At 53.5% G+C, this 140,928-nt stretch overlaps 6 protein-coding genes and 1 pseudogene across 6 annotated transcripts; 4 read left to right on the forward strand and 3 right to left on the reverse strand.

The window, feature by feature from the left end:
- Positions 1-2,210: 2,210 nt before the first annotated feature.
- On the reverse strand, positions 2,211-3,719 carry LOC135887945 (acetylcholinesterase-like). The gene has a single exon (XM_065415747.1). It carries the CDS (start codon positions 3,717-3,719, stop codon positions 2,211-2,213), a length of 1,509 nt encoding a protein of 502 aa, XP_065271819.1.
- Positions 3,720-25,357: 21,638 nt separating this feature from the next.
- LOC135888143 (acetylcholinesterase-like) lies at positions 25,358-34,664 on the forward strand. The gene is made up of 3 exons (XM_065415955.1): positions 25,358-26,886; positions 30,081-30,247; positions 34,438-34,664. Exons 1-3 carry the CDS (start codon positions 25,391-25,393, stop codon positions 34,662-34,664), a joined length of 1,890 nt encoding a protein of 629 aa, XP_065272027.1. The 5' UTR covers positions 25,358-25,390.
- Positions 34,665-44,916: 10,252 nt separating this feature from the next.
- Positions 44,917-46,422, forward strand: LOC135887994 (acetylcholinesterase-like). The gene has a single exon (XM_065415803.1). The coding sequence runs from the start codon at positions 44,917-44,919 to the stop codon at positions 46,420-46,422; it is 1,506 nt and encodes a 501-aa protein (XP_065271875.1).
- A 13,779-nt stretch (positions 46,423-60,201) lies between these two features.
- LOC135887947 (acetylcholinesterase-like) lies at positions 60,202-61,710 on the forward strand. The gene has a single exon (XM_065415749.1). It carries the CDS (start codon positions 60,202-60,204, stop codon positions 61,708-61,710), a length of 1,509 nt encoding a protein of 502 aa, XP_065271821.1.
- A 6,065-nt stretch (positions 61,711-67,775) lies between these two features.
- On the forward strand, positions 67,776-70,858 carry LOC135887912 (acetylcholinesterase-like). Its single transcript, XM_065415711.1, has 3 exons — positions 67,776-69,274; positions 70,217-70,383; positions 70,794-70,858. The coding sequence occupies exons 1-3, from the start codon at positions 67,788-67,790 to the stop codon at positions 70,856-70,858; spliced, it is 1,719 nt and encodes a 572-aa protein (XP_065271783.1). The 5' UTR covers positions 67,776-67,787.
- A 27,576-nt stretch (positions 70,859-98,434) lies between these two features.
- On the reverse strand, positions 98,435-99,940 carry LOC135887992 (acetylcholinesterase-like). The gene has a single exon (XM_065415797.1). It carries the CDS (start codon positions 99,938-99,940, stop codon positions 98,435-98,437), a length of 1,506 nt encoding a protein of 501 aa, XP_065271869.1.
- A 6,861-nt stretch (positions 99,941-106,801) lies between these two features.
- Positions 106,802-108,299, reverse strand: LOC135888145 (acetylcholinesterase-like; annotated as a pseudogene).
- Between the last annotated feature and the right edge of the window lie 32,629 nt (positions 108,300-140,928).

Genomic DNA, 140,928 nt, shown 5'->3' on the forward strand with positions numbered 1-140,928 from the left:
GTTCCCATGGGGTGAGAGGAATCGGATATGAGGCCTTTCCCCTTTGGGGGCGCTAGCTCTGATCCAGGTCCAGTGTGGAGTGGGGACTGGCTGGCTCAGAGGGGGGGGCATGCGGCCTTTCCCCTCTAGAGTTGCTGTCCTCTCACCACACTGCTGCTCACCTGTGGCGTTCTGCTGCGCTCTGGTCAGCCATGCCAAGAACCTGCAGTGCCGGGCAGGCGATCGCCCCTTGACCTGGGGCGGCTCCATGCCGATGCGGAAGAAGTTCTGCTCCCTGGGGTCATAGCGAGGCCACTGCTCCCTGGTGTTCCCTGCCCCTGTGGGATTCCTGGGGGGAAACACGCCCCACACGGGGAGGTGAATGATGCTCTGGGGTTTCAACAGACAGTTGATGAAGCCCAGAGATCACACTCCCCACCCAGAGCCAGGCCTGGGCAGGGATGGGAACATGCTCTGCTGGAGTCTGACATCCCAGACCAAGGGGTCATTAAACTTGCAAAGTCTAGCCCTTTCCCAAAATGGCTACCATCCCTTGTTGTTCCCAATCAGAGTGAAGCCGCAGGCTGCCCTCAGTTAAGATGGTGGTTGCCTCTAATTCTCCTCACATGGGGTGACGCCACAGGTTGCCCTTTATAAAGATGGCTGCTGTCTCCAGTTGTTCTCAAGTTTGAAGCCACAGGCTGCCCTAAGTTATGATGGCTACCATTGGCCTACAGCCCTTGCATAAAGTGAGACTGCTCCTAGGAACGATGGCATGGGCGGCGGGTATCATAGGCTGCGGGAGGCTGAGGCTCCCCAAACAGCCAGGCGTGGCCCCACCCATGCCCTGCCCCCAGTCTTTCCCCCCCGCCCCCGCTTCCCACTCGGCACGGCTCCAGTCTCCCTGTGGGGTGGCTCCGGCTCAGGCCATGCCACCTGCTCTCCCGTCGCCCTGGGGTTGAGGGTGCTCCAGGCCTGGAGGCACTAGCCTGGGGCGGGGGCCAGCGGCTGCGGTGGGGAGAGCTCTGGGCATTGGTGGGGGGTGCAGAAGGGGCAGGGCCTCGGGTGGAAGGGGCGGGGCTGGGGGCTAGCCTCCCCCAGCCGGCGGTTCACGTGCCACCCATGAATGATGGCCACTGTTTTCCAATATCTAAGCCCTAAAAGCTAGGCTGCCAGAGCTGACTGAGGAAGCTGTGCCGACCCAACTCCCAGTGTAGCTGCAGTTATGTTGGTGGAAGGAGGGCATAGGCGTCCACCTTCCCTCTTTTCTGGGGGTGCTCAACCCCCCGCTGCCCCCTAGCCCCACCCCCACTCCACCTCTTCCATGAGGCCCCACCCCTGCCCCTGCCCCCATTCCCACCCCTTCCCCAAAGTCCCCACCCCAACTCCGCCCCCTCCCTGGCCCTAGTCCGACTCCTTCCCCGAATCGCCACCCCGGCCCCGCCTCTTCCCCGCCTCCTCCCGTAAGCGTGCCACGTTCCCGCTCCGCCCCCTCCCTCCTGGAGCCTGCAAACAGCTGTTTGGCAGTGGCCGGGTGGGAAGTGCTGGGAGGTAGGCAGAGGAGCGGGGACCCGGCGCGCTCAGGGGAAGAGGCGGGGCTGGGGTGGGGGGTGAGGGGAGCTTGGCTGCCGGTGGGTGCAGAGCACTCACTAATTTTTCCCCGTGGGTGCTCCAGCTCCGGAGCACCCACAGAGTCGGTGCCTATGAAGGCTGTGCTGTGAATGCAGCGATTGTGGTTTGGGAAGGCAGTGTTCATACACAGGTGGAAAATCCCCTTCCCTCAAGGTAGGCCGTGTCTACACTATGGGGTGACTCCGGTCTAGCTACGGTGCTGTAGCCATGACCATATGGTCTTCGTAGCATAGACATCCCCTGAGTTTGTGTGGAACAGCTGGGAAAGGGCAGGCAGAATTCTGAGATCACTGGCTACTAGCTAAAAACCATGTTTCCTTTAATGAGAGTGCGTGTGTTTATGGGATTACTGACATCCTGATGAGGGAAGAAGGGAATTATCCCTAACCAGGAATCAGGGGGCTCAGATTTTACATCCCCAAAGTAAGTTCAGCTCTAGGTCAGGGGCTTCAACCAAATAGATTAACTATTTTTCACAGGGACGCCTTCTTGCATGGCATTGAGCCGGGTCTTCCTGGATGTTGTGTTCACCTGGCCAAAGAGTTACAGCTGCTCTCATGGTCTGGCTCAGGGGCACAAGAGGATTGTGGGGAATTCCCTTACCCACTCCTGGCGAATTCCGCCCAGTACCGCATCACCCTGCGGCTCAGCCCCGCCTCGGCCTCCGTGTGCGTGTAGTTGGTGCCTCTCACGGATGCCAGGGTCCCAAACATGAAGAGCAGATCAGAGCTGTGTGGCACCCCTGTCCACTCAGGTGAAGACAAGCCACTGCTGCGGTGGGTGAAGTAGTAGGCATACACGGGATTGCCAGCCTCTGCCTCTCGCCTAGCCACCTCGGCTACCGGGCATACAATGGCGTAGTCACCAACGATTTGTTCCATGGCCCGTCGGTACTGTGCCTCCCCCTGCTTCTCCCCCTCCTGGCTGTACTGCTGTGCCATGGCCTGGGTGGCCTTTTCTGGTGCCCCTGGTGCTATGAGCCTCACCAGCTTCAGCAGCTCATGCCACCCGATGGAGCTGGCGTTCTCCAGGTTGAAGCTGGGGACACTGCCACTTAGCAAGTAGGAGCCTTCGTTGGCAGTGATGCCGGTCAGGATGGGTATTATAGGCTGGTCATGCTGGGCCTGGAGTAGCCTTGGTGGTGTATCAGGGAGGAAATCCCCATCTGGTGTTGGCGCAAAGGATATCCCCAACAGATCCGGGTACTGCAAAACAGAGAATTCGTGTTTGGGGAACTCCCCGGGTTCCTTCCCCTGCAGGCAGCCCACCAGGGCCGTGTCATCGCTATCGGTGCAGCCCAGCAGCTGGCCCAGCCTCCGGCCTCTCTCCTGGGCCTCTCTGAGTGAAATCCAAGCCCATGGTGCTGTCGGGGCTCCGCTCTGCATCGTGACGCGGGTGAAGAGGGGCCGGCTCCCCGGGGAGAGGAGGTGGAGGCCGACCGCCCCAGCCCCAGCGCTCTGGCCGAAGAGCATCAAACGGGCCGGGTCCCCACCGAAGGCGGCTGCGTTGTCCCGCAGCCAGCGCAGCGCCAGGCGCTGGTCCCACAGGCCGGCGTTCCCCGGGGCGGCCGGGGGCAGGGACAGGAAGCCCAGCGCCCCCAGCCGGTAGTTCATGGAGGCCACGATCACCTTCTCGGTGGCGGCTAAGAAGCGGCCACTGTGGAGCTCCACAGAGGTTGCACCCATATAAAACCCCCCGCCGTGGATCCAGACGAGGATGGGGGCCGGCACAGGAGGCCGTGGATGGGGCACCCAGATGTTGAGGAAGAGGCAGTCCTCAGACTGCGGCGTATTGACGAAGAAAATTTCGGCATCAGGGTAACCAGTAAGCGGAGGCTGGTGGCAGGCGTTGCCGAAGCCGGTGGCCTCCAGGACGTGGCTCCAGGGCTGGTGGGGAAGCGGTTTCTGGAAGCGCAAGGCCCCCACGGGGGGCTCGGCGTAGGGGATGCCCAGGAAGGCCGTCACTGTGTCGGAGCCGGCCGGGAGGCGCTTGCCCCGGATAGGGCCGCTGGTGGTGAGCACCACGGTGCCATCGTCATTGGAGCCAGAGCTGGGGCCTGGCAGGGAGAGGAGGAGCAGGGAGGGAACCACGTGGAGAAGTCCCATCATGGCAGCAGCTGGAAGGGATGTGTTGGAGAACTGTGTAATGAATTGTGTTAGTCAAATGTATACTCAATAATGCGAGCAGCATTAATATTATATATATAACAGTATACGAAAATATACGGGAATTTTTGCTTTTGCATGCGATTTTGATAATACGGCACTTTTGACTTTGCTGCGACCGTTTGCACATCCAATAACTGGTTTGTGTAAAACCCTTCGGCTGTTCAAATAGCAGGATGAAGCAGAGGGTCAAGAGGGAGCTGTTAACGCCAGCCGGGCACGAAGAAGCAAACCACAGAAACAGAGCAGTAAGAAGCATAACAACTGTTGGAAGGTCAGAACCCCTGGCTGGTGCGTGGATGTGTAAGAGCAAGGCAGAGATGGGCTGGGAGCCGGACAGATGCAAGTCAACTTGAGCAGGAGAAGTAAAAATGCATTCGTTTAGGTTACTTATTGTGATTTACGCACGAGAAGGTTGTTAACAAGGGCCTGTGGAGGGGGTGCCAGGCCTTTGTGGCCCAGCCTGGAGGCCCTGCTACTCTGCTGCACCCTGGCCCAGGAAACAGCTTTCTGAAAGGAAAAGAGCAGGGAATATTAGACCTCCCAGCTGGCAGCCATTTTGGACACCCAGTGATATCTGGTCCTCCAGCTGCTAGAAGGGCTGGGGATCAGCAAGGGCCAATCAAGACCCAGCAGGCTGAAATTAAAGGACCTACTGGCTGCTAGCATGGCAGTTCTTGGAGTTAGTGGAGTGAGCCACAAGTTGAGTGTGGCCCAGGCTGGGCCACCATCAGTGGCTGGTGTTCAGAGGGAGCCCTGCTGATTCAGTCCCCAAGAGGGGATTTAACTCCGAAGGTGTGACGGAATACACCCCTGCATTCACACCCTTCACGCTATTGCAATAACCTTTGTGCAAAATATGCCGCGTGAGGTATCATTTGAAAACGAATAACTTGCTGGTCAATAACGTCATGGTGAAATGTGTGTAGCAACATTCGGTGTAAAGTTATGAACATAAGCTGAAATCCGGTGTTTTTCAGACAAGTCTGGGGAGGGGGTAAACCTGTTTCTCAAGGACAAAGGACAAGGCGATACCCCAGCCAGGTGTCATCAAAGCTGATGGGCCATCACCTGTCAAGTGGCCATTCTTTGGTAAGGAAGTGGTGTGTGTGTGTGTGTGTGTGTGTGTGTGTGTGTGTGTGTGTGTGTGTGTGTGTGCCTCCTTGCTCTCAGCTGGAGAGAACTTTATCTAGGAGTTACGCTCAGAAAAATACATTTCAGAGGGTGACTGAACTATAAAAGCGAGGGGCAAAACCACCCCCAATGCTATCTCTCCCTACCCATCTCTCTCTTTTCATCTAAGAAGACAAAAGAAACAGCTGTCGGGCTTTGGGAACAGATCCTGGCCTGAGAGTCTGGCCAGCAATATACTGAATACAGGGACTTCACCTTGACCCAAGGCTAGTTTGTTGAGTTTAGAAAAAATAATAGGAGTACTTGTGGCACCTTAGAGACTAACAAATTTATCTGAGCATGAGCTTTCATGGGCTACAGCCTACTTCATCCGATGCATAGAATGGAACATATAGTGAGGAGATATATATATACATACAGAGAGCATGAAAAGGTGGGAGTTGTCCTACCAACTCTAAGAGGCTAATTAAGTAAGAGAAAAAACTTTTGTAGTGATAATCAAGATAGCCCATTACAGACAGTTGGACAAGAGGTGTGAGAATACTTAACATGGTGAAATAGATTCAATGTTTGTAATGGCTCAGCCATTCCCAGTCTCTATTCAAGCCTAAGTTGATTGTACCTAGTTGTAAGATCTAGTTGGTAGGACAACTCCCACCTTTTCATGAAGTAGGCTTTAGCCCACGAAAGCTTATGCTCAAATAAATTTGTTAGTCTCTAAGGTGCCACAAGTACTCCTGTTCTTTTTCTTGCGGATACAGACTAGCACGGCTGCTACTGTGAAACCTGAGTTTAGAAAGTGTCTTATCTTTGTTTTTCTTGTAGCCGTTCCTGACTTCATGCCTCATCACTTAAAATCTGTCTCTTTGTAGTTAGATAAACTTGTTTTATTCTTTAATTGAAACTCACCCAGTGTTGTGGATCGTTCGGGTAACTCCCTTTAAGGTAGCAGATCCCCTTAGAGAAGCAACAGATCTAAAATAAAAATAAATAAATTAATGGAGATATCCTATCTCCTAGGACTGGAAGGGACCTTGAAAGGTCATTGAGTCCAGCCCCCTGCCTTTACTAGCAGGACCAAGTACTGATTTTGCCCCAGATCCCTAAGTGGCCTCCTCAAGGACTGAGCTTGCAACCCTAGGTTGAGCAGGCCAATGCTCAAACCACTGAGCTATCCCTCCCCCTGGATTGTCCAGGAGAGGGCTGAACAGTGCAGAACACATGATGGGGGGGTGGGGAGGGGAAATCCAGGACTAGGAGTGTGTTAGGGTCACTCTGCAAGTGGTAACCAAGGCTGGTGGAAGCCAGAGTGTGGCTGGTGTTTGCGGACAGGCTGCTGGGGTCAGAGTTGCTGGACCAGGGCTGTGGCTATACACGGACACTCAGGGTGTGATGTGCAGGGCCGGCTCTTGGCACCAGCAAACCAAGCACGTGCTTGGGGCGGCACATTTTCAGGGGCGGCATTCCGGCCATCATTTTTTTTTTGTTTTGCTTCAGGTGGCAAAAGCCTAGAGCCGGCCCTGGCAGCAGCAGAGCGTCATGCGCGGGAGCGCCCTTGGGCCACTGCAGTTCGTGCTGTGGGGGAGCAGCGCCTGCACCTTGTGGCTGGGCCGGGCAGGCTCTGAGCGGGGGACACTCGGGCTGGGGGCCGCCCTGTGGGGCACACGGAGCCACCTGCAGGTGCCGCAGGGTGGCCGCCCCCCAGCGCCGCAGCCAGGGCTGGGCGAAGCGGCCCGAGCCGCCCAGGGACTACGGCAGGGCGGCCAGAAGCAGCAGCAGCAGTGGGGTCATAGAGGGCGGGGTGCTGCCGTGCGGGGCCCCGTCCCGCTCTCCGAGGCTCCGCTCCCTCTGGGGCTACCCTGCCCCGGCTCCTCAGCCCCCTGCCGGGGCGGTCTCCTGGCTCTGCCCTCCCGGGTCCCGGCCGGTCCTGGAGGCGGGAGCCCTGGCTGGAGGGACCCTGGGCTGAGGCGCGGCCCGGGAGCCTCGCTGCTTACCCCGACCCTGCCAGCACCGGACCGGCTGGAGGCAAGGGGGGAGCGGAGTCAGCACTGGTGTGGGGGAGCCCAGGGCTCGGGCAGCAGGGGGTGGGATGGGGTGGGGTGGAGAGCCCAGGGCTGGGGCAGCAGGGGGTGTGGGTGCGGGGGGGGAAGAGAGAGCCCTGGGTTGGGGCGGGATGGGGTGCAGGTGGGGGAGGGCACTGGTGGGGGGGGAGGTAAGAGCCCAGGGCTGGGGTGGGGGGCAGCCAAAATTTTTTTTGCTTGGGGTGGCAAAAATCCTAGAGCTGGCCCTGGTGAGGCGCATGGTGGCAGGCGGATTGTGAGGGACCCAGGTTGGGAGCTACAGCGACAAAAGGCCCCCAGGTTGCAGGGCATGTGGTGACACAGCCCCCCACTGGTCTGGATCGCACCCCGGAAGGTGACAAAAGGGCAAGAAACTATTTTGTTCATAACTGGCCCTGAAGGGCAAGGAACTGCTCTATGCTGAGTTCCTCGTACCCCAGAAGGAGGCTCCGGATTGTGTACCCCGGCCAGAGGGCTGAGCCACAGAAGACGCATGGAAGTAGGCTGGCAGCCTGCCTGGGGGGGAGCCAAAGAGAGCGGCAGTATCACGCTGGGGCCGCAAGGGGGTGCTCAAGAGATGAGTGCAGCCCACCCCAGAGGGTTCGGATAGACAGGTTAACCGACAAGGTAATGTGGTAAACTGAGTCGGCGCCAGACAGAGGAGTGAAGGTGGATGGAGGAGAGCAGAAAAGTGGAGAAGAAGAGGCGAACGTCGCCGAGAGAGGCAGGTTTGAAGAGAGTGGAGCCTTTACTTTCCTTGCCTCATCTGGCTGTGTATGTACCTGTAATTCACAGGCAGGAATAGCATTGTCACAAGGAATGGGATAGGGGCACTGTTGCCCATCTATCCAAATATAGACAGTAGGAGGGAAGCTCCTGTTATCAGGATCGATCGCCTTTAGCACATACAACCCTCTGGTCTATTCTCCCCACAGCTCTCCGGAGCTCCCAGCTCCATGTCAGTGCACTTTGCTCTGTTCCCCACTGGGGTCAAGAGGCCCCTTCCTGCCAGGGACAAAATTTGACAGACTGGAACAGGAATCTACACACCCCTTGCCTGAGTTGGGGATAAAACCCAGGAGTCCTAGCTCCCAGCCTAGCTTCCTGGCTCTAACCCACTAGACCCCACTCTGCTCCCTCTGCCAAGGAGAGAACCCAGGAGTCCTGACTCTCAACCTCCCCCTGCTCCAACATCTAGACCCAGGGCCGGTGCAAGGATATTTTGCGCCCTAGGCGAAACTTCCACCTTGCGCCCCCCTCCTTCTCCTCCCCCCGGAGCATCGCTTATTATAAACTTTCAAAAATGAATTCGGTAGTGTAAAAAACATTTTGAGGCACCGCTTTTTGGCACCCCAGGCAGCCGCCTAGTTCGCCTAGTGGTTACACCGGCCACCCAGGAGTCCTGCCTCCCTGGCTTCCCCCCGCCACCAGGTGTGACCCATTTGGTGCCTGGAGGAGGCAGGAAATTACTGTTTGAGGAAGTAGGTGTAGTTAGTGAGATTCCACAACATAGCCAGGGGGAACCATCACAAGGTGGGGTGTGTGTAATGAATTTCCCCCTTCCCTTCCCTCCCCTCCCCTCCCCTCCCCTGCTCGGGGTCTAGTGGGTTAGAGCAGTGAGTGGGGGCTGGCAGACAAGACTCTTGGGTTCTCTCCTTGGCACCAGGAGAGGAGTGGGGTCCAGTGGGTTAGAGTAATGAGTAGGGGCTGGGAGTCAGGACTCTTGGGTTCTATCCCCAGCTCTGGGAGGGGAGTGGCGTCAAAGTGGTTGGAGTAGGGGGTGCTGGGAGCCAGGACTCCTGGGTTCTCACCTGGGGAGTGGGTTAGAGCAGGGGCCTGAAGTCAGGACTCCTTGGTTCTATCCCCAGCTCTGGGACTGGGGCCTGCTGAAAGGGTTATGAATGGGCAGCTCCCAGAGGAGATCCCAGTTCCAGTTCTGACAGATCATTCACCCACTCGGCCCCCCGTGTTGGAGCTGGTGGGACCCAGGCAGCATAGACTCACTTGCTTTTCTCCTTATTGCAGTCGTGGCTTCGTGGCTCTTGCAGGGATTCGTGCTGAGTGCGAAGGATATCAGCTGGTGCTGGAGCTGACTGGATGTCTCAGGTGCTGAGAATAGCCACCAGCCACCAGCGCATATTTATCCTCAGGTCGGCTCTGCACACACAGGGGGAGGGGGATCTGGGCTGGCTGGCTGGCACAGTTGGGCGGGAGCCAAGGGGTTTGGAAACAGAGACCCAGGGGGTTAAACAGCATGAGTACGGATACGATTTGGTGCCGGAGGTCATGGATTCCATGACTTTAACAGAGCTCCATGACTTCCGCTTCAGCCCCGGCCAGTGGGGCTCTGTCAACCCATCATGGCTGGTGGGGCCCATGCTTCAGCCCCCCACAGCCAGCGGGGCTCCGGCTGTCAGTCCCCCTCAGCCAGCGGGGCTCCGGATGTCAGCCCCCCGCAGCTGGTGGGGCTTTGTCTGTCAGTCCCCATGGCACGGGGCTTCGACTTCCACGATTATGTCTTATTGCCTGTCTCCTGCCTGTGAATTTTAATAAAAATCCCTATGCCAAAATCTTAACCTTAAGCATGAGATTTCTAGGGATGGAAGGGCTGTGATCCCTGAATTGCAGCCACCTCTGGGGTGGGACAGCTGATAACAGCTGCACAATAGACTGTTCCAATTCCTTTGCCCAGCACTGAGAGGCAGCCACCTCTGGGGTGGGGGCAGTTGGGTACCAGGAAGCGAATGGGGAATCCTGTGTCCAAATAAAGCAGAAGTGGATTTTAGAGGGGCAGGCAGAATGGAATCATTACGTCGACCAGGATGATGTTTTTACCGACCTCGTCCGTGACGACGATGTCTGGGCGCAGTGGTCCCGCGCCCGCAATGCCACACGCCGGCTGGGGAAGCGACTGGGCTGCCGCTGGGAATGGAACGAGGAACGTCAGGAGCTGGGAGTCCTGATACCGCGGATCGGAACGGAGGACAACACCATCGTCGCCCCCGGAGCCAGAGGCGTGCTGGAGAGATCCCTGAAGGCCGCCGTCCACGCGCTCTACGTGGACACCCTGAAGAAAAAACCGGACCAGGGTAAGGCCTTCGAAGTAACCAGCAAGTGGGACTCCAGCAACCACTTCCTCCCCACGGGCAGCTTCACCCGGTTCGCCGACTGGCGGTTCATACACCGCGCCCGGCTGAATTGCGTCCCCCTCAACGGTGCCATCCGCCACGGGAACCGGGACAAGCGCTGCAGGAAGTGCGGGTACGTCACCGAAACCCTGCCCCACGTCCTATGCAGTTGCAAGCCCCACGCCAGAGCCTGGCAACTGCGCCACAACACCGTCCAGGACCGCCTGGTGAAGGCCATCAACCCGCGCCTGGGGGAAGTCACCGTTAACCGCACCATCCCCGGCACCGACAGCCCGCTGCGCCCAGACATCATCGTCACGGACGAGGTCGGTAAAAAGATCATCCTGGTCGACGTAACGATTCCGTTCGAGAACAGGACCCCGGCCTTCCGTGTAGCCCGAGCCCGCAAGCTTGAAAAATACGCCCCCCTGGCTGACGCCCTGCGGTCAAAGGGCTACGAGGTACACACAGACGCTCTGCTTGTCGGGGCCCTGGGTGCCTGGGACCCGTGCAACGAGCGAGTGCTGAAGACCTGTGGAGTGGGCCGTCACTACGCACGGCTCATGAGACGCCTAATGGTCTCAGACACTATCCGTTGGTCCCGGGACATCTACACGGAACACATCACCGGCCACCGCCAATACCAGGAGTGAGCCGATCAGACCTCGCCCACCTGCAAGGGAGAAGGGACTCACTAACCCTCCCCCCCCCACAGGGCCTGAGCCCCGAACCCACCCAACCTCACCGGCCGCCGCCAATTCCGAGAGCGAGCCGGGGAGACCTCACCCACCTACAAGGGGGAAGGGACCTTACCCCCTGAGCCCCAACCCCACCGGCCAATTCCAATGCCGAGAATGAGCCAGGGAGACTTCACCCACCCGCAAAGGGGAAGGGACCTTTAAACCCCCTCCTACGGGACCTTACCCCCGGAGCCCCGAACCCACCCAACCTCACCGGCCACCACCAACTCAGTGAGTGAGCCGGGGAGACCTCGCTCACCCGCAAGGGGGAAGGGACCCATATCCCCCCCCCCCCCCGAGCCCTGAACCAGCCCAACCCCACCGGCCACCGCCGATAACGAGAGTGAGCCGATGGGACCTCGCCCACCCGCAAGGGGAAAGGGGCCTATATACCCCCCACCCGATGGGCCTTATCCCTTGAGCCCTGAACTCACCCAACCTCACCGGCCACCGCCAATGCCAAGAGTGAGCCGGGGAGACCTCGCCCACCCGCAAGGGGGAAGGGACCTATTAACCCCCTCCGCTGGGCCTTTTTCCCTGAACCCCGAACCTACCCAACCTAACTGAATCCCATTACGTGAGGGTCGCCCCATCACCATTACCCAGCCCACCTACTTGTACCCATGACTATTTGTACCCCCTATGTGGATGATTGACCCTCACCGCTTACCAACTGTGCCTTGATCTCGCCCACCGCTTACCCCCCCATTGGAGACATCACAGTCTGTATGTATTATGTGTGCTGCCAACCCCGACATAACAACATCCCCCCCTCATACTCTGTATGTTCCCCCAATGATCGACAACTGACTCTTCAAATCTTTTGTACCGTTTATTTTTAAATATTCTCTAATAAAAATTTAAACCTGTTAGAGAGGGGGTTGTCATAAACAGATAGTTAAGGGTTAATGCCTCTTTTACCTGTAAAGGGTTAAAAAGTTCACCTAGCCTAACTGACACCTGACCAGAGGAACCAATGGGAGGACAAGATGGTTCAAAAGGAAGGAGGGAAGTTCCCTTTGTCTCACTTTCAGTTTTGACTGGAGTGGAAAAACTCCAGAATTCAGCCTCTTATCAAGTAGTGAGTATTAGTGAAGGAAATAAATAGGTTTATGTTTATTTCTTTGTAACTTGTCTTGGACATTAGGGAATAATCAAATTGGGTATTCTTTTGTGTACTAAGTTTTTGCCCAGGGGAACATCCTCCGTGTTTTGAATCTGTTGTCTGTGAGAGTAACTGGTATGCTAATCTCTCCCAGAGAGTTTTCTTTTACCTTTCTTTTCTTTAATTAAAAGCCTTTTTTTAAAGAACCTGATTGATTTTTTCCTTGTTTTTAGATCCAAGGGGGGGGGGGGGTGGATCTGGATCCACCAGGAGTTGGTGGGAGAAAGGAGGGGGGATGGTTAATTTCTCCCTGTTTTAAGATCCAAGGGGTTTGGATGGTGTTCACCAGGGAATTGGTGGAGGAGTTTCTCAAGGCTACCCAGGGAGGGAAAGGTTTTGGGGGGGGAGACAGAGTTTCCCAAGTGACTCAAACTATTTGGGTGGTGGCAGCCAGACCAGATCTAAGCTGGTAATTGAGCTTAGAGCTTCTCACGCAGGTCCCCACATCTGTACCCTAGAGTTCAGAGTGGGGGTGAAACCTATGACAGGGGTATTTAGCCAGGAGACAGGGGTTCATACCCCACACATGAGTGAAAGTGCTAGGGGATGTTCAGAGACAAAGCAGGGACAGTGATTTGGTTATTTATTGGTTTGGCAGAATTCGATTTTAAAAAAAATAATGTTGACAGAGAATATCGATCTTTACCTTTAACCCGATTTTTCTATTTGTATCCATTTAAAATTTCCCACAAAGTTATGGGGTGTGTGTGTCAAACAATGGGGGGTGTCAGACAGTAATTATTTAATGAGAGTAGATGTGGAGATTCAAAAAGGTAAAGCATTATAAACCGTTAAAACATAAATGGTCAATGTCATGTGGCAAAATACACAAAGTCAATAGCCTTAAATCTAGGGCGTCCTCAAGCAGCAGGGGAATTAAACTCTGGAACAGACTTCCAGCTGAGGTTATGGAATCTCTCACTGGAGGTGTTTAAGAACAGGTTGGACAAACACCTGTCAGGGATGGTCTTGGTTTATTTGGTCCTGCCTCAGCACAGGGGGCATGGCTTGATGACTTCTCAAGGCCCCTTCCAGCCCCACATTTCTATGTTTCTTCTTACTTGACCCATCTGTAAATTTCAATGATTATTGGTGGAAATATTTTTTGCACCTGTTTACAATGGAGGCGACGTCGACTGACATTTACCATTAAAAATCGGTTCGTCCCTGGGCTCGTGGGACCCCCACAACGAGCTGGTTCTGAGAGCGTGCGGAGTCGGTTGACGCTACGCCCGGCTCATGAGACAGCTCATGGTGTCCGACACTAGCAGGTGGTCCAGAGACATTTATATGGAACACATCACAGGACACCGTCAATACCACACTGAGTAACTGAGACCGCCGACCAGGGAAATAACTCACTACCTTCCCTGACGAATCAAGGGACGCACCCCACCCATGTACTCATTCGCTGCACCGATACTGACTTGGATTCCTTATACATTCCATGGGTGGTGTACCCGAGCTCTCTTATCCACTGACACTTTAAAAAACTCTTGCACCCCAATCTGGGTCTATTCCAGTTATGTGATATGTATGTATCTCTTCATCCTTGCAACCGATACCTGTAATCCCTCATAACTCAAGCCTGATCCCAGATGTACAGTACCTTCCCTCTTAACTTGTGTATATTTAATTGTAAACATTAACTTTAATAAAATTTTTATTTCTCATGTGCAAGGCAGACCTTCCCGCAGCACCGCGCTCCCTAGTGGCACACTGGGGACAGCGCTGATTGTCAGGGGACAGTGCCCCTACCCTGCTCCCTGTCATATCTGCAGACTTCTGTTGGGCCCCTGCCTGTGCCGGATTCGCTGGTGAGAGCCGCTCCAGGCGAGATCCTGGTTTTGACAACCTGTGGTTGGGTCACGATCATTAGTGAGAGCTGTGGGAATGTTTGTTCCTCCTGGGTCTGAAATTGCCCTAGGCTCCCTGGGTTGCTTCTCATAGTCACTCGGCAATAGGAGTTTTGTCATTTCTAGTTGCCAGCATTGGTCACAGGTTGGTCACCTGAGTTGGCTGAGTGCATGTTACATCAAAAAATGTCACCTGGATATCTGGTGTGGTAGCAGTGGAGGGGCAGCGCTGTGGGGTGGGACTGAGGGGAAATGGCAGAGCTGTGGGAGGAGATGGGGGGCAGCCCAGGGCTGGTATAGCAGGGGGCTGCAGGCTGGGATTGAAATGCATCAGCAGAACTGGAATAGCAGGATGCTGTGGGTCAGGCCTGAGGGGCATTGGCAGAGTGGTGGAGTATGGGTGGGGGAGCCCAGAGCTGGGATAGCAGGGGAGCTATGGGTCAGGACTCAGGGACATCGGCAGAGCTGCGGGGAATAGGGGAGCCCAGGAGTGTCAGCGTATAGCTGTGGGCTGTGGGTCAGGAGTGAGTAGGTGACAGGTGAGTTTTTTTCCTGTTGCTAATGTAACCCTTCTGCCCGTCAGAGCTGGCAGCAACAAGGGCCGGGTTCAGTATCTAGGGGTTCCGTTTCAGTAACACAAGGCAAAACCGGCTTGAGCCCCCACCCAGTGACCTGGGACAAAAGCCTTTTAATCAAGGAGGGAAATATTGTGGCACGATTTTGGGGAAACATCACAAACAGGATTAATAACACAAACCATAACACAAAACATTGCGGCATTATGCTGGGGAAACACCACAAACAGGATTCATAACACAAACCATAAGCAAAAGACCCACCCCCCAAGTAAGTTTGGCAGTGTCCTTTTCCCCTCAGGGTCTTGAGTCCAGCCAGGGCCGGCTCTAGGCACCAGTGCTCCAAGCATGTGCTTGGGGCAGCACTTTCCAAGGGGCAGCACTCCAGCCCCCCCCCCCTTTCTTTTTTCCTTGGGGCGCAAAGAGCCGGGAGCCGGCCCTGAACCAAGCTATTCCCTGTCAGCTGAGGCTTTCAGGCTGCGCTGGAACTGACGCTGCAGTTCTGGCTGCAGGCGCTAGATGGCGCTCACGGCAGCCGGAGTCGCACAGGCTGGACGGCAGTTCAGGCTGCCCGGCCGCTGGAGAGCCGGAGCGTCATCCCCGGAGCTGAGCCCGGCTGCGGCGGCGAGAGGGGCTCAGCTCCGGGGGATGATGCTCCGGCTCTCCAGCGGCCGGGCAGCCTGAGCTGCAGCCCAGCCTGGGTGTGAGGAGCCGGGGCGGGAGGGAGGGAAGTGGGGCCCGGGATGCAGGGAGGGGGGAGGGGTCCTGCTGCCGCTGCTGCTCTGAGTCTCCCCAGGGCGGCGCGGCGTTTCCCCGCCCGAGGGGGCTGTGCAGGCGCCGCCGGGCTGGGCAGGGGGCGCGGATCCCGGCTCGCGCACTGACAGGGCGAGTGGCTGGGCAGCCCGAACTGCCAGGGAGCTGCTGCCGCCCCCTCCTGCCCCCGGACCCAGCCCGCCGCGCACCTCCCCCGCCTCAGCCCCGCGCTGCCTGCCCTGGGCGGGGAGAGGCAGAGCCCGGCTCTGAGCGGGGCAGCGGGGGATACTGCCCTGCCAGGGGACCCCCACGGCTCGCGCACCTGGGGGTCAGTGTCTGTCCTCTCGGCTCTGCCTGCACGGGGCTGGGGAAGCAGCTGTCAGCACCTGCCCCTCTCAGCCCTTGCACCCCCATCCCGCTCGCAGCCCCTTCACTTGTACCTCGCCCATCGCTCCTTTGCCGCACCCCTTCCCCTTGTACTCTCCCTTCACCCGCACCTCTCCCCTTGTACCCTCCCCCAGCCCTCTCCTCCCGCACCTTCCCCCTTCCCCTGCACCTCTTCTCCCGCAACCCTCCTGATACCCCCTCTCCTCCTCCACCCTCTTCCACGAGTACATCACACCCCGCCTCTCTGCCAGTGTAGAGCCCCCAAGCACCCCCACACCCGCTCCTCTGCCTGAACCCTCTTTACTAGCTCCCCATCCCTTTCTGGGTACAAGGTTTGAGGGTTAGTCCCTATGCCTTCCATATCTCTTAGAGATAGGGTCAGCTGGTGGAACTCTTTGCCAGAGGACGTTGTGAAAGGTCCACTATGGCCGTTCTTATGTTCTTATGAGGTGTCATTTCAAAACTCATAATTTTCTTATCATTGTTGTCCTGGTAAAATATGTGGCAACACTGTATGTAATGTTATAAGATTCTACCGTATGATGTTACTAAAACATATTCCAAATCTAGAGCGCAGTCATAAACCAGCTCTCCAGAGACAAAGCGCTAACCAATGCCTCAGCTAAGTTCAAATGGGCCATCACTTGGGTAAATTGCCATTCTTTGGCTGGAAAGAGGGTGTTGGCGAAAAATCTACATCTTGAGAAAGAAACAGGTTGGGGGTTCCCATCCACACAGACTTCCTGCTTCCTGACCCTTAGGTGGAGTTGACTCACAAAGAAGAGAAGGAACTATAAGAAAGGAGAGGAACTGTTCAAAGTCATCACTCCCTTTCTCTCTATCCATGGCATCAACACCTGGAGAACAAAGGAAGCAGCACTAGATGGGGGAGAGATCCTGACTGAAAGAGATTCAGCCAGGAAGACTGCTGAGCGAGCTTTGAGCTTTGAATTCACTTAGCTTGTTAAGTTGGGCATTAGTTGTGTTTTGCTTTTATTTTCTTATTTTCTTGGGTCACTGAAAATCGATCTTTCTGCAGTTAATAAACTTATTTTGCTGTTTTATCGAAAGCAGAGTGTTTGGATTGAAGAGTTTGGGAAATTCCATTTGAGATAACAGGATTTGTGCACATCATCCTCTATTCATAAAATGACAGATTTTATAGGAGCTTGTATTTTCCAGGAGAGGACAGGACCGTACAAGATGTACATTCCTGGGAGAAAGTCTAGGACAGGGAATTTGCAGGTGTTGTTCTGCAGTGTAGTTCATGAGTGGCTGGCCATACCACTCACATGCTAAAACTAGGTTTAATTTACATGCTGGAGGCTGTGTGAGAGCAGACCAGGAGTGGAAGCTTACACAGCAAAGCAGTGCAAAAAGTACCTCAGGTCAGAGGATTGAGGGGACACAGCTATTCACCAGTCCAGATTATATCCTGGCTAATGTCACATCGGGGCAGAGGCATCCTCCTACCATCCAACCGAAACACTGTGTGATAGTGCAGGGCTGGAATGGGGACTGATGCATGAGTTCAGTGTAATTCCCCTGCTAGCGACTGGAATGGGCATTGCGCGCACGCACACGCACACACACACACACACACACACACGTCCTCTAGCAGTGGTCCCCTATCAGATAACAGGCCTACCACGGCTGCCGCTAACAGAGCTATCTCTTCAGTCCAAGTGACAGCTCTCTGCTGTGGTGCCAAAGGTCCTGGGTTCTCTCCCTGCTGATGTGATGACCATGGGAGTTTGTGTGTAAATGAAGGCCCATAGGGTGGAAGGATGGGGGCGTCTCAGACTCACACTGGATGACTGTGATGATGGTGCAGATCTGGCCCTCCTTGGCTGTGCAGGTTTCCCCCTTCGGCACAGAGCCAACCTGGGGGATTGTGATGGTGCATTCCCTGCACTGCCAGCCCTCTGCCGTAGGGTCCAAATGCACATGAAGGGGGAATCAGAGAGATGGACGAGATGGGGGGAGATAGAGATATGCGGGGAGGGAGAGAGGTGGTGCCCATCTGCGCACAGCCCCCTCCTTTGTGCCTCCTGCAGCCAGCTCAGCCCTGTGTGGTACTTGCTGCAGCAGAATCCCCCTAGGGGCCGAGCCAGCCAAAGCTGTCCCTGAATCTCTGTATGGGCTGAGTGGTGCCACCCCTCCCCAAGCCTTTCCCCCCAGTACGAGGCACAGCAGGCCAGTGGCTGTGAGAAGCAGAGCCCGGGCCATGCTGGGCTTCTCCAGGTCACTAGCAGACGCTGAGCTAGGGAGACACAATTCCCCAGCGCAAAGAGACAACAGCTTCCCGGTGTAAATAGCACCCGGAAGTGTCAGATCCAGTTCTGAGGCCTGGGAACCCACTAGGCAGGAATTTCCCAGAGGGTGATCATACAGGGAAAGAGCCAGTAGCTTATTTGGACCAACAGGAAAACAAACAGGATGGGAATAAATAAAATTCGCCTCAGAAAAAACTCACCTGACACCTACTCACTCCTGAGCCACAGCTCCCGGCTATCCCCTGACAGCCCTGGGCTGCCCACAGCAGCCCTCAATCCTTACTCACACATCCTGCAATCCCAGCTCTGGGCTCTAAGGAAAAGAACTCCCCCGCACTTCGATCTTGACTGGAACTCATCCAGAGCCCCACTCGAGAGATCCCCACTTGCAGGTGAACATCCAGTTTCACATAGCCGGGGTGTCCCTGCAAAATCCCACCTTATCAGCCCTCATTGTCTCGAGGACAGCGAACAGCTTCATCAATGCAGAGGCAGCCCAGATTCTGCAGATTCCCCTGCAACCCAAGGCCACTCCTGACCATATAGAGACTATTGAATGTTCCCCCTTGTCTTCTGGTCCAGGAATGGAGGAAACAGCTCCCCTGGAGGCCATGATTCAGGGGCACACAGAAACGTTACAATTAGGTGTGATCCATTCACCACACTTTCCCCTCATCCTCGGCATCTCATAGCTGGCCCTCCACAATCTGTTCATTTGGTGGCAAGCACAGGAAGCCTGTTTCTCATCAGAATTTTGGAGACAGTACAGTTGGCAACCCAGGGCTAGTGTGCCAGCATCTGGACGTAAAAAACATCAGATGGGAGCAGCTATCCAGGCAAAACCTTCTGATGAAACTAAATCTGAACTTGGGGGGAGGGATAGCTCAGTGGCTTGAGCATTGGCCTACTAAACCCAGGGTTGTGAGTTCAATCCTTGAAGGGGCCATTTAGGGATCTGGGGCAAAAATCTGTCTGGGGATTGGTCCTGCTTTGAGCAGGGGGTTGGACTAGATGACCTCCTGAGATCCCTTCCAACCCTGATATTCTATGATTCCCCTGCAAATGCCACAACTACACTGGTCTTTTTGAAAAAAAGAAAGTGGAAACTCCATCTCCACACCAGGACTATGAGTGCCCAAAAGAACTGCATCTGGGAGGAAAAATATACTTTAGAAGAACATATGCCATGTCAGAATCCGAGCTCACAGCACTCCAGAAGTACCTGCAGTAGAACGTGGCCCAAAGGTTCATCCACAAGTCAATCTCACCAACTGGCACAACAATACTTTTTGGCAAGAAAAAAGAAGGCAGTCCCAAACTCAGCATTGATTACCATGCATTGAATCAGAGAACTATCAAGAATTGTTACCCACTACCCCAATTCCTGAGTTGCTGGATCACATGGGGGATGTCTGTATTTTCAATTAGTTGGCCCTCTGGCGGGCATAAAACCTTGTGCAAATCAGGGAAGGGTACAAGTGGGAAGATTGCCTTCCAAATACTCTATGGACACTATGAATATCTCGTAATGCCTTTCGGGTTGACCAATGTCCCGGCCACTTTCCAACACTTCATAAACAATATGTCCTGAGAGATATTGGACCAGTATGTAGTAGTCTACCTAGGCAACATATTGATTTTCTCTGACTACCCTGCTCATGTCCGAATGGTCCTGGAATACTTATGGCCGCGGTCCCCAACCTTTCAGTGTGGCGGGCGCCAGACGACTAGCCGCCGAAATGCCGCTGAGGAGCGCGGCCACCGGACAAGCAGCCGCTGAAATGCCATGAGAAGCGGCAACGCCAAGAAGCGTCACCACCGAAATGCCGCCGAGAAGCAGCGGCATTTCGGTGGCAACGCTTCTTGGCATTGCCGCTTCTCAGCGGCATTTCGGCGGCTGCTTGTCCGGTGGCTGTGCTCCTCGGCGGCGGGGTGCTCCCTTGTCAGTAGGGGGGTGCACATAGATGCCCCAGCGGGTGCCATGGCGCCCACAGGCACCGCATTGGGTACCAATGACTTATGGTAACATGGCCTTTACACCAAGCTAGCAAGTGTGCCTTTAATCAGGCCTCCCCAGAGTTCTTGAGCTTCATCTTATCTGCAGAAAGGATCCAGATGGACCCAAGCTTTCCAAGATTGGCTGACCCACCACAGCCCCTCCACCCTTCCCCCCCTCCCCCACAGAGAGTACGCGACCTGCAACACTTCCTGGTGTTTGCCAACTTTTATCAATGATTTATCCTGAACTTTTCAAAACAAATTGAGCCCCTGACCACTCTCCTCCAGAAAAATGCCCAGTTCCATTGGTCTCCTGAGGCCCAGCATGCATTCAATCAGCTGAAACTTACCCTTCCTACGGCACCCATACTGGTTCATCCCAATGTCTCAAAAGCTTTCATTGCAGAAGGATCCTGTGTCCAAACAAAGCACCAGTGGATTTTAGAGGAGGGGGAAGAATAGACTTGCTGAAGGTGATATTTTGCCAGGAAAACAGGGTTCATACCTCACTGAGGAGAGAAAGTGCCAGGGGATGTACAATGACAGAGTGGGGCATTGGGGTCTGCAATGACTGCAAGGGGAGCACCCCCTAGTGAGCTCCCACCCCACTCCCTGCAGCACAACAATCCCTAGCACCACACTAGGGCTTTCGAACCAGGACTCACTGCCAGGGAAGACTGCCCCCTACTGAGATTCCCACCCTGCTGCCTGTATCACAGAGCCCCTTTATTCATCATTGGGGTATCAGAATAAGCACTGACTGTCAGGTGAGACTTCCCCTACCCTGCCCCCGGTAGCACCTGCTGACCTTCTGAGGTCTCGTTTAGACATCCTGCCCTTGCCAGAACCAGCTGTGCTTGTGAGAGATCCCGGCTCTGAGAACATGTGGTTGGGTCAAGATCATTATTGACAGCTCGGGTAATGTTCATTCCTCTCGGGGGATGGATTTGAAATTGCCCTAAGGGCCCTGGGTTCCTTCTCATACTCACTTGCCAAGAGAGGTTTTGTTATTTCTAGTTGCCAACATTGGTCACAATTGACCTAAGTTGGGAGAGTTACATCAGAACACTGAGTAAATATTACTTAGGCTTGGCAGAACTCAATGTTTGTTGCTCTATAATTTCAGGTGGGTAATATCAATGTTCATTTTTAAGACTGTTTTTCAATTTTTATAAATTTAAATTTTCACAGTTCTGTGAAATTATGGGGCTTGGGGGGCAGACAGTTATTTAATGACAGGTGAGATACAAAAATGTAACATTTCAGAATCTAATAAAACTCAAAAGATACAAAGTAAACAGCATATTCCTTACTTCTCCTATCTGTAAATCTCAATTATTATTGATGGAAATATTTTTTCGTCCAGTTGTGCATGCACAGTGAAACCAATGTTTAGCAATATTTGCCAATATATTCTAATCCTTGAAAGCCTAATAACACTGCAAGAGATTTAGCATAGATATCTGGGGTAGCAGCAGGGAGGGGCGTGATGCAGGGTGGGATTTAGGGGCACCAGCAGAGTTGCTAAAGTGGGGAGCACAGGGCTAGTATAGCAGAGGGCTGGAGGTCATGATTGAGGGGCACTAGCAGAGCTGTGGGAGAAGAGCCCAGGGCAGGGATAGCAGGGGGCTGTGGGTGGGGATTGAACATCATCAATAGAGCTGTGGGCAGTCGGGGTATCTTAGCATTGGGATAGCAGTGGGCTCCAGTTCAGGAATGAGTAGATGTCTGCTGGCATTTTCCCTGTGGCTAATTTCATTTATCCCCATCCTGTTTGTTCTCCTGTTGATCCAAACAAGCTGCTGGCGCTTTCCTTGTTGACCGTGGAAAAGTCGGAATGAGCCGGAGTGGCATTTTAACCAATACAATTGGTGCAAAACCCAGCACCTACTGATAGGGACACTCAAGAGCAATAGTTTACTAATGAGAACAGACGTATAACATGCTGTCCTTGACCCGTTCTGGGCCAGAACCATTTTAACACCAAAAAGACCCAGAGCACTTGGTTCTGAAGCCACTCAGGAGACCAGAATGACACACACAGCACAACTAACTGAGAACAACGCTACGCTACAGAAAACCTCTCCCAAACACCTTCAGTTGCTGGTGCCAGGCAATAAATAGCTTTATTGATAATACCGACATGGATACTCGGATCCAAAGAGCCTCTAGTGACTAAAATGATAGACGTAATACACCTTTCTGAGAACAACTCCGTACTACAAAAAACCTCTGCAGAACCCACCTTCAATAAAAAGAACAGGAGTACTTGTGGCACCTTAGAGACTAACAAATTTATTAGAGCATAAGCTTTCGTGGGCTACAACCCACTTCTTCAGATGCATATAGAGTGAAACATATATTGAGGAGATCCGTAAATAGCCTTATTAATAAAACCACCCAGAATGCTCGGTTCTGAAGGTTCATTCACAAAGCGGTTTAGAGCTGGAAATGGGCACTTCCAGGTGGGATTGGAAGTGATTTTCTGTAGGGTAGTGTCATTCTTAGTGTGGTATGTGTATCATTTTTGCCCTCTGTACTGGGCTAGATGGACCCTTGGTCTGACCCAATTATGACTGTTCTTTTGTTCTTATTGAGTGTGGGTGTGGGGTTGTGCTGTGTGGAATGAGTGGGTGTGTGGGGAGATTGGGGTGCATGAGCTGCATAGAGTGGTCCTGGGGGAATTCTGCTGTTCAGAAGGAATGGGGACACTCAGTAGGAGGTCCTCTCCCTTTGCAGTCAATGCTGACCCAAATGTCCCAGCCTGGTGCTAGGAGGCACTAGGTGGTAGGGAGCAGGGCTCGGTAGGAGGTGCTCTCCCCTCGAAGTCAGTGCTAACCCCAATACCCTAGCATGGTTTTGGGGGGCGCTGTGCTGCAGTGAGTGGGGGAGGCTCACTAGGGGGTGCTCTCCCCTTTACTCCTGGGGAATTCTGCACCAAAAATTAAAAATTCTGCACCAAAAAACTAATAATTCAGTGCAAAATATTTTAAAATTCTGCAAAATTCTGCATATTTTATTTGGCAAAATAACACAATATAATCACACCTGTTTCAACTATTTTGGTAATTTCTTTCAAAATACCTGATGGCAAGTATGTCTGTAGCAATACAGACAACAAAAAAGATTCAGGAAATGTTTTTTGACAAATCTATTCCTTACTAGGCATATTAATACACAACTCTGAGTAATAATTTATTTACACTACAATACAGAGATGTATTTCTCAGCCCCCTCAGAAGCAGTGCAAAGGCTTGGGGGAGTCAGGGGTCACGGAGGTCAGAGGGAGAGGGAAGTAATTGCTTGGAAGGAGACTGGGTGTGAACTTGGAGGGTTGTTTGGTGTGGGTGGGAGAAGTATAGAACAGGTTTTTGGGGGGGCGGGGAGGAATTCTGCCCAGAATTCATGTGCCATGCAAAAAAAAATTTCTGCAGAAAATACATTCTGCTGCAGTTATGCCTTTCACCCACCAGTGGCCACTGTGCCGCCAGAACAGAGAGCAGCCAGTCCCAGGCCAGCCCGAGCTGTGGATAGGGAAGAGAAGAGGTTGCCTTCCACACAGTACCATGCTGGTGGGGCCAGGTCGGAAGGCACGGGATATGGGGAGGAGGGGTGGACAGTGAGGGGCACATGAGGCTGCTGGGGAGGGGTCACAGAGTGGGGTTCATAAGGGCTAGTGGGGGACAGATTGGGGGTCTGAATTGGAGTGGGGGTGTAGGGACACATGGGGACAGGGGCAGAGAGGGGCTGGGGGGAGTGCAGGGCAACCTGGGGACAGGGGCAGGAGGGTGCAGGGACACATGGAGGAAGGGGGTGGCTGAGTGGAAGCACAGGGCCACATGTGGAAGGGGTGGTTGAGTGGAGGTAGAAGAACACACGGGGGTGTGTGTGTGTAGGTCCACATGGGGACAGTGGCAGATGTGCCTGACTGAATGAGAGAGGCTACGGGTCAGCCAGGGTCTGCCTGGGGGAGGCTCCCTAACAACTGCAGCAGAATGTATTTTCTGCAGAAATTTTTTTTGCATGGCACATGAATTCTGGGCAGAATTCCCCCAGGACCACCCCTTGCAACTGGGGCTGACTGAAATACCTCACTGGGGTGCTGAGCTGCAGGGTATGCTGGTTTTCACATTTGAAATAACCAACTCTCACTTCTCACTGAATATCCCCTAGCCTCATTGGAGGGGTATAAACCCAGTCAACTGTCCAATCACCCCCTAGAGTTATTCCATTCTGCCCCCTCCTCTAAAATCCACTTCTCTTTTCTTTGGACATGAATTCCCCATTCACTTCCAAGTACCCAGATGATCTTCCCCAGAGGTGGCTGCAATTCAGGGATCACAGCCCTTGCATCCCTAGAACTCTCACACTGCTTACCCAACTGAGTCTCTGTTTCCAAACCTCTTGGCTCCAGACCCATCTGGCTGGCACAGATCCCACCCCCCTCTGTGTTTGCAGAGTCCAATGAGGACACAGATTTGAGGATAAATAAGCCCCAGTGGCTGCTCCTTGGCTGTTATTCTCAGCATTGGAGGCTTCCCGTTTCCCCCGCATCCCCCATTCACCTTCATGCTGAGCTGTGAGACACAGAGAAAGCCACAAAGCCACAATTGAACCAAGAAGAAGGGCAGGTGAGTCTGTGCCACTGGCGAGATAGGGACAGAGGGGTGAAGGGAGGGAATGGGGTAGAAGAGCAGCTGGAATTGGGATCACTCTAGGTAATTAATTTCCACAGACCCCATTCTCAGACCTGAGAATAGAACCCAGGAGTCCAGACTCCCAGCCCCCCCTGCTCTAACCCAGTAGACCCCAGTGCCCTCCCCGAGCTAGCGTCATGGTTGATGCCAATCTGGAAGTTGAGCAGGGAGCCAGAGAATGAGTGGTACACACCAAGAGGCTCTATTTGCTAACTGGGATTTAGTCTGAAGTACGGAGCTCCCTTCTGCTGTCTGTAATTAGGTGGATGGGACTGGATGGGACCCAGAGCCCCCTACAGGGGAAAGGACCCTGATCCAAGAATGATTAAAAGAGCAACAAGAATGATGAAAGGTCTAGAGTACATGACCTATGAAGGAAGGCTGAAAGAATTGGGTTTGTTTAGGCTATGTCTACACTACAAAATTAGGTCGAATTTATAGAAGCCGGTTTTATAGAAACCGGTTGTATGCAGCCGATTGTGTGTGTCCCCACATAAAATGCTCTAAGGGCATGAAGTCGGCGGACCGCGTCCACAGTACCGAGGCTAGCGTCGACTTCCGGCGCATTGCACTATGGGTACCTATCCCACAGTTCCCGCAGTCTCCGGCGCCCATTGGAATTATGGGTTGAGATCGCAATGCCCGAATGATGCAAAACAGTGCCGCGGGGGGTTCTGGGTATAAATGTCTATCCAGGATGGTCTAGACAGTATTTGGTCCTGCCATGAGGGCAGGGGACTGGACTCGATGACCTCTCAAGGTCCCTTCCAGTCCTAGAATCTATGAATCTATGAATCCCGTTCCATGTAACTCCCTCTGGGGGGGTTTCCCTTACAGCTGCTGCGATGCTGGGACTCCTCCCCACGTTCCCCTGCCTGCTCCTCCTTTCCCTGCCGGGCCCCAGCTCTGGCTCCGATGACGACGGCACCGTGGTGCTCACCACCAGCGGCCCCATCCGGGGCAAGCGCCTCCCGGCCGGCTCCAGCACAGTGACGGCCTTCCTGGGCATCCCCTACGCCGAGCCCCCCATGGGGGCCTTGCGCTTCCAGAAACCGCTTCCCCACCAGCCCTGGAGCCACGTCCTGGAGACCACCAGCTTCGGCAATGTCTGCCACCAGCCTCCGGTCACTGGTTACCCTCAGGCAGATGTCTGGACACCCAAAGCGCCGCAGTCCGAGGACTGCCTCTTCCTCAATGTCTGGGTGCCCCATCCCCATCCCAACGGTACGGCCCCCATCCTCGTCTGGATCCACGGTGGGGGGTTCTTCACAGGGGCAGCCTCCCTCGAGATCTATGACGGGCGCTTCTTAGCCGCCACCGAGAACGTGATCGTGGCCTCCATGAACTACCGGCTGGGGGCTCTGGGCTTCCTGTCCCTGCCCCCGGCCGCCCCGGGGAACGCCGGCCTGTGGGACCAGCGCCTGGCGGCGCGCTGGCTGCAGGACAACGTGGCCGCCTTCGGAGGGGACCCGGCTCGTTTTCTGCTCTTCGGCCAGGGCACTGGGGCTGCGTCAGTCGGCTTCCATCTCCTCTCCCCGGGGAGCCGGCCCCTCTTCACCCGCGCCGTGCTGCAGAGCGGAGCCCCGAACGCACCATGGGCTTGGATTTCACTTGAAGAGGCCAAGGAGAGAGGCCAGAGATTGGGCCAGCTGCTGGGCTGCTCCGATGGTAACAGCACGGCCCTGGTGGGCTGCCTGCAGGGGAAGGAACCCAGGGAGTTCCCCAAACACGAGTTCTCCATCTTGAACCACAAGAAGGAACTGAAGCTGCCCTTTGTGCCGACACCAGACGGGGATTTCCTCCCTGATACACCACCAAGACTCCTGCAGGCCAGGCACGGCCAGCCAATACCCATTGCAGCTGGTTTCACCACCAACGAAGGCTCCTACATATTATACTTTGCTGCCTCTAGCCTCAACCTGGACAACGCCAGCTCCATCGGCTGGGAGGAGCTGCTGCAGGTGGTGAGGCTGATAGTACCAGGGGTGCCAGACGAGGCCATCCAAGCCATGGCACGGTGGTACATCCAGGAGGGGGAGGAGCAGGGAGAGGCACGGTACCGATGGGCCATGGAACAAATCGCTGGCGATTATGTCGTTGTGTGCCCGATACTGGAGATGGCAAGGCAAGAGACAGAGGCTGGAAATCCCGTGTACACCTACCACTTCGCCCACCGTAGCAGCGGCTTGTCTGCACCTGAATGGATGGGGGTGCCACAGGGCTCTGAGATGCCCTATGAGTTCGGGACCCTGGCATCCGTGGTAGGATCCAACCACACAGAGGCTGAGGTAGCGCTGAGCCGCAGGGCGATGCATTACCTTGCAGTGTACACCTGGAGCGGGTAAGGAAATCCCCCACAATCCTCTTGTCTCCCCGATCCAGACCATGGGAGCAACTGTAACTCTTTGGCCAGGTGTCCGCAACATCCAGGAACACCCGGCTCAATGCCATGGCAAAGAAGGGGTCTCTTTGAAAAACAGCTAATCTATTTGGGTGAAGCCCCTGACCTAGAGCTGAACTTATTTCAGGGACGTATAATCTGAGCCCCCTGGTTACAGGTTAGGGATAATTCCCTTCTTCCCACATCAGGATGTCACTGGTCCTACGAACACACCCACTCTCATTCAAGGAAACAAGGTTTTCAGCTAGTAGTGAATGATCTCAAAGCTCTGCCTGCCCTTTCCCAGCTCTGCCACACAAACTCAGGGGATGTTTATGCTACAAACACTATACAGGCCTGGCTACGTCAGCTCATCATGCCAGTACAGCCTGCAGCAGCAAATGGGGTTGCTCCAGTAGCTGGGAAGAATCACCTTCCCAAAAAACGGGAGCTACATTGACAAAAGCATCTTTCCATCAACATAAATACAGCTATCCTATGGGCTAGGTCAGCATAGCTGTGGCAGTCTCTGCTTAAGAAAACTGTGGCAATGTAACTGTTAAGCATACAGTAGAGCATAGATAAAAAGACATGCTCCCTTGCAACAAAAATAAGCAAGCAAACCCCCAAAAGAACCCTCTTCAATATTCCCCATTCTGGTCCTAATCACCCAGCGTGGGCTAATTTCTTCCCAGATTAGGGAGGGGAAGGCAGCTGTGAAAAACAAAAACATAATATACCACAAATGGAAGAAAGGAGAAGTTTATAGTAATGAGTATAAATCAGACATTAGGAATTGTAGAAAATTGATAAGGGAAGCAAAGAGGCACATGGCGAAATCTATGGCCAGCAGCATTTAGGACAATATGAAGGAGTTCTTTGACGATATTAGGAACAAAAAGTATCCTCACAATAGAATTGGTCCATTACTAGATGGAAATGGTAATGCAGAAAAGGCAGAAGCGTTCAATAAATAAATCTGGGGAAAAAACAAATGATGTACAAATGATGCACAAATGATGTAGTCTCATTCTATGGTAATGATAACACCCTTTCCATTCCACTAGTATCTCTGGAAGCTTTTAAACAGACGCTACTAAAGTTAGACATTTTTAAATCAGCAGGTCCAGATAATTTACATCCAAATGTTCTGAAAGAGCTGGCTGAGGTACTCGCTGGCCTGTTAACATTGATTTTCAGTATATCATGGAGCACTGGGGAAGATCCAGAAGACTGGAAGAAAGCTAATGTCATGCCAATTTATAAGAAGGTTAAATGGGATCACCTGGGTAATTAGAGGGGTGTTGATACATTGGAAAGGGTCCAGAGAAGAGACACGAGAATGTCTAAGGGATTAGAAACTTTGCCTTATAGTGATAGACTTAAGGATCTCAATCTATGTAGCTTAACTAAGAGAAGGTTAAGAGGCCTATAAGTACCTACCTGGGGACCAAATCTTTAATAATTGGTCTTCGATCTAGCAGAGAAAGGTCTGACATGATCTAAAGGTGGGGAGTCAAAGCAAGATAAATTCAGACTTCAAATAAGGTATAAATGTTTAACAGTTAAAGTAATTAATGATTGGAACAATTTACCAAGGGTTGTGGCAGATTCTCCATTGCTGAGAATTTTTCAATCAAGTTTGGATCTTTTTCTAAAAGATCTATCTAGGACAGTGGTACCCAAACTTGTTCTACCGCTTGTGCAGGGAAAGCCCCTGGTGGGCCGGGCTGGTTTGTTTACCTGCCGCGTCCGCAGGTTCGGCCGATTGCGGTTCCCAGTGGCCGTGGTTTGCTGCTCCAGGCCAATGGGAGCTGCTGGAAGCGGCGGCCAGTATGTCCCTTGGCCCGCGCCACTTCCAGCAGCTCCCATTGGCCCAGAGCAGCGAACCGCAGCCAGTGGGAGCCGCGATCGGCCGGACCTGCGGATGCAGCAGGTAAACAAACCAGCCCGGCCCGCCAGGGGCTTTCCCTGCACAAGCGGCGGAACAAGTTTGGGAACCACTGATCTAGGAATTATTTTGGGAACTCCTGTGGCTTGTGTTATACAGGAGGTTATACTAGATGATCACAATGGTCTCTTCTGGTCCTGGAATCTATGACTCTAGGGAGAGCCACTCTCTCACCCCTCCCCCATGTGTTCTCACACAGACCCTGTTCACATCCCCGCAGTCCCACAACCAATGTGACACAGACTGTGAGCATCAAACATGGGGAAATCCCTGACTGTGCAGCTTTGGGCACTGCATAGAGCACCTGGGAGGTCTGCAAATTACAGCTACCAGCAGGCTGCCTCCAACATCTTTCCTACAGGCAACGTCCCTGCTAGTTGCCAGTCTTCATGTTCAGGGAGGCCATCTTCCTTGAGGGCAGCCTGTGGCTTCTGCCTCCTTAAGAACAATGGTGGGTGGTGGCCATCTGTCCTAGGGACAACCTGGCTGCCATGTGCAAGGGCTGTGGGCAAATGGCAGCTGACTCAGGGCAGCTTGTGGCTTCAATCTCCTTGATCACAGTGAGATATGGTGGTCATTTTTTGTAAGGGCAGCATCCTAGTTGAAAGGACAAGTGAGAGACACCATCTTAAGTAAGAGCAAAACTTGACACTCCCTTCCAGTTCAGATCCTCCTATTTATGCACCCACATTTCCTATCCATGCCCCCCTCACCCCGCATGTTGCTCTGCTCCCCACACTGCCCTTTCCTGTCTGCGAGCACAAAGGATGCCCATCTTCTCTGAGGGAAGCCTGGCTTCAGTCCCATTGCAAACAATGGAAAACAGTGGCCATCTTCCCTAGGGGAAGTCTCATTTTATAAAGGGTCGTAGGCCAATGGCAGCCATTATTACTCAGGGCCGCCTGTGGCTTCAATCTCATGGAGAACAATGGAATAAAGTGGCCGTGTTTATAAAGGGCAACCTGTAGCATCACCCCATATGAAAAGACCGGGAGGCAGCACCCATCTTAACTGAGGGCAGCCTCTGGCTTCACTCTCATTTGCAGCAACATGGGATGTCAGCCATTTTGGAAAGAGGCCAAACTTTTCAAGTTGGCTCATAATCATCCCTGCATCTGGGATGTTAGACACCAGCTGGGGCACGTTCCTGTCCCCACCAAGCCACAGTACTAACCTCAGTGGGGCATGTTCATTTTCCATGCAGGAAACCCATGGTGGGGGAGGGCAGCGAGCAGCTGTGGCCCACCTATGACCCCGCAAAGCAGAACTTTGAGCGCATCAGCCTGAAGCCGCCCGAAGCTGAGAAGGCATCACCCGCCTCGCGCTGTGAATTCTTGGCATCACTGCTGTCAGAGAAACCAAAGGCCCCAGGTGAGCATCAGCGGGATGAGAGGATGGCAGCCCTAGAGGGGAAAGGCCCCGTCTCTCCCCACCCCTCTCAGCCACCCTTGGGCTGGATTGGAGATGGCTCCCCTTTAGAAGCAAAAGATCCCAGCTCACATTCCCATTTCCATGGGATCTTCTGGTCTCCAAGAGATGTTCCATTCTCCTGTCTGGGGTAGAACTTGCATATCCTGGGAACTCCAGATCCCATCTGCTCTGGGGCAGCCCCAGGTTCTACCCCATCTTCTGTTGCTCAGCCCCTCTGGGTAGGAGGATGACAACCATGCTTCTTCTCCAAGGTCTCCCCATGTAGCCCCCATTTCAGGGGAGGAGGAATGAGCTCAGACAGAGGGATTCCCAGTAGGGGGGTGGGGATTGAGGGAAGGATCCAAGGACCCTCTGGGCTGAGGGTAAGTGGCCTGTAATGACACGGAAGAGAAAGGCGGCAATGAAAGAATGACATGCAGCTGGCTCTTGGGAGGGATGCAGCCGCTGGGTAACTGTGTAAGACAGGGATTCAAGGAGAAGCCAATAGCCACTGGGAATCCTGTGTGCCAGGGGGCTTCTTATGGAAGGCAGAACAGAACCTTGCATGTTGGACCCTGGGGTTACAGATGCTGGGAAACATGGGAACTCCAGCAGAACAGCATCCCCTACTGCTAGAATACAGCACTGGGGGGGCACTAAATGTGGGAGGACAGCCCTCTCCTGACCCCCTCCCCCCCCATGCCGCTCTTTGCAAAAAAGCACCCCCTAGTGCATGGAGATTAGCACTGACCGTAAGGGGTGAGCGTCCCAAACTGAGCTTGTGCAGCACCTGGTTTCCCCTGCAGGTCTCCCCTCCTGTTTACAAGTTGACCAACCCCCGCATAGTCTGAGCTCATCCCCACTGCTGTTAACCCCACTCGCTGTGTGTCCCACAGGAGCAGACGTGCCCAGCCCGGGGGGCCGTGAATGAAGAGCTGAGCAATTACAATCCCCCTACGGGGGGAACCCTCCCTGCACACCACAGGATCCAGTTCCTGTTAGTGCCTGCGATTCATTAACGAGGATCCTGCTAATGAACCCACTGGGAATCCACGGATTGACCCTCCCTCAGCAATTCCTCCATCCCCAGTGCATTAAAGCATATTCAGTCAGGAGACAGAACCCTGGTGTGTGAGGTTGATTAGCTGCTCCTGAGCAGGGGAGAGTGGGCGCAGTGGGAGTTGTGTTGAGATAATGGGGAACAAAGATTACATAGGGGGTCAATGCTGCTCTGGTGTTTGAAGAGGCAAATGACAAAGTGCAGAGATCACACTCTGCACCCAAAGATATGGAACCCAGGAGTCCTGACTCCCAGCCTCCCCGGTCTAACCAACTAGACCTCAATGCCCTCCAAGGTCTGAGATAGAACCCAGGCGGCTTGACTTCCAGCTCACACGTCTCTAACCCTTAGACCCCCCTCTCGTCCCCAGACAGGGGATAACACCCAGGAGTCCTAACTCCCAGCCCCCCTCTGCTCTAACCACTAGAGACCACTCCCCTCCCAGTCCTTGGGAGAGAACCCAGGAATCCTGACCCCCACCCTCTGTGCTCTAACCCACTAGCCCCAATCCCTCCTTGATGGTGCTCAGTGGACTGTGAGGAAGAACAGTACACACCAGGGAGTCTAAGGAAATCGGTGGTTTATTGATGACATTTGTGGGCCATTATACAATACAAGCCTCAGAGACAGATGTTTTTTCAGCCAGCTGGCAGGGTATGGGGAGGAGGCTAAGTGGGTATAGGGACAGGGAGAGTGCCCCACATGCACACAGCACCCCCTCCCCATGACCGCCATCCCTGCACAGATGCCCTCTGAGGGGCAGGGACTCTGTGGTCCAATCATCCCTCAGCCTCCCTGCTCAGGGGCTGGTGGAGTTTGGGACAGGGGCTCTGGCCCACCTGGGGGTTGGTCTGAGCCTCCACAACTCAGTGCACACTGATGGGAATGACAAAATCTGGAACCAGAGCCCTCGAGAGCGTAAAGGCCCCATGTCCATTTCCCCATCCCCTGAACCAGCTGGTTCCCCCTTCCCTCCCCCTCCTCACATCAGATCCAGCGTCCCCTAGAGGGGAAAGGCCCATGTTCAACCACCTAATCATTGTCCCAGTAACCGGGGCTGGTGGCACAGACCCCTAGAGCACATGAGATTGGCACAACTCTTGCAGAACAGCCATCCCCTGGAAAGGCAAGCCCCCCAGATCCCAACTTCCAGCATTCCCCATGGCTCAGTTCTCTCAGATCAACTCAGAGCTCAGTTGAAGAAGCATTGAACCATCATTTCTTCCATTGTTAACTGCTGTATCTATTATTATTTCTCCTGCTCTGGCAGGATGAGTGGCACTTTGCAGGTGGGCTGGGCCAGGCCGTGCTGGGTTTACAATCTGGATAGGCAAGGAAGGAAGTGGGGTTGGGCTTCGGGTTGGCTCAGACCTAAAATCTGGGGTCTGAAGCCAGCTGTGGTTGTGAGGAGAGCTGAGGGTCAGGGTGATTAGGAGTAGGTTTAAGGGTTACAGGTTTAAGAGTTAGAGTCAGGTAGTCAGATCTGGGGAGCCAGGTTATAAATAGGGTGTTAGGGTTGGGAATTGGAGCTCAGGGGTTCCAGGTCCCATTGGGTGTTAGGGTTAAGTACTAGGGTGATGGAGCTGGCTGGAACCGTTAAGTTCTGGATTAGGGTAGGATGGTTATGCCTGCAGGAGAGGCAACAAGCTTGTAAGGTAGAGTGGCTAGGGGTAAGTTTAAAGGTTAAAAATTTAAGACTTAGGGTCAGGTGGTCAGATATGGGGAGCAGAGTTATAATTAGGGTGTTAGGGTCAATAACTAGAGTTCGGCAGTTCTGGTTGGGTGTTAGGGTTAAGTGGTTGGGTGGCTGGAACTGTTAAGTTCAGGGTTAGGGTGATGCAGTTAGGGTTACAGGAGAGGCAACAGGCTTGTAGAGTAGGACTGGGTGTGGGATTAAATAGTGGGGTTCTTGGTTAGAATTAGTGGGGATGGGGCAGCGTGTAGAGGTGGGGGCAGGACGAGAGGGTGGGAGGCTGGATGAGGTGGTAGGGTGATAGGGTTACGGGATAAGAGAAGCATAATAGGGTTACAATTAGGTGTCAGTGTATGGGTTGCGGGGACAGGATTAAGGGATAGGATTCAGGCACTAGCAGTGGGGTGGGTTAGGGTTGGGGATACATTTGGGGTCTCAGTGGTAGGGCTCAGGGATCAGGGTAAGAGCTTTGGGGAGCCTGTGACACACCATACCTCAGACCGACACCCTAGAACCCCCATAGTCATCATTCATATATGGTTGTGATGTTTCATACAAAGCATGGTATCGTATGAACGGTCATGATCCGCTGAAATCCCTTGTTCTGTCCAAATATGGGTATCACTAGTGTGTATAAAGTTATGAGATTGTGCTGTATGGTTGTTACTAAAATATGCTATAATTTTGCTAGTGACACACACAAAATCCCTGCCCAGGTGGGTGTTGACCACCCATTAATCCACTGTATGACTCAACTATGCAAACACCACACAGTGGGAACAGCTCGATCACTGTGACTTGGGGGCTGCTTGTGCACAGTGACTCAGCAAAACCCACCAGGACATGCCTGCGCTAGTGCCTACCAGGCACATGGGCCAAGGGTCTAACATAAGGAACAGCTGCAGCATCAGGGGGCCTTTCTCCACCCCCACCTATGCTAGAAACAACCTGGACCCCGAGAAGAGGACCGCAAACAGGGGAGTTTGAGAGAGGGCGAAGGAGATCCCCCTGCTGAACGAACAAGGTGCGAGTACTAACCTTGGGGTGAGTGAGTTTGTTTGGCTGTTTGTGTTTTTCTTTTTCTTTCAGGTTATTTCAGTTACAGGGTCAATTAGGATTGTGTGTTTGGGGACAGTTTGAGCCTTTGTTCCCTTGATCATCCTCAATCAGCCTTGTGATCACCCTCCCCTTGTGAGATTAACGAGGGAGTAGGGCTGACCTAGGAGGGAAGTCATAATATAATCGTTATGGTTAGGAAGGGCCGCATTGCCAGTGCCAACACTGCTCCTCTCTCCTCCACCTGTGCCTGTATCCAGACAGACAGCCTAACCACGGATGACTCTACCCAGATCCTGGTGTGGATTTGCAGAGACTGTGGCCTGCATTTTCCCCTCACAGAAAGCCAGGCTGGGGGGACCATCCAGTGTGAGAGGTGTCTGCTGGTGGAATTTCTCAGGAAGCAGGTGGGAGAGCTACAGGAGGAGGTGGCTAGGCTGAGGAGCATCTGTGCACACGAGGAATTCATTGACAGTATTCATATGGAGACTTCCAAGGCTGAGGGCACTATCCAGATAGAGAGGACTGCTGTCATGCCACCAGGGGAGGAGGATAAGGCTCTGGTATAGGGAGGGTTATGGGCATAGAATGAAGGTGTTAGGGTTAGCGTTATGGGCAGGGTGCTAAGGTGTCAGTGTTGGGTTAGGGCTATTGTGATGGGTTGTATCACAGAAAATCTCTTGGGAACTGCCAACTGATGTGCTGAGACTACTTCTAACCTGTTTTCCCTGCCAGCTTGGGACTCCAGAAACTTGCCTTGTTTGAGCCAGACACGCTTGCCTGCTGCAAACACAGACCCAGGTCTGAACCACGTCCCCCAAAAGCTGCAGGCTTAACTGAAAACGGCTTAAGAAGTGTTCCTGTCTCTAACATTCAGATGCCCAACTCCCAATGGGGTCCAAACCCCAAATAAATCCATTTTACCCTGTGTAATGCTTATGTGGGGTAAACTCATAATGTTCACCCTCTATAGCACTGATAGAGAGATATACACAGCTGTTTGTGCCCCCCCTCCCCCAAGTATTAATACATACTCTGGGTTAATTAATAAGTAAAAGGTGATTTTATTAAATACAAAAAGTAGGATTTAAGTGGTTCCAAGTAATGACAGACAGAACAAAGTAAATTACCAAACAAAATAAAATAAAACACGCAAGCCTATGCCTAATACAGTAAGAAAGTGATAACAGATGAAACCTCACCCTCAGAGATGTTCCAGTAAGCTTCTTTTACAGACTAGCCTCCTTCTAGTCTGGGTCCAGCAATCACTCACACCCCCTGTAGATACTGTCCTTTGTTCCAGTTTCTCTCAGGTATCCTTGGGGGTGGAGAGGCTATCTGTTGAGCCAGCTGAAGACAAAATGGAGGGGTCTCCCAGGGGTTTAAATAGATTTTCTTTTGTGGGTGGACACCCCTCCCTCCCCCTGTGTAGAATACCAGCTACAAGATGGAGTTTTGGAGTCACAGGGGCAAGTCACATGTCCATGCATGACTCAGAACTTACAGGTAGCAGCCATGGTTCGCATACTACCTTGAACGTCCTCATGTAGACTTCTTATGTGGATTGGAGCCTTCCAAGATCCATTGTCCGTTAAGTGTTTCTTGATTGGGCACTTAACTTGCAAATTCCTTTCTAAAGAAGCTGTCCAAATGCCTTACTAAGGCTACTTAAAATCAAACAAGTACACAACCAATATTCCTAACTTCAAATACAAAAATCACACATGCATACAAATAGGATGAATAGATTCAGTAGATCATAACCTTTGCAGAGATACGTTACATGGCATATGTAGCATAAAACATATTCCAGTTATGTCATATATACATTCATAAGCATATTTCCATAAAGAATTATGGGGTGCTATGTCACACTATGGTCATAGGGTTAAGGTGTCAGTGTTAGGATTAGGGTTATGGGCATTGGATTAAGGTGTCAGTGTTAGGGGTAGGGTTTGGGTGTAGGATTAAGGTGGCACTGTTACAGAAGGGCTATTGGGCATATGGTTATGATTTCATTGTTCGGGTTAGGGCTGTGGTCATAGGGTTAAGGTGTCATTATTAGGGTTAGGACTATGGGCTTCTGGTTAAGAGGTCAGTGTTAGGTTTGATGTCAGTATTAGTGTTAGAGCTATGGGCACGGGCTAAGGTGTCAGTTTTAGGTTTAGGGTTATGGACATAGGGTTAAGGTCTCCGTTTTAGGGTTAGGGTTTCGGCACAGGATTAAGGTGTCAGTGTTACAATAGGGCTATGGACATAGGGTTACGATTTCAGTGTTAAGGTTAAGGCTATGGTCATAGGTTTAGGGCATCAGAATTAGGGTTGGGGTCTTATGGTCGTAGGATTAAGGTGTCAGTATTAGGGTTAGGGCTGTGGGCATAGGGTTAAGGCATCAGTTTTAAGGATGGGGTGGTAGGGTTCAGTCGTCAATATTAGGGTTAGGGCTGTGGGCAAAGGCTTAAGGCATTATCCGAGGCACGAGGGAAGATTGTACAGGGAGGGGTCTCCTTGCAGAAATCCTTGTGGCTGCAGCAGCTGTGGTTGTGGATGGTGTCAGAGTGTGGCTTTGCATCCCCATGTTGAGGTCCATCACTCCCTGAAAGGTGCAGTGCAGGTGGCTGTAGTGCGCACAGTCAGCTGGGGACGTGGTGAGGACAGGCTCCGTCACAGCAGGCATTGAGGGCATCTCCTAGCCGGCTCAGCCCCGAATAGGCTCCTTGCCGTGCCACCGGCTCTCTCGGTTTTTCCACCAGGGATGGGTTTTGAGCTGGGGCTGGAGCCTGTCTCATGATGATGTCCCAAGGAGTTCCAGACCTTACATTAATTTTAGTCCTCTGATTGGCTGCTCACCCCAGTTGCCCACCTCCCAGGGCAGTGCAACCAATCAGAACTGCTGCAGCCCGAAGCTGTTCTCATGGGAGAGTGAAGGGGGGAGCAGAAGGAGCTGGGAAGCTCTGCCCCCTCCTCCCCCGCCCCTCCTGTGAGCAATGGGGACATAACGGTGCCTCTGCTCCTCCCCCCTGCAGCACCCGCCTGGGAAGGGGCACTTTGGGGGTGAAGAGCCCCTGGAGCTGCCCAGTGCAGGCTGGGGGGAGGAGGGGGACCCTGCTGCAGCCCCCCAGCCCTGGGGGAGGGGGATGAAAACCCCCAGGAGCAGCAGACAACCCCCTCCCCTCTGCCCCCTGCAGCCAGCACAGCCCTGTGGGGTACACCCTGCAGCAGAATCCCCCTGGTGGCCCTAGGGGCCAAGACAGGCAAAGCTGTCCCCAAGTCTCAGCATGGGCCAAGCCATGCCACCCCTCCCTCCAACCTACGCCAACCCAAGGCACAACAGGCCAGCAGCTGCAAGGAGCAGAGCCTCGGCCATACTGGCCGTCTCTGCGTCACTGGCAGACACTGGGCCAGGGAGAGACGACTCCCCAGCGCAGATTGACGACCGCTTCCCTGTGTAAATAGATCCAGTTCTGAGGCCTAGGAACCCCCCTCCCTGGGCGGGAGTTTCCCAGAGGGGAATTATACAGGGTGTAGTGGAGAAAGGCAGGAGCACTGGGCCTGCTGCACCATCTGAGGCCAGAATCAGCGGCTGCGAACTAAAGTCAGGCCATGTATTGAAGCAGATGCTCAGAAGTTCACTGTCCAGTACATGAACTCGGCAATGTTGTTGCTAATACTGTAGGCACTAGGCATTTACGTAAATATATTCCAGCTAGTACAGAGACATCCCAATCCGGTACAAGATAAGATGGTTTCACAGAACAATGAAGAGAGATTTTTTGTTCAAGATATCAGGAACAAGGCGAGGTAGGAAACAGATGTCATGAAATACGTAAATTGTGTATTCCCGTTTTTTGCCTCCGCCTATAAATGTCGCGGCCTTAACCCTTTGTCCAGCATAGGGGCAGAGGAATGTGCCGCCACTGACTAAGCTGAGTCCATTGTAACGAACACCTTTGCCACCGGACTGAGCCGGTGGTCTTTGTTTACGAGTAACATCGAGGTCTGCTGAATGAACATGCTGCACTGCCTACGAATGACATTGCAGCTTCAAGGCCAGAAGCACTGAGTGGCCTGAACGGCATTTCTAATGACGCTCCAACCTTCGGCACTTGACAATGCTGAGTAGTGCTATCGAGGTCTGCTAAACCAGCTATCTGCACAGATCTGCACAGCGCAGGGAAAGCACACACACACACACACACACGCACACACACACACACACACACACACACGCAAGCCAACGGGTAACCCAACATGTGACTTGTTTGGATCAACAGAAAACCAAACAGGATGAGGATGCATTAAATTAGCCCCAGGAAAAAAATTCACCTGATATCTATTCACTCCTGACTCAAGCCCCCAGCTATCCCCTCACTGCCCTGGGCTCCCCCACTCCCCACAGCTCCACCGAAGCCCCTCAATCCCAATCTGCATCCCCCTGCAATCACAGCTCTGGGCTAGGGTGACCAGATGTCCTGATTTTACAGGGAGGGTCCAGATTTTTGGGTCTTTTTCTTATATAGGCTCCTATTACTCCCAGTCCCTGTCCCAATTTTTCACATTTGCTGTCTGGTCACTCTACTCTGGGCTCCATCCCTCTCCCCCAGTTCTGCTGATCACAATCAGTCCCCTCCTGCAGCCCCCACCCCATCCAAGCCCTCACTTCTCTCCACTCCCCACAGGTCCTGACCCACAGCCCCTAGATTTCCCAGCTCTGGGCTTCCCCCCTTGACAGCTCTGCCAGTTCCCCGCAATCCCACGCGGCAGAAATTCCCCTCCTCTGTTGCTAAATCTTCTGTAGTGATATTAGGCTTGGAAGGATTAGAATACATCGCTACATGTCACTAAACATCAATTTCACTGCGCACACACAATCTAACAGAAAAATATTTCCATTGATAATCAATGAAATTTACAGATACTCAAAGAAAGGAAAATCCCGCTTGAAAATGACACTGCAACCTTACTTTATATCTTTTGAGGGGGAGGTTGACAATTGATGTTTTTACAGTTCATGAAACTAACTTATTGGCTCTCACCTGCCATTAAATAATTGTCTGACCTGCCCCCAGAATTTCCCAAAAGTTGAAATTAACAAAAAATTGAAAAATCCTTTAAAATGAACTTCGATATTATCCATCAAAATTATAAAGAAATAAACATTGACTTCTGTCAAGCCATAGTAGTATGAAGTCAGCGTTCTGCAATGACTCACCCAACTTGGGTCAACAGTGACTAAAATTTGGCTGCCCCCCACCCCAGCACTGGGCTCTTCCCCCCCCCAGTGCCCTCCCCCACCCGCACCCCCTGACGCCCCAGCCCTGGGCTCTCTCTTCCCCACCCACCCGCACCCCTGCTGCTCCAGCCCTGAGCTCCCCCCCCAAACATGACCTCCTTGTTCACTACAGCAATCCCCATTTACACTTGCAGTGGGGATCAAACCGTTTCTCCTATTTTTATTTCACTTTAGTATAAATCTCGCCCCCGCAACCCCATCTTTAGTGCTCCAAATGCACATGGAAGGCATAGGGACTAACCCTCAAACCTTGTACCCAGAAAGGGATGGGGAGCTAGTAAAGAGGGTTCAGGCAGAGGAGCGGGTGTGGGGGTGCTTGGGGGCTCTACACTGGCAGAGAGGCAGGGTGTGATGTACTCGCGGAGGAGGGTGGAGGAGGAGAGGAGGTATCAGGAGGGTTGTGGGAGAAGAGGTGCAGGGGAAGGGGGGAGGTGCGGGAGGAGAGGGCTGGGGGAGGGTACAAGGGGAGAGGTGCGGGTGAAGGGAGAGTACAAGGGGAAGGGGTGCGGCAAAGCAGCGATGGGCGAGGTACAAGTGGAGGGGCTGCGAGCGGGATGGGGGTGCAAGGGCTGAGAGGGGCAGGTGCTGACAGCTGCTTCCCCAGCCCCGTGCAGGCAGAGCTGAGAGGACAGACACTGACCCCCAGGTGCCTGAGCCGCGGGGGTCCCCCAGCAGGGCAGTATCCCCCGCTGCCCCGCTCAGAGCCGGGCTCTGCCTCTCCCCGCCCAGGGCAGGCAGCACGGGGCTGAGGCGGGGGAGGTGCGCGGTGGGCTGGGTCCGGGGGCAGGAGGGGGGGGCGGCAGCTCCCTGGCAGCTCGGGCTGCCCAGCCAGTCGCCCTGTCAGTGCGCGAGCCGGGATCTGCGCCCCCTGCCCAGCCCGGCGGTGCCTGCACAGCCCCCTCGGGCGGGGAAACGCCACGCCGCCCTGGGGAGACTCAGAGCAGCAGCGGCAGCAGGACCCCTCCCCCCTCCCTGCATCCCGGGCCCCACTTCCCTCCCTCCCGCCCCGGCTCCTCACACCCAGGCTGGGCTGCAGTTCAGGCTGCCCGGCCGCTGGAGAGCCGGAGCATCATCCCCCGGAGCTGAGCCCCTCTCGCCGCCGCAGTGCGGGCTCAGCCCACTTCGTCGGATACATGGAGTGAAAATACAGTAGCAGGTATAAATATACAGCACATGAAAAGATGGGAGTTGCCTTACCAAGTAGGGGGTCAGTGTTAACGAGGCCAATTCAATCAAGGTGGATGTGGCCTAGTCCCAACAGTTGACAAGAAAGGGTGAATATCAACAGAGGGAAAATTACTTTTTGTAGTGCTAATGAGGCCAATTATATATTGTGACAAAGTTCCTCCTCTATCTTGGTGGGTCCTGCGCTTATTAGCGGATTTTCTTGCCTCAGAGATTCACCATGTGGGTTGGGGGAACAGCCCAGAGACCTTCCCCTCTGGAAGAACCCAGAGTCCAGGTCAATTGGGAGGTTTGGGGGGAACCCAGGCCCACCCTCTACTCCGGGTTCCAGCCCAGGGCCCTGTGGACTGCAGCTGTCTATAGTGTCTCCTGTAACAGCTGCATGACAGCTACAACTCCCTGGGCTACTTCCCCATGGCCTCCTCCAAACACCTTCCTTATTCTCACCACAGGACCTTCCTCCTGGTGTCTGATAACGCTTGTGCTCCTCGGTCCTCCAGCAGCACACCCTCTCACTCTCAGTTCCTTGCGCCTCTTGCTCCCAGCTCCTCACACTCACACCACAAACTGAAGTGAGCTCCTTTTAAAACCCAGGTGCCCTGATTAGCCTGCCTTAATTGATTCTAGCAGCTTCTTCTTAATTGGCCCCAGGTGTCCTAATTAGCCTGCCTGCCTTAACTGGTTCTAGCAGGTTCCTGATTACTCTAGTGTAACCCCTGCTCTGGTCACTCAGGGAACAGAAAACTACTCATCCAGTGACCAGTATATTTGCCCTCTACTAGACTCCTGTACCCCACTGGTCTGGGTCTGTCACAATATATATATGCCATCATGTACCAGCAATGCTCCTCTGCCATGTACATTGGGCAAACCAGACAGTCTCTATGCAAAAGAATAAATGGACACAAATCAGACATCAAGAATTGTAACATTCAAAAACCAGTAGGAGAGCACTTCAGTCTCCTTGGACACTCAATAACAGACTTAAAAGTGGCCATTCTTCAACAAAAAAAACTTCAAAAACAGACTCCAACGAGAAACTGCAGAACTGGAATTAATTTGAAAACTTGACACCATCAAATTAGGCCTGAATTAAGACTGGGAGTGGCTGGGTCACTACAGAAAGTAATTTTCCCTCTGTTGATACTCACCCATTCTTGTCAACTGTTAGGAATAGGCCACATCCACCTTGATTGAATTGGCCTCGTTAGCACTGACCCCCTACTTGGTAAGGCAACTCCCATCTTTTCATGTGCTGTGTATTTATACCTGCCTACTATTTTCACTCCATGCATCTGATGAAGTGGGTTTAGCCCACGAAAGCTTATGCCCAAATAAATTTGTTAGTCTCTAAGGTGCCACAAGGACTCCTCGTTGTTTTTGTCCGCAGACAGTTAGTGCTGATCCGAATACCCCAGGGTGGCATTAGGGTGGGCTGTACCGAAGGGACATATGCACTCAGGAGGGGGTGCTCTCCTCTCACAGTGCGTGCTGACCTCAATACCCCAGCGTGGCAGTAGGGGGATCAATGCAGCAGGGAGGAGTGTGGGGACTCACTAGGGGGCACTCTCCCCTTGGAGTCGGTGCAGTCCCAAATGCCCCAGGATGGTGCTGTGGTGCAGCAAGTGCTCACCTGCACATTAGCCATAAGCCCTGTTTGTCACTGAACCTCCCCACGCACTTTCCTTCCATGGTGGGGAATGCGCCTGGGGCCCCTGGCTAAACACCCCCTTTCGTTTTTCTAGTTTGCCCCCTACCCAAAAATCAACAGTGGACACTGAATCCCCCATTCATTTCCTGTTACCCAGCTGCCCCTCCCCAGAGGTGGCTGCAATTCAGGGATCACGGCCCTTCAGTCCCTAGAGATCTCACCCTGTGAACCCAACTGGATCTCTGTTCCCAAAGCCCTTGGCTCCTCCCCAACAGTCCCACCCAGTCAGCCCAAATCCTCCTCCCCCGTGTGTGCACAGCCCAATGAGGAAACGGATTTGAGGATAAATAAGTCCCCGTCGCTGCTCCCTGACTGTTAATTTTGGCATCTGAGGCATCCATCCAGCTCCCATTCGTGCTGAGACGTAAGACACGACTGTGAGTGTGCCCAGGAGAAGGGCAGGTGAGTCTGTGCTACCCGGGGCCCCACTGCCTCACAGATAGGGACAGAGGGGCCCAGGAAGTGAATGAAGTGGAAGAACAGCGGGAATTGGGATCACTCTAGGCAGTTACCCACCTAATATCCTTCCTACAGACCCCATTCTCAGAGCTGGGGATAGAACCCAAGGAGTCCTGCCTCCCAGCACCCCCTGCTCTCACGCACTGGTCCCCACTGCCTTTCCAGAGACAGGGACAGCACCCAGGACTCAGGGCCGGCTCTAGGTTTTTTGCCACCCCAAGCAAAAAAAAAATTTAGCTGCCCCCCACCCCAGCTCTGGGCTTTTCCCCCCCCACCACCAGTGCCCTCCCCCACCCGCCCCCCCGACGCCCCAGCCCTAGGCTCTCTCTTCCCCCCCACCCGCACCCCCTGCTGCCCCAGCCCTGAGCTCCCCCCCCAAAAACATGACGACCTTGTTCACCACAGCAATCCCCATTTACACTTGCAGTGGGGATCAAACCGTTTCTCCTATTTTTATTTCACTTTAGTATAAATCTCGCCCCCGCAACCCCATCTTTAGTGCTCCAAATGCACATGGAAGGCATAGGGACTAACCCTCAAACCTTGTACCCAGAAAGGGATGGGGAGCTAGTAAAGAGGGTTCAGGCAGAGGAGGGGTGTGGGGGTGCTTGGGGGCTCTACACTGGCAGAGAGGCGGGATGTGATGTACTCACGGAGGAGGGTGGAGGAGGAGAGGGGGTATCAGGAGGGTTGTGGGAGAAGAGGTGCAGGGGAAGGGGGGAGGTGTGGGAGGAGCGGGCTGGGGGAGGGTACAAGGGGAGAGGTGCGGGTGAAGGGAGAGTACAAGGGGAAGGGGTGCGGTGAAGGAGCGATGGGCGAGGTACAAGTGGAGGGGCTGCGAGCGGGATGGGGGGTGCAAGGGCTGAGAGGGGCAGGCGCTGACAGCTGCTTCCCCAGCCCCGTGCAGGCAGAACCGAGAGGACAGACACTGTCCCCCCAGGTGCCTGAGCCGCAGGGGTCCCCCAGCAGGGCAGTATCCCCCGCTCAGAGCCGGGCTCTGCCTCTCCCCGCCCAGGGCAGGCAGCGCGGGGCTGAGGCGGGGGAGGTGAGCGGTGGGCTGGGTCTGGGGGCAGGAGGGGGCGGCGGCAGCTCCCTGGCAGCTCGGGCTGCCCAGCCACTCGCCCTGTCAGTGCGCGAACCGGGATCCGCGCCCCCTGCCCAGCCCGGCGGCGCCTGCACAGCCCCCTCGGGCGGGGAAACGCCGCGCCGCCCTGGGGAGACTCAGAGCAGCAGCGGCAGCAGGACCCCTCCCCCCTCCCTGCAGCCCGGGCCCCACTTCCCTCCCTCCCGCCCCGGCTCCTCACACCCAGGCTGGGCTGCAGTTCAGGGTGCCCGGCCGCTGGAGAGCCGGAGCATCATCCCCCGGAGCTGAGCCCCTCTCGCCGCCGCAGCCGGGCTCAGCTCCGGGGATGACGCTCCGGCTCTCCAGCGGCCGGGCAGCCTGAACTGCCGTCCAGCCTGTGCGACTCAGGCTGCCATGAGCGCCATCTAGCGCCTGCAGCCAGAACTGCAGCGTCAGTTCCAGCGCAGCCTGAAATCCTCAGCTGACAGGATTTCCACTCCATAGGGCACTGCATTCAGCTGACAGGGAACATCTTGGTTCAGGGCCGGCTCCCGGCTTTTTGCGCCCCAAGAAAAAAAAAGGGGGGGGCGGGTGTGCCACCCCTTGGAAAGTGCTGCCCCAAGCACATGCTTGGAGCACTGGTGCCTAGAGCTGGCCCTGCCAGGACTCTTGACTCCCGGCCCACAGTGGTATAATCCACCATACCCCACTCCCTTCCCAGACCTGGGGATAGAACCCAGAAGCCCTGGCTCCCAGAGCCCAACACTCTAACCCATTAGACCCCACTCCCCTCCCCTCCCAGAGTAAAACCCAGGCGTCCTCAATCCCAGCCTCCCTCCCAACTCTAACCACTAGACCCCACTCCCCGCCCAGAACAAGACTCAGGATTGATGCAGAGCAGGGAACACAGCAGCGAGCTAGAGCACGGGTGGTACACACCAAGGGGCTCTATTTGCTAACTGGGATCTAGTCTGAAGTACGGAGCTCCCTTCTGCTGTCTGTAATTAGGTGGCTGGGACTGGATGGGAGCCAGCACCCCCTAGAGGGGAAAGACCCCAGATCCCGTTCCCTATAACTCCCTCTGGGGGGGTTTCCCTTACAGCTGCTGCGATGCTGGGACTCCTCTCTGCGCTCCCCTGCCTGCTCTTCCTCTCCCTGCCGGGCATCAACTCTGGCTCCGATGACGACGGCACCGTGGTGCTCACCACCAGCGGCCCCATCCGGGGCAAGCGCCTCCAGGCCGGCTCCGGCACAGTGACGGCCTTCCTGGGCATCCCCTACGCCGAGCCTCCCGTGGGGGCCTTGCGCTTCCAGAAACCGCTTCCCCACCAGCCCTGGAGCCACGTCCTGGAGACCACCGGCTTCGGCAATGTCTGCCTGCAGTCTCCGCTTACTGGTTACCCTGAGGCTGAAACATGGACACCCAAAACGCCACAGTCTGAGGACTGCCTCTTCCTCAACATCTGGGTGCCCCATCCCCGGCCCCCCGCGCCGGCCCCCATAATCGTCTGGATCCACGGCGGGGGGTTCTTCTCAGGTGCAGCCTCCGTCGATGTCTACGACGGGCGCTTCATAGCCACCACCGGGAACGCGATAGTGGCCTCCATGAACTACCGGCTGGGGGCGCTGGGCTTCCTGTCCCTACCTCCAGCCACCATGGGGAACGCCGGCCTGTGGGACCAGCGCCTGGCGCTGCACTGGCTGCGGGACAACGCAGCCACCTTCGGAGGGGATCCAGCCCGTTTCCTCCTTTTCGGCCAGGACGCTGGGGCTGCGTCAGTCGGCTTCCACCTCCTCTCCCCAGGGAGCCGGCCCCTCTTCACTCGCGCCGCGATGCAGAGTGGAGCCCCGAACGCACCATGGGCCTGGATTTCACTCAGAGAGGCCCAGGAGAGAGGCCGGAGGCTGGGCCACCTGCTGGGCTGCACCGATAGCGATGACACCGCCCTGGTGGGCTGCCTGCAGGGGAAGGAAGCAGGGGAGTTCCCCAAACATGAGTTCTCCGTCTTGCACCACAGGGAGCTGCTGGGGCTGCCCTTTGTGCCGACACCAGATGGGGATTTCCTCCCTGATACACCACCAAGACTCTTGCAGGCTGAGCACGGACAGCCTATGCCTATCGTGGCTGGTTTCACCGCCAATGAAGGCTCCCACATGCTAATCTTTGGTGCCCCCAGCCTCAACCTGGAGAACGCCAGCAATGTCGGCTGGGAGGAGCTGCTGCAGGTGGTGAGGCTCACAGTGCCAGGAGCCCCAGAAGAGGCCGTCCGGGCCGTGGCACAGCGGTACAGCAAGGAAGGGGAGGGGCAGGGCGAGGCACGATACCGATGGGCCATGGATCAAATCGCTGGTGACTACCTCTTTGTGTGCCCGGTAGCTGAGGTGGCTGGGCGGGAGGCGGAGGCCAATAGTTCCGTGTACGCCTACTACTTCACCCACCGCATGAGCGGATTGTCTACACCTCTATGGACGGGGGTGCCGCACGGCTCTGAGCTGCCCTACCTGTTCGGGACCCTGGCGTCCGTGGGAGAAGCCAACCACACGCACACGGAGGCCGAGGCAGCGATGAGCCAAAGGATGATGCAGTACTGCGGCAAGTTCGTCAGCAGCGGGTAAGGGAATCTTCCTGTGCCCCTAAGGCCGCCCAGGAAAACAACTAGCCTGTAGCTCTTTGGCCCGGTGTCCGCAACATCCAGGAAGACCCGGCTCAATGCCATGGCAAAGAAGGAGTCCCTTTAAAATGTAGATAACCTGTTTGGTTGAAGCCCCTGACCTAGAGCTGAACTTACTTCCAGGTTAGGGCTAATTCCCTTCTTCCCTCATCAGGATGTCAGTGATCCCATGAACACAACCATCCTCATTCAAGGAAACAAGGTTTTTAGCTAGGAGCTAGTACTCTCAAAGCTCTGCCTGCTCTTTCCCAGCCCTGCCACACAAACGCAGGGGATGTCTCTGCTACGGAGACTATACGGGCATGGCTACACCAATTATCGTGTAGATGCAGCCTGCACCAGCCAAAGGGGTTGCTCCAGCAGTGGAGCAGCAGTCAGGTGTGTGGTTTTCTCACATCTCTGATTGCGTTAAGTGTGGCAACTTAACTTTTAAGCATAGACCAGGGCATAGATACAAAGGCACGCTCCCTTACATCAAAAATAAGCAAGCAAAACTCCCCAAAAAATCTCTTCAACATTCCCCATTCTAGTTCTATCCACCCACTTTGGGCCCATTGATTCTCAGATTAGAGAAGGGAAGGCAGCCATAAAAAAGTAATAATAATAATAATAATAATATACCACACATGGAAGAAATGAGAAGATGATAGTAATGAATATAAATCAGATATTAGCAATTGTAGAAAATTGAGGAGGGAAGCAAAGAGTCACAAGAAGAAATCTATGACCAGTGGAGTTAAGCACAATAAGGAGTTTTTTAACAATAGTAGGAACAAAAAGAATCCTGACCATGCGATTGGTCCATTACTAGGTGGAAATGGCAGAATTATCAATAGTAATGCAAGTCTACAATAAATCATTCTGTTCTGTATTTGGGGAAAAACAGGTGATATAGTCTCATCGTATGGGGATGACAACACTCTTTCCATTACGCTAGTATCTCTGGAGGATGTTAAACAGAAGCTACCAAAATTAGACATTTTTAAATCAGCAGGTCCAGATAATTTGGATCCAAGAGTTTTAAAAGAGCTGACTAAGGAGCTCTCTGGCCCATTAATGTTGAATTTCGATACATTTTGGAGCACAGGGGAAGTTCCAGAAGATTGGAAGAAAGCTGATGTCATGCCAGTTTATAAAAAAGGGTAAATGGGATCACCTGGGTAATTAGAGGGTTTTGATAAATTGGAGAGGGTCCAGAGAAGAGCCACGAGAATGACAAAAGGATTAGCAAACCTGTTTTATAGTGATCGAATCAAGGATCTCAATCGATGTAGCTTTCCTAAGAGAAGGTGGAGGGGTCTATAAATACCTGCCTGGGTACCAAATATTTAATAATGGGCTTTTCAGTCTAGCCGAGAAAGGTCTGACATGATCTAAAGGTGTGACGTCAAAGCAAGATAAATTCAGACTTCAAATAAGGTATACATTGTTAACAGTCAGAGGAATTAACGATTGGAACAATTTTCTAAGGGTCGTGGTTGATTCTCCATCACTGATGATTAAGATTGCATCTTTTTCTAAAAGATCTGCTTTAGGAATTGTTTGGGGGAACTCCTGTGGCTTGTGTTACAGAGGAGATCAGATGAGATGATCACTTTGGTCCCTTCTGGCCTTGGAATCTATGGGCTTGTCTACACTACAAACCCTAACCCTAACCCTAACACAGCCAATGTGAGACATATTGTGAGCTCTACACATGGGAAAATCCCCGATTGTGCAGCATTGGTCACTGCATGGCGCGTGTGGGACGTCTGCAGATTACACCTATTAGCAGGCTGGTGCCCCTTCTACTTTCCCATGTACCCACAGGGTGAGCCGGGGAGCTGCATATGCAGATTAGCCCAGTGTCAGGCAGGAAGCTGGCCTCTGTTCCTCTACTTTGCCTACAGAGGGAGCCATAGAGTTGCTGTTCCCCCAGGCCACCATCTTTCCTCCAGGCAACGTCCCTGCTACTTGCAGGGCTTCAAGCAGAGGGAAACCTTCTAAACTTAGGGCAGCCTGTGGCTTCTGGCTCCTTAAGAACAATGGCAGGTGGTGGCCATCTTTCCTAGGGACAGCCTGGCTGACACGTGAAAGGGCTGTAGGCAAACGACAGCTGACTCAGGGCAGCTTGTGGCTTCAATCTCATTGAGCACAGTGGGAGATGGTGGCCATTTTGGGTTAGGGCAGCATGTGACCTCATCCTACTTGGAAGGACAACTGAGAGGGGCCATCTTAAGTGAGGAAAAATGGTGGCTTCAGACTTCCTTCCAGTTCAGATCCTCCTATCTATGCCCCTATGTTCCCTGACATCCCAGTGTCACTCCTTGTCTCCCCCACCTCCATCCGCGCATGTTGCTCTGCTCCCCGAATTGCCCTTTCCTATGTCTATGAGCACAAAGGATGTCCATCTTCCCTGAGGGAAGCCTGGCTTCAGTCCCATTAGAAACAATGGGGAACAGTGGCCATCTTTCCTAGGGGCAGTCTCACTTTACGAAGTGCTGTAGCCCAATGGCAGCCATCATAATTCAGGGCAGCCTGTGACTTCCATGTCATCAAGATCAACGAGGACATTGCTCAACTTTATAAATGGCAACCAGTAGAGTCACCCCATATGTAGAGAACAAGAGGCAGCAGCCATCTTAACTGAGGGCAGCCTCTGGCTTCAATCTCATTGGGAACAAGGGATAGCAGCCATTTTGGAAAGTGGCCAAGTTTTTCAAGTTGTCTCCTAATGACCCCTGCAACCAGGATGTCAGACTCAAGCCAAAGCATGTTCCCATCCCTGCCCAGGCCTGGTACTAACCTCTGTGGGGCGTGTTGAATTTCCCCCACAGGAACCCCACGGGGATAGGGGGCAGCGGGAAGCAGTGGCACCCCTACGACCCCACAAAGCAGAACTTCTTCCGCATCGGACTGGAGCCGCCCCAAGTCAAGGAGACGTCCCCTGCCCACCGCTGCAGCTTCTTGGCATCACTGCTCACAAGGAAGCCGAGCCCTACTGGTGAGCATCAGAGGGCTGAAAGGACAGCAGCCCTAGAGGGGAAAGGCCTCGTGTCTCCCCACCCCTCTGAGCCAGCCAATCCCCACTATCGCTGGGGCTGGATTGGAGCTGGTGCCCCGTAGAGGGGAAATACCCTGGATCACATTCACAAATCCATGGGATCTTCTGGCCTCCTAGAGATGCCCCATTTTCCTGCCTGGGGTAGATCTCACATCCCCTGGGAACTCCAGAACCCATCTGCTGTGGGGCAGCCCCAGGTCAGCCCCATCTTTACTTGCTCAGCCCCTCTGGGTAGGACAATAACACCCGTGTTTCCTGTACCAGCCAAACGCCATATAGACCCCTTTCCAGTGGAGGAGGCATGAGCTAAGACAGGGTGATGCCTAACAGGGTGGGTGGGGACAGAGGGATGGATCCGAGGACAGAGGGGCCTGGGGGCAGGTGGCCCATAATGGCACTGAAGAGAAAAGAGGCAGTGAAAAAATAACACACAGCTGGCTCTGGGGAGGGGCATGGCCACTGTGTAACTGTGCAGCACAGGGAGTGAAGGAGAATCCAGCAGCCGCTAGGAAACCTTTGTGCTGGAGGTGGTGGGACTCTTATGGGAGGCAGAGCAGAATGTTGCACATTGGACACCGGGGTTCACAGATGCTGGGAAACACAGGACCTCCACCAGCACAGCATCCCCTACTGCTAGAACATAGCAGTGGGAGGAGCACTGACTGTGTGGAGACAGCTCCCTGCTGAGCCCCCATGCGGCTCTGTGCAGCAAAGCGCCCCCTACTGCACAGGGATTAGCACTGACTGTAAGGGGTGAGCACCCCATACTGAGCCCGTGCTGCACCTGGTTTCCCCGCAGGTCTCCCCTCCCATTTGCAAGTAGACCAAACCCTGCATAGTCTGAGCTCATCCCCACTGCTGTTAACCCCACTCACTGTGTGTCCTGCAGGAGCAGACCCAGGACGTGCCCAGCCCGGGGGGCAGTGAATGAAGAGCTGAGCAATTATAATCCCCTGACGGGGGGAACCCTCCATGCAGACAAGAACATCCAGTTCCTGCTAGCGCCTGTCGATTCATTAATGAGGCTCCTGCTAATAAACCCGCTGGGCATACACGGACGGACCCTCCCGCTGCAATTTCTCCACACCCAGTGCATTAAAGCATATTCAGTCTAGAGACAAAACCCTGGCGTGTGATGTTGATTAGCTGCTCCTGAGCAGGGGAGAGTGTGTGTGTTGGGGTTAAGTGTTGAAATAATAAACTACACAGATTACATGTGCGGGGGGGGAGGTAGGTAAATGATGCTCTGGGTTTTCATGAGGCAAATGACAAAGGCCAGAGATCACACTGTGCACCCAGAGCTAGAAACGGAACCCAGGATTCCTGACTCCCAGCCTCCCCTGGTCTAACCAACTAGATCCCAATCCCCTCCCAGAGCTGGGATAGAACCCAGGCATCTTGGCTTCCATATCACACTTGTCTAATCCATCAAACCCCACTCTCATCCCCAATATGGGGATAATTACTCTTGGGGAATTCTCCACCACAAAATTAAAACTTCTGCGCACAATATTTAAAAATTCTGCATATTTTAATTGTCAACATAACATAATATAATCGGACCTGTTTCAATTATTTTGGTAATTTCTTTCAAAATACCTGTCAGCAAATATGTCTGTAACAATACAGACAACAAAAAAGATTCAGGAAATGTTTTTGACAAGTTGATTCCTTACTAGGCATATTAATACAGTACAGAACTTTGAGTATTAATTCATTTAAACTACAATACAGAAATGTTTTTCCGGCCCCCCTCAGAAGCAGTGCAAAGGCTTGTGGGGGTCGGGGTAATGGAGGTGCTGCGGGAGAGTGAAGTATTTGCTGAGAAGGAGACTGGGTGTGAACTTGGAGGGTGTGGTTGGAAGAAGTATAGAACAGGTTTTTTTGGGGGGGGAGGAGGGATTGTTTGGAAGCCCCAGCCATGCAGATCTTGTCTGACCCATAGCCTCTCTCATTCAGTCATGCACATCTACCCCTGTTCCCATGTGTCCCCGCACCTCCCGTCCCCATGTTTATTTGCACCCCCACACAACTATCTCCTTCTCCTGTCCCCATGAAGCCCTGCACTCCCATCCCCATGTGGCCCTGCACCCCCACTCAGCCACCCACTCCCCCATGTATCCCTGCATCCCCTTCCCCCATCCCCAGGTGGTCCTGCAACCCCTACCCCCATCCCCATGTGGCTCTGCACCCCCACTCCAATTCAGCCCCCACTCCAGTCTGTCCCTCGCCCATCAGCCCTTATGAACCCCAGTCTGTGACACACACCCCCAGCAGCCCCATGTGCCCCACTCTGTCCGTCCCCCCATATCCCTTGAGTCCTCACCTGGCCCCACCAGCGGGGCACTGTGAGGAAGGCAGCCTCATCTCTTCCCTCTCCACAGCTGGAGCTGGACCGGGACTGGCTGCTCTCTGTTCTGGTGCCACAGCGGCCCCTAGAGGGCAAAAGGCATAACTGCAACAGAATAGATTTTCTGCTGGGAAAAAAATTCTCCACAGCACATGAATTCACATACTCAGTGGCGTAGAATTCCCCCAGAAGTTGATAATACCCAGGAGTCCTAACTCCCTGACCCACTCTGTTCTAACCACTCCCCTCCCACTTCTTGGTTAGGCAAGGAAGGAAGCGGCGTTGGGATTGGGGCTGGTTCAGTTCTGGGAGTCTGAAGCTGGCTAAAGCTGGGAGGAGCTGGAGGAGAGCTGAGGGGTGGGGTGGCTAAGGTTAGTCTTAATGTTAAAGGTTGAAGAGTTAGGGTCAGATTTGGGGAGCAGAGTTATAATTAGAGTGTTAGGGTTGGGAATTGGGATTTATGGGTTCCAGTTCCAGCTGAGGGTTAGGGTTAAGTGGCAGGATGATGGGGGATGGGTGGAACTGTTCAGTTCAGAGTTAGGGGTGACTGTTAGGATTGTAGAAGAGGCAACAGGCTGATAGGGTAGGACTGTCTGTGGAGTTAAATGGTGGGGTTCTCGGTTAGCATTAGTGGGGATGTGGTAGAGTGTAAAGGGGAGAGAGCGAGAGGGCTGGGAGGCTGGGCGAGATGGTGAGTTATAGGATACACGGAGCATAATAGGGTTTGAATTAGGGGGTAGAATAAGGGTTGGGAGACAGGATTAAGGGATAGTATTTGGGCACTAGCAATTGGGCGGGTTAGGTTTGGGGTGTCAGTGGTAGGGTTAGGGCTATGGGTATAGGGTTAAGGCAACAGTGTTAGGGATAGGGCTATGGGAATGGGGTTAAGAAATGAGTGTTAGGGTTGGAGTGTTAGGGTTAGGGCTATGGACATAGGGTTAAGGTGCTAGGGTCAGGGCTAGGGCTATGGGTATAGGGCAATGGTTCTCAAACTTTTGTACTGGTGACCCCTTTCACGTAGCAAGCCTATGAGTGCAACTCCCCCTTATAAATTAAAAACACTTTTTATATATTTAACACCATTCCAAATGCTGGCGGTGAAGCGGGGTTTGCGGTGGAGGCTGACAGCTCATGACCACTATGTAAGAACCTTGCAAGTGACTGTCCCCATCAGATAATAGCCCTACCACTGCTGCCAGCTAACAGAGCGCTCTTTTCAGTCCAAGGGACAGCTCTCTTTTGCGGCGCTGAAAGGCCTGGGATCTCTCCCTGCTGATGACCATGGGGGGTTGTGTGTAAATGAAGGCCCATAGGGGTGGGGCGATGAGGGTGTCTCGGACTCACACCGGATGACTGTGATGATGCTGCAGAACTGGCCCAGCCTGGCAGTGCAGGCGTCCCCCTTTGGCATGCAGCCAACCTGACAGCTCGTGATGGTGCACTCCCGGCACTGCTGGCCCCCCACTGCGGGGTGCAAACAGACATAGAGAGGGAGTCAGAGAGATGGACAAGGTGAGATGGGAGATAGAGAGATTCGGAGAGGGAGAGGGGTGGGTGTCCATCTGCGCACAGCCCCTGCCCCTGTGCCCCCTGCTGCCAGCTCACCTGTGGGGTACTTGCTGCAGCAGGATCCCTACTGCTGTCCATAGTGGCCAAGCCAGCCAAAGCTGTCCCTGAGTCTCTGCACCAAATGAGCTGTGCCATCCCTCCCGCAGACCTACCCCCAGCATGAGGCACAGCAGGGCAGCAGCTGTGAGGAGCAGAGCCCGGGCCATGCTGGGCTTCTCCAGGTCACTGGCAGATGCTGGGCCAGGGAAAGGCGATTCCCCAGCACAGAGAGATGACAGTTTCCCTGCTGCCCCGGAGGCAGCAGATCTTTCTGAGGCTTGGGAACCATCCGGGCAGGAATTTCCCAGTGCGGGATCATGCAGGGAAAGGGACAGTGCCTTTTTGGATCAACAGGAGAGCAAACAGGATGGGGAATACATTAAATTAGCCCCAGGAAAAAACTTTGCTGACACAAACTCACTCCTAACCCACAGCCCACAGCTATCCCCTCACAGCCCTGGGCTCCCCCCACTCCCCACAGCTCCGCTACTGCTCCTCAATCCCGACCCCCAGCCCTCTGCTATCCCACCCCTAGGCATCCCCCCACAGCTCTGCTGATACCCCTCAATGCTGATCCATAGCCCCCTGGTATCCCAGCTCTGGGATCCTGCACCCCACAGAGCTATGCCGATGGCCCTCGGACCCAACGCACTGCCTCCTGCTAACCTTTCCCTGAGCTCCCCCCACACCCTGCAGCTCAGCCGATGCAGGTCAGTCCTGACCCCCAGCCCTCTGATATCCCAGCCCTGGGCTCCCCCCTCCTGCAGCACTGTCAATGCCCCTCAATCCCACCTGTCAGCAATTCTCCTCCCCTGCTGCCACAACAGATTATCTAGGCTAAATTTTTTGGCATAATATGCACTCAGGGTCCCACTGTGACTCACCCAACTTGTGACAAATGGTGACAACTAGAAATAACAAAACCCTATTGCTGAGCGACTATGAGAAGCAACGCAGGGACCTCAGGGCAATTTCAGACCCACCCCACAGGAGGAACAAACATGCCCAAAGCTGTCAATAATGTTCATGACCCAACCACATGTTGTCAGAACCAGGATCTCCCCTGGAGCGGCTCTCACAAGCTAAGAGGGTGGCAGCATGGACAGAATTTCAAAAGGAGATTTCCAAAAGTCAGCAGATACTACAGGGAGTGGGGTAGGGACGCCATCCCCTGACAGTCAGTGCTGTCCCCAGTGCTCCAGTGTGGCATTAAGGGGCGCTGTGCTGCACAGATGGGGGCGCTCAGTAAGGGATGCTCTTCCCTTGCTTGCAGTCACTGCTCTGTTGTTTTTTCCCATTAGAAATAACCAACTCATTGACCCTGCTTCTCACTGAACATCCAGTGAATGCCAGTGAAAATGAGGTAGGATCAGAGGCTAAAATAGGGAAAGAACCAGTTAAACATTACTTAGACAAGTTAGATGTCTTCAAGTCACCAGGGCCTGATGAAATACATCCTAGAATTCTCAAGGATCTAACTGGGGAGGTATCTGAGCCATTTGCAATTATCTTTGAAAAGTCATGGAGGATGGGAGACATTCCAGGGGACTGGAAAAGGGCAAATATAGTGCCCATTTATAAAAAGGGAAATAAGGACAACCTGGGGAATTAACTTCAGTACCCAGAAAAATAATGGAGCAAACAATTAATCAATTTTCAAGCACCTAGAAGATAATAAAGTGAAAGGTAACAGTCAGCATAGATTTGTCAAGAACAAATCATGTCAAACCAACCTGATAGCTTTCTTGGACAGAGTAACAAGCCTTGTGAATAGGGGGAAAGTGGTAGATGTGGTATATCTTGACTTTAATAAGGCTTTTGATACTGTCTCGCATGACCTTCTCATAAGCAAACTAGGGAAATACAACCTAGATGTAACCACTATAAGATGGAGCTACTACATAACTGCTTGGAAAACCATTCCCAGAGAGTAGTTATCAGTGGTTCACAGTCAAGCTGGACGAGCATATTGAGTGGGGTCCCGCAGGGATCAGTTCTGGGTCCGGTTCTGTTCAATATCTTCATCAATGATTTAGATAATGGCATAGAGAGCACACTTATAAAGTTTGCAGACGATACCAAGCTGGGAGGGGTTGCAAGTACTTGCAAATGCAAAGTGCTCCACTTAGGAAGGAACAATCAGTTGTACACATACAAACTGGGAAATGACGGCCTAGATAGAAGTACTGCAGAAAGAGATCTGGGGGTCAGAGTTAAGGCTACGTATTAGTCATAGGTATTTTTAGTAAAAGTCATGGACAGGTCACAGGCAGTAAACAAAAATTCACGGCCTGTGACCTGTTCATGACTTTCACTATATACTGCTAAGTAAAGCTTGGGCCAGGGGGCCGCAGGTGCTCTAGGGGGTGGACCAGGGGCACCGCGGGTGCTGGGGGGATGGCCCGGGACCTCTACTGGTGCTGGGTGTGAGGCAGGCGGCAGCGCACAGAACGGGACCCCCACTGGTCCTGGGTGGGGAGGGTTGGTGGGGCTTGCAGGCTCTATCCCCAGCTTGGCGTGTCCCTGCAGCTCCTAGGCAGAGGAGCAGCCAGGGGGGCTCTGTGTGCTGTTCCTATCACAAGCGCCAGCTCCGCAGCTCCCATTGGCCAGGACCTGCAGCCAATAGAAGCTTTGTGGCAGCACCTGCGGGCACGGGCAGTGCACGGAACCTCCTCGCCCCTCTGCCTAGGAGCTGCAGGGACATTCCGGTGGGAGCTGGGGGCCCCCCCAGCTAAGCACTGCCCTGCATCCCAACCTCCTGCCCCAGCCCTGATCCCCCTTCCACACATCCAAACTGCTGCTGCTGGCCCAGGGGCTGCTGCAGAAGTCACAGAGGTCATGGAAAGTCACAAAATCTGTGACTTCCGTGACCTCCATGACAGATACGCAGCCTTAGTCATAGTGGATCAAAATGTAAATATGAGTCAACAGTGTAACACTGTTGCAAAAAATAAAAAGCAAACATCATTCTGGGACGTATTAGCGGTAGTGTTGTAAGCAAGCACGAGAAGTAATTCTTCCGCTCTACTCCACGCTGATTAGGCCTCAGCTGGAGTATTGTGTCCAGTTCTGGGCACCACATTTCAGGAAAGCTGTGGACAAATTGGAGAAAGTCCAGAGGAGAGCAACATCAATGATGAAAGGTCTAGGAAACATGACCTATGAGGCAAGATTGAAAAACCTGGGTTTGTTTAGTCTGGAGAAGAGAAGACTGAGAGGGGACATGATAACAGTTTTCAAGTACACAGGGCCGGCTCTAGGTTTTTTGCCGCCCCAAGCAAAAAAAATTTTGGCTGCCCCCCACCGCAGCCCTGGGCTCTTACCCCCCCCACCAGTGCCCTCCCCCACCTGCACCCCATCCCGCCCCAACCCTGGGCTCTCTCTTCCCCCCCCCGCACCCACACCCCCTGCTGCCCCAGCCCTGGGCTCTCCACCCCACTCCACCCCACCCCACCCACACCCCCTGCTGCCCCAGCCCTGGGCTCCCCCACACCAGTGCTGACTCCGCCCACTCCCCCCTCGCCTCCAGCCGGTCCGGTGCTGGCAGGGTCGGGGTAAGCAGCGAGGCTCCTGGGCCGCGCCTCAGCCCAGGGTCCCTCCAGCCAGGGCTCCCGCCTCCAGGACCGGCCGGGACCTGGGAGGGCAGAGCCAGGAGACCGCCCCGGTAGGGGGCTGAGGAGCCGGGGCAGGGTAGCCCCAGAGGGAGCGGAGCCCCGGAGAGCGGGACGGGGCCCCGCACGGCAGCGCCCCGCCCTCTATGACCCCACTGCTGCTGCTGCTTCTGGCCGCCCTGCCGTAGTCCCTGGGCGGCTCGGGCCGCTTCGCCCAGCCCTGGCTGCGGCGCTGGGGGGCGGCCGCCCTGCGGCACCTGCAGGTGGCTCCGTGTGCCCCACAGGGCGGCCCCCAGCCCGAGTGTCCCCCGCTCAGAGCCTGCCCGGCCCAGCCACAAGGTGCAGGCGCTGCTCCCCCACAGCACGAACTGCAGTGGCCCAAGGGCGCTCCCGCGCATGACGCTCTGCTGCTGCCAGGGCCGGCTCTAGGCTTTTGCCACCTGAAGCAAAACAAAAAAAAAATGATGGCCGGAATGCCGCCCCTGAAAATGTGCCGCCCCAAGCACGTGCTTGGTTTGCTGGTGCCAAGAGCCGGCCCTGCACGTCACACCCTGAGTGTCCGTGTATAGCCACAGCCCTGATTCAGCAACTCTGACCCCAGCAGCCTGTCCGCAAACACCAGCCACACTCTGGCTTCCACCAGCCTTGGTTACCACTTGCAGAGTGACCCTAACACACTCCTAGTCCTGGATTTCCGCCCCGCCCCGCCCCCAACATGTGTTCTGCACTGTTCAGCCCTCTCCTGGACAGTCCAGGAGGTGGGATAGCTCAGTGGTTTGAGCATTGGCTTGCTCAACCCAGGGTTGTGAGTTCAATTCTCAAGGGGGCCACTTAGGGATCTGGGGCAAAATCAGTACTTGGTCCTGCTAGTAAAGGCAGGGGGCTGGACTCGATGACCTTTCAGGGTCCTTTCCAGTTCTGGGAAATAGGATATCTCAATTAGTTTATTTTTATTTCAGATCTGTTGCTTCTCTAAGGGGATCTGCTACCTTAAAGGGAGTTACCCGAACGATCCACAACACTGGGTGAGTTTCAATTAAAGAATAAAACAAGTTTATCTAACTACAAAGAGACAGATTTTAAGTGATGAGGCATGAAGTCAGGAACGGCTACAAGAAAAACAAAGATAAGACACTTTCTAAACTCAGGTTTCACAGTAGCAGCCGTGTTAGTCTGTATCCGCAAGAAAAAGAACAGGAGTACTTGTGGCACCTTAGAGACTAACAAATTTATTTGAGCATAAGCTTTCGTGGGCTACAGCCTACTTCATGAAAAGGTGGGAGTTGTCCTACCAACTAGATCTTACAACTAGGTACAATCAACTTAGGCTTGAATAGAGACTGGGAATGGCTGAGCCATTACAAACATTGAATCTATTTCACCATGTTAAGTATTCTCACACCTCTTGTCCAACTGTCTGTAATGGGCTATCTTGATTATCACTACAAAAGTTTTTGTAGTTAATTAGCCTCTTAGAGTTGGTAGGACAACTCCCACCTTTTCATGCTCTCTGTATGTATATATATATCTCCTCACTATATGTTCCATTCTATGCATCGGATGAAGTAGGCTGTAGCCCATGAAAGCTCATGGTCTAATAAATTTGTTAGTCTCTAAGGTGCCACAAGTACTCCTATTATTTTTTCTAAACTCAACAAACTTGCCTTGGGTCAAGGTGAAGTCCCTGTATTCAGTATATTGCTGGCCAGACTCTCAGGCCAGGATCTGTTCCCAAAGCCCGACAGCTGTTTCTTTTGTCTTCTTAGATGAAAAGAGAGAGATGGGTAGGGAGACATAGCATTGGGGGTGGTTTTGCCCCTCGCTTTTATAGTTCAGTCACCCTCTGAAATGTATTTTTCTGAGCGTAACTCCTAGATAAAGTTCTCTCCAACTGAGAGCAAGGAGGCGCACACACACACACACACACACACACACACACACACACACACACCACTTCCTTACCAAAGAATGGCCACTTGACAGGTGATGGCCCATCAGCTTTGATGTCACCTGGCTGGGGTGTCACCTTGTCCTTTGTCCTTGAGAAACAGGTTTACCCCCTCCCCAGACTTGTCTGAAAAACACCGGATTTCAGCTTATGTTCATAACTTTACACCGAATGTTGCTACACACATTTCACCATGACGTTATTGACCAGCAAGTTATTCGTTTTCAAATGATACCTCACACGGCATATTTTGCACAAAGGTTATTGCAATAGCGTGAAGGGTGTGAATGCAGGGGTGTATTCCGTCACACCTTCGGAGTTAAATCCCCTCTCGGGGACTGAATCAGCAGGGCTCCCTCTGAACACCAGCCACTGATGGTGGCCCAGCTTGGGCCACACTCAACTTGTGGCTCACTCCACTAACTCCAAGAACTGCCATGCTAGCAGCCAGTAGGTCCTTTAATTTCAGCCTGCTGGGTCTTGATTGGCCCTTGCTGATCCCCAGCCCTTCTAGCACCTGGAGGACCAGATATCACTGGGTGTCCAAAATGGCTGCCAGCTGGGAGGTCTAATATTCCCTGCTCTTTTCCTTTCAGAAAGCTGTTTCCTGGACCAGGGTGCAGCAGAGTAGCAGGGCCTCCAGGCTGGGCCACAAAGGCCTGGCACCCCCTCCACAGGCCCTTGTTAACAACCTTCTCGTGCGTAAATCACAATAAGTAACCTAAACGAATGCATTTTTACTTCTCCTGCTCAAGTTGACTTGCATCTGTCCGGCTCCCAGCCCATCTCTGCCTTGCTCTTACACATCCACGCACCAGCCAGGGGTTCTGACCTTCCAACAGTTGTTATGCTTCTTACTGCTCTGTTTCTGTGGTTTGCTTCTTCGTGCCCGGCTGGCGTTAACAGCTCCCTCTTGACCCTCTGCTTCATCCTGCTATTTGAACAGCCGAAGGGTTTTACACAAACCAGTTACTGGATGTGCAAACGGTCGCAGCAAAGTCAAAAGTGCCGTATTATCAAAATCGCATGCAAAAGCAAAAATTCCCGTATATTTTCGTATACTGTTATATATATAATATTAATGCTGCTCGCATTATTGAGTATACATTTGACTAACACAATTCATTACACAGTTCTCCAACACATCCCTTCCAGCTGCTGCCATGATGGGACTTCTCCACGTGGTTCCCTCCCTGCTCCTCCTCTCCCTGCCAGGCCCCAGCTCTGGCTCCGATGACAATGGCACCGTGGTGCTCACCACCAGCGGCCCTATCCGGGGCAAGCGCCTCCCGGCCGGCTCCGGCACAGTGACGGCCTTCCTGGGCATCCCCTACGCCGAGCCCCCCGTGGGGGCCTTGCGCTTCCAGAAACCGCTTCCCCACCAGCCCTGGAGCCACGTCCTGGAGGCCACCGGCTTCGGCAACGCCTGCCACCAGCCTCCGCTTACTGGTTACCCTGATGCCGAAATTTTCTTCGTCAATACGCCGCAGTCTGAGGACTGCCTCTTCCTCAACATCTGGGTGCCCCATCCACGGCCTCCTGTGCCGGCCCCCATCCTCGTCTGGATCCACGGCGGGGGGTTTTATATGGGTGCAACCTCTGTGGAGCTCCACAGTGGCCGCTTCTTAGCCGCCACCGAGAAGGTGATCGTGGCCTCCATGAACTACCGCCTGGGGGCGCTGGGCTTCCTGTCTCTGCCCCCGGCCGCCCCGGGGAACGCCGGCCTGTGGGACCAGCGCCTGGCGCTGCGCTGGCTGCGGGACAACGCAGCCGCCTTCGGTGGGGACCCGGCCCGTTTGATGCTCTTCGGCCAGAGCGCTGGGGCTGGGGCGGTCGGCCTCCACCTCCTCTCCCCAGGGAGCCGGCCCCTCTTCACCCGCGTCACGATGCAGAGCGGAGCCCCGACAGCACCATGGGCTTGGATTTCACCCATGAAGGCCAAGGAGAGAGGCCGGAGGCTGGGCCAGCTGCTGGGCTGCACTGATAGCGATGACACGGCCCTGGTGGGCTGCCTGCAGGGGAAGGAACCCGGGGAGTTCCCCAAACACGAGTTCTCTGTTTTGCAGTACCCGGATCTGTTGGGGATATCCTTTGCGCCAACACCAGATGGGGATTTCCTCCCTGATACACCACCAAGGCTACTCCAGGCCCAGCATGACCAGCCTATAATACCCATCCTGACCGGCATCACTGCCAACGAAGGCTCCTACTTGCTAAGTGGCAGTGTCCCCAGCTTCAACCTGGAGAACGCCAGCTCCATCGGGTGGCATGAGCTGCTGAAGCTGGTGAGGCTCATAGCACCAGGGGCACCAGAAAAGGCCACCCAGGCCATGGCACAGCAGTACAGCCAGGAGGGGGAGAAGCAGGGGGAGGCACAGTACCGATGGGCCATGGAACAAATCGTTGGTGACTACGCCATTGTGTGCCCGGTAGCCGAGGTGGCTAGGCGAGAGGCAGAGGCTGGCAATCCCGTGTATGCCTACTACTTCACCCACCGCAGCAGTGGCTTGTCTTCACCTGAGTGGACAGGGGTGCCACACAGCTCTGATCTGCTCTTCATGTTTGGGACCCTGGCATCCGTGAGAGGCACCAACTACACGCACACGGAGGCCGAGGCGGGGCTGAGCCGCAGGGTGATGCGGTACTGGGCGGAATTCGCCAGGAGTGGGTAAGGGAATCCCCCACAATCCTCTTGTGCCCCTGAGCCAGACCATGAGAGCAGCTGTAACTCTTTGGCCAGGTGAACACAACATCCAGGAAGACCCGGCTCAATGCCATGCAAGAAGGCGTCCCTGTGAAAAATAGTTAATCTATTTGGTTGAAGCCCCTGACCTAGAGCTGAACTTACTTTGGGGATGTAAAATCTGAGCCCCCTGATTCCTGGTTAGGGATAATTCCCTTCTTCCCTCATCAGGATGTCAGTAATCCCATAAACACACGCACTCTCATTAAAGGAAACATGGTTTTTAGCTAGTAGCCAATGATCTCAGAATTCTGCCTGCCCTTTCCCAGCTGTTCCACACAAACTCAGGGGATGTCTATGCTACGAAGACCATATGGTCATGGCTACAGCACCGTAGCTAGACCGGAGTCACCCCATAGTGTAGACACGGCCTACCTTGAGGGAAGGGGATTTTCCACCGGTGTATGAACACTGCCTCCCCAAACCACAATCGCTGCATTCACAGCACCAGCCTTCATAGGCACCGACTCTGTGGGTGCTCCGGAGCTGGAGCACCCACGGGGAAAAATTAGTGAGTGCTCTGCACCCACCGGCAGCCAAGCTCCCCTCACCCCCCGCCCCAGCCTCGCCTCTTCCCCTGAGCGCGCCGGGTCCCCGCTCCTCTGCCTACCTCCCAGCACTTCCCACCCGGCCACTGCCAAACAGCTGTTTGCAGTCTCCAGGAGGGAGGGGGCGGAGCGGGAACGTGGCACGCTTACGGGAGGAAGCGGGGAAGAGGCGGGGCCGGGGTGGCGATTCGGGGAAGGAGTCGGAATAGGGCCAGCTTTTAGGGCTTAGATATCGGAAAACAGTGGCCATCATTCATGGGTGGCACGTGAACCGCCGGCTGGGGGAGGCTAGCCCCCAGCCCCGCCCCTTCCACCCGAGGCCCTGCCCCTTCTGCACCCCCCACCAATGCCCAGAGCTCTCCCCACCGCAGCTGCTGGCCCCGCCCCAGGCTAGTGCCCCCAGGCCTGGAGCACCCTCAACCCCAGGGCGACGGGAGAGCAGGTGGCATGGCCTGAGCCGGAGCCACCCCACAGGGAGACTGGAGCCGTGCCGAGTGGGAAGCGGGGGCGGGGGGGAAAGACTGGGGGCAGGGCATGGGCGGGGCCATGCCTGGCTGTTTGGGGAGCCTCAGCCTCCCGCAGCCTATGATACCCGCCGCCCATGCCATCGTTCCTAGGAGCAGTCTCACTTTCTGCAAGGGCTGTAGGCCAATGGCAGCCATCATAACTTAGGGCAGCCTGTGGCTTCAAACTTGAGAACAACTGGAGACAGCAGCCATCTTTATAAAGGGCAACCTGTGGCGTCACCCCATGTAAGGAGAATTAGAGGCAGCCACCATCTTAACTGAGGGCAGCCTGCGGCTTCACTCTGATTGGGAACAACAAGGGATGGTAGCCATTTTGGAAAAGGGCTAGACTTTGCAAGTTTAATGACCCCTTGGTCTGGGATGTCAGACTCCAGCAGAGCACGTTCCCATCCCTGCCCAGGCCTGGCTCTGGGTGGGGAGTGTGATCTCTGGGCTTCATCAACTGTCTTTTGAAATCCCAGAGCATCATTCACCTCCCCGTGTGGGGTGTGTTTCCCCCCAGGAATCCCACAGGGGCAGGGAACAGCAGGGAGCAGTGGCCTCGCTATGACCCCAGGGAGCAGAACTTCTTCCGCATCGGCATGGAGCCGCCCCAGGTCAAGGGGCGATCGCCTGCCCGGCACTGCAGGTTCTTGGCATGGCTGATCAGAGCGCAGCAGAACGCCACAGGTGAGCAGCAGTGGGGTGAGAGGACAGCAACTCTAGAGGGGAAAGGCCGCATGCCCCCCCCTCTGAGCCAGCCAGTCCCCACTCCACACTGGACCTGGATCAGAGCTAGCGCCCCCAAAGGGGAAGGGCCTCATATCCGATTCCTCTCACCCCATGGGAACATGGGATGTTACAATTACACCTCCACAGCATGTCTTCCGAAGAGTCAAAACTTGCTTGCACACTAAAGAACTTTGGAAGACTATGTACCAGCGCCACCTAGTGGTGCTTCCTCTTTGTCCTTTTTCTTCTCTTTATATCCCCCCAAAAGCATGATTTTGTCCCCAGCGTGAGGATGCCCCCCCCTTTTCCTACCCCATTGTTCATTCGCCGGTGTCTTTTCTCCTGTGTTAACTTCACACCCTCATATGGACGCCGTATGTAAATGGAGCTTCATTTACACGAGCACCGAGGTAGACAGGCGAATAAGCCATCCTTTGTCCGACAGAACTCTGCTTTTCCCTTGGTCTCTAAAACATATTTTCAGTACTTAAGCACAGCTCCTTAAACATCCCTGGTACGTACATCTCGCAATGATTACGGGGCTCGGAACAACAGAAGCTTCACATGATGGAGTTTATGGATAAATACCGTGAAAGTGGGGTGTTAGGTGTAGTGAGTTTGTCAGGCCTCTCAGAAGTGGCTGTTACAGACCAGTAAAACCTTTGCCAGCTGGGACCAGCTCTGTGTCAGCATGGCAGGATGGATCCAAAGACAGAGGGGGATGGGGGCTGGTGGCCAGTAATGGCAAGGAAGCGATAGAAGGCGTTGAAAGAATGAAACGCAGCTGGGTTCTGGGGAGGGGCGCAGCTGCTGTGTAACAAGGGAGTGAAGGAGAAACCAAGAGACACTGTGAAACCTATGTGCCACAGGCCTCTTATGGGAGGCAGAACAGAACAGAACCTTGCATGTTGGACCCTGGGGTCACAGATGCTGGGAAACACGGGAACTCCAGCAGCACAGCGTCCCCTACTGGTACAATGTAGCATTGCAGTCAGAAGGGACTGTGAGGGGAGAGCGCCCCCTACTGAGCCCCCGCCTTCCAGCACCTAGGTTTCGGCTGCAGGTTTCCCACCCCACTTTCAACCACACCAAACCCTGCTCAGGCTGAGTTTATCCCCACTGCTGTTAACCCCACTCGCTGTGTGTCCCGCAGGAGCAGACCCAGGATGTGTGGGGCCCAGGAAGCGGCGCATGAGGAGCTGAGCAATTACAATTCCCCTGCCGGGGGGGGACCCAACCCTCCTTGCAGATGACAGCATCCAGTTCCTGTTAGCGCCTGCGGCAGCTGCTGATTTATTAATCGCACTGATAAACCCCTCAGTCGTCGCTGGACTAAACCGCCCCCTGTAGCCTCCCGGTGCATTAAAGCATATTCAGTCTACAGACACTACCCTGGTGTGCGAGATTGGTTAGCTGCTCCTAAGCAGTGGGGAGGGAGCGAGAGAGCGTATGTGTGTTGGGGGCAGGGAGGTCCGTGTCCAGATAACGGGGGGCACAGATTACATGGGGAGGTGAATGATGCTCTGGGGTTTCAACAGACAGTTGATGAAGCCCGGAGATCACACTCCCCACCCAGAGCCAGAAATAGAACCCAGGAATCCTGGCTCCCAGCCTGCCCTGCTCTAACCACCAGATCCCACTCCCCTCCCAGAGCTGGGGATAGAACCCAGGAATCCTGGGTCTCAGCCCTCTGCTTTAACCCCTAGACCCCACTCCTGTCTATGCTGGTGCTCAGTGGACTGTGAGGAAGAGCCGTACACACTCAGGGATCTCAAAAATCAGTGCTTTATTGACGACAAGTTGCAGGCCATTATACAATACAAGCCACAGAGACAGTTCCTACCTGGCCAGTTGTCACCCCGCACACGCCAGGGAGGTGGTGGAGGTTTCTTTGTATCCCAATATACAAAGACAGGGGCAGGGGGACAACAGCCTAGATCAGAACCAGAATCCCCTGGAGGGGAAAGGCCTCATGTCCCATTCCCCACCCCCCAGGGTCTGGATTCTATATTTGCCGTTGCTCCCACGAGATGCATTTCCAAGCAGGGTTTGAAGCGCCAAACCTGGCTCTCCAGTGCAGACGTCAACTCACACGTGCACTAGTTACACACAGCTTGGTTGAAACCTTTCAAGCCCTAACCCTCTCCCCCATCCTTCCCCCCAGGCGCTGGAGCAGGGAGTCGATCCTTCACCTCAGCTGGCGGTGGGGCAGATGCTCTGCCATGTACTGCCTGGGGCAGAAAATATATTTCCCCAAGGTCTTTCCAGTGAGGCTTGCCCCCTCTCCAGCATCAATGAACCCCCGACGCTTCCCTCACCCCCAGTAAGACATGGGAGGTGAACTCTGCCTTCCCAGCTCCTATGCAATCCCCTGACTCCTAAACCAATACGTTACCTTCCCGTGTGCTCAACGGCTGCCGTGCCCCACCCCGGAGGTGGCTGCATCTCAGCGCCGAGGGAGCGATGCCCATGCAGCGCTGCTGGGTGGATGTTATACGCTGCCCCACCCCAGAGGTGGCTGCATTTCAGCCAGGGGAGCCTTTCCGCTGCGTATCGAAGCCTTTGGCCCCTGCCCTGGATTCCCTCCAGCCGGCCCATGCCCCCCTCCCCCATGCATGTGCTGAGCTCAGCAAGGTCACTGCTCTCAGGATCAATAAACCGCGGGGGCTGTTAGTCTCTGGGTTGGAGCCGTCCAGTCAGATCCATCATCCCCCGTTTGCTGAACCGTGAGCCAGTGAGAGCCACAAAGCTGCAACTGCACTGGGGAGACAGACAGGTGAGTCTGTGCTGCCGCTGGCCCCCCAGCTCCAAGAGGGGGAGAGAGGGGTCAAGGGAGGGAACGATGCAGCATCAAGGGCTGGATATTGGATCTGCCCTGCGAATTACCTGTCCAATACACCAGTTCTCAGACCCCACACCAAGAGCTGGGGATAGAACCCAGGAGTCCTGGCTCCCAGTCCCCCCTGCTCCAACCCTCTAGACCCCACTGCCCTCTTTGTTGGTGCTCAATGGACAGCAAGGAAGAACCGTATTCTCCAGGGTGCCCAAGAAAATCGGTGGTTTCTTGATGACAGTTGCAGGCCCTTATACAATACAAGGTGCAGGGACACGTTCCTTCCCCGGCCAGCTGGCAGTGCACATGACAGTCACCCCACACACATGGGGGGTAGGGGGGGAGTCTTCTTTCTACCCCAATATACAGAGAGGGGGCAGGGGGATCTGGGCCTGGATCGGAGCCAGCATCCCCTGGAGGGGAAAGGCCCCATGTCCCCTTCACCACACTGGGGGCAGACCGCAACCAGTGCCCCCATGGAGGGGAAAGACCCTGTGTCCCATTCCCTGCCCCCCAACCCAGCCAGTCCCCCACCTTGGGCCTGGATTCTATATTTCCCGTTGCTCCCACAAGATGCATTTCCAAGGACGGTTTGATGCTCCAAACCTGCCTCTCCAGTTCTGACTCCCAGCCCCCATGCTCTAACCCACTAGGCCCCACTCCCCTGCCAGAGTTGGGGCTAGAACCCAGGATTCCTGACCTCCCAACCCACTAGATCCTGTGCCCGTCCACACGGACCCTGCAGCTTCCTGCCCAGGTCTGGATCACCTGTTTGTCGCTGTCCCCCCATTCCCTCTACTTTGTCTGGTTCCTCTGCTCTCTGCTGCCTTGGTATCTTGGTTCCCACAGCTGCTGGGCTCAGGGGTACAATTTGTGAAGCCACTGTGTGAGATGACCATGCGCCGGACTCCTGGGTTCTATCCCCAGCTCTGGAAGGGGAGTGGGGTCTCATGGGTTAGAGCAGAGGGGGCTGGGAGTCAGGACTCCTGGGTTCTGTCCCCACCTCTGGGAGGGGAGGGGCGTCTAGTCGTTAGAAGTGGGGGAGCTGGGAGCCAGGACTCCTGGGTTCTACCAGTAGGGGGTGGGGGAATGCGATGGTTGCCCTTCCGTCCTGACTCGTTCTCCCAGGGCAGGAAGGGCGCTCTCACCCGCAGTGGGGTGAAGGACGTACCAGGGTGAGCTCAGCAAAAGACTCAGCACTCCAGGGTGAATGACCGGTGGGGCTGTATTTGCTAAAGGGGAACAAGGACAGCAAAGGAAACTATCTGCCCCCATCGGTTGGTGGAGGGCTTGGATCAGATCAGGACTGGCAATGGCTGAAGGGGAAAGGCCCTATGGCCCTTGCCCTGTAACTCCCTTGGGGGGCGGTTCCCTTCCAGCTGCCGCGATGCTGGGACTCCTCCCCTGCCTGCTCCTCCTCTCCCTGCCGGGCTCCAGCTCTGGCTCCGATGACGACGGCACCGTGGTGCTCACCACCAGCGGCCCCATCCGGGGCAAGCGCCTCCCGGCCGGCTCCGGCTCAGTGACGGCCTTCCTGGGCATCCCCTACGCCGAGCCCCCCGTGGGGGCCTTGCGCTTCCAGAAACCGCTTCCCCACCAGCCCTGGAGCCACGTCCTGGAGACCACCAGCTTCGGCAATGTCTGCCACCAGGCTGTGCTTACTGGTCTCCCTGAGGCTAATGTCTGGATACCAAAAAGACCGCAGTCCGAGGACTGCCTCTTCCTCAACGTGTGGGTGCCCCATCCCCAGCCGAACGGGACGGCCCCCGTCCTCGTTTGGATCCATGCCGGGGCGTTTGTCTCAGGTGCAGCCTCATTCGACATCTATGACGGGCGCTTCTTAGCCACCACCGAGAACGTGATCGTGGCCTCCATGAACTACCGGCTGGGGGCGCTGGGCTTCCTGTCCCTGCCCCCGGCCGCCCCAGGGAACGCCGGCCTGTGGGACCAGCGCTTGGCGCTGCGCTGGCTGCTGGACAACGCGGCTGCCTTCGGTGGAGACCCGGCTCGTTTCCTGCTCTTCGGCCAGAGCGCTGGCGGTTCCTCAGTTGGCTTCCACCTCCTCTCTGCGGGGAGCCGGGCCCTCTTCACCCGCGCCGCGCTGCAGAGCGGAGCCGCCACCGCACCCTGGGCTTGGATTTCCCTCGAGGAGGCCAAGGAGAGAGGCCGGAGGCTGGGCCAGCTGCTGGGCTGCGCCGATGGTGACGACACCGCCCTGGTGGGCTGCTTGCAGGGGAAGGAACCCGGGGAGTTCCACAAACACGAGTTCTCCGTCTTGCGCCACAAGGAGCTGCTGGGGCTGTCCTTTGTGCCGACACCAGATGGGGATTTCCTCCCTGACACACCACCAAGGTTGCTGAGGGCCGGGCACGGCCAGCCTATGCCCATCCTGGCTGGGTTCACCTCCAACGAAGGCGCCTATATGTTAAAATTCAGTCCTCTTGACTTCAGCCTGGAGAACACCAGCCACATCGGCTGGGAAGAGCTGCTGCAGGTGGTGAGGCTGGGAATGCCAGGGGCCCCAGAAGAGGCCGTCCAGATCGTGGCACAGCGGTACAGCCAGGAGAGGCAGGATGAGGGACGGTACTTATGGGCCATGGACCAAACCACCGGTGACCGCCTCTTTGTGTGCCCGGTAGCCGAGGTAGCTGGGCGAGAGGCGGAGGCCGGCAGTCCTGTGTACACCTACTACTTCACTCACCGCATTCCTGGCTTGTCTTTACCTGAGTGGATGGGGGTGCCACACGGCTCCGAGGTGCCCTACCTCTTCGGGACCCTAGCGTTCCTGTGGGGTGCCAACTACACTCTCACGGAGGCCGAGACCGGGCTGAGACGCAGGGTGATGCGGTACTGGGCGGAGTTTGCCAGGAGCGGGTAAGGGAGTCCCCCAGAATCCTCTCGTGCCCCTGAGTCCTATCAGCCCAAAACGCAGCCCCAGTGATCAAACCAGCACAGCGAGTGTCCCCCTTGAGCCAGTTGTCCACAACGTGGTCTGGCAGCCAAGTCTCAGAAGACTTCCTTCTTAAATATAGGTCACAATATGTCCAACTTATACCCCTGGCTGGAGGGAGAGCTAAATTTTTATGAGGGAGGCAAAATTTTAAACATGATGATTCATAGTTAGTAACAGTCCCCTTCCTCTTTCACATGGATATTTTGAAAACACAGCAACACGAACATGCTCCTGCAGGAAAACAAGTAGCTTAGATAACAGCCCCTGGCTGGCTCCTCTTCCTCAGGCCAGCCCTGACAAAAACAAAGCTACAAACCCCAGACACCCAGAAAACCCTGATACTATCACCACCACCACCTGTGGCTTCAATCCCATTGAGAACATTAGAAGGAAGTGGCCATCTTTAGTTAGGGAAACACATGGCTTTCTCCTGTTTGGAAGGACAAGAGACAGTGGACATCTTAACTGAGGGCAAACTCTGGCTTCAGCCTCCTTCCCGCCCAGGTCTGTGGCCCCATGTTTCCCCACCACCACAGTGTCCTTCCCTCTCCTGCTCTGTTGCTCTGCTCCCCACACTGCCTATTCTATGTCTGAGAGCACATAAGGAAAGCCATCTTCACTGAGGGCAGCATATGGCTTCAGTCTCATAGAGAACATTGGCACCCTGAGTATTAGTCCATTTGAGAAGAACAGGGGGTGGCAGCCATCTTAACTGAGGGTGGCCATTTTGGAAAGGAGCCAGATTTTGCAGGTTGACTCCCAATGACTCCTGCATCTGGGTGTCAGACTCCCGTTGGAGCACATTCCCATCCCCACCCAGGTCCAGTTCTAACTTCCACGGGACGTGTTCAATTTCCCCCCAGGAACCCCACAGGGTCAGAGGGCAGCAAGGAGCAGTGGCCCCTCTACAACTCCAAGGAGCAGAACTTCGTCCGCATCAGCACAGAGCCGCCCCAGGCCCAGGGGACATCGCCCGCCCAGCACTGCGGCTTCTTAGCATCGCTGCTCAAAGAGACGCCAAGCCCCACAGGTGAGCATCAGTAGGGTAAGAGGATTGCAGTGCTAGAGGGGAAAGGCCTCGTGTCACATTCCCCGTCCCCCCCGAAGCAGGCAGTTCCCCTATCCTGGGGCCAGATTGGAGCTGGCACACCTTATAGGGAAAATTCCCTGCCCTCCCGAGCCAGCCAATCCCCTAGATCTGAGGATGGATTACAGCTGGCATCTCCTAGAGGGGAAAAGCCTTGTGTCCCATTTGCCACTTTTCATGTGAACATGGGATGATCCTCTGGCCTCCTAGAGGGGCAGACACCTGTGAGGAGCTCTCCCATCCCCTGAGGTCCCCAGAACCCACGTGCTGTGGGGCAGCCCCAAACTCAAGCCCAGTTTGTGGTTGTTTGGGCCTTTTCAGTGGCAGAATGACATCTGCGTTTCCTCCCCCAGCTGAGATCCACAGAACTGCTGACCCCTCAAGGAAGAAGGAACATGAGGAAGAGAAGGAGAACTGAGCCCCATGGAGGAAGCCAGGACCTGCAGCATCAAATCCCAGATGCCTACCACCAGCTGAGCAAAGGGAGTAATTCCCTCAGCTGGGAGTCAGCAGGTGGCTGCTGTAGTAATTAATCTGGCCACTAGATGGCGATATCATCCTATTCACTAGCCCAGGAAAGTTTATGCTCAAATAAATGTGTTAGTCTCTAAGGTGCCACAAGTACTCCTGTTCTTTTTGCGGATACAGACTAGCACGGCTGCTACTCTGAAACCTTTCCAGGCATGTTTCCTAGCAGTATGTCATTCAGCCATTAGATGTCGCTGTGTGCAGCATATCACTCCAGCCAATGTGGTGTCCCTGGTAAACAAGGAAGCCCACTCTGGACCGAGAGCTGTGTAGAAGACTGTTTGGGTTAGTAGCTGCTTTCCTTAATAAACACCTTCTGTTATTATTATTTATTATGTGCGTCACCAAGTGAGATAGAAGAACCCAGGAGTCCTGACTCCCACCCCCCTCCAACTCAGTAGGCCCCACTTTCGTCCCCAAGCCATGGATTGAACTCAGGAGTCCAGGCTCCCAGCCCCCCACACTCCAATCATTATACATTGCGAAGTGACACCACTTTTCCCCGCCTGAGGTTCTGTCAGTTTGACTGGGTTACCCCAGACGTCTCCATGGCCGAGCAGAGATCTGGTGGGTTGCTGACCCAAGACGTGCCAGGGAAGTGGCCTGTGCGTGACTGAGAGGACCCGGGGCTGTGATTCATCGTCTTTCAGCGGCACTGCGGGGGTTGCTCACCCCAGGTTGACAAGCCCCTGCTAAAAGCTGCCTGCGTTGAGCATGTAACCCCTAGCATGGCAGGCGGAGACCAGCGATCCCCATCCACACCTCTGAGTCCTCCAAGGAGAGGTCTCCCTCCACCAGGGATACTAATTGACACGGTCATTTCCAGGACAGCTGTATGTGTGCATCTGAGTCGGCACATTAGAAGGACACAGACACCACACCAGGGGGCTGATTTCAGCATCTTCAACACTCATTTGTCCTCCCCAGAGGAAAGGGGGCTGGGAGTGAAAACTCCTGGGTCCTATTGTTGACTCTCAAAGGGGAGTGGTGGAGCTGGGAATCAGGACTCCTGGGTTCTTTTCCCAGCTCTGGAAAGGGAGTGGGGTCTAGGGGGTTAGAGCCAGGGGGGAGAAGCTGGGAGCCAGGACTCCTGGGTTTCTATCCCCAGCTCTGAGAGGGGTGTGGGGTCTAGTGGGTTAGAGCAGGGCAGGCTGGGAGCCAGGACTCCTGGGTTTCTATCCCCAGCTCTGGGAGAGGAGTGGGGTCTAGTGGTAAGAGCAGGGGGCTGGGAGTCAGACCCTAGGCATGCTGGGCTTCTCTGAGCCAGGGCAGGTGCTGGGTGCAGGGAGTACAGAGGTCTTAGATGGGAAAGACACACACTCCTGACTGATCACAGGGTGGCTGGGGACTGGCATTATCCTTCTGTGCCGTGGCCAGCCATGCAGGGAGCATCGCCCGGGGAGTGCTGGCTGGAGGGACAGGGCAGAGCCATTTCATAGGAGCTGCCCACACAGAGAACAATCACTGCTGGGCACGGATCAGTCTCCACAGCTAGATTCAGTGGGGGACTGGAAACCCGGACTCCTGGGTTCTCTCCCTAGCTCTGGAGGGGGAGTGAGTCTAGCGGATAGGACCAGGGATGGATCTGGTGTATTCAGGGTCTTTATTTTACATTTTATCTCCAGGGACCAGGGTCAGCACTGCCTGCGAAGGGAGAGCGCCCCCTACTGAGCCCCCACCCCAATCCCTGCAGCACAGCTCCCTCTAGCGCCACACCGGGGTTGCCACTGACTCAATAGCAGGTAAATATGAGGGAGGCAGTGTCCTAATTCCCTCAGGAACAGATCAAGCTGAACCCATTAACTGTGAGAACAAAGTGTTTGTCCTTATTTACGCCAGTTCATCAGGATCCATCCCACCTCCACACAGGGTATTTATAGCTTCATAGATTCATGTATTCCAAGGCCAGAAAGAGGCATTGTGATCATCCAGTCTGACCCCCTGTGTAACACAGGGCAGAGAACTGCCCCCCACAATAATTCCTACAGCAGATCTCAGAGGGTGAGGTTACATATCGGAAACATATTTCATGGCTGATGCAATTTTGTTTACAAACGAGGATAAAAGTCTTGCCCAAAACCAATGGTAGGCCTAGGACTAGAACCCAGAATCCTGATTCCGCGTGTCCCCTGCCCTAACCACTACATCCCATTCCCCTCCCAGAGGCGGGGGAATAGAACCCAGGAGTCCTGACTCCCAGCTCCCCCAGCTCTAACTACTAGATTCCACTCCCCTCCCAGAGCCAGGGATAGAACCCAGGAGTCCTGACTCCCAGCTCCCTCACCTCTAACCACTAAACTCCACTCCCCTCCCAGAGCCAGGGATAGAACCCAGGAGTCCTGACTCCCAGCTCCCCCAGCTCTAACTACTAGACTCCACTCCCCTCCCAGAGCCAGGGATAGAACCCAGGAGTCCTGACTCCCAGCTCCCCCAGCTCTAACTACTAGACTCCACTCCCCGCCCAGAGCCAGGGATAGAACCCAGGAGTCCTGACTCCCAGCTCCCCCAGCTCTAACTACTAGACTCCACTCCCTGCCCAGAGCCAGGGATAGAACCCAGGAGTCCTGACTCCCAGCTCCCCCACCTCTAACCACTAAACTCCCCTCCCCTCCCAGAACTGGGGTCGGAACCCAAGAGTCCCAGCTCCCAACCTCCCCCACCCCAGCCTACTAGACCCCACTCCACTCTCAGTCAGAGAGAAAACTCAGGAGTCCTGACTCCCAGCCCCCCTACTGAATGTATCCCTGGTGGAGGGAGGGGGGGGGTGTTGCTTCTGGGCAGCGGGTGTTCTTTTTGTGGGAGTCCACCTGGCAATCTCCTTGGACATCAGCCACAGTCCAGTGAGTCCAGTCTTGCTGTCCTCCACCCCCATGAGTGATCTGCGGGCGTTGGCCCTCAGGGGATTGTGGGAGGATAAAGCCAGCCCCAAGCCCCCCTGCGATCAGCCAGGAGTCTGCATCTCCACCAGCTGAGAACTCTCCACTCCCCTGACCCAGCACCAGCCTTGACCCAGAGGAGCCCAGCATGGCCCGGGCTCTGCTCCTCGCAGCTTCTGCCCTGCTCTGCCTCATGCTAGGGGGTAAGTGCTGTCTCGGGCTGTGGGGGGGAATTCCACTAGTGTGTGAACTATGCAGACCCTGAGCTGCTTCTGCTGTGGGGGACCCCTTTCTCCTCCTATAGCTGGAGATAGAACCCAGGAGTCCTAACACCCAGCCCCTGTGCTCTAACCCACTAGACCTCGTCTCCCCTCTAGAGCTGGGGATAGAACCCAGGAGTCCTGGCTCCCAGCTCCCCCTGCTGTAACTACTAGATCCCACTCCCCTCCCAGAGCCAAGCCCCAGAGGTTGCAGTAGGGGCCGCCAGTGGCGGGCGCTGCTGGGGAGCGCTCCTTTGGGGGGATGCCCGGGTGATGGGTTGGGCGGCCACAGCCTGATGGGTGCTCATCTCTCATGTCCCTCCACAGCTGACGCCCTGCGCTGCCGGCTCTGCAGCTCCTTGCAGCCAGGGATGCCCTGCATGCCCCCCAAAATGAGCTGCAACTCCCAGCCGCCCAAGGCAGCCTGCCTCTCCGTCACCATCTCCTACGGTAAGGACCCAGGCGTTCGGCTGCCCTTGTCTCCTTTCTCCACTAGGGGCTCTGCTGGCACCCATCCAGAGGCAAGAGCCTCCCCCCACTCACTTCTGTCTAAAACTCTTACTCCCCCCTGCTTCACACCCCTCACCTTATCCCCCACCCACATCTGAGCAGAGGTGGTTAGCTCCACCTACAGCGTTGGCCACACCCACTCAAAACCGATAACCACACCCCTTTCCTCCTTGCGTTATTACTGGCCTCTCACCTTCCATTGCTGGCCCATCAGTGTCTGAGCTGGCCCTGCCCACTCTGTTTGCCGCACCCACCTAGAGGCCGTAGACCCGCCACCCCCATCCTTCCAAGACATGGCTTGCATTATCTGGACCACAGCCCATGGCATAGCTTTAAACTGCATGCCATCCCCCCCGCCATTCTTTATAGGACCCCCATGGCTCCACCTCCTTTGCCTCCAGCCAATCAGCACCTCCACTGTTCCACGCCACCTAGGGGACACTGTGATCTTTCTCCCCCACTCCAATAACCTCCCTTCCTCCTGCACACACTAGCACACCTTGATCCCACCCAACTCTCCGCACGGGATGGGATCCAACCACTGAACCCCACATGCTGCTAAGCCTCCTGAGGCTGGGCATTGACTGATCATTTCTTCCCGCTCTGGCTCTCTCAGGCACATTCCCAGGTGCACCCCATCTCCTACACGCATGTTGGCAGTGGGGACCCTGCAGGTCATCTGCCTAGGCCCCGAAACCAGTGTCTCTGCCCTTCCGAGCCCCTCAGTTACTCAGACACATTCCCTGGGAGTCCACCTCAATGGGAGAGTTATGGTTTCTCTAACACACACACACACTCTTATTTTCATCTAGGCTGACTCCTGTATAGCTAAGCTTGGCAGACTTCAATTTTTATTTTTTTATCATTTTGACACATAATATCAATGTTTATTTTTAAGCATCTTTATATCTATTTAAATTTTCACAGCTGTGCAAAATTTGGGGTTTTCAACATTTTCCTCCCAATTTGTATCGATTTAAATGTTCACAGTTGCAGGAAATTGGATGGGTTTCAGACAATAAGGGAGGGGTTGGACAATCATTATTTCCTGACAATAGTTGTTGAGATTTGAAAAGCTAAAGCTTTTATGACCCATAAAACACAAATTGTCAACATCACATATCGAAACGTATAATGGAAATAGCCTTACAGCAAACTCTGATAAGTTTGTAAGCAGCATTTTTCTTACGTTGACTGTCTACAAATTTCACTTATCATTAGAAATGTATTTTGTCTGTTCATGTGTGTGTGGTGAAATGGACATTTACCGATAAAAATAGAGTCTTTCCAAACCTGTACATAACACAGGCTGTGTTGTTCACCCCATGCTCTGAACCTCTGATGGCTAAAAGCTGGGACCGAGGATGGATCACTTGATAATCGTCCTGTTCTGGTCATTGCCTCTGAAGCATCTGCTGCCAGACACTATAGGAAGACAGGAGACTGGGCTAGATTGACCATTGGGCTGACCCAATATGGCCGTTCTTATGGTCATACTCTGGGTGACCCTTAACCTCTGACTGCCAGGAGCTGGGAGTGGATGACAGGGGCTGGATCACTCAATAATTGCCCTGTTCTGTTCATTCCCTCTGAAGCCCCTGGCATTGGCCACTGTCGGAAGACAGGACACTGGGCTGGATGGACCATTGCTCTGACCCAGTGTGGCCGTTCTTATGTGATCCCTCAGTGCGTAAGCAAGCGCTCTGGTTTCTTCGAGGCCCTGCTCCAACTGGCTGCACAATGCCAAGAGCTTTGCAGGCAGCATCCCGCCGGGTCTCTCTGTCTGGGAAGCTCGGCCCTCAGAGGCACAGTCCCCCACCCGACCCGGGCCGCCCATTCTGTGTCACCCTCCCCTACCCACTGGGGGAGGGCTTGTGTCCCTTTCATCCCATCGGGGGAAGCTAAAGCGGCTCAACTCGCTGGTGCAGGCGAGATGGGAGCCGCTGGCTCACCCCTGCTCTCTCTGCCTCCCCCCTTGCAGGCGGCCAGGTGGAGCAGAAGATGCTGGGCTGCATCCAGGCGGATAACAAGAAGTGCGGCTTGACGTGGGATGACCCGGAGACCGGGCGTCACGCCGAGTACAAGTGCTGCTCCAGCGCCGACCACTGCAACGAATAGGGGCCCCGGCTCCGGCCTGCGGCGCCCCCAGGGTGGGGGGGGCGGTGATGGTGCAAACTGGGCGCTCGCGCCCCCCAACTGTCGTTTCCAGCCCCCCAGCAGGGTCAATACAGCTGAGTCCAGAGCCCTGGTGTCTGTGGGGTTCATTTCAATCGGGGGCATCGTGAGCTCTGAAAACACCCACACCCACGTGGGAGGGGACACGGCAGTGGGAAGGAGGGAGGTCAGCTTGGTACCAGGGCCGGCTCCAGCATTTCTGCCGCCCCAAGCAAAAAAAAAAAAAAAAAAAGCCGCAATCGGCGGCAGCTGTTCAGCGGCAGGTCCTTCGCTCCTAGAGGGAGTGAGGGACCTGCCGCCCCCAAATTGCCGCAGGTGCCGCCCCTCTCCCTTGGCCGCCCCAAGCACCTGCTTGTTAAGCTGGTGCCTGGAGCCGGCCCTGCATTTGGAGCGCTAAAGATGGGGTTGCGGGGGCGAGATTTATACTAAAGTGAAATAAAAATAGGAGAAACGGTTTGATCCCCACTGCAAGTGTAAATGGGGATTGCTGTGGTGAACAAGGAGGTCATGTTTGGGGGGGGAGCTCAGGGCTGGGGCAGCAGGGGGTGCGGGTGGGTGGGGAAGAGAGAGCCCAGGGCTGGGGCGTCGGGGGTGCGGGTGGGGGAGGGCACTGGTGGGGGGGGGGAAAGAGCCCAGGGCTGGGGTGGGGGGCAGCCAAATTTTCTTTTTGCTTGGGGTGGCAAAAAACCTAGAGCCGGCCCTGAGTCCAGCAACCCAACAGTCACCCCCACCCACAGTTTCCATCCTTGTTCAGTGCAACCCCCAGAGTTCAGAAGTTCATCTGCAGAGTTTACCTCCCAGCCTGGGTGGAAGTGAAGGGAGGTAGGGGGGCAGCTGACATGCTCCGCTGCTTGGGTCGACGGCCGATTGCCACACCTCTCCGCGGGGTTCGGCTACGGTCTTCACTGCCAGCCGCTCCTCTCTGCCAGCTGTCCTGCTAGTCGCTTCTCTCCGCCAGCTGTCCTGCTAGGCGCTACTCACCGCCAGCCGTCCTGTTAGCCTCTCACCAATATGTCTTCAGCCCCCCCCCACACTTAACACAGCTCTCAGTGATTTCAGCTCTTTAGTAACTTTAGCTCTTTAGTGATTTCAGCTCTCAGTGATTTCAGCTGTTAGTAGGGAGCCCCAGTGCTGGCGCACTCAGAACCACTTGCCCAAAGTAAGTCTAATGCTTAGATGTAGGAATCAGTGATTTCAGCTCTGGAGCATGTAACAAGACTCTGTACGCTTTGTGCTGAAGCCTATAGGAAAATTGAGAGTGCTAAAAGGGAGACATCTGAGCTACTGATTGGGGCACTGAAGTACGCATGCACAACCCCCTTAGTAGTGCCTGCAAGGACAGAGCAAGAAGTGCTTGTCATGAGTACCTGACTGAAAGGTAGTAAAGGGCCATTAGCAATGGTAGAGCAGCCGGTTGAGGGAGAGCTCCTGGAAGGAGTGCTGGTCCCCAGTGGAGTCATAACCCTACCAGCTGAAGCCCAGGAAAAGGTGATTATACTGATTGCTAATGAAACAAGTCGTGATGTTGTTGTGAAACAAGGACAAAAGATAGCAGACCTCTTTGAGCCTGAATCAATTGTAAAACCCCAGTGTGAGACTCAAGTTCCGACAATAGACCCAGCAAAGTTTGACTTTGGAGATTCACCATTGTCCGAGGAGTGGAAAGATCGCCTGAGGAAGAAACTTTGTGAAAGGTCCAAGGTGTTCTCACTGCATGAGTGGGATGTGGGATGTGCAAAAGGAGTAGAGCACAACATCAGACTACATGACTCTCGACCTTTCAGGGCGAGATCTAGGAGGATTGCTCTCTCCGAGATGGAAGATGTGTGACATCATCTTCAGGAGCTGGCTGCGAATGGCATCATTACAGAATCCTGCAACCCATATGCCTCACCCATTGTGGTGGTCCATAAAAAGAATGGGAAAATCCGGATGTGTATTGACTACCGCACCCTAAACAGCCGTACTGTGGTTAATCAGTACACTATGTCTCGAGTCCAAGATGCCTTAGACTGTTTGCTGGGAAGCCAGTGGTTCTCTGTGTTGGATCTTCGGAGTGGATACTACCAGATCCCTCTGGGAGAAGAAGATAAGGAGAAGACAGCCTTCATCTGCCCGTTAGGGTTTTACCAGTAAAAAAGCATACCCCAAGGGATTTCTGGAGCACCTGCCACATTTCAGTGTTTTGTGGAGAAAGTTGTGGGAGACATGAATTTACTGCAAGTGTTAGTTTATTTGGATGACCTGATTGTGTTTGGAAGAACCTTGGAGGAGCATGAAGAAAGACTTTTTAAAGTGTTTGATAGGTTGGAGGATTATGGTTTGAAGCTTTCAATTGACAAATGCCAGTTCTGCAGAACCTGAGTGAAGTATGTGGGTCACATCGTGTCCCAAGAGGGTGTGAGTACTGATCGATAAAATAGAAGCACTCACTACATGGCCATGTGCAAGCAACTACAGAGAACTCAAGACCTTTCTTGGATGTAGTGGCTACTACCTCAGATTTGTGAAAAACTATGCTACGGTTGTAAAACCTCTGAGTGATCTTACCAGGGGATACCAGTCCAGCAAGAACAAATCTAAGACCAAGAATAAGGGGAGGTTCCCAAAGCCTCCTGTGCAGAGCAACTATGGCCCCTTTGAACCATTTGGGCCACGGTGGGATGAGAGATGTGAAGGGGCTTTTCGAGAAATCATTACTTGCCTAACTCATGCTCCAGTCTTAGTCTTTGCTGACCCAAGCAAACCGTTTATCCTGCATACTGATGCCAGTTTGGAGGGCCTGGGAGCAGTCCTGTACCAGGAAGTGGAAGGCAAACGTAAACCTGTAGCCTTTGCCAGCCGAGGACTGTCTGATAGTGAAACTCGTTATCCCACCCACAAGCTGGAGTTCTTGGCCTTGAAATGGGCCATCACTGAGAAATTTCGAGACTACTTGTATGGTGCTCAGTTCCAGGTGTGGACAGACAACAATCCACTGACTTATGTGTTAACAAGTGCTAAGCTGGTTGCTACAGGGTAAAGATGGGTGGCCGCTTTGGCTAGCTATGACTTCAGCATTCAATACCAATCAGGGAAAAGCAGTGTAGATGCGGATGCATTGTCCAGGCGTCCGCAGGCACTGGAAGTTTCTGTGATACCCATGGATGGAGTGAGAGCTATTTGCAGTGTGAGTTGTCAAGAGCCAGAGGCCCAGGAGAGCCTTCATGGATGTGCTGCAGAAACTTTGGGCCTGCCTCCTGAATGCGTGCCTTCTGCCTCAGTGAACTACATTGCGTTGGACGTATCTCTGTTGCCCATGCTCAACGCAGCTGACTCACAAGAAGCCCAGCTGCAAGATATTGACATTCGTGATACACTACTTGCCAAAAGGGAGAGGCGAAGCCCAGCTGCGGTTGTTCCACCTAACCCTGAGGGTAAACTACTATTGAGAGAATTGACCAAACTAAAACTGATTCAGGGAGTGCTACACCGAGTGACCCTTTACAAAAGCAATGAGCACAACTAGTGCTGCCAAAAGAATATAGAGCCCTGGCCATGAGGGCCCTGCATGATGACTTTGGACATTTAGGGATGGAGAGGACCCTGGAACTTATTCGTAGTAGGTTCTATTGGCCCTGGATGGCTGAAGATGTTCGCAGGAAATGTGAGACCTGCGCTCGATGTGTGCAAAGGAAAACTCTGCCCACGAGGGCTGTGTATCTGAAGAACATCACCAGCAGCAAACCTCTGGAGCTGGTATACATTGATTTATTGTCTTTAGAAGTAGACAAGAGGAATGTCGGGAACATTCTAGTAGTGACTGACCATTTTATGCAGTATGCGCAGGCATATCCCACACGTGATCAAACGCCACCACTGTCGTTCAGGTATTGTGGGAGAAATATTTCTCAGTTTATGGATTCCCGGTCCTGATACACTCGGATCAGGGGCGGGACTTTGAGAGTCACCTTCTGAAGGAGTGCTGAGGATAGCAGGAATTAAAAAATCTAGGACAACGCCTTATCACCCTCAAGGTGATCCTCAACCAGAGAGGTTCAATCAAACCCTGTTAGATATGTTGGGGACTTTGCGACCAGAGCAGAAGGCAACTTGGAGGCAGCGCGTCGCATTTCTGGTGCATGCCTACAACGCCACAAAGAACGATGATATGGGAGTTACCCCATATCTCTTGATGTTTGGGCGAGAACCAAGATTACCCGTAGACTTGTGCTTTGGTGTATCAGAGGATGGAGATAGCTATGAAACTCATCAGCAATATGTATCCCGACTAAGAGAAAAGCTGTGGGATGCTGATCACTTAGCTATGTCTGCAGCTCGGAAGAACTCAGACCGCAACAAACATCGATATGATGCTAGGGTGCGTTCACAGGAGCTCCAGCCGGGGGGCAGAGTCCTGCTGTGAAATTTGGGTATTGCTGGCAAACACAAGATAGCTGACAGGTGGAAGGCAATACCTTACCTGGTGATGGAAAAGCTGGGAGATCTGCTGGTCTACAAGATCAAACCTGAAGTGGGTCCTGGGCAAATAAAGATGGTGCATAGAAACATTTTGTTCCCTGTGGGGGAATTGGTGGGCACCCCTTATGAGATGGGCCATGACAGGGCAACCGGGCAGGACAAAAGTGCCAGACCAAAGCCGCCATCCAACACGGACAGCAGGCCCCCTGCAGCTAACCTACCCCTATTCAACACATCTGAGAGTGAGTCTGAGGAGGAAGACATGACCGTGGTGTATCCTGGAATGGAGACAAGATTTCGGTCTCGATCAGCTGAACCAAGAGAGAGCTCCCCCCCCTCAGCCCTAAACCCCATGGCGGAAGTATTTAGGCCCGTTACTGGCACCCCTGTGCCGCCGATGGGAGCCCCCTGTGATGACACACACAGGTTATTGGACAGTGGAGACATACAGGTAGAGGGTGCCCTGGGCACCTTGGACTTTCCACTGTTAGAGCCAGAGGTGCAGGGGCCTATGCCAGTAGCCGAGGGACCCTCAAAGGAAACCTCTCCATCCGTCGCTCAAGAAGATGTCCCATCTACCCCTGCAACAGAGATTCTCAATAGACAGGACAGGGTAATAAGACCAGTAAAACGGTTAACTTATGATGCACCTGGGGTGACTAGTGAGCACACAGGCTGGTGGAAGCCATAGTGGGCTTCCTGAAGCCCTTTGGAGGGAACCAATGAGTTGGTATAATAGGGACTGTGATTTGTTGGGACGACAAATTTTCAGTTGGGGAGTGGATGTAAGTGCAGTCAGAATGAGCTCTACCTTGACATCTGGTGGTGAGCTGTGGAAAAGGACTTCAGGGGCTGATCTCGTTTGCATGGGCACACCCACCCCGCCTAGCATGAAGGGACTGCTTGCCCAAATGGTCACTTTGGCTGCTGTGGGACCCCCAGTCTCTTTGTTATTGGGGCAGGAGTAATAAAGGGTTGTTATCCTGATTATGGAATCAAGGACAGTAGAACTGTACTTGGCATTTTATGATGGAGGGACTTGCCCTCAACTAAGCAGCACTCGCTAGGCAAGGGACATGGGTTCCAAAGCCCAATGAACTAAGAGAGGCTGGGGACAGGTATGTGTATGTGGTGGTGTGGGCCTGTCCTGAGGGCCTCAAACACCACTTTGACCTCTCCACTGTATAATAACAGAGCTAATTTTGTCTCCATTAGCAGTCTTGTTACATGCTGCAAAGCTGAAATCACTGATTTCTAGGTCTAAGCACTAGACCTACTTTGGGCAAGTGGTTCTGAGTGCACCAGTACTGGGACCCCCTACTAACAACTGAAATCACTAAAGTTACTAAAGAGCTGAAATCACTGAGAGCTGTGTTAAGTAAGGGGGGCCTGAAGACATATTGGTGAGCGGCTAGCAGGACGGCTGGCGGAGAGGAGCGGCTAGCGGAGAGGAGCGGCCAGCAGGACAGCTGGCGGAGAGGAGCGGCTGGCGGTGAAGACTGTAGCAGAACCCAGTGAAGAGGTGTGGCAATCGGCCGTCGACCCGAGCAGCGGAGCATGTCAGCTTCCCCCCATACCTCCCCCCACTTCCACCTAGGCTGGGAGGTAAACTCTGCAGATGAACTTCTGAACTCTGGGGGCTGCACTGACCAAGGACAGAAACTGTGGGTGGGGGTGACTGTTGGGTTGCTGGACTTAAGACCCTGAGGGGAAAAGGGAGGGTCAAACTTACTTGGGGGAGGGTCTTTTCTCATGGTTTGTGTTATGAATCCTGTTAGTGGTGTTCCCCCAACATAATGCTGCATTGTTTCCCTCCTTTATTAAAAGGCTTTTGCTACACTCAGACTCTGTGCTTGCGAGAGGGGAAGTATTGCCTCTTAGACGCACCCAAGGGGGTGGTGTGTAATTGTCCCAGGTCACTGAGCGGGGGCTCGAGCCGGTTCTGCATTGTGTTATTGAAACAGAACCCCTAGATACTGAACCCGGCCCTTGTTGCTGCCAACTCTGATGGGCAGAAGGGTTACACTTGTATTTTTGAATGGGTGGGAAAATAGCTTCAGTGTGAAGTTCCTCTGCCAACTTCTGTGCACTCTTCAGAACGTTTTGAAATCTCTCATCTGGCCGGTAAGACTGTAGATCTGACTTTGCTTTGTCCAGTTGTTCCATTGCTCCAGATATATCAAGGTCAACACCTTGGAATCTCTTGCTTACAACATTTATTTCAAAGAGTATGTCATGCCACAACACTAAGCCACGCAGAAATTTGAAGTTACGTATGTTTCTGGTGATTCCATTTCCCTCTGCCACTGTTCTCCCATGAACAGTTCCTGTCATAGCATTATCCTCCATAATGGCAACTATGCATCATCTATCTTCCCAATTTGGTGTTTGATAGGCTTTATCGCCTTCACTTGACTTTCCCATCGTGTGGCACTCAGTGGTTTCAGTGTCAGAGAGGATGTTTCCAGATGTTGCTTCAAAATTTGCCATCGATGAGTTGATGCAGAGAAAAATACATAGATGCTTTGAATTACATTAAAAAATTCAGCAGCCTCCCTAGAAGCTGATGCTGCATCACTGACCACCAAGTTCAATGAATGAGAACTGCATGGGACAAAAAAAGCTCGAGGGTTTAACTCTCGGATCCGTGTCTGCACTCCTCTGTTCTTTCCTCTCATGTTGGCACCATTATCATAGCCTTGACCTCTCATGTCAGCTATCACAATTCCCGTATCTTCCAGCTTTTTAAGAAGCACATTTGTCATACCAGCTCCTGTAGTATCATCAATGTCAATAAATTCTAGAAAATGCTCTCTGACAGTCACCATTGCAGGAACATTTTCACTAGGTTCTGTTGTTGTTACAAAAGGCACCATTAAAGTCATTTGTTCCGTATGGCTGATATCAGGCGTGCAGTCCAGAATAACCGAGTAATATCTTGCTGACTTCAGATCTGCCACAATCTTCTGTTTGACTTTTGTTGCCAGTAACTGTATGATCTCATTTTGAATTGTTTTTCCACAGTAGTGGTGTGTGTACATTTCTTGGGTGGTGACTCTTCTTAGATGCTCCTGGAGTACAGCATCAAAGTCAGCCATTAGCTCCACAATTTTAAAGAAGTTTCCATTGTTTGGCACAGACAGCTGATCTGAAGTGCCACGCAGTGCGAGGTTTTGGGTAGCAAGCATTCTCACAATGGCAATGAGCCTTTTCAGAACATTTTGCCAGTAAAGAGATTCTGATCAGGGCCGGCGCAACCCATTAGGCGACCTAGGCGGTCGCCTAGGGCGCTACAATTTGGGGGGTGGTGACCGCGGTGGTATTTCGGCGGCGGGACCTTCCGCCGCCTCTGTGGGGGGCGGCATTTCGGGGCGGGACCTTCCGCCACCTAGAGTGGCAGAAAAGCTGGTGGCGCTCCTGACTCTGATGCAATCTTCTCTTGATGCCGATCATCTATGGTGGCCTTTAACCTTAGTCTCATCTCAAGCTCTTTCCACCTATGGAATGCTCTCTGGTGATTTGCTGCCTTCTCATGGCATGCCAGATTTCTAGCCAGATTTTTCCAGTCCTTTGTTCCTGTAGAACCCAACGTGGCTGGAACATTAGACTGGAAGAGTTTGCAACAAGAACAGTATGCAGCATTCTGGGTTTTGGAGTACATAAGCCATGGTCTCTCCACTTTGTCACCATTGGGGATTTCACGCCAGTAATGTGTTGGATGGAAACTTCTATTTTCATTGTCTTTGGGGAACATGAAGTTTTTCACTTGCTGTGGCCCATGCAGTACAAGGAAGTCCCTCAAGCTACTGCTCAAGTGGGTCCACAGTCCTGGATCATCTAGACTTCAGGAACTAAACTCAGCAGCAGCTGTTTCTTGCGCCTCCACCACATTCTTCTCTGATCTACACTTTTCTTCAGGAATGTGCATGGTTACATCCATTTGAGATGGAGATATGGATGCTGCAGTAGCTGCCAGGTCACCTGCACTCTGACTAACTGGAAGATCAGGCATCTCCTCACCACTCACATCCTCACTGGGGCCAGAACATTTGTGTCTATGTATCTCAGGAGAGCTCCTTCCTGCTTAGATAGAAAAGCTTCCTTTGCTTTCTTTCTTTTTCTGAATGCTGCCCCAGAGGGGCGTTTTCTTCTTTCACTCATGACTGCTGTTCTGTGCCAGCTAGAGTGGCTCTCAACACTCAGTTGAAGGGGACAAATCAGCAGGCTGGTAGCAGGGCCTAGTGAGGGAAGATATCAGCGTCTTAAGGGCCTAACTGGCTCCTACTACTTCAGTTGACTGCCTGTTCTCAGGTGGGTTCAGGGAAGCAGCAGGAAACAGGAAGCTCCCTGAGAAGCTGGTGTTAATCAGTCCAGGTTCCTAGGGGTGCTAGAGAGGTACATAAGAGGCTCCTCCTCCTCTCTCTCCCTGCAGCTCCTGCTGCTTTCTGTTATTCCCTCTCACCTTTTCTCCTGCCTGCCTGTTATGTCTCTTGTGCCCTCCTTCCTCCAGCACAGCACTCCACCATCTCTGTGCATCTAGAGCAGAGAGAATACATATGCACCAGCAGCAGACACAATGTTCTACACTCTGGGTCCTAGTGGCGCCCCCTCCCCCCAGTCTGGCACTTGAGGCGGCCGCCTCAGTTCGCCTCATGGTAAGGCCAGCCCTGACAATGATCCCAAATCGATTGGGTCGGGCGGTTGTGGCCCCTGCTGCAGTATTTCTCCCCCTGGTATCTTCCCACCACCCTGCCTAGCAATTCCTTCTGCTTCCCCACCTCCCCCACCCATCCAGTGCCCCCATCAGTTCCGTCCCCCCCCAGCCCCTGATCCCATCAGTCCTGTCCCCCAGCCTCACCTCTGCTGCTCCTGGGGTTCTTCAACGCCCACCCCCAGGGCTGGGGGGCTGCATCAGGGACTCCCCCCTTGCAGCCTGGGAGGGGGCAGCTCCAGGGGCTCTTCATCCCCCAGTGCCCCTTCCCAGGCGGGTGCTGCAGGGGGCAGGAACAGAGGCACCATCATGTTCCCATTTCTCACAGGAGGGGCGGGGGAGGAGAGGGCAGGGCTGCCCTGAGCTGTCGAGCTCCTTCTGCAGTGGTCTCCAAACTTTTTTGATCGCGCACCCCTATCAGTAAAAATTTTTTGAGCACGCATCCCCTGCCGCGCCAAAGCCAAAAAAAAAAAAAAAAAAAAAAGCGCTGCTCGAACGACCGAAGCAAAAAACCCCAACTTTGGAGACCACTGTTCTAAGGGATCCCTACTTTGACATGGCACTGAGCGGGTCTTCCTGGATGTTGTGGACACCTGGCCAAAGAGTTACAGATGGATTGTGGGGGATTCCCTTACCCGCTGCTGGCAAACTCTGCAAAGTACCGCATTGACTTGAGGCTTTTCTGTCTATGCTCCGGCTCACTGCTGAGCTCCAGATGTGCGTCAACACTGAGTCTAGCTCTGGAAGGGGAGTGAGGTCTAGTGGGTTATAGTGGGGGGAGGGTGGGTTGGGAGCCAGGACTCCTGGGATTCATCCCTATCTCTGGGTGGATATTGGGGTCTACTGGGTTTAGAGTAGTGGGGGGCTGGGAGCCAGGACTCCTGGGTTCTATCCCCACATCTGAGAATGGGGTCCATGGAAAGGGTATTAGCTGGGCAGTTACCAAGAGTGATCCCAATTCCCGCTTCTTCCATTCCTTCTCTCCCTTGACCCCTCTGTCCCTACCTCGCAGCCAGTGGCACAGACTCACCTGCCCTTCGCCTTGGCGCAATCACAGCTTTGTGGCTGTCGCTCTGTCTTACAGCTCAGCACGAAGGTGAACGGGGGATGCTGGAGCAAACAGGAAGCCTCCAATGCTGAGAATACCAGCCAGGGAGCAGCCACTGGGGCTTATCTGTGTCTTCACTGGGCTGTGCACACTCAGGGGTAGGAGGATCTGAGCCGGAGGATGGGGCTGTTGGGGAAGAGCCAAGGGCTTTGCAAACAGAGACCCAGTTGGGTAAACAGCCTGAGAGTTCTAGTGATAGAGGGGCCATGATCCCTGAATTGCGGCCACCTCTGGGGAGAGGGGTGTGTGGTTCTGCTGGTTACTAGGAAGTTCATAAGGAATCCTGTGTCCAAATAAAGCACATGTAGATTTTAGGGGAGGGGGCAGAATGGAATAACTGAAGGGGGTATATAGACAGGAGACTAGGGTTCATACCCCACCGCTGAGGGAAATTGCTAGGAGATCATAGAATCGTAGGACTGGAAGGGACCTCGAGTGGTCATTTAGTCCAGTCCCCGGCACTCATGGCAGGACTAAGTATAATCTAGACCATCCCTGACAGGTGTTTGTCTAACCTGCTCTTAAAAATCTCCAATGCTGGAGATTCCACAACCTCCCTAGTCAATTTATTCCAGTGCTTAACCACCCTGGCAGTTACAAAGTTTTTCCTAATGTCCAACCTAAACCTCCCTTGCTGCAATTTAAGTCCATTGCTCCTTGTCCTATCCTCAGAGGTTAAGGAGAATTATTTTTCTCCCTCCTCCTTGTAACAACCACTTATGTACTTGAAAACTGTTATCATGTCCCCTCTCAGTCTTCTCTTCTCCAGACTAAACAAACCCAGGTTTTTCAATCTTGCCTCATAGGTCATGTTTCCTAGACCTTTCATCATTGATGTTGCTCTCCTCTGGACTTTCTCCAATTTGTCCACATCTTTCCTGAAATGTGGTGCGCAGAACTGGACACAATACTCCAGCTGAGGCCTAATCAGCGTGGAGTAGAGCGGAAGAATTACTTCTCGTGCTTGCTTACAACACTACCGCTAATACGTCCCAGAATGATGTTTGCTTTTTATTTTTTGCAACAGTGTTACACTGTTGACTCATATTTACATTTTGATCCACTATGACTAAGGCTGCGTATCTGTCATGGAGGTCACGGAAGTCACAGATGTTGTGACTTTCCATGACCTCTGTGACTTCTGCAGCAGCCCCTGGGCCAGCAGCAGCAGTTTGGATGTGTGGAAGGGGGCTCAGGGCTGGGGCAGGAGGTTGGGATGCAGGGCAGTGCTTAGCTGGGGGGGCCCCCCAGCTCCCACCGGAATGTCCCTGCAGCTCCTAGGCAGAGGGGCGAGGAGGTTCCGTGCACTGCCCGTGCCCGCAGGTGCTGCCACAAAGCTTCTATTGGCTGCAGGTCCTGGCCAATGGGAGCTGCGGAGCTGGCGCTTGTGATAGGAACAGCACACAGAGCCCCCCTGGCTGCTCCTCTGCCTAGGAGCTGCAGGGACACGCCAAGCTGGGGATAGAGCCTGCAAGCCCCACCAACCCTCCCCACCCAGGACCAGTGGGGGTCCCGTTCTTTGCGCTGCCGCCTGCCTCACACCCAGCACCAGTAGAGGTCCCGGGCCATCCCCCCAGCACCCGCGGTGCCCCTGGTCCACCCCCTAGAGCACCTGCGGCCCCCTGGCCCAAGCTTTACTTAGCAGTATATAGTAAAAGTCATGAACAGGTCACAGGCCGTGAATTTTTGTTTACTGCCTGTGACCTATCCATGACTTTTACTAAAAATACCTATGACTAATACGTAGCCTTAACTCTGACCCCCAGATCTCTTTCTGCAGTACTTCTATCTAGGCCGTCATTTCCCAGTTTGTATGTGTACAACTGATTGTTCCTTCCTAAGTGGAGTACTTTGCATTTGTCCTTATTGAATTTCATCCTATTTACTTCAGACCATTTCTCCCGTGTGTCCAGATCATTTTGAATTTTAATCCTATCCTCCAAAGTACTTGCAACCCCTCCCAGCTTGGTATCATCCGCAAACTTTATAAGTGTGCTCTCTATGCCATTATCTAAATCATTGATGAAGATATTGAACAGAACCGGACCCAGAACTGATCCCTGCGGGACCCCACTCAATATGCTCGTCCAGCTTGACTGTGAACCACTGATAACTACTCTCTGGGAATGGTTTTCCAAGCAGTTATGTAGTAGCTCCGTCTTATAGTGGTTACATCTAGGTTGTATTTCCCTAGTTTGCTTATGAGAAGGTCATGCGAGACAGTATCAAAAGCCTTATTAAAGTCAAGATATACCACATCTACCACTTTCCCCCTATTCACAAGGCTTGTTACTCTGTCCAAGAAAGCTATCAGGTTGGTTTGACATGATTTGTTCTTGACAAATCTATGCTGACTGTTACCTTTCACTTTATTATCTTCTAGGTGCTTGAAAATTGATTAATTGTTTGCTCCATTATTTTTCTGGGTACTGAAGTTAATTCCCCAGGTTGTCCTTATTTCCCTTTTTATAAATGGGCACTATATTTGCCCTTTTCCAGTCCCCTGGAATGTCTCCCATCCTCCATGACTTTTCAAAGATAATTGCAAATGGCTCAGATACCTCCCCAGTTAGATCCTTGAGAATTCTAGGATGTATTTCATCAGGCCCTGGTGACTTGAAGACATCTAACTTGTCTAAGTAATGTTTAACTTGTTCTTTCCCTATTTTAGCCTCTGATCCTACCTCATTTTCACTGGTATTCACTGGATGTTCAGTGAGAAGCAGGGTCAATGAGTTGGTTTATTTCTAATGGGAAAAAACAACAGAGCAGTGACTGCAAGCAAGGGAAGAGCATCCCTTACTGAGCGCCCCCATCTGTGCAGCACAGCGCCCCTTAATGCCACACTGGAGCACTGGGGACAGCACTGACTGTCAGGGGATGGCGTCCCTACCCCACTCCCTGTAGTATCTGCTGACTTTTGGAAATCTCCTTTTGAAATTCTGTCCATGCTGCCGCCCTCTTAGCTTGTGAGAGCCACTCCAGGGGAGATCCTGGTTCTGACAACATGTGGTTGGGTCATGAACATTATTGACAGCTTTGGGCATGTTTGTTCCTCCTGTGGGGTGGGTCTGAAATTGCCCTGAGGTCCCTGCGTTGCTTCTTATAGTCGCTCGGCAATAGGGTTTTGTTATTTCTAGTTGTCACCATTTGTCACAAGTTGGGTGAGTCACAGTGGGACCCTGAGTGCATATTATGCCAAAAAATTTCGCCTAGATAATCTGTTGTGGCAGCAGGGGAGGAGAATTGCTGACAGATGGGATTGAGGGGCATTGACAGTGCTGCAGGAGGGGGGAGCCCAGGGCTGGGATATCAGAGGGCTGGGGGTCAGGACTGACCTGCATCGGCTGAGCTGCAGGGTGTGGGGGGAGCTCAGGGAAAGGTTAGCAGGAGGCAGTGCGTTGGGACCGAGGGCCATCGGCAGAGCTCTGTGGGGTGCAGGATCCCAGAGCTGGGATACCAGGGGGCAATGGATCAGCATTGAGGGGTATCAGCAGAGCTGTGGGGGGATGCCTAGGGGTGGGATAGCAGAGGGCTGGGGGTCGGGACTGAGGAGCAGTAGCGGAGCTGTGGGGAGTGGGGGGAGCCCAGGGCTGTGAGGGGATAGCTGTGGGCTGTGGGTTAGGAGTGAGTTTGTGTCAGCAAAGTTTTTTCCTGGGGCTAATTTAATGTATTCCCCATCCTGTTTGCTCTCCTGTTGATCCAAAAAGGCACTGTCCCTTTCCCTGCATGATCCCCCACTGGGAAATTCCTGCCCGGATGGTTCCCAAGCCTCAGAAAGATCTGCTGCCTCCGGGGCAGCAGGGAAACTGTCATCTCTCTGTGCTGGGGAATCGCCTTTCCCTGGCCCAGCATCTGCCAGTGACCTGGAGAAGCCCAGCATGGCCCGGGTTCTGCTCCTCACAGCCGCTGCCCTGCTGTGCCTCATGCTGGGGGTAGGTCTGCGGGAGGGATGGCACAGCTCATTTGGTGCAGAGACTCAGGGACAGCTTTGGCTGGCTTGGCCACTATGGACAGCAGTAGGGATCCTGCTGCAGCAAGTACCCCACAGGTGAGCTGGCAGCAGGGGGCACAGGGGCAGGGGCTCTGCGCAGATGGACACCCACCCCTCTCCCTCTCCGAATCTATCTCCCACCTCACCTTGTCCATCTCTCTGACTCCCTCTCTATGTCTGTTTGCACCCCGCAGTGGGGGGCCAGCAGTGCCGGGAGTGCACCATCACGAGCTGTCAGGTTGGCTGCATGCCAAAGGGGGACGCCTGCACTGCCAGGCTGGGCCAGTTCTGCAGCATCATCACAGTCATCCGGTGTGAGTCCGAGACACCCTCATCGCCCCACCCCTATGGGCCTTCATTTACACACAACCCCCCATGGTCATCAGCAGGGAGAGATCCCAGGCCTTTCAGCACCGCAAAAGAGAGCTGTCCCTTGGACTGAAAAGAGCGCTCTGTTAGCTGGCAGCAGTGGTAGGGCTATTATCTGATGGGGACAGTCACTTGCAAGGTTCTTACATAGTGGTCACGAGCTGTCAGCCTCCACCGCAAACCCCGCTTCACCGCCAGCATTTGGAATGGTGTTAAATATATAAGAAGTGTTTTTAATTTATAAGGGGGAGTTGCACTCATAGGCTTGCTACGTGAAAGGGGTCACCAGTACAAAAGTTTGAGAACCATTGCCCTATACCCATAGCCCTAGCCCTGACCCTAGCACCTTAACCCTATGTCCATAGCCCTAACCCTAACACTCCAACCCTAACACTCATTTCTTAACCCCATTCCCATAGCCCTATCCCTAACACTGTTGACTTAACCCTATGCCCATAGCCCTAACCCTACCACTGACACCCCAAACCTAACCCGCCCAATTGCTAGTGCCCAAATACTATCCCTTAATCCTGTCTCCCAACCCTTATTCTACCCCCTAATTCAAACCCTATTATGCTCCGTGTATCCTATAACCCACCATCTCGCCCAGCCTCCCAGCCCTCTCGCTCTCTCCCCTTTACACTCTACCACATCCCCACTAATGCTAACCGAGAACCCCACCATTTAACTCCACAGCCAGTCCTACCCTATCAGCCTGTTGCCTCTTCTACAATCCTAACAGTCACCCCTAACTCTGAACTGAACAGTTCCACCCATCCCCCATCATCCTGCCACTTAACCCTAACCCTCAGCTGGAACTGGAACCCATAAATCCCAATTCCCAACCCTAACACCCTAATTATAACTCTGCTCCCCAAATCTGACCCTAACTCTTCAACCTTTAACATTAAGACTAACCTTAGCCACCCCACCCCTCAGCTCTCCTCCAGCTCCTCCCAGCTTTAGCCAGCTTCAGACTCCCAGAACTGAACCAGCCCCAATCCCAATGCCGCTTCCTTCCTTGCCTAACCAAGAAGTGGGAGGGGAGTGGTTAGAACAGAGTGGGTCAGGGAGTTAGGACTCCTGGGTATTATCAACTTCTGGGGGAATTCTACGCCACTGAGTATGTGAATTCATGTGCTGTGGAGAATTTTTTTCCCAGCAGAAAATCTATTCTGTTGCAGTTATGCCTTTTGCCCTCTAGGGGCCGCTGTGGCACCAGAACAGAGAGCAGCCAGTCCCGGTCCAGCTCCAGCTGTGGAGAGGGAAGAGATGAGGCTGCCTTCCTCACAGCGCCCTGCTGGTGGGGCCAGGTGAGGACTCAAGGGATATGGGGGGACGGACAGAGTGGGGCACATGGGGCTGCTGGGGGTGTGTGTCACAGACTGGGGTTCATAAGGGCTGATGGGCGAGGGACAGACTGGAGTGGGGGCTGAATTGGAGTGGGGGTGCAGAGCCACATGGGGATGGGGTTAGGGGTTGCAGGACCACCTGGGGATGGGGGAAGGGGATGCAGGGATACATGGGGGAGTGGGTGGCTGAGTGGGGGTGCAGGACCACATGGGGATGGGAGTGCAGGGCTTCATGGGGACAGGAGAAGGAGATAGTTGTGTGGGGATGCAAGTACACATGGGGACGGGAGGTGCGGGGACACATGGGAACAGGGGTAGATGTGCATGACTGAATGAGAGAGGCTATGGGTCAGACAAGATCTGCATGGCTGGGGCTTCCAAACAATCCCTCCTCCCCCCCAAAAAAACCTGTTCTATACTTCTTCCAACCACACCCTCCAAGTTCACACCCAGTCTCCTTCTCAGCAAATACTTCACTCTCCCGCAGCACCTCCATTACCCCGACCCCCACAAGCCTTTGCACTGCTTCTGAGGGGGGCCGGAAAAACATTTCTGTATTGTAGTTTAAATGAATTAATACTCAAAGTTCTGTACTGTATTAATATGCCTAGTAAGGAATCAACTTGTCAAAAACATTTCCTGAATCTTTTTTGTTGTCTGTATTGTTACAGACATATTTGCTGACAGGTATTTTGAAAGAAATTACCAAAATAATTGAAACAGGTCCGATTATATTATGTTATGTTGACAATTAAAATATGCAGAATTTTTAAATATTGTGCGCAGAAGTTTTAATTTTGTGGTGGAGAATTCCCCAAGAGTAATTATCCCCATATTGGGGATGAGAGTGGGGTTTGATGGATTAGAAAAGTGTGTTATGGAAGCCAAGATGCCTGGGTTCTATCCCAGCTCTGGGAGGGGATTGGGATCTAGTTGGTTAGACCAGGGGAGGCTGGGAGTCAGGAATCCTGGGTTCCGTTTCTAGCTCTGGGTGCACAGTGTGATCTCTGGCCTTTGTCATTTGCCTCGTGAAAACCCAGAGCATCATTTACCTACCTCCCCCCCCTCCCCCATGTAATCTGTGTAGTTTATTACTTCAACACTTAACCCCAACACACACACTCTCCCCTGCTTAGGAGCAGCTAATCAACATCACACGCCAGGGTTTTGTCTCTAGACTGAATATGCTTTAATGCACTGGGTGTGGAGAAATTGCAGCGGGAGGGTCCGTCCGTGTATGCCCAGCGGGTTTATTAGCAGGAGCCTCATTAATGAATCGACAGGCGTTAGCAGGAACTGGATGCTCTTGTCTGCATGGAGGGTTCCCCCCGTCAGGGGATTATAATTGCTCAGCTCTTCATTCACTGCCCCCCGGGCTGGGCACGTCCTGGGTCTGCTCCTGCAGGACACACAGTGAGTGGGGTTAACAGCAGTGGGGATGAGCTCAGACTATGCAGGGTTTGGTCTACTTGCAAATGGGAGGGGAGACCTGCGGGGAAACCAGGTGCAGCACGGGCTCAGTATGGGGTGCTCACCCCTTACAATCAGTGCTAATCCCTGTGCAGTAGGGGGCGCTTTGCTGCACAGAGCCGCATGGGGGCTCAGCAGGGAGCTGTCTCCACACAGTCAGTGCTCCTCCCACTGCTATGTTCTAGCAGTAGGGGATGCTGTGCTGGTGGAGGTCCTGTGTTTCCCAGCATCTGTGAACCCCGGTGTCCAATGTGCAACATTCTGCTCTGCCTCCCATAAGAGTCCCACCACCTCCAGCACAAAGGTTTCCTAGCGGCTGCTGGATTCTCCTTCACTCCCTGTGCTGCACAGTTACACAGTGGCCATGCCCCTCCCCAGAGCCAGCTGTGTGTTATTTTTTCACTGCCTCTTTTCTCTTCAGTGCCATTATGGGCCACCTGCCCCCAGGCCCCTCTGTCCTCGGCTCCATCCCTCTGTCCCCACCCACCCTGTTAGGCATCACCCTGTCTTAGCTCATGCCTCCTCCACTGGAAAGGGGTCTATATGGCGTTTGGCTGGTACAGGAAACACGGGTGTTATTGTCCTACCCAGAGGGGCTGAGCAAGTAAAGATGGGGCTGACCTGGGGCTGCCCCACAGCAGATGGGTTCTGGAGTTCCCAGGGGATGTGAGATCTACCCCAGGCAGGAAAATGGGGCATCTCTAGGAGGCCAGAAGATCCCATGGATTTGTGAATGTGATCCAGGGTATTTCCCCTCTACGGGGCAGCAGCTCCAATCCAGCCCCAGGGATAGTGGGGATTGGCTGGCTCAGAGGGGTGGGGAGACACGAGGCCTTTCCCCTCTAGGGCTGCTGTCCTTTCAGCCCTCTGATGCTCACCAGTAGGGCTCGGCTTCCTTGTGAGCAGTGATGCCAAGAAGCTGCAGCGGTGGGCAGGGGACGTCTCCTTGACTTGGGGCGGCTCCAGTCCGATGCGGAAGAAGTTCTGCTTTGTGGGGTCGTAGGGGTGCCTCTGCTTCCCGCTGCCCCCTATCCCCATGGGGTTCCTGTGGGGGAAATTCAACACGCCCCACAGAGGTTAGTACCAGGCCTGGGCAGGGATGGGAACATGCTTTGGCTTGAGTCTGACATCCTGGTTGCAGGGGTCATTGGGAGACAACTTGAAAAACTTGGCCACTTTCCAAAATGGCTGCTATCCCTTGTTCCCAATGAGATTGAAGCCAGAGGCTGACCTCAGTTAAGATGGCTGCTGCCTCTTGTTCTCTACATATGAGGACATTGCTCAAATTTATAAAGTTGAGCAATGTCCTCGTTGATCTTGATGACATGGAAGTCACAGGCTGCCCTGAATTATGATGGCTGCCATTGGGCTACAGCACTTCGTAAAGTGAGTCTGCCCCTAGGAAAGATGGCCACTGTTCCCCATTGTTTCTAATGGGACTGAAGCCAGGCTTCCCTCAGGGAAGATGGACATCCTTTGTGCTCATAGACATAGGAAGGGGCAATTCAGGGAGCAGAGCAACATGCGTGGATGGAGGTGGGGGAGACAAGGAGTGACACTGGGATGTCAGGGAACATAGGGGCATAGATAGGAGGATCTGAACTGGAAGGAAGTCTGAAGCCACCATTTTTCCTCACTTAAGATGGCCCCTCTCAGTTGTCCTTCCAAGTAGGATGAGGTCACATGCTGCCCTAACCCAAAATGGCCACCATCTCCCACTGTGCTCAATGAGATTGAAGCCACAAGCTGCCCTGAGTCAGCTGTCGTTTGCCTACAGCCCTTTCACGTGTCAGCCAGGCTGTCCCTAGGAAAGATGGCCACCACCTGCCATTGTTCTTAAGGAGCCAGAAGCCACAGGCTGCCCTAAGTTTAGAAGGTTTCCCTCTGCTTGAAGCCCTGCAAGTAGCAGGAACGTTGCCTGGAGGAAAGATGGTGGCCTGGGGGAACAGCAACTCTATGGCTCCCTCTGTAGGCAAAGTAGAAGAACAGAGGCCAGCTTCCTGCCTGACACTGGGCTAATCTGCATATGCAGCTCCCCGGCTCACCCTGTGGGTACATGGGAAAGTAGAAGGGGCACCAGCCTGCTAATAGGTGTAATCTGCAGACGTCCCACACGCTCCATGCAGTGACCAATGCTGCACAATCGAGGATTTTCCCATGTGTAGAGCTCACAATATGTGTCACATTGGCTGTGTTACTGCAGGGATGGGAACAGGGTGGCATGTATGAGAACACATGGGTAAAGGGTAGACAATGGCCCTTCCTAGATTCATAGATTCCAAGGCCAGAAGGGACCAAAGTGATCATCTCATCTGATCTCCTCTGTAACACAAGCCACAGGAGTTCCCCCAAACAATTCCTAAAGCAGATCTTTTAGAAAAAGATGCAGTCTTAATCATCAGTGATGGAGAATCAACCATGACCCTTAGAAAGCAACAGAGGGTCCTGTGGCACCTTTAAGACTAACAGAAGTATTGGGAGCATAAGCTTTCGTGGGTAAGAACCTCACTTCTTCACTTGCATCTGAAGAAGTGAGGTTCTTACCCACGAAAGCTTATGCTCCCAATACTTCTGTTAGTCTTAAAGGTGCCACAGGACCCTCTGTTGCTTTTTACAGATTCAGACTAACACGGCTACCCCTCTGATACATGACCCTTAGAAAATTGTTCCAATCGTTAATTCCTCTGACTGTTAACAATGTATACCTTATTTGAAGTCTGAATTTATCTTGCTTTGACGTCACACCTTTAGATCATGTCAGACTTTTCTTGGCTAGACTGAAAAGCCCATTATTAAATATTTGGTACCCAGGCAGGTATTTATAGACCCCTCCACCTTCTCTTAGGAAAGCTACATCGATTGAGATCCTTGATTCGATCACTATAAAACAGGTTTTCTAATCCTTTTGTCATTCTTGTGGCTCTTCTCTGGACCCTCTCCAATTTATCAAAACCCTCTAATTACCCAGGTGATCCCATTTACCCTTTTTTATAAACTGGCATGACATTAGCTTTCTTCCAATCTTCTGGAACTTCCCCTGTGCTCCAAAATGTATTGAAATTCAACATTAATGGGCCAGAGAGCTCCTTAGTCAGCTCTTTTAAAACTCTTGGATCCAAATTATCTGGACCTGCTGATTTAAAAATGTCTAATTTTGGTAGCTTCTGTTTAACATCCTCCAGAGATACTAGCGTAATGGAAAGAGTGTTGTCATCCCCATACGATGAGACTATATCACCTGTTTTTCCCCAAATACAGAACAGAATGATTTATTGTAGACTTGCATTACTATTGATAATTCTGCCATTTCCACCTAGTAATGGACCAATCCCATGGTCAGGATTCTTTTTGTTCCTACTATTGTTAAAAAACTCCTTATTGTCCTTAACTCCACTGGGCATAGATTTCTTCTTGTGACTCTTTGCTTCCCTCCTCAATTTTCTACAATTGCTAATGTCTGATTTATATTCATTACTATCATCTTCTCATTTCTTCCATGTGTGGTATATTATTATTATTATTATTATTACTTTTTTATGGCTGCCTTCCCTTCTCTAATCTGAGAATCAATGGGCCCAAGGTGGGTGGATAGAACTAGAATGGGGAATGTTGAAGAGATTTTTTGGGGAGTTTTGCTTGCTTATTTTTGATGTAAGGGAGCGTGCCTTTGTATCTATGCCCTGGTCTATGCTTAAAAGTTAAGTTGCCACACTTAACGCAATCAGAGATGTGAGAAAACCACACACCTGACTGCTGCTCCACTGCTGGAGCAACCCCTTTGGCTGGTGCAGGCTGCATCTGCACGATAATTGGTGTAGCCATGCCCGTATAGTCTCCGTAGCAGAGACATCCCCTGCGTTTGTGTGGCAGGGCTGGGAAAGAGCAGGCAGAGCTTTGAGAGTACTAGCTCCTAGCTAAAAACCTTGTTTCCTTGAATGAGGATGGTTGTGTTCATGGGATCACTGACATCCTGATGAGGGAAGAAGGGAATTAGCCCTAACCTGGAAGTAAGTTCAGCTCTAGGTCAGGGGCTTCAACCAAACAGGTTATCTATATTTTAAAGGGACTCCTTCTTTGCCATGGCATTGAGCCGGGTCTTCCTGGATGTTGCGGACACCGGGCCAAAGAGCTACAGGCTAGTTGTTTTCCCGGGTGGCCTCAGGGGCACAGGAAGATTCCCTTACCCGCTGCTGACGAACTTGCTGCAGGACTGCATCATCCTTTGGCTCATCGCTGCCTCGGCCTCCGTGTGCGTGTGGTTGGCTTCTCCCACGGACGCCAGGGTCCCGAACAGGTAGGGCAGCTCAGAGCCGTGCGGCACCCCCGTCCATTCAGGTGTAGACAAGCCGCTCATGCGGTGGGTGAAGTAGTAGGCGTACACGGAACTATTGGCCTCCGCCTCCCGCCCAGCCACCTCAGCTACCGGGCACACAAAGAGGTAGTCACCAGCGATTTGATCCATGGCCCATCGGTATCGTGCCTCGCCGTGCCTCTCCCCTTCCTTGCTGTACCGCTGTGCCACGGCCCGGACGGCCTCTTCTGGGGCTCCTGGCACTGTGAGCCTCACCACCTGCAGCAGCTCCTCCCAGCCGACATTGCTGGCGTTCTCCAGGTTGAGGCTGGGGGCACCAAAGATTAGCATGTGGGAGCCTTCATTGGCGGTGAAACCAGCCACGATAGGCATAGGCTGTCCGTGCTCAGCCTGCAAGAGTCTTGGTGGTGTATCAGGGAGGAAATCCCCATCTGGTGTCGGCACAAAGGGCAGCCCCAGCAGCTCCCTGTGGTGCAAGACGGAGAACTCATGTTTGGGGAACTCCCCTGCTTCCTTCCCCTGCAGGCAGCCCACCAGGGCGGTGTCATCGCTATCGGTGCAGCCCAGCAGGTGGCCCAGCCTCCGGCCTCTCTCCTGGGCCTCTCTGAGTGAAATCCAGGCCCATGGTGCGTTCGGGGCTCCGCTCTGCATTGCGGCGCGAGTGAAGAGGGGCCGGCTCCCTGGGGAGAGGAGGTGGAAGCCGACTGACGCAGCCCCAGCGTCCTGGCCGAAAAGGAGGAAACGGGCCGGATCCCCTCCGAAGGCGGCTGCGTTGTCCCGCAGCCAGTGCAGCGCCAGGCGCTGGTCCCACAGGCCGGCATTCCCCATGGTGGCTGGGGGCAGAGACAGGAAGCCCAGCGCCCCCAGCCGGTAGTTCATGGAGGCCACTATCACGTTCCCGGTGGTGGCTAGGAAGCGCCCGTCGTAGACATCGACGGAGGCTGCACCTGAGAAGAACCCCCCGCCGTGGATCCAGACGATTATGGGGGCCGGCGCGGGCGGCCGGGGATGGGGCACCCAGATGTTGAGGAAGAGGCAGTCCTCAGACTGTGGCGTTTTGGGTGTCCATGTTTCGGCCTCAGGGTAACCAGTAAGCGGAGACTGCAGGCAGACATTGCCGAAGCTGGTGGTCTCCAGGACGTGGCTCCAGGGCTGGTGGGGAAGCGGTTTCTGGAAGCGCAAGGCCCCCACAGGGGGCTCGGCGTAGGGGATGCCCAGGAAGGCCGTCACTGTGCCGGAGCCGGCCTGGAGGCGCTTGCCCCGGATGGGGCCACTATTGGTGAGCACCTCGGTACCGTCGTCATCGGAGCCAGAGCTGATGCCCGGCAGGGAGAGGAGAAGCAGGCAGGGGAACGTGGAGAGGAGTCCCAGCATCGCAGCAGCTGGAAGGGAACCCCCCCCAGATGGAGTTACAGGGAACAGGATCTGGGGTCTTTCCCCTCTAGGGGGTGCTGGCTCCCATCCAGTCCCAGCCACCGAATTACAGACAGCAGAAGGGAGCTCCGTACTTCAGACTAGATCCCAGTTAGCAAATAGAGCCCCTTGGTGTGTACCGCCCATGCTCTAGCTCGCTGCTGTGTTCCCTGCTCTGCATCAATCCTGAGTCTTGTTCTGGGCGGGGAGTGGGGTCTAGTGGTTAGAGTTGGGAGGGAGGCTGGGATTGAGGACGCCTGGGTTTTACTCTGGGAGGGGAGGGGAGTGGGGTCTAATGGGTTAGAGTGTTGGGCTCTGGGAGCCAGGGCTTCTGGGTTCTATCCCCAGGTCTGGGAAGGGAGTGGGGTATGGTGGATTATACCACTGTGGGCCGGGAGTCAAGAGTCCTGGCAGGGACGGCTGTAGGCACCAGTGCTCCAAGCATGTGCTTGGGGCAGCACTTTCCAAGGGGCGGCACACCCGCCCCCCCCCTTTTTTTTTTCTTGGGGCGCAAAGAGCCGGGAGCCGGCCCTGAACCAAGATGTTCCCTGTCTTGCATCTGAAGAAGAGAGGTTCTTACCCACGAAAACTTATGCTCCCAATACTTCTGTTAGTCTTAAAGGTGCCACAGGACCCTCTGTTGCTCCTGTCAGCTGAGGCTTTCAGGCTGAGCTAGAACTGACACTGCAGTCGCTAGATGGCGCTCATGGCAGCCGGAGTCGCACAGGCTGGACGGCAGTTCCGGCTGCCCGGCCGCTGGAGAGCCGGAGCGTCATCCCCGGAGCTGAGCCCGGCTGCGGCGGCGAGAGGGGCTCAGCTCCGGGGGATGATGCTCCGGCTCTTCAGTGGCCGGGCAGCCTGAGCTGCAGCCCAGCCTGGGTGTGAGGAGCCGGGGCGGGAGGGAAGCGGGGACGGGGGGGGAGGGGTCCTGCTGCCGCTGCTGCTCTGAGTCTCCCCAGGGCGGCGCGGCGTTTCCCCGCCCGAGGGGGCTGTGCAGGCGCCGCCGGGCTGGGCAGGGGGCGCGGATCCCAGCTCGCGCACTGACAGGGCGAGTGGCTGGGCAGCCCGCGCTGCCAGGGAGCTGCCGCCGCCCCCTCCTGCCCCCAGACCCAGCCCGCCGCGCACCTCCCCCGCCTCAGCCCCGCGCTGCCTGCCCTGGGCGGGGAGAGGCAGAGCCCGGCTCCGAGCGGGGCAGCGGGGGATACTGCCCTGCTGGGGGACCCCCGTGGCTCAGGCACCTGGGGGTCAGTGTCTGTCCTCTCGGCTCTGCCTGCACGGGGCTGGGGAAGCAGCTGTCAGCGCCTGCCCCTCTCAGCCCTTGCACCCCCCATCCCGCTCGCAGCCCCTCCACTTGTACCTCGCCCATCGCTCCTTCACCGCACCCCTTCCCCTTGTCCTCTCCCTTCACCCGCACCTCTCCCCTTGTACCCTCCCCCAGCCCTCTCCTCCCGCACCTCCCCCCTCCCCTGCACCTCTTCTCCCACAACCCTCCTGATACCCCCTCTCCTCCTCCACCCTCCTCCGCGAGTACATCACACCCCGCCTCTCTGCCAGTGTAGAGCCCCGAAGCACCCCCACACCCGCTCCTCTGCCTGAACCCTCTTTACTAGCTCCCCATCCCTTTCTGGGTACAAGGTTTGAGGGTTAGTCCCTATGCCTTCCATGTGCATTTGGAGCACTAAAGATGGGGTTGCGGGGGCGAGATTTATACTAAAGTGAAATAAAAATAGGAGAAACAGTTTGATCCCCACTGCAAGTGTAAATGCGGATTGCTGTGGTGAACAAGGTCGTCATGTTTGGGGGGGGGGAGCTCAGGGCTGGGGCAGCAGGGGGTGCGGGTGGGGGGGGGAAGAGAGAGCCTAGGGCTGGGGCGTCAGGGGGTGCGGGTGGGGGAGGGCACTGGTGGTGGGGGGGAAAGAGCCCAGGGCTGGTGTGGGGGGCAGCCAAATTTTTTTTTTGCTTGGGGCGGCAAAAAACCTAGAGCCGGCCCTGAGTCCTGGGTGCTGTCCCTGGCTCTGGAAAGGCAGTGGGGACCAGTGCGTGAGAGCAGGGGGTGCTGGGAGGCAGGACTCCTTGGGTTCTATCCGCAGCTCTGAGAATGGGGTCTGTAGGAAGGATATTAGGTGGGTAACTGCCTAGAGTGATCCCAATTCCCGCTGTTCTTCCACTTCATTCACTTCCTGGGCCCCTCTGTCCCTATGTGTGAGGCAGTGGGGCCCCGGGTAGCACAGACTCACCTGCCCTTCTCCTGGGCACACTCACAGTCGTGTCTTACGTCTCAGCACGAATGGGAGCTGGGTGGATGCCTCAGATGCCAAAATTAACAGTCAGGGAGCAGCGACGGGGACTTATTTATCCTCAAATCCGTTTCCTCATTGGGCTGTGCACACACGGGGGAGGAGGATTTGGGCTGACTGGGTGGGACTGTTGGGGAGGAGCCAAGGGCTTTGGGAACAGAGATCCAGTTGGGTTCACAGGGTGAGATCTCTAGGGACTGAAGGGCCGTGATCCCTGAATTGCAGCCACCTCTGGGGAGGGGCAGCTGGGTAACAGGAAATGAATGGGGGATTCAGTGTCCACTGTTGATTTTTGGGTAGGGGGCAAACTAGAAAAACGAAAGGGGGTGTTTAGCCAGGGGCCCCAGGTGCATTCCCCACCATGGAAGGAAAGTGCGTGGGGAGGTTCAGTGACAAACAGGGCTTATGGCTAATGTGCAGGTGAGCACTTGCTGCACCACAGCACCATCCTGGGGCATTTGGGACTGCACCGACTCCAAGGGGAGAGTGCCCCCTAGTGAGTCCCCACACTCCTCCCTGCTGCATTGATCCCCCTACTGCCACGCTGGGGTATTGAGGTCAGCACGCACTGTGAGAGGAGAGCACCCCCTCCTGAGTGCATATGTCCCTTCGGTACAGCGCACCCTAATGCCACCCTGGGGTATTCGGATCAGCACTAACTGTCTGCGGACAAAAACAACGAGGAGTCCTTGTGGCACCTTAGAGACTAACAAATTTATTTGGGCATAAGCTTTCGTGGGCTAAACCCACTTCATCAGATGCATGGAGTGAAAATAGTAGGCAGGTATAAATACACAGCACATGAAAAGATGGGAGTTGCCTTACCAAGTAGGGGGTCAGTGCTAACGAGGCCAATTCAATCAAGGTGGATGTGGCCTATTCCCAACAGTTGACAAGAATGGGTGAGTATCAACAGAGGGAAAATTACTTTCTGTAGTGACCCAGCCACTCCCAGTCTTAATTCAGGCCTAATTTGATGGTGTCAAGTTTTCAAATTAATTCCAGTTCTGCAGTTTCTCGTTGGAGTCTGTTTTTGAAGTTTTTTTTGTTGAAGAATGGCCACTTTTAAGTCTGTTATTGAGTGTCCAAGGAGACTGAAGTGCTCTCCTACTGGTTTTTGAATGTTACAATTCTTGATGTCTGATTTGTGTCCATTTATTCTTTTGCATAGAGACTGTCTGGTTTGGCCAGTGTACATGGCAGAGGAGCATTGCTGGTACATGATGGCATATATATATTGTGACAGACCCAGACCAGTGGGGTACAGGAGTCTAGTAGAGGGCAAATATACTGGTCACTGGATGAGTAGTTTTCTGTTCCCTGAGTGACCAGAGCAGGGGCTGCACTAGAGTAATCAGGAACCTGCTAGAACCAGTTAAGGCAGGCAGGCTAATCAGGGCACCTGGGTTTTAAAAGGAGCTCACTTCAGTTTGTGGTGTGAGTGTGAGGAGCTGGGAGCAAGAGGCGCAAGGAGCTGAGAGTGAGAGAGTGAGCTGCTGGAGGACCGAGGAGCACAAGTGTTATCAGACACCAGGAAGAAGGTCCTGTGGTGAGAATAAGGAAGGTGTTTGGAGGAGGCCATGGGGAAGTAGCCGCGGGAGTTGTAGCTGTCATGCAGCTGTTACAGGAGGCACTATAGACAGCTGCAGTCCACAGGGCCCTGGGCTGGAACCCGGAGTAGAGGGTGGGCCTGGGTTCCCCCCAAACCTCCCAATTGACCTGGACTCTGGGTTCTTCCAGAGGGGAAGGTCTCTGGGCTGTTCCCCCAACCCACATGGTGAATCTCTGAGGCAAGAAAATCCGCTAATAAGCGCAGGACCCACCAAGATACAGGAGGAACTTTGTCACAATATATAATCGGCCTCATTAGCACTACAAAAAGTAATTTTCCCTCTGTTGATATTCACCCTTTCTTGTCAACTGTTGGGACTAGGCCACATCCACCTTGATTGAATTGGCCTCGTTAACACTGACCCCCTACTTGGTAAGGCAACTCCCATCTTTTCATGTGCTGTATATTTATACCTGCTACTGTATTTTCACTCCATGTATCCGACGAAGTGGGCTGAGCCCGGACTGCGGCGGCGAGAGGGGCTCAGCTCCGGGGGATGATGCTCCGGCTCTCCAGCGGCCGGGCACCCTGAGCTGCAGCCCAGCCTGGGTGTGAGGAGCCGGGGCGGGAGGGAGGGAAGTGGAGCCCGGGATGCAGGGAGGGGGGAGGGGTTCTGCTGCCGCTGCTGCTATGAGTCTCCCCAGGGCGGCGCGGCGTTTCCCCGCCCGAGGGGGCTGTGCAGGGCGCCGCCGGGCTGGGCGGGGGGCGTGGATCCCGGCTCGCGCGCTGACAGGGTGAGTGGCTGGGCAGCCCGAGCTGCCAGGGAACTGCCGCCGCCCCCTCCTGCCCCCGGACCCAGCCCGCCGCGCACCTCTCCCGCCTCAGCCCCGCGCTGCCTGCCCTGGGCGGGGAGAGGCAGAGCCCGGCTCCGAGCGGGGCAGCGGGGGATACTGCCCTGCCAGGGGACCCCCAGAGCTCGTGCACCTGGGGGTCAGTGTCTGTCCTCTCGGCTCTGCCTGCACGGGGTTGGGGAAGCAGCTGTCTGCACCTGCCCCTCTCAGCCCTTGCACCCCCCATCCCGCTCGCAGCCCCTCCACTTGTACCTCGCCCATCGCTCCTTTGCCGCACCCCTTCCCCTTGTACTCTCCCTTCACCCGCACCTCTCCCCTTGTACCCTCCCCCAGCCCTCTCCTCCCGCACCTCCCCCCTTCCCCTGCACCTCTTCTCCCGCAACCCTCCTGATACCCCCTCTCCTCCTCCACCCTCTTCCACGAGTACATCACACCCCGCCTCTCTGCCAGTGTAGAGCCCCCAAGCACCCCCACACCCGCTCCTCTGCCTGAACCCTCTTTACTAGCTCCCCATCCCTTTCTGGGTACAAGGTTTGAGGGTTAGTCCCTATGCCTTCCATGTGCATTTGGAGCACTAAAGATGGGGTTGCGGGGGCGAGATTTATACTAAAGTGAAATAAAAATAGGAGAAACGGTTTGATCCCCACTGCAAGTGTAAATGGGGATTGCTGTAGTGAACAAGGAGGTCATGTTTGGGGGGGGGGGAGCTCAGGGCTGGAGCAGCAGGGGTGCGGGTGGGTGGGGAAGAGAGAGCCCAGGGCTGGGGCGTCAGGGGGTGCGGGTGGGGGAGGGCACTGGGGGGGCGGGAAGAGCCCAGGGCTGGGGTGGGGGGGCAGCCAAATTTTTTTTTTGCTTGGGGCGGCAAAAAACCTAGAGCCGGCCCTGTACAGACTAACACGGCTACCACTTTGAAACCTGTCTGGGGACGCTGCCGCTGCCCAGCTCCCTGTAGCATCTGCAGACTTCTGGAGGTCTCCTTTTCAAATCCTGCCCATGTTGCAGCCATCTTAGCTTGTGAGAGCCACTTCAGGTGAGATCCTGGTTCTGACAGCATGTGGTTGAGTCATGAACATTAATGATAGCTCTGGGCATCTTTGTTCCTCCTGGGAGTGGAAATTGCCCTAAGGTCCTGGGCTGCTTCTTATCCTCATTTGGCAATTGGGGTTTTGTTTTTTCTAGTTGCTACCACTAGTCACAAGTTAGTCACTGTTGACCCAAGTTGGGTGAGTCATTGCAGAACGCTGACTTCATACTACTTTGGCTTGACAGAAGTCAATGTTTATTTCTTTATAATTTTGATGGATAATATCGAAGTTCATTTTAAAGGATTTTTCAATTTTTATTAATTTCAACTTTTGGGAAATTCTGGGGGCAGGTCAGACAATTATTTAATGGCAGGTGAGAGCCAATAAGTTAGTTTCATGAACTGTAAAAACATCAATTGTCAACCTCCCCCTCAAAAGATATAAAGTAAGGTTGCAGTGTCATTTTCAAGCGGGATTTTCCTTTCTTTGAGTATCTGTAAATTTCATTGATTATCAATGGAAATATTTTTCCGTTAGATTGTGTGTGCGCAGTGAAATTGATGTTTAGTGACATGTAGCGATGTATTCTAATCCTTCCAAGCCTAATATCACTACAGAAGATTTAGCAACAGAGGAGGGGAATTTCTGCTGCGTGGGATTGCGGGGAACTGGCAGAGCTGTCGAGGGGGGAAGCCCAGAGCTGGGAAATCTAGGGGCTGTGGGTCAGGACCTGTGGGGAGTGGAGAGAAGTGAGGGCTTGGATGGGGTGGGGGCTGCAGAAGGGGACTGATTGTGATCAGCAGAACTGGGGGAGAGGGATGGAGCCCGGAGTAGAGTGACCAGACAGCAAATGTGAAAAATTGGGACAGGGACTGGGAGTAATAGGAGCCTATATAAGAAAAAGACCCAAAAATCTGGACCCTCCCTGTAAAATCAGGACATCTGGTCACCCTAGCCCAGAGCTGTGATTGCAGGGGGATGCAGATTGGGATTGAGAGGCTTCGGTGGAGCTGTGGGGAGTGGGGGAGCCCAGGGCAGTGAGGGGATAGCTGGGGGCTTGAGTCAGGAGTGAATAGATATCAGGTGAATTGATTTCCTTACCCGCTCCAGGTGTACACTGCAAGGTAATGCATTGCCCTGCGGCTCAGCGCTACCTCAGCCTCTGTGTGGTTGGATCCTACCACGGATGCCAGGGTCCCGAACTCATAGGGCATCTCAGAGCCCTGTGGCACCCCCATCCATTCAGGTGCAGACAAGCCGCTGCTACGGTGGGCGAAGTGGTAGGTGTACACGGGATTTCCAGCCTCTGTCTCTTGCCTTGCCATCTCCAGTATCGGGCACACAATTACATAATCGCCAGCGATTTGTTCCATGGCCCATCGGTACCGTGCCTCTCCCTGCTCCTCCCCCTCCTGGATGTACCACCGTGCCATGGCTTGGATGGCCTCGTCTGGCACCCCTGGCACTATCAGCCTCACCACCTGCAGCAGCTCCTCCCAGCCGATGGAGCTGGCGTTGTCCAGGTTGAGGCTAGAGGCAGCAAAGTATAATATGTAGGAGCCTTCGTTGGTGGTGAAACCAGCTGCAATGGGTATTGGCTGGCCGTGCCTGGCCTGCAGGAGTCTTGGTGGTGTATCAGGGAGGAAATCCCCGTCTGGTGTCGGCACAAAGGGCAGCTTCAGTTCCTTCTTGTGGTTCAAGATGGAGAACTTGTGTTTGGGGAACTCCCTGGGTTCCTTCCCCAGCAGGCAGCCCACCAGGGCCGTGCTGTTACCATCGGAGCAGCCCAGCAGCTGGCCCAATCTCCTTGGCCTCTTCAAGTGAAATCCAAGCCCATGGTGCGTTCGGGGCTCCGTTCTGCAGCACGGCGCGGGTGAAGAGGGGCCGGCTCCCCGGGGAGAGGAGATGGAAGCCGACTGACGCAGCCCCAGTGCCCTGGCCAAAGAGCAGAAAACGAGCCGGGTCCCCTCCGAAGGCGGCCACGTTGTCCTGCAGCCAGCGCGCCGCCAGGCGCTGGTCCCACAGGCCGGCGTTCCCCGGGGCGGCCGGGGGCAGGGACAGGAAGCCCAGCGCCCCCAGCCGGTAGTTCATGGAGGCCATGATCATGTTCTCGGTGGCGGCTAAGAAGCGCCCGTCATAGATCTCGAGGGAGGCTGCCCCTGTGAAGAACCCCCCACCGTGGATCCAGACGAGGATGGGGGCCGTACCGTTGGGATGGGGATGGGGCACCCAGACATTGAGGAAGAGGCAGTCCTCGGACTGCGGCGCTTTGGGTGTCCAGACATCTGCCTGAGGGTAACCAGTGACCGGAGGCTGGTGGCAGACATTGCCGAAGCTGGTGGTCTCCAGGACGTGGCTCCAGGGCTGGTGGGGAAGCGGTTTCTGGAAGCGCAAGGCCCCCACGGGGGGCTCGGCATAGGGCATGCCCAGGAAGGCCGTCACTGTGCTGGAGCCGGCCTGGTGGCGCTTGCCCTGGATGGGGCCGCTGGTGGTGAGCACCACGGTGCCGTCGTCATCGGAGCCAGAGCTGGGGCCCAGCAGGGAAAGGAGGAGCAGGCAGGGGAACGTGGGGAGGAGTCCCAGCATCGCAGCAGCTGTAAGGGAAACCCCCCCAGAGGGAGTTACAGGGAACGGGATTCATAGATTCATAGATTCTAGGACTGGAAGGGACCTTGAGAGGTCATCGAGTCCAGTCCCCTGCCCTCATGGCAGGACCAAATACTGTCTAGACCATCCCGGATAGACATTTATACCCAGAACCCCCCGCGGCACTGTTTTGCATCATTCAGGCATTGCGATCTCAACCCATAATTCCAATGGGCGCCGGAGACTGCGGGAACTGTGGGATAGGTACCCATAGTGCAATGCGCCGGAAGTCGACGCTAGCCTCGGTACTGTGGACGCGGTCCGCCGACTTCATGCCCTTAGAGCATTTTATGTGGGGACACACACAATCGGCTGCATACAACCGGTTTCTATAAAACCGGCTTCTATAAATTCGACCTAATTTTGTAGTGTGGACATAGCCTAAACAAACCCAATTCTTTCAGCCTTCCTTCATAGGTCATGTACTCTAGACCTTTCATCATTCTTGTTGCTCTTTTAATCATTCTTGGATCAGGATCCTTTCCCCTGTAGGGGGCTCTGGGTCCCATCCAGTCCCATCCACCTAATTACAGACAGCAGAAGGGAGCTCCGTACTTCAGACTAAATCCCAGTTAGCAAATAGAGCCTCTTGGTGTGTACCACTCATTCTCTGGCTCCCTGCTCAACTTCCAGATTGGCATCAACCATGACGCTAGCTCAGGGAGGGCACTGGGGTCTACTGGGTTAGAGCAGGGGGGGCTGGGAGTCTGGACTCCTGGGTTCTATTCTCAGGTCTGAGAATGGGGTCTGTGGAAATTAATTACCTAGAGTGATCCCAATTCCAGCTGCTCTTCTACCCCATTCCCTCCCTTCACCCCTCTGTCCCTATCTCGCCAGTGGCACAGACTCACCTGCCCTTCTTCTTGGTTCAATTGTGGCTTTGTGGCTTTCTCTGTGTCTCACAGCTCAGCATGAAGGTGAATGGGGGATGCGGGGGAAACGGGAAGCCTCCAATGCTGAGAATAACAGCCAAGGAGCAGCCACTGGGGCTTATTTATCCTCAAATCTGTGTCCTCATTGGACTCTGCAAACACAGAGGGGGGTGGGATCTGTGCCAGCCAGATGGGTCTGGAGCCAAGAGGTTTGGAAACAGAGACTCAGTTGGGTAAGCAGTGTGAGAGTTCTAGGGATGCAAGGGCTGTGATCCCTGAATTGCAGCCACCTCTGGGGAAGATCATCTGGGTACTTGGAAGTGAATGGGGAATTCATGTCCAAAGAAAAGAGAAGTGGATTTTAGAGGAGGGGGCAGAATGGAATAACTCTAGGGGGTGATTGGACAGTTGACTGGGTTTATACCCCTCCAATGAGGCTAGGGGATATTCAGTGAGAAGTGAGAGTTGGTTATTTCAAATGTGAAAACCAGCATACCCTGCAGCTCAGCACCCCAGTGAGGTATTTCAGTCAGCCCCAGTTGCAAGGGGTGGTCCTGGGGGAATTCTGCCCAGAATTCATGTGCCATGCAAAAAAAATTTCTGCAGAAAATACATTCTGCTGCAGTTATGCCTTTCACCCACCAGTGGCCACTGTGCCGCCAGAACAGAGAGCAGCCAGTCCCAGGCCAGCCCGAGCTGTGGATAGGGAAGAGAAGAGGTTGCCTTCCACACAGTACCATGCTGGTGGGGCCAGGTCGGAAGGCACGGGATATGGGGAGGAGGGGTGGACAGTGAGGGGCACATGAGGCTGCTGGGGAGGGGTCACAGAGTGGGGTTCATAAGGGCTAGTGGGGGACAGATTGGGGGTCTGAATTGGAGTGGGGGTGTAGGGACACATGGGGACAGGGGCAGAGAGGGGCTGGGGGGAGTGCAGGGCAACCTGGGGACAGGGGCAGGAGGGTGTAGGGACACATGGAGGAAGGGGGTGGCTGAGTGGAAGCACAGGGCCACATGTGGAAGGGGTGGCTGAGTGGAGGTAGAAGAACACACGGGGGTGTGTGTGTGTAGGTCCACATGGGGACAGTGGCAGATGTGCCTGACTGAATGAGAGAGGCTATGGGTCAGCCAGGGTCTGCCTGGGGGAGGCTCCCTAACAATCCCTCCCCGCCCCCCCAAAAACCTCTTCTATACTTCTCCCACCCATACCAAACAACCCTCCAAGTTCACACCCAGTCTCCTTCCCAGCAATTACTTCCCTCTCCCTCTGACCTCCGTGACCCCTGACTCCCCCAAGCCTTTGCACTGCTTCTGAGGGGGCTGAGAAATACATCTCTGTATTGTAGTGTAAATAAATTATTACTCAGAGTTGTGTATTAATATGCCTAGTAAGGAATAGATTTGTCAAAAAACATTTCCTGAATCTTTTTTGTTGTCTGTATTGCTACAGACATACTTGCCATCAGGTATTTTGAAAGAAATTACCAAAATAGTTGAAACAGGTGTGATTATATTGTGTTATTTTGCCAAATAAAATATGCAGAATTTTGCAGAATTTTAAAATATTTTGCACTGAATTATTAGTTTTTTGGTGCAGAATTTTTAATTTTTGGTGCAGAATTCCCCAGGAGTAAAGGGGAGAGCACCCCCTAGTGAGCCTCCCCCCACTCACTGCAGCACAGCGCCCCCCAAAACCATGCTAGGGTATTGGGGTTAGCACTGACTTCGAGGGGAGAGCACCTCCTACCGAGCCCTGCTCCCTACCACCTAGTGCCTCCTAGCACCAGGCTGGGACATTTGGGTCAGCATTGACTGCAAAGGGAGAGGACCTCCTACTGAGTGTCCCCATTCCGTCTGAACAGTGCCCCTTAGTGCCCTGCTGGGGCATGGAGAACAGCACCGACTGTCAGGGAACAGCGTCCCTTCATGTAGCATCTGCAGACTTTTGGAGGTTTCCATTTGAAATTCTGCCCATGCTGCAACCTTCTTAGCTTGTGAGAACTGCTCCAGGCGAGATCCTGGTTCTGACATCATGTGGTTGAATTATGATCTTATTGACAGCTCTGGAAATGTTTGTTCCTCTTGAGGGATGGGTCTGAAATTGCCCTAAGGTCCCTGGGTTCCTTCTCATAGTCACTCGGCAATAGGGTTTTGTTATTTCTAGTTGCCACCGTTGGTCACAGTTGACCTAAGTTGCGTGAGTCATGAAGAACGCTGAGCACACTTTACTTAGTCTTGTCAAAACTCAGTGTTTATTTCTTTATAATTTTGAGTGATATTATTCATGTTCATTTTAAGCCCTTTCTTCAATATTTATTCATTTAAACTTTAGGGAAAGGTGGGGATGGGTCAGACAGTTATTTAATGTCAGTTTAGCTCGAAAAAGACTAAGTTCAAGTTTTATAAACTGTTACAACACAAATTGTTAACATCACATCTCAAAAGATACAAAGTAAATAGCTTTAAACAAAACTCTACTATGTTTCCAAGCAGCATTCTCCTTACTTTGCCCATCTGTACATTTCAATTATTACTGATGGAAATATTTTTTGTCACTTTGTGCATGCTCAGTGAAATCGATGTTTAGCAACTTTTATCGATATATTTGAACACTTCCAAGCCTAATATCACTGCAGTACCTTGAGGATAGATATCTGGGGTAACAACTGGGGAGGGAAACTTCTGCTGGGTGGGACTGAGGGGAATCGGCAGTGCTGTGGGATGAGGGGAGCCCAGAGCTGGGATAGCAGGGACATGGGGGAGAGGGGGTCAAGATTGAGGGGAATTGGCAGAGCTGTGGGGAGTGGGGGGAGCTGAGGGCTGTGAGGGGATAGCAGGGGGCTGCAGGTCTGGAGTGAGTAGATATTAGGTGAGTTATTTCCTGGGGCTAATTTACTTTATCCCCATCCCTTTTCCTGAGGAAAGGTTAAAAACACGGGGCATTTTTATTCTTGAGAAGTGAAGACTGAGGGGGAACCCAATAACAGTCTTCCAATATGGTCAGGGCTGTTATAAAGAGGACAGTGACCAGTTGTTCTCCATGTCCACTGAAGGTAGGACAAGGAGTAATGGGCTTAATCTGCAGCAAGGGTGTTTAGGTTAGATAATGGGGAAAACTTTCCATCTCTAGGAGTAGTTAAGTTCTGGAATAGGTTTCCAAAGGCCGGCCTGGAGTCCCTATATTTGGAAGTTTTTAAAAATAAGTTGGACAAACACCTATCAGGAATGGTCTAGGTTCACTTGGTCCTGCCACAGTGCAGGGGCCTGCACTCGATGACTTCTCAAGGTCCCTTCCAGCCCCACATTTTTATAAGTCTATGATTAACCCATTCTGGACCAGAACCCTTTTTAACACCAATAAGGACCCAGAAAAATCAGTTCTGAAGGCGTACAAGGGACCAAAAGGATCCACATAAGACAACCAACTTAGAATAACACTATGCCACAGGAAATCTCTTCCAACCCTAACTTCAAGTTCCCGTTCTGGGCAATAAGCACCTTTGTTGATAGAATGGCACAGAACGCTCGGTTCCAAAGAGACACCGGACCAAAATGATACACAAAATACAGCAAACTGAGAATAACACTATGCCATAGAAAACTGCTTCTGAACATACCGTCAATTGCCTGTCCCTGTGAATAAACAGCTTTATTGATAAAATCGCCAAGGGCACTCTGTTCTGAAGTGGTACAGAGGGCAAAAATGATACACATACCACACTAAGAATGACACTACCCTACAGAAAATCACTTCCAATCCCACCTGGAAGTGCCCATTTCCAGCTCTAAACCGCTTTGTGAATAAACCTTCAGAACCGAGCATTCTGGGTGGTTTTATTAATAAGGCTATTTACGGATCTCCTCAATATATGTTTCACTCTATATGCATCCGAAGAAGTGGGTTGTAGCCCACGAAAGCTTATGCTCTAATAAATTTGTTAGTCTCTAAGGTGCCACAAGTACTCCTGTTCTTTTTATTGAAGGTGGGTTCTGCAGAGGTTTTTTGTAGTACGGAGTTGTTCTCAGAAAGGTGTATTATGTCTATCATTTTAGTCACTAGAGGCTCTTTGGAACCAAGTATCCATGTCGGTATTATCAGTAAAGCTATTTATTGCCTGGCACCAGCAACTGAAGGTGTTTAGGAGAGGTTTTCTGTAGCGTAGCATTGTTCTCAGTTAGTTGTGCTGTGTGTGTCATTCTGGTCTCCTGAGTGGCTTCAGAACCAAGTGCTCTGGGTCTTTTTGGTGTTAAAATGGTTCTGGCCCAGAACGGGTCAAGGACAGCATGTTATACGTCTGTTCTCATTAGTAAACTATTGCTCTTGAGTGTCCCTATCAGTAGGTGCTGGGTTTTGCACCAATTGTATTGGTTAAAATGCCACTCCGGCACATTCCGACTTTTCCACGGTCAACAAGGAAAGCACCAGCAGCTTGTTTGGATCAACAGGAGAACAAACAAAATGGGGATAAATGAAATTAGCCACAGGGAAAATGCCAGCAGACATCTACTCATTCCTGAACTGGAGCCCACTGCTATCCCAATGCTAAGATACCCCGACTGCCCACAGCTCTATTGATGATGTTCAATCCCCACCCACAGCCCCCTGCTATCCCTGCCCTGGGCTCTTCTCCCACAGCTCTGCTAGTGCCCCTCAATCATGACCTCCACCCCTCTGCTATACTAGCCCTGTGCTCCCCACTTTAGCAACTCTGCTGGTGCCCCTAAATCCCACCCTGCATCACGCCCCTCCCTGCTGCTACCCGAGATATCTATGCTAAATCTCTTGCAGTGTTATTAGGCTTTCAAGGATTAGAATATATTGGCAAATATTGCTAAACATTGGTTTCACTGTGCATGCACAACTGGACAAAAAAATATTTCCATCAGTAATAATTGAGATTTACAGATAGGAGAAGTAAGGAATATGCTGTTTACTTTGTATCTTTTGAGTTTTAATAGATTCTGAAATGTTACATTTTTGTATCTCACCTGTCATTAAATAACTGTCTGCCCCCCAAGCCCCATAATTTCACAGAACTGTGAAAATTTAAATTTATAAAAATTGAAAAACAGTCTTAAAAATGAACATTGATATTACCCACCTGAAATTATAGAGCAACAAACATTGAGTTCTGCCAAGCCTAAGTAATATTTACTCAGTGTTCTGATGTAACTCTCCCAACTTAGGTCAATTGTGACCAATGTTGGCAACTAGAAATAACAAAACCTCTCTTGGCAAGTGAGTATGAGAAGGAACCCAGGGCCCTTAGGGCAATTTCAAATCCATCCCCCGAGAGGAATGAACATTACCCGAGCTGTCAATAATGATCTTGACCCAACCACATGTTCTCAGAGCCGGGATCTCTCACAAGCACAGCTGGTTCTGGCAAGGGCAGGATGTCTAAACGAGACCTCAGAAGGTCAGCAGGTGCTACCGGGGGCAGGGTAGGGGAAGTCTCACCTGACAGTCAGTGCTTATTCTGATACCCCAATGATGAATAAAGGGGCTCTGTGATACAGGCAGCAGGGTGGGAATCTCAGTAGGGGGCAGTCTTCCCTGGCAGTGAGTCCTGGTTCGAAAGCCCTAGTGTGGTGCTAGGGATTGTTGTGCTGCAGGGAGTGGGGTGGGAGCTCACTAGGGGGTGCTCCCCTTGCAGTCATTGCAGACCCCAATGCCCCACTCTGTCATTGTACATCCCCTGGCACTTTCTCTCCTCAGTGAGGTATGAACCCTGTTTTCCTGGCAAAATATCACCTTCAGCAAGTCTATTCTTCCCCCTCCTCTAAAATCCACTGGTGCTTTGTTTGGACACAGGATCCTTCTGCAATGAAAGCTTTTGAGACATTGGGATGAACCAGTATGGGTGCCGTAGGAAGGGTAAGTTTCAGCTGATTGAATGCATGCTGGGCCTCAGGAGACCAATGGAACTGGGCATTTTTCTGGAGGAGAGTGGTCAGGGGCTCAATTTGTTTTGAAAAGTTCAGGATAAATCATTGATAAAAGTTGGCAAACACCAGGAAGTGTTGCAGGTCGCGTACTCTCTGTGGGGGGGGGGGGGGGAAGGGTGGAGGGGCTGTGGTGGGTCAGCCAATCTTGGAAAGCTTGGGTCCATCTGGATCCTTTCTGCAGATAAGATGAAGCTCAAGAACTCTGGGGAGGCCTGATTAAAGGCACACTTGCTAGCTTGGTGTAAAGGCCATGTTACCATAAGTCATTGGTACCCAATGCGGTGCCTGTGGGCGCCATGGCACCCGCTGGGGCATCTATGTGCACCCCCCTACTGACAAGGGAGCACCCCGCCGCCGAGGAGCACAGCCACCGGACAAGCAGCCGCCGAAATGCCGCTGAGAAGCGGCAATGCCAAGAAGCGTTGCCACCGAAATGCCGCTGCTTCTCGGCGGCATTTCGGCGGCGACGCTTCTTGGCGTTGCCGCTTCTCGGTGGCATTTCAGCGGCTGCTTGTCCGGTGGCCACGCTCCTCAGCGGCATTTCGGCGGCTAGTCGTCTGGCGCCCGCCACACTGAAAGGTTGGGGACTGCGGCCATAAGTATTCCAGGACCATTCGGACATGAGCAGGGTAGTCAGAGAAAATCAATATGTTGCCTAGGTAGACTACTACATACTGGTCCAATATCTCTCAGGACATATTGTTTATGAAGTGTTGGAAAGTGGCCGGGACATTGGTCAACCCGAAAGGCATTACGAGATATTCATAGTGTCCATAGAGTATTTGGAAGGCAATCTTCCCACTTGTACCCTTCCCTGATTTGCACAAGGTTTTATGCCCGCCAGAGGGCCAACTAATTGAAAATACAGACATCCCCCATGTGATCCAGCAACTCAGGAATTGGGGTAGTGGGTAACAATTCTTGATAGTTCTCTGATTCAATGCATGGTAATCAATGCTGAGTTTGGGACTGCCTTCTTTTTTCTTGCCAAAAAGTATTGTTGTGCCAGTTGGTGAGATTGACTTGTGGATGAACCTTTGGGCCACGTTCTACTGCAGGTACTTCTGGAGTGCTGTGAGCTCGGATTCTGACATGGCATATGTTCTTCTAAAGTATATTTTTCCTCCCAGATGCAGTTCTTTTGGGCACTCATAGTCCTGGTGTGGAGATGGAGTTTCCACATTCTTTTTTTCAAAAAGACCAGTGTAGTCTTGGCATTTGCAGGGGAATCATAGAATATCAGGGTTGGAAGGGATCTCAGGAGGTCATCTAGTCCAACCCCCTGCTCAAAGCAGGACCAATCCCCAGACAGATTTTTGCCCCAGATCCCTAAATGACCCGTTCAAGGATTGAACTCACAACCCTGGGTTTAGTAGGTCAATGCTCAAGCCACTGAGCTATCCCTCCCCCCAAGTTCAGATTTAGTTTCATCAGAAGGTTTTGCCTGGATAGCTGCTCCCATCTGATGTTTTTTACGTCCAGATGCTGGCACACTAGCCCTGGGTTGCCAACTGTACTGTCTCCAAAATTCTGATGAGAAACAGGCTTCCTGTGCTTGCCACCAAATGAACAGATTGTGGAGGGCCAGCTATGAGATGCCGAGGATGAGGGGAAAGTGTGGTGAATGGATCACACCTAATTGTAACGTTTCTGTGTGCCCCTGAATCATGGCCTCCAGGGGAGCTGTTTCCTCCATTCCTGGACCAGAAGACAAGGGGGAACATTCAATAGTCTCTATATGGTCAGGAGTGGCCTTGGGTTGCAGGGGAATCTGCAGAATCTGGGCTGCCTCTGCATTGATGAAGCTGTTCGCTGTCCTCGAGACAATGAGGGCTGATAAGGTGGGATTTTGCAGGGACACCCCGGCTATGTGAAACTGGATGTTCACCTGCAAGTGGGGATCTCTCGAGTGGGGCTCTGGATGAGTTCCAGTCAAGATCGAAGTGCGGGGGAGTTCTTTTCCTTAGAGCCCAGAGCTGGGATTGCAGGATGTGTGAGTAAGGATTGAGGGCTGCTGTGGGCAGCCCAGGGCTGTCAGGGGATAGCCGGGAGCTGTGGCTCAGGAGTGAGTAGGTGTCAGGTGAGTTTTTTCTGAGGCGAATTTTATTTATTCCCATCCTGTTTGTTTTCCTGTTGGTCCAAATAAGCTACTGGCTCTTTCCCTGTATGATCACCCTCTGGGAAATTCCTGCCTAGTGGGTTCCCAGGCCTCAGAACTGGATCTGACACTTCCGGGTGCTATTTACACCGGGAAGCTGTTGTCTCTTTGCGCTGGGGAATTGTGTCTCCCTAGCTCAGCGTCTGCTAGTGACCTGGAGAAGCCCAGCATGGCCCGGGCTCTGCTTCTCACAGCCACTGGCCTGCTGTGCCTCGTACTGGGGGGAAAGTCTTGGGGAGGGGTGGCACCACTCAGCCCATACAGAGATTCAGGGACAGCTTTGGCTGGCTCGGCCCCTAGGGGGATTCTGCTGCAGCAAGTACCACACAGGGCTGAGCTGGCTGCAGGAGGCACAAAGGAGGGGGCTGTGCGCAGATGGGCACCACCTCTCTCCCTCCCCGCATATCTCTATCTCCCCCCATCTCGTCCATCTCTCTGATTCCCCCTTCATGTGCATTTGGACCCTACGGCAGAGGGCTGGCAGTGCAGGGAATGCACCATCACAACCCCCCAGGTTGGCTCTGTGCCAAAGGGGGAAACCTGCACAGCCAAGGAGGGCCAGATCTGCACCATCATCACAGTCATCCAGTGTGAGTCTGAGACGCCCCCATCCTTCCACCCTATGGGCCTTCATTTACACACAAACTCCCATGGTCATCACATCAGCAGGGAGAGAACCCAGGACCTTTGGCACCACAGCAGAGAGCTGTCACTTGGACTGAAGAGATAGCTCTGTTAGCTGGCAGCCGTGGTAGGCCTGTTATCTGATAGGGGACCACTGCTAGAGGACGTGTGTGTGTGTGTGTGTGTGTGTGTGCGCGTGCGTGCGCGCAATGCCCATTCCAGTCGCTAGCAGGGGAATTACACTGAACTCATGCATCAGTCCCCATTCCAGCCCTGCACTATCACACAGTGTTTCGGTTGGATGGTAGGAGGATGCCTCTGCCCCGATGTGACATTAGCCAGGATATAATCTGGACTGGTGAATAGCTGTGTCCCCTCAATCCTCTGACCTGAGGTACTTTTTGCACTGCTTTGCTGTGTAAGCTTCCACTCCTGGTCTGCTCTCACACAGCCTCCAGCATGTACATTAAACCTAGTTTTAGCATGTGAGTGGTATGGCCAGCCACTCATGAACTACACTGCAGAACAACACCTGCAAATTCCCTGTCCTAGACTTTCTCCCAGGAATGTACATCTTGTACGGTCCTGTCCTCTCCTGGAAAATACAAGCTCCTATAAAATCTGTCATTTTATGAATAGAGGATGATGTGCACAAATCCTGTTATCTCAAATGGAATTTCCCAAACTCTTCAATCCAAACACTCTGCTTTCGATAAAACAGCAAAATAAGTTTATTAACTGCAGAAAGATCGATTTTCAGTGACCCAAGAAAATAAGAAAATAAAAGCAAAACACAACTAATGCCCAACTTAACAAGCTAAGTGAATTCAAAGCTCAAAGCTCGCTCAGCAGTCTTCCTGGCTGAATCTCTTTCAGTCAGGATCTCTCCCCCATCTAGTGCTGCTTCCTTTGTTCTCCAGGTGTTGATGCCATGGATAGAGAGAAAGGGAGTGATGACTTTGAACAGTTCCTCTCCTTTCTTATAGTTCCTTCTCTTCTTTGTGAGTCAACTCCAGCTAAGGGTCAGGAAGCAGGAAGTCTGTGTGGATGGGAACCCCCAACCTGTTTCTTTCTCAAGATATAGATTTTTCGCCAACACCGTCTTTCCAGCCAAAGAATGGCAATTTACCCAAGTGATGGCCCATTTGAACTTAGCTGAGGCATTGGTTAGCGCTTTGTCTCTGGAGAGCTGGTTTATGACTGCGCTCTAGATTTGGAATATGTTTTAGTAACATCATACGGTAGAATCTTATAACATTACATACAGTGTTGCCACATATTTTACCAGGACAACAATGATAAGAAAATTATGAGTTTTGAAATGACACCTCATAAGAACGGCCATAGTGGATCTTTCACAACGTCCTCTGGCAAAGAGTTCCACCAGCTGACCCTATCTCTAAGAGGGCAGTGAGGTCTAGTGGACTAGAGCGGGGGAGGAGAGGGGGGCTGGGAGTCTGTACTCCTGGTTTCCCTCCCCAGCTCTAAGAGTGGGGTCTGTGGAAATGGAATGGCTGCCGTCCAGCCTGTGCGACTCAGGCTGCCATGAGCGCCATCTAGCGAATGCATCCAGAACTGCAGCGTCACTTCCAGCGCAGCCTGAAAGCCTCAGCTGACAGGGAACATCTTGGTTCAGGGCCGGCTCCGGCTCTTTGAGCCCCAAGGGAAAAAAAGGGGGGGGCTGGAGTGCCGCCCCTTGGAAAGTGCTGCCCCAAGCACATGCTTGGAGCACTGGTGCCTAGAGCCGGCCCTGGCTGGACTCAAGACCCTGAGGGGAAAAGGACACTGCCAAACTTACTTGGGGGGTGGGTCTTTTGCTTATGGTTTGTGTTATGAATCGTGTTTGTGGTGTTTCCCCAACATAATGCCGCAATGTTTTGTGTTATGGTTTGTGTTATTAATCCTGTTTGTGATGTTTCCCCAACATCGTGCCACAATATTTCCCTCCTTTATTAAAAGGCTTTTGTCCCAGGTCACTGGGTGGGGGCTTGAGCCGGTTTTGCCTTGTGTTACTGAAACGGAACCCCTAGATACTGAACCCGGCCCTTGTTGCTGCCAGCTCTGACGGGCAGAAGGGTTACATTAGCAACAGGAAAAAAACTCACCTGTCACCTACTCACTCCTGACCCACAGCCCCCAGCTATACGCTGACACTCCTGGGCTCCCCTATTCCCCGCAGCTCTGCCGATGTCCCTGAGTCCTGACCCATAGCTCCCCTGCTATCCCAGCTCTGGGCTCCCCCACCCATACTCCACCACTCTGCCAATGCCCCTCAGGCCTGACCCACAGCATCCTGCTATTCCAGTTCTGCTGATGCATTTCAATCCCAGCCTGCAGCCCCCTGCTATACCAGCCCTGGGCTGCCCCCCATCTCCTCCCACAGCTCTGCCATTTCCCCTCAGTCCAACCCCACAGCGCTGCCCCTCCACTGCTACCACACCAGATATCCAGGTGACATTTTTTGATGTAACATGCACTCAGCCAACTCAGGTGACCAACCTGTGACCAATGCTGGCAACTAGAAATGACAAAACTCCTATTGCCGAGTGACTATGAGAAGCAACCCAGGGAGCCTAGGGCAATTTCAGACCCAGGAGGAACAAACATTCCCACAGCTCTCACTAATGATCGTGACCCAACCACAGGTGGTCAAAACCAGGATCTCGCCTGGAGCGGCTCTCACCAGCGAATCCGGCACAGGCAGGGGCCCAACAGAAGTCTGCAGATATGACAGGGAGCAGGGTAGGGGCACTGTCCCCTGACAATCAGCGCTGTCCCCAGTGTGCCACTAGGGAGCGCGGTGCTGCGGGAAGGTCTGCCTTGCACATGAGAAATAAAATTTTTATTAAAGTTAATGTTTAAAATTAAATATACACAAGTTAAGAGGGAAGGTACTGTTCATCTGGGATCAGGCTTGAGTTATGAGGGATTACAGGTATCGGTTGCAAGGATGAAGAGATACATACATATCACATAACTGGAATAGACCCAAATTGGGGTGCAAGAGTTTTTTAAAGTGTCAGTGGATAAGAGAGCTCGGGTATACCACCCATGGAATGTATAAGGAATCCAAGTCAGTATCGGTGCAGCGAATGAGTACATGGGTGGGGTGCGTCCCTTGATTCGTCAGGGAAGGTAGTGAGTTATTTCCCTGGTCGGCGGTCTCAGTTACTCAGTGTGGTATTGACGGTGTCCTGTGATGTGTTCCATATAAATGTCTCTGGACCACCTGCTAGTGTCGGACACCATGAGCTGTCTCATGAGCCGGGCGTAGCGTCGACCGACTCCGCACGCTCTCAGAACCAGCTCGTTGTGGGGGTCCCACGAGCCCAGGGACGAACCGATTTTTAATGGTAAAGGTCAGTCGACGTCGCCTCCATTGTAAACAGGTGCAAAAAATATTTCCACCAATAATCATTGAAATTTACAGATGGGTCAAGTAAGAAGAAACATAGAAATGTGGGGCTGGAAGGGGCCTTGAGAAGTCATCAAGCCATGCCCCCTGTGCTGAGGCAGGACCAAATAAACCAAGACCATCCCTGACAGGTGTTTGTACAACCTGTTCTTAAACACCTCCAGTGAGAGATTCCATAACCTCAGCTGGAAGTCTGTTCCAGAGTTTAATTCCCCTGCTGCTTGAGGACGCCCTAGATTTAAGGCTATTGACTTTGTGTATTTTGCCACATGACATTGACCATTTACGTTTTAACGGTTTATAATGCTTTACCTTTTTGAATCTCCACATCTACTCTCATTAAATAATTACTGTCTGACACCCCCCATTGTTTGACACACACACCCCATAACTTTGTGGGAAATTTTAAATGGATACAAATAGAAAAATCGGGTTAAAGATAAAGATCGATATTCTCTGTCAACATTATTTTTTTTAAAATCGAATTCTGCCAAACCAATAAATAACCAAATCACTGTCCCTGCTTTGTCTCTGAACATCCCCTAGCACTTTCACTCATGTGTGGGGTATGAACCCCTGTCTCCTGGCTAAATACCCCTGTCATAGGTTTCACCCCCACTCTGAACTCTAGGGTACAGATGTGGGGACCTGCGTGAGAAGCTCTAAGCTCAATTACCAGCTTAGATCTGGTCTAGCTGCCACCACCCAAATAGTTTGAGTCACTTGGGAAACTCTGTCTCCCCCCCCAAAACCTTTCCCTCCCTGGGTAGCCTTGAGAAACTCCTCCACCAATTCCCTGGTGAACACCATCCAAACCCCTTGGATCTTAAAACAGGGAGAAATTAACCATCCCCCCTCCTTTCTCCCACCAACTCCTGGTGGATCCAGATCCAGCCCCCCTTGGATCTAAAAACAAGGAAAAAATCAATCAGGTTCTTTAAAAAAAGGCTTTTAATTAAAGAAAAGAAAGGTAAAAGAAAACTCTCTGGGAGAGATTAGCATACCAGTTACTCTCACAGACAACAGATTCAAAACACAGAGGATGTTCCCCTGGGCAAAAACTTAGTACACAAAAGAATACCCAATTTGATTATTCCCTAATGTCCAAGACAAGTTACAAAGAAATAAACATAAACCTATTTGTTTCCTTCACTAATACTCACTACTTGATAAGAGGCTGAATTCTGGAGTTTTTCCACTCCAGTCAAAACTGAAAGTGAGACAAAGGGAACTTCCCTCCTTCCTTTTGAACCATCTTGTCCTCCCATTGGTTCCTCTGGTCAGGTGTCAGTTAGGCTAGGTGAACTTCTTAACCCTTTACAGGTAAAAGAGGCATTAACCCTTAACTATCTGTTTATGACAATCCCCTTTCTATATTCCATTCTGCCTGCCCCTCTAAAATCCACTTCTGCTTTATTTGGACACAGGATTCCCCATTCGCTTCCTGGTACCCAACTGCCCCCACCCCAGAGGTGGCTGCCTCTCAGTGCTGGGCAAAGGAATTGGAACAGTCTATTGTGCAGCTGTTATCAGCTGTCCCACCCCAGAGGTGGCTGCAATTCAGGGATCACAGCCCTTCCATCCCTAGAAATCTCATGCTTAAGGTTAAGATTTTGGCATAGGGATTTTTATTAAAATTCACAGGCAGGAGACAGGCAATAAGACATAATCGTGGAAGTCGAAGCCCCGTGCCATGGGGACTGACAGACAAAGCCCCACCAGCTGCGGGGGGCTGACATCCGGAGCCCCGCTGGCTGAGGGGGACTGACAGCCGGAGCCCCGCTGGCTGTGGGGGGCTGAAGCATGGGCCCCACCAGCCATGATGGGTTGACAGAGCCCCACTGGCCGGGGCTGAAGCGGAAGTCATGGAGCTCTGTTAAAGTCATGGAATCCATGACCTCCGGCACCAAATCGTATCCGTACTCATGCTGTTTAACCCCCTGGGTCTCTGTTTCCAAACCCCTTGGCTCCAGCCCAACTGTGCCAGCCAGCCAGCCCAGATCCCCCTCCCCCTGTGTGTGCAGAGCCGACCTGAGGATAAATATGCGCTGGTGGCTGGTTGCTATTCTCAGCACCTGAGACATCCAGTCAGCTCCAGCACCAGCTGATAGCCTTCGCACTCAGCACGAATCCCTGCAAGAGCCACGAAGCCACGACTGCAATAAGGAGAAAAACAAGTGAGTCTATGCTGCCTGGGTCCCACCAGCTCCAACACGGGGGGCCAAGTGGGTGAATGATCTGTCAGAACTGGAACTGGGATCTCCTCTGGGAGCTGCCCATTCATAACCCTTTCAGCAGGCCCCAGTCCCAGAGCTGGGGATAGAACCAAGAAGTCCTGACTTCAGGCCCCTACTCTAACCCACTCCCCAGGTGAGAACCCAGAAGTCCTGGCTCCCAGCACCCCCTACTCCAACCACTTTGACCCCACTCCCCTCCCAGAGCTGGGGATAGAACCCAGGAGTCCTGACTCCCAACCCCTACTCATTACTCTAACCCACTGGACCCCACTCCCCCCCCTGTGCCAAGGAGAGAACCCAAGAGTCCTGTCTCCCAGCCCCCACTCTCTGCTCTAACCCACTAGACCCCGAGCAGGGGAGGGGAGGGGAGGGAAGGGGGAAATTCATTACACACACCCCACCTTGTGGTGGTTCCCCCTGGCTATGTTGTGGAATCTCACTAACTACACCTACTTCCTCAAACAGTAATTTCCTGCCTCCTCCAGGCACCAAATGGGTCACACCTGGTGGCGGGGGGAAGCCAGGGAGGCAGGACTCCTGGGTGGCCGGTGTAACCACTAGGCGAACTAGGCGGCTGCCTGGGGTGCCAAAAAGCGGTGCCTCAAAATGTTTTTTACACTACCGTATTCATTTTTGAAAGTTTATAATAAGCGATGCTCCGGGGGGAGGAGAAGGGGGGGGCGCAAGGTGGAAGTTTCGCCTAGGGCGCAAAATATCCTTGCACCGGCCCTGGGTCTAGATGTTGGAGCAGGGGGAGGTTGAGAGTCAGGACTCCTGGGTTCTCTCCTTGGCAGAGGGAGCAGAGTGGGGTCTAGTGGGTTAGAGCCAGGAAGCTAGGCTGGGAGCTAGGACTCCTGGGTTCTATCCCCAACTCAGGCAAGGGGTGTGTAGATTCCTGTTCCAGCCTGTCAAATTTTGTCCCTGGCAGGAAGGGGCCTCTTGACCCCAGTGGGGAACAGAGCAAAGTGCACTGACATGGAGCTGGGAGCTCCGGAGAGCTGTGGGGAGAATAGACCAAAGGGTTGTATGTGCTAAAGGCAATCGATCCTGATAACAGGAGCTTCCCTCCTACTGTCTATATTTGGATAGATAGGCAACAGTGCCCCTATCCCATTCCTTGTGACAATGCTATTCCTGCCTGTGAATTACAGGTACATACACAGCCAGATGAGGCAAGGAAAGTAAAGGCTCCACTCTCTTCAAACCTGCCTCTCTCGGCGACGTTCGCCTCTTCTTCTCCACTTTTCTGCTCTCCTCCATCCACCTTCACTCCTCTGTCTGGCGCCGACTCAGTTTACCACATTACCTTGTCGGTTAACCTGTCTATCCGAACCCTCTGGGGTGGGCTGCACTCATCTCTTGAGCACCCCCTTGCGGCCCCAGCGTGATACTGCCGCTCTCTTTGGCTCCCCCCCAGGCAGGCTGCCAGCCTACTTCCATGCGTCTTCTGTGGCTCAGCCCTCTGGCCGGGGTACACAATCCGGAGCCTCCTTCTGGGGTACGAGGAACTCAGCATAGAGCAGTTCCTTGCCCTTCAGGGCCAGTTATGAACAAAATAGTTTCTTGCCCTTTTGTCACCTTCCGGGGTGCGATCCAGACCAGTGGGGGGCTGTGTCACCACATGCCCTGCAACCTGGGGGCCTTTTGTCGCTGTAGCTCCCAACCTGGGTCCCTCACAATCCGCCTGCCACCATGCGCGTCACCAGGGCCGGCTCTAGGTTTTTTGCCGCCCCAAGCAAAAAAATTTTTGGCTGCCCCCCACCCCAGCCCTGGGCTCTTACCCTCCCCACCAGTGCCCTCCCCCACCTGCACCCCATCCCACCCCAACCCTGGGCTCTCTCTTCCCCCCCCGCACCCACACCCCCTGCTGCCCCAGCCCTGGGCTCTCCACCCCAGCCCACCCCACCCACACCCCCTGCCGCCCCAGCCCTGGGCTCCCCCGCACCAGTGCTGACTCCGCCCGCTCCCCCCTCGCCTCCAGCCGGTCCGGTGCTGGCAGGGTCGGGGTAAGCAGCGAGGCTCCCGGGCCGCGCCTCAGCCCAGGGTCCCTCCAGCCAGGGCTCCCGCCTCCAGGAACGGCCGGGACCCGGGAGGGCAGAGCCAGGAGACCGCCCCGGCAGGGGGCTGAGGAGCCGGGGCAGGGTAGCCCCAGAGGGAGCGGAGCCCCGGAGAGCGGGACGGGGCCCCGCACGGCAGCGCCCCGCCCTCTATGACCCCACTGCTGCTGCTGCTTCTGGCCACCCTGCCGTAGTCCCTGGACGGCTCGGGCCGCTTCGCCCAGCCCTGGCTGCGGCGCTGGGGGGGCGGCCGCCCTGCGGCACCTGCAGGTGGCTCCGTGTGCCCCACAGGGCGGCCCCCAGCCCGAGTGTCCCCCGCTCAGAGCCTGCCCGGCCCAGCCAGAAGGTGCAGGCGCTGCTCCCCCACAGCACGAACTGCAGTGGCCCAAGGGCACTCCCGCGCATGACGCTCTGCTGCTGCCAGGGCCGGCTCTAGGCTTTTGCCACCTGAAGCAAAACAAAAAAAAAATGATGGCCGGAATGCCGCCCCTGAAAATGTGCCGCCCCAAGCACGTGCTTGGTTTGCTGGTGCCAAGAGCCGGCCCTGCACGTCACACCCTGAGTGTCCGTGTATAGCCACAGCCCTGGTCCAGCAACTCTGACCCCAGCAGCCTGTCCGCAAACACCAGCCACACTCTGGCTTCCACCAGCCTTGGTTACCATTTGCAGAGTGACCCTAACACACTCCTAGTCCTGGATTTCCCCCCCCCCCCCGCCCCAACAACATGTGTTCTGCACTGTTCAGCCCTCTCTTGGACAGTCCAGGAGGCGGGATAGCTCAGTGGTTTGAGCATTGGCCTGCTCATCCCAGGGTTGTGAGCCCAATCCTCAAGGGGGCCACTTAGGGATCTGGGGCAAAATCAGTACTTGGTCCTGTTAGTAAAGGCAGGGGGCTGGACTCGATGACCTTCCAGTTCTGGGAAATAGGATATCTCCATTAATGGCAATGAGCCTTTTCAGAACATTTTGCCAGTAAAGAGATTCTGATCAGGGCCGGCGCAACCCATTAGGCGACCTAGGCGGTTGCCTAGGGCGCTACAATTTGGGGGGCGGTGACCGTGGTGGTATTTCGGCGGCGGGACCTTCCGCCGCCTCTGTGGGGGGCGGCATTTCGGGGCGGGACCTTCTGCCACCTAGAGTGGCAGAAAAGCTGGCGGCGCTCCTGACTCTGATGCAATCTTCTCTTGATGCCGATCATCTATGGTGGCCTTTAACCTTAGTTTCATCTCAAGCTCTTTCCACCTATGGAATGCTCTCTGGTGATTTGCTGCCTTCTCATGGCATGCCAGATTTCTAGCCAGATTTTTCCAGTCCTTTGTTCCTGTAGAACCCAACGTGGCTGGAACATTAGACTGGAAGAGTTTGCAACAAGAACAGTATGCAGCATTCTGGGTTTTGGAGTACATAAGCCATGGTCTCTCCACTTTGTCACCATTGGGGATTTCACGCCAGTAATGTGTTGGATGGAAACTTCTATTTTCATTGTCTTTGGGGAACATGAAGTTTTTCACTTGCTGTGGCCCATGCAGTACAAGGAAGTCCCTCAGGCTACTGCTCAAGTGGGTCCACAGTCCTGGATCATCTAGACTTCAGGAACTAAACTCAGCAGCAGCTGTTTCTTGCGCCTCCACCACATTCTTCTCTGATCTACACTTTTCTTCAGGAATGTGCATGGTTACATCCATTTGAGATGGAGATATGGATGCTGCAGTAGCTGCCAGGTCACCTGCACTCTGACTAACTGGAAGATCAGGCATCTCCTCACCACTCACATCCTCACTGGGGCCAGAACATTTGTGTCTATGTATCTCAGGAGAGCTCCTTCCTGCTTAGATAGAAAAGCTTCCTTTGCTTTCTTTCTTTTTCTGAATGCTGCCCCAGAGGGGCGTTTTCTTCTTTCACTCATGACTGCTGTTCTGTGCCAGCTAGAGTGGCTCTCAACACTCAGTTGAAGGGGACAAATCAGCAGGCTGGTAGCAGGGCCTAGTGAGGGAAGATATCAGCGTCTTAAGGGCCTAACTGGCTCCTACTACTTCAGTTGACTGCCTGTTCTCAGGTGGGTTCAGGGAAGCAGCAGGAAACAGGAAGCTCCCTGAGAAGCTGGTGTTAATCAGTGCAGGCTCCTGGGGGTGCTAGAGAGGTACATAAGAGGCTCCTCCTCCTCTCTCTCCCTGCAGCTCCTGCTGCTTTCTGTTATTCCCTCTCACCTTTTCTCCTGCCTGCCTGTTATGTCTCTTGTGCCCTCCTTCCTCCAGCACAACACTCCACCATCTCTGTGCATCTAGAGCAGAGAGAATACATATGCACCAGCAGCAGACACAATGTTCTACACTCTGGGTCCTAGTGGCGCTCCCCCCCCCAGTCTGGCACTTGAGGCGGCCGCCTCAGTTCGCCTCATGGTAAGGCCAGCCCTGACAATGATCCCAAATCGATTGGGTCGGGCGGTTGTGGCCCCTGCTGCAGTATTTCTCCCCCTGGTATCTTCCCACCACCCTGCCTAGCAATTCCTTCTGCTTCCCCACCTCCCCCACCCATCCAGTGCCCCCATCAGTTCCGTCCCCCCCCCAGCCCCTGATCCCATCAGTCCTGTCCCCCAGCCTCACCTCTGCTGCTCCTGGGGTTCTTCAACGCCCACCCCCAGGGCTGGGGGGCTGCATCAGGGACTCCCCCCTTGCAGCCTGGGAGGGGGCAGCTCCAGGGCCTCTTCATCCCCCAGTGCCCCTTCCCAGGCGGGTGCTGCAGGGGGCAGGAACAGAGGCACCATCATGTTCCCATTTCTCACAGGAGGGGCGGGGGAGGAGAGGGCAGGGCTGCCCTGAGCTGTCGAGCTCCTTCTGCAGTGGTCTCCAAACTTTTTTGATCGCGCACCCCTATCAGTAAAAATTTTTTGAGCACGCATCCCCTGCCGCGCCAAAGCCAAAAAAAAAAAAAAAAAAAAAGCGCTGCTCGAACGACCGAAGCAAAAAAACCCAACTTTGGAGACCACTGTTCTAAGGGATCCCTACTTTGACATGGCACTGAGCGGGTCTTCCTGGATGTTGTGGACACCTGGCCAAAGAGTTACAGATGGATTGTGGGGGATTCCCTTACCCGCTGCTGGCAAACTCTGCAAAGTACCGCATTGACTTGAGGCTTTTCTGTCTATGCTCCGGCTCACTGCTGAGCTCCAGATGTGCGTCAACACTTAGGCCTGGTCTACACTACGAGTTTAGGTCGACTTTAGCCGCGTTAAATCGAATTAAGCCTGGACACGTTTACACGACGAAGCCCTTTCTTTCGACTTAAAGGGCCCTTTAAACCGGTTTCTTTACACCACCTCCGACGAGGGGATTAGCGATAAAATCGGCCTTAGGGGGTCGGAATTGGGTTAGTGTGGACGGAATTTGACGTTATTGGCCTCCGGGAGCTATCCCACAGTGCTTCATTGTGACCGCTTTGGACAGCACTCTCAACTCAGATGCACTGGCCAGGTAGACAGGAAAAGCCCCGCGAACGTTTGAATTTCATTTCCTGTTTGCCCAGCGTGGAGAGCACACGTGACCATGCAGAGCTCATCAGCACAGGTAACCGTGATGGAGTCCCAGGATCGCAAAAGAGCTCCAGCCTGGACCGAACGGGAGGTACGGGATCTGCTCGCCATCTGGGGAGATGAATCAGTGCTGGCCGAACTCCGAAGCAGTAAAAGAAATGGCAAAATATTAGAAAAGGTCTCCAAGGCCATGAAGGACAGAGGCCATAACAGGGACGCACAGCAGTGCCGCGTGAAAATTAAGGAGCTAAGGCAAGCCTACCACAAATCCAGAGAAGCAAACGGAAGGTCCGGGGCTGAGTCGCAAACATGCCGCTTCTACGCGGAGCTGCATGCCATTCTAGGGGGTGCAGCCACCACTACCCCAACCGTGTGCTATGAGTCCCTCACTGGAGAAAGACACAGGGAAGCGGGTTCGGCGGACGAGGAAGATGAGGATGGAGAGAACATAGATAGCTCACAGCAGCAAGGAAGCGGAGAAACTGGTTTCCCCAACAGCCAGGATATGTTTATCACCCTGGACCTGGAACCAGTAACCCCCGAACTCACCCAAGACCCTGTGGGCACACAGGGGACCTCTGGTGAGTGTACCTTTGTAAATATTACACATGGTTTAAAAGCAAGCGTGTTTAATGATTAATGATTAATTTGCCCTGGCAATCGCGGCCAGTACAGCTACTGGAAAAGTCTGTTAACGTGTATGGGGATGGAGCGGAAATCCTCCAGGGACATCTCCAGAAAGCTCTCCTTCATGTACTCCCAAAGCCTTTGCAAAAGGTTTCTGGGGAGGGCTGCCTTATCCCGTCCACCATGGTAGGACACTTTACCACGTCAGGCCAGTAGCACGTAGTCTGGAATCATTGCAAAACAAAGCATGGCAGCGTATGGTCCTGGTGTTTGCTGGCATGCAGACAACATCCATTCCTTATCGCTCTTTGTTATCCTCAGGAGAGTGATATCATTCACGGTCACCTGGTTGAAATGGGGCGATTTTATTAAGGGGACATTCAGAGGTGCCCCTTCCTGCTCTGCTGAACAGAAATATTCCCCGCTGTTAACCATGCGGTGGGGGGGAGGGGTGAAGTGACCATCCCAGAGAATTGGGTGTGTGGGGGAGGGGAGTTAGTTGGGTTTGTGCTGCATGTTAAACCTGAAACCGCAGCCCCTCCTTTTACATTGCAAACCCATTTTAAATGGCCAACCCAACGGGTGCTTGGTATGGTTAATGAGAGCAGTACTGTTTTAAACCATCCCCACTTGCTTACAAGGTTAAAAAAGCCAAAAGACTGTGTCTTACCATGGCTGCCTGCTAGCTGAAATCTGTGGCCTGGCACTGCGTGAGTGATCTCTCACACCAAACCTGCAGGCTCTCAATATAAGAGGAAAAATGCGACCTTGTAACGAAAGCACATGTGCTGTGTGATGTGAACAGCAAAATCTAACGTGAAAGACTGTACCCATTGTTCTCTAAAATGTATCTTTTTTAACCACCTCTCCCTTCTCCTCCACCAGCTGCAAATGTTTCACCTTCACAGAGGCTAGTGAATAATCGAAAACGGAAGCGAAGGACGCGTGACGAAATGTTCACTGAACTACAGACTGCCTCCCACGCTGACAGAGCACAGCAGAATGCGTGGAGGCAGTCAATGACTGATTTTAGAAAAGCCCAATATGAGCGAGAGGAGAGGTGGTGGGCTGAAGAGCAGAGGTTGCGTGCTGAAACGCGGGCTGAAGAGGAGAAGTGGCATCAGCTTGTAAACAGAAAGCAAGAGTCGATGCTCCGGCTGCTGGAGCATCAAACTGATATGCTCCTGCGTATGGTTGAGCTGCAGGAAAGGCAGCAGGAGCAGAGACCGCCGCTACAGCCCCTCTGTAACCAACAGCCCTCCTCCCCAAGTCCCATTGCCTCCTCACCCAGACGCCCAAGAACACGGTGGGGGGGGGGCCTCCGGCCACCCAGTCACTCCAGCCTAGATGATTTCCAGAGCAATAAGTTTTAAAGTTTTAAAGTGCAGTGTGTCCTTTTCCTTCCCTCCTCCCCCACCCATCCCGGGCTACCTTTGCAATTATCCCCCTAGTTGTGTGCTGAATTAATAAAGAATGCATGAATGTGAAGTAACAATGACTTTATTGCCTCTGCAAGTGGTGCTTGAAGAGGGGAGGGTAGGGGAGGGTGGGGTGCTTGGTTTACAGGGAAGTAGAGTTAACCGGGTGGGTGGGGGGGCGGAGATTTCATCAAGGAGAAACAAACAGAAGTTTCACACCGTAGCCTGGCCAGTCACAAAACTAGTTTTCAAAGCTTCTCTGATGCGCACCGCGCCCTGCTGTGCTGCTCTAACTGACCTGGTGTCTGGCTGCGCGTAATCAGCGGCCAGGGGATTTGCCTCTACCTCCCACCCCGCCATAAATGTCTCCCCCTTACTCTCACAGATATTGTGGAGCGCACAGCAAGCAGCAATAACAATGGGGATATTCTTTTTGCTAAGGTCTGAGCGAGTCAGTAAGCTTCGCCAGCGCGCTTTTAAACGCCCAAATGCACATTCCACCACCATTCGGCACTTGCTCAGCCTGTAGTTGAACAGGTCCTGACTCCTGTCCAGGCTGCCTGTGTACGGCTTCATGAGCCATGGCATTAAGGGGTAGGCTGGGTCCCCAAGGATCACGATAGGCATTTCAACATCCCCAACGGTTATTTTCTGGTCCGGGAAGAAAGTCCCTTCCTCCAGCTTTCGAAACAGAACAGAGTGCCTGAAGACGCGAGCATCATGTACCCTTCCCGGCCAGCCCACGTTGATGTCGGTGAAACGTCCCTTGTGATCCACCAGGGCTTGCAGCAGCATTGAAAAGTACCCCTTGCGGTTTATGTACTCGGTGGCTTGGTGCTCCGGTGCCAAGATAGGGATATGGGTTCCGTCTATGGCCCCACCACAGTTTGGGAATCCCATTGCAGCAAAGCCATCCACTATGGCCTGCACGTTTCCCAGAGTCACTACCCTTGATATCACCAGGTCTTTGATTGCCCTGGCAACTTGGATCACAGCAGCCCCCACAGTAGATTTGCCCACTCCAAATTGATTCCCGACTGACCGGTAGCTGTCTGGCGTTGCAAGCTTCCACAGGGCTATCGCCACTCGCTTCTCAACTGTGAGGGCTGCTCTCATCCTGGTATTCTGGCGCTTCAAGGAAGGGGAAAGCAAGTCACAAAGTTCCATGAAAGTGCCCTTACGCATGCGAAAGTTTCGCAGCCACTGGGCATCATCCCAGACCTGCAACACGATGCGGTCCCACCAGTCTGTGCTTGTTTCCCGGGCCCAGAATCGGCGTTCCACGGCATGAACCTGCCCCAGTAACACCATGATTTCCACATTGCTGGGGCCTGTGTCTTGTGAGAGGTCTATGTCCATGTCAATTTCCTCATCACTGTCATCGCCGTGCTGCAATCGCCTCCTCCTCGGCTGGTCCCGGTTTTGCTTTGGCATGTCCAGGCTCTGCATATACTCCAGGACAATGCGTGTGGTGTTCATAGTGCTCATAATTGCCGCAGTGATCTGAGCAGGATCCATGATCCCAGTGATAGCTATGGCGTCTGGTCTGAAAAAAGGCGCGAAACTAGTATCTAAAGACCAGGGGAAGGAGGGAGGGAGGGAGGGGCGAGTGACGACATGGCGTACAGGTACAGGGAATTAAAATCAAGGAAGGTGGCTGTGCATCAGGGAGAAATACAAACAACTGTCACACAGAATGCAACCCCCCCCCCCCAGAGATTGAACTCCTAAGCCTGGGTTTAGCGGGCCGTTGATTTGACGGAGGGAGGGGGGAAGGAAATGAATACAGAACAAATCTATTTTTTACATCTTAAGACGACAGTGCAGCATGACTGATAGCCCTCGGCATTTTCTGGGTGCTTGGCAGCAAATACTGGGCGCTTACCAGTATGACGATGACGGATACCAATCATAATATACTATTTATTGCCAAAAGGCAAGGGGTTGCTGCTGTGTAGCATTGTAGCCCTACGTGTGCCAGCCACATGTCAGCCAGCACCCAGATCGCCCTCGGCCTTTTCTGGGTGCTTAGCAGACAATACTTGGCAGAAAATAGTATACTACGACTGATAGCCATCATTGTCCGACGAGGACGGTTAAAGGCAAGGGGTTGCTGCTGTGTAGCAATGTAGCCCCACGTGTGCCAGCCATATGTCTGCCAGCACCCAGATCGCCCTCGGCCTCTTCTGGGTGCTCAGCAGACAATACTTGGCAGAAAATAATATACTATGACTGATATCCATGATTGTCCGACGAGGACGGTTACCAGTCGTAATAAACCATCTACTGCCAAAAGGCAAGGGACTGGTGCAATGCAGCCCTACGGCTGCCAGCCCCACAGCTACCAGCATCCCGATCGCCGATGAAGGCTACCACTCATGCTGCACCGTCTACCGCCAAAAGGCAGTTAGCTGCTGCTGCTGTGTAGCAATGCAGTCCCACGTCTGCCGGCACCCGGAAGACATATGGTGACGGTGAGCTGAGCTGAGCGGGCTCCATGCTTGGCATGGTATGTTGTCTGCACAGGTAACCCAGGTAAAAAGGCGCGAATCTATTGTCTGCCGTTGCTGTGACGGAGGGGGAGGGGCCTGACGCAATGTACCCAGAACCCCCCGCGGCACTGTTTTGCATCATTCGGGCATTGCGATCTCAACCCATAATTCCAATGGGCGCCGGAGACTGCGGGAACTGTGGGATAGGTACCCATAGTGCAATGCGCCGGAAGTCGACGCTAGCCTCGGTACTGTGGACGCGGTCCGCCGACTTCATGCACTTAGAGCATTTTATGTGGGGACACACACAATCGGCTGCATACAACCGGTTTCTATAAAACCGGCTTCTATAAATTCGACCTAATTTTATAGTGTAGACATAGCCTTAGTCTAGCTCTGGAAGGGGAGTGAGGTCTAGTGGGTTATAGTGGGGGGAGGGTGGGCTGGGACCCAGGACTCCTGGGATTCATCCCTATCTCTGGGTGGATATTGGGGTCTACTGGGTTTAGAGTAGTGAGGGGCTGGGAGCCAGGACTCCTGGGTTCTATCCCCACATCTGAGAATGGGGTCCATGGAAAGGGTATTAGCTGGGCAGTTACCAAGAGTGATCCCAATTCCCGCTTCTTCCATTCCTTCTCTCCCTTGACCCCTCTGTCCCTACCTCGCAGCCAGTGGCACAGACTCACCTGCCCTTCGCCTTGGCGCAATCACAGCTTTGTGGCTGTCGCTCTGTCTTACAGCTCAGCACGAAGGTGAACGGGGGATGCTGGAGCAAACAGGAAGCCTCCAATGCTGAGAATACCAGCCAGGGAGCAGCCACTGGGGCTTATCTGTGTCCTCACTGGGCTGTGCACACTCAGGGGTAGGAGGATCTGAGCCGGAGGATGGGGCTGTTGGGGAAGAGCCAAGGGCTTTGCAAACAGAGACCCAGTTGGGTAAACAGCCTGAGAGTTCTAGGGATAGACGGGCCATGATCCCTGAATTGCGGCCACCTCTGGGGAGAGGGGTGTGTGGTTCTGCTGGTTACTAGGAAGTTCATAAGGAATCCTGTGTCCAAATAAAGCACATGTAGATTTTAGGGGAGGGGGCAGAATGGAATAACTGAAGGGGGTATATAGACAGGAGACTAGGGTTCATACCCCACCGCTGAGGGAAATTGCTAGGAGATCATAGAATCGTAGGACTGGAAGGGACCTCGAGAGGTCATTTAGTCCAGTCCCCGGCACTCATGGCAGGACTAAGTATAATCTAGACCATCCCTGACAGGTGTTTGTCTAACCTGCTCTTAAAAATCTCCAATGCTGGAGATTCCACAACCTCCCTAGTCAATTTATTCCAGTGCTTAACCACCCTGGCAGTTACAAAGTTTTTCCTAATGTCCAACCTAAACCTCCCTTGCTGCAATTTAAGTCCATTGCTCCTTGTCCTATCCTCAGAGGTTAAGGAGAATTATTTTTCTCCCTCCTCCTTGTAACAACCACTTATGTACTTGAAAACTGTTATCATGTCCCCTCTCAGTCTTCGTTTCTCCAGACTAAACAAACCCAGGTTTTTCAATCTTGCCTCATAGGTCATGTTTCCTAGACCTTTCATCATTGATGTTGCTCTCCTCTGGACTTTCTCCAATTTGTCCACATCTTTCCTGAAATGTGGTGCCCAGAACTGGACACAATACTCCAGCTGAGGCCTAATCAGCGTGGAGTAGAGCGGAAGAATTACTTCTTGTGCTTGCTTACAACACTACCGCTAATATGTCCCAGAATGATGTTTGCTTTTTATTTTTTGCAACAGTGTTACACTGTTGACTCATATTTACATTTTGATCCACTATGACTAAGGCTGCGTATCTGTCATGGAGGTCACGGAAGTCACAGATTTTGTGACTTTCCATGACCTCTGTGACTTCTGCAGCAGCCCCTGGGCCAGCAGCAGCAGTTTGGATGTGTGGAAGGGGGCTCAGGGCTGGGGCAGGAGGTTGGGATGCAGGGCAGTGCTTAGCTGGGGGGGCCCCCCAGCTCCCACCGGAATGTCCCTGCAGCTCCTAGGCAGAGGGGCGAGGAGGTTCCGTGCACTGCCCGTGCCCGCAGGTGCTGCCACAAAGCTTCTATTGGCTGCAGGTCCTGGCCAATGGGAGTTGCGGAGCTGGCGCTTGTGATAGGAACAGCACACAGAGCCCCCCTGGCTGCTCCTCTGCCTAGGAGCTGCAGGGACACGCAAAGCTGGGGATAGAGCCTGCAAGCCCCACCAACCCTCCCCACCCAGGACCAGTGGGGGTCCCGTTCTGTGCGCTGCCGCCTGCCTCACACCCAGCACCAGTAGAGGTCCCGGGCTATCCCCCCAGCACCCGCGGTGCCCCTGGTCCACCCCCTAGAGCACCTGCGGCCCCCTGGCCCAAGCTTTACTTAGCAGTATATAGTAAAAGTCATGAACAGGTCACAGGCCGTGAATTTTTGTTTACTGCCTGTGACCTGTCCATGACTTTTACTAAAAATACCTATGACTAATACGTAGCCTTAACTCTGACCCCCAGATCTCTTTCTGCAGTACTTCTATCTAGGCCGTCATTTCCCAGTTTGTATGTGTACAACTGATTGTTCCTTCCTAAGTGGAGGACTTTTCATTTGTCCTTATTGAATTTCATCCTATTGACCTCAGACCATTTCTCCCGTGTGTCCAGATCATTTTGAATTTTAACCCTATCCTCCAAAGTACTTGCAACCCCTCCCAGCTTGGTATCGTCCGCAAACTTTATAAGTGTGCTCTCTATGCCATTATCTAAATCATTGATGAAGATATTGAACAGAACCGGACCCAGAACTGATCCCTGCGGGACCCCACTCAATATGCTCGTCCAGCTTGACTGTGAACCACTGATAACTACTCTCTGGGAATGGTTTTCCAAGCAGTTATGTAGTAGCTCCATCTTATAGTGGTTACATCTAGGTTGTATTTCCCTAGTTTGCTTATGAGAAGGTCATGCGAGACAGTATCAAAAGCCTTATTAAATCAAGATATACCACATCTACCACTTTCCCCCTATTCACAAGGCTTGTTACTCTGTCCAAGAAAGCTATCAGGTTGGTTTGACATGATTTGTTCTTGACAAATCTATGCTGACTGTTACCTTTCACTTTAGTATCTTCTAGGTGCTTGAAAATTGATTAATTGTTTGCTCCATTATTTTTCTGGGTACTGAAGTTAATTCCCCAGGTTGTTCTTATTTCCCTTTTTATAAATGGGCACTATATTTGCCCTTTTCCAGTCCCCTGGAATGTCTCCCATCCTCCATGAATTTTCAAAGATAATTGCAAATGGCTCAGATACCTCCCCAGTTAGATCCTTGAGAATTCTAGGATGTATTTCATCAGGCCCTGGTGACTTGAAGACATCTAACTTGTCTAAGTAATGTTTAACTGGTTCTTTCCCTATTTTAGCCTCTGATCCTACCTCATTTTCACTGGCATTCACTGGATGTTCAGTGAGAAGCAGGGTCAATGAGTTGGTTATTTCTAATGGGAAAAAACAACAGAGCAGTGACTGCAAGCAAGGGAAGAGCATCCCTTACTGAGCGCCCCCATCTGTGCAGCACAGCGCCCCTTAATGCCACACTGGAGCACTGGGGACAGCACTGACTGTCAGGGGATGGCGTCCCTACCCCACTCCCTGTAGTATCTGCTGACTTTTGGAAATCTCCTTTTGAAATTCTGTCCATGCTGCCGCCCTCTTAGCTTGTGAGAGCCGCTCCAGGGGAGATCCTGGTTCTGACAACATGTGGTTGGGTCATGAACATTATTGACAGCTTTGGGCATGTTTGTTCCTCCTGTGGGGTGGGTCTAAAATTGCCCTGAGGTCCCTGCGTTGCTTCTCATAGTCGCTCGGCAATAGGGTTTTGTTATTTCTAGTTGTCACCATTTGTCACAAGTTGGGTGAGTCACAGTGGGACCCTGAGTGCATATTATGCCAAAAAATTTAGCCTAGATAATCTGTTGTGGCAGCAGGGGAGGAGAATTGCTGACAGGTGGGATTGAGGGGCATTGACAGTGCTGCAGGAGGGGGGAGCCCAGGGCTGGGATATCAGAGGGCTGGGGGTCAGGACTGACCTGCATCGGCTGAGCTGCAGGGTGTGGGGGGAGCTCAGGGAAAGGTTAGCAGGAGGCAGTGCGTTGGGACCGAGGGCCATCGGCAGAGCTCTGTGGGGTGCAGGATCCCAGAGCTGGGATACCAGGGGGCTATGGATCAGCATTGAGGGGTATCAGCAGAGCTGTGGGGGGATGTCTAGGGGTGGGATAGCAGAGGGCTGGGGGTCGGGATTGAGGAGCAGTAGCGGAGCTGTGGGGAGTGGGGGGAGCCCAGGGCTGTGAGGGGATAGCTGTGGGCTGTGGGTTAGGAGTGAGTTTGTGTCAGCAAAGTTTTTTCCTGGGGCTAATTTAATGTATTCCCCATCCTGTTTGCTCTCCTGTTGATCCAAAAAGGCACTGTCCCTTTCCCTGCATGATCCCCCACTGGGAAATTCCTGCCTGGATGGTTCCCAAGCCTCAGAAAGATCTGCTGCCTCCGGGGCAGCAGGGAAACTGTCATCTCTCTGTGCTGGGGAATCGCCTTTCCCTGGCCCAGCATCTGCCAGTGACCTGGAGAAGCCCAGCATGGCCCGGGCTCTGCTCCTCACAGCCGCTGCCCTGCTGTGCCTCATGCTGGGGGTAGGTCTGCGGGAGGGATGGCACAGCTCATTTGGTGCAGAGACTCAGGGACAGCTTTGGCTGGCTTGGCCACTATGGACAGCAGTAGGGATCCTGCTGCAGCAAGTACCCCACAGGTGAGCTGGCAGCAGGGGGCACAGGGGCAGGGGCTGTGCGCAGATGGATACCCACCCCTCTCCCTCTCTGAATCTATCTCCCACCTCACCTTGTCCATCTCTCTGACTCCCTCTCTATGTCTGTTTGCACCCCGCAGTGGGGGGCCAGCAGTGCCGGGAGTGCACCATCATGAGCTGTCAGGTTGGCTGCATGCCAAAGGGGGACGCCTGCACTGCCAGGCTGGGCCAGTTCTGCAGCATCATCACAGTCATCCGGTGTGAGTCCGAGACACCCTCATCGCCCCAACCCTATGGGCCTTCATTTACACACAACCCCCCATGGTCATCAGCAGGGAGAGATCCCAGGCCTTTCAGCACCGCAAAAGAGAGCTGTCCCTTGGACTGAAAAGAGCACTCTGTTAGCTGGCAGCAGTGGTAGGGCTATTATCTGATGGGGACAGTCACTTGCAAGGTTCTTACATAGTGGTCACGAGCTGTCAGCCTCCACCGCAAACCCCGCTTCACCGCCAGCATTTGGAATGGTGTTAAATATATAAAAAGTGTTTTTAATTTATAAGGGGGAGTTGCACTCATAGGCTTGCTATGTGAAAGGGGTCACCAGTACAAAAGTTTGAGAACCATTGCCCTATACCCATAGCCCTAGCCCTGACCCTAGCACCTTAACCCTATGTCCATAGCCCTAACCCTAACACTCCAACCCTAACACTTATTTCTTAACCCCATTCCCATAGCCCTATCCCTAACACTGTTGCCTTAACCCTATGCCCATAGCCCTAACCCTACCACTGACACCCCAAACCTAACCCGCCCAATTGCTAGTGCCCAAATACTATCCCTTAATCCTGTCTCCCAACCCTTATTCTACCCCCTAATTCAAACCCTATTATGCTCCGTGTATCCTATAACCCACCATCTCGCCCAGCCTCCCAGCCCTCTCACTCTCTCCCCTTTACACTCTACCACATCCCCACTAATGCTAACCGAGAACCCCACCATTTAACTCCACAGCCAGTCCTACCCTATCAGCCTGTTGCCTCTTCTACAATCCTAACAGTCACCCCTAACTCTGAACTGAACAGTTCCACCCATCCCCCATCATCCTGCCACTTAACCCTAACCCTCAGCTGGAACTGGAACCCATAAATCCCAATTCCCAACCCTAACACCCTAATTATAACTCTGCTCCCCAAATCTGACCCTAACTCTTCAACCTTTAACATTAAGACTAACCTTAGCCACCCCACCCCTCAGCTCTCCTCCAGCTCCTCCCAGCTTTAGCCAGCTTCAGACTCCCAGAACTGAACCAGCCCCAATCCCAACGCCGCTTCCTTCCTTGCCTAACCAAGAAGTGGGAGGGGAGTGGTTAGAACAGAGTGGGTCAGGGAGTTAGGACTCCTGGGTATTATCAACTTCTGGGGGAATTCTACGCCACTGAGTATGTGAATTCATGTGCTGTGGAGAATTTTTTTCCCAGCAGAAAATCTATTCTGTTGCAGTTATGCCTTTTGCCCTCTAGGGGCCGCTGTGGCACCAGAACAGAGAGCAGCCAGTCCCGGTCCAGCTCCAGCTGTGGAGAGGGAAGAGATGAGGCTGCCTTCCTCACAGCGCCCTGCTGGTGTAGTTTAAATGAATTAATACTCAAAGTTCTGTACTGTATTAATATGCCTAGTAAGGAATCAACTTGTCAAAAACATTTCCTGAATCTTTTTTGTTGTCTGTATTGTTACAGACATATTTGCTGACAGGTATTTTGAAAGAAATTACCAAAATAATTGAAACAGGTCCGATTATATTATGTTATGTTGACAATTAAAATATGCAGAATTTTTAAATATTGTTTGCAGAAGTTTTAATTTTGTGGTGGAGAATTCCCCAAGAGTAATTATCCCCATATTGGGGATGAGAGTGGGGTTTGATGGATTAGACAAGTGTGATATGGAAGCCAAGATGCCTGGGTTCTATCCCAGCTCTGGGAGGGGATTGGGATCTAGTTGGTTAGACCAGGGGAGGCTGGGAGTCAGGAATCCTGGGTTCCGTTTCTAGCTCTGGATGCACAGTGTGATCTCTGGCCTTTGTCATTTGCCTCGTGAAAACCCAGAGCATCATTTACCTACCTCCCCCCCCCCACATGTAATCTGTGTAGTTTATTATTTCAACACTTAACCCCAACACACACACTCTCCCCTGCTCAAGAGCAGCTAGTCAACATCACACGCCAGGGTTTTGTCTCTAGACTGAATATGCTTTAATGCACTGGGTGTGGAGAAATTGCAGCGGGAGGGTCCGTCCGTGTATGCCCAGCGGGTTTATTAGCAGGAGCCTCATTAATGAATCGACAGGCGCTAGCAGGAACTGGATGTTCTTGTCTGCATGGAGGGTTCCCCCCGTCA

The sequence above is a fragment of the Emys orbicularis genome, chromosome 13 (assembly GCF_028017835.1).
Source record: "Emys orbicularis isolate rEmyOrb1 chromosome 13, rEmyOrb1.hap1, whole genome shotgun sequence".
NCBI classification, from domain to species: Eukaryota; Metazoa; Chordata; order Testudines; family Emydidae; genus Emys; species Emys orbicularis.

Excerpts from the sequence above, each read along its gene's own strand:
- LOC135888143 (XM_065415955.1), top strand. The coding sequence starts at position 25,391 with ATGCTGGGACTCCTCCCCACGTTCCCCTGCCTGCTCCTCCTTTCCCTG. Across the intron at positions 26,887-30,080 it reads GCAGTGTACACCTGGAGCGG|GAAACCCATGGTGGGGGAGG; the intron begins GTAAGGAAATCC and ends TTTTCCATGCAG. Across the intron at positions 30,248-34,437 it reads AGAGAAACCAAAGGCCCCAG|AAAGCCAGGCTGGGGGGACC; the intron begins GTGAGCATCAGC and ends TTCCCCTCACAG.
- LOC135887945 (XM_065415747.1), bottom strand. The coding sequence starts at position 3,719 with ATGATGGGACTTCTCCACGTGGTTCCCTCCCTGCTCCTCCTCTCCCTG.
- LOC135887947 (XM_065415749.1), top strand. The coding sequence starts at position 60,202 with ATGATGGGACTTCTCCACGTGGTTCCCTCCCTGCTCCTCCTCTCCCTG.
- LOC135887994 (XM_065415803.1), top strand. The coding sequence starts at position 44,917 with ATGCTGGGACTCCTCTCTGCGCTCCCCTGCCTGCTCTTCCTCTCCCTG.
- LOC135887912 (XM_065415711.1), top strand. The coding sequence starts at position 67,788 with ATGCTGGGACTCCTCCCCTGCCTGCTCCTCCTCTCCCTGCCGGGCTCC. Across the intron at positions 69,275-70,216 it reads GCGGAGTTTGCCAGGAGCGG|GAACCCCACAGGGTCAGAGG; the intron begins GTAAGGGAGTCC and ends ATTTCCCCCCAG. Across the intron at positions 70,384-70,793 it reads AGAGACGCCAAGCCCCACAG|CTGAGATCCACAGAACTGCT; the intron begins GTGAGCATCAGT and ends TTCCTCCCCCAG.
- LOC135887992 (XM_065415797.1), bottom strand. The coding sequence starts at position 99,940 with ATGCTGGGACTCCTCTCCACGTTCCCCTGCCTGCTTCTCCTCTCCCTG.